We start from the raw sequence: 142,813 nt of genomic DNA on the forward strand, positions 1-142,813 counted from the left end.
AAACTCACAAAACCCTGTAAACTAGCAACGTGCCATGTTTTTTGTTTTTTGTGTTTTTTTTTTCATTTTTGTTTTTCTATCAGCTGAAATCGCTCTAGCATTTGCTCTACGCGCAGGAGATGAAACACAACAGGGGGACCTGACAGACGTTGCTACAGCCCCACACGGGGAGTCTTTGCCCCGCCAGCAGGCGGCGGGGGGGCAGGGGGGCTTGGGGGGGATTTCTTTGGGGGGGGGGGAGAAGAAAGATCTGGTGCTTTGTCTTCACCATTGAAAAAACTGTGCTTGTTCATTAGGCGTAAAGAGTTGAGAATACTTGCAGGGAGGCTGGGAACATTTGCAGGAAAGGAGCTTGAGTCCCATCACGGCTGCTGGGCCCCAGGGGTCCCGGCAGGTGGGGGAGCCCTGCGCTGGGCCTCTGCCCGCGCCAGCCGCCTGTGACGTTGGGTTCGTGGATTGGCGTCCTTGGCGACCCTGGGAGGCCCAACTTGAATCCTGGGGTGGCTCTTGCCCCAGAAGGCACTCATGCGTCTCAGTCAAGAAAGGGTCTGAGTCCCTTGAGTTGAGCAGTAGGAGGACGACTGGGGGTCTCCCCTCCCAGAGGTGGTGGGTACAAGATGCTGAGGCCCACGCCTCCCTCTTGGTCATCTTCCCAGTCTCCCCAACAAGAGAGAGGTGGCTTCGAGGGCACAGAAGCACAGACCCCTCTCCCGTGTTCTCACCCAGAGAGATGTCCAGCTAAGGAGGCTAGAGCTGGCAGGAACCTGAGTCTGCGGTCCCTTCTGTGCCCACCTACAAGGTGCAAGGGCCCCAGAGAGATGGGGAGGGGGGGAGGGGAGCTTCAGGATCCACCCCCCAAAGTCGGTGGCTGACCTCTCCCCACTGGGTGATCCCCACCCCAGTCAGTGCCTAGCATTAGCCTGGGGCCCTCAGAGCCTGCCCAGAACAGGGAGGAGGAAAGGACTGAGTCCGGCTCCCAGCCTCGGAGACAGATGTTGGTGCCCGCCGGAAGCCACCTGCAATAGCTCGGAAGGCGCGCAGCCCTACGACTTGAAAGATGTGTCGATGTCAGAGAGGATCAGAGAATGTGTGTTGGAAGAAAATTGAGCAAGCATCCAATCCAACCTCCTTGCATTACAGCTGGGGAAACTGAGGCCCAGCAGCATAGCATTCTTTGTCATGGAAGAGCCGAGACCAGAACCCACACCCCAGGTCTGGTGCCATCTGGCTCCGCACCCACTCCCTTCTCTTGCTAGCCTTCTGACCCAGCGTCAGAGAACACAAGAGCCCCAGTCTGGGAGGGAAGTGACTTTCCCTAGACCACCCTGGCTACCCCCAGGTCACAGCAGGCCGGGGAGAAGTCCCCACTTCTTGCAGCTACTGGTAACTAGTAGCTCCCCAAAATCCTGACTCGGAAGCACTTTCTACACCATGGGTTCCCCAGCCATGTCTCCCCCCCCCCCAGAGACACAATTCCCACCCTGGAACCATGGAACTGGACAAGTTAATGCTCATCGCCTTTAACCCTGCATCAGCCAGTCACCATTTTTGTGCTATTATGTGCATCTTGGCTCCTAAGCTAAAGGGTAAGCTCCTTAAGGCAGGGATATTGTCCTCTCTCCCAGCACTGAGCAGGCACTCAGTAAAGATTTTCTAGAACACCAGAGTATTGGTGCTGGAAGAGGCCTCAGTCTGAGGAAGCTCCTTGAGTAACCCTCCCACAGGAAGCCGGCCACATCCCCCATCTGTGCCTGCAGGTGTTCAGAAGAGGCATGCCTCCGCCTCACAGCTCTGGTTGTGCTAGAAGGTTCTACCTCAAGCCAAAATCTGCCTCTCGGTCATTTTTGCCCATTGGTGCTGGATGTACCCTTTGTAGTAGCAATGCAGACTCAGATTTTCTTAACCTTACAGAATTTCTTTATGGATGGGACAAATATCCTGTCCTCCTTAGTCTTCTCTTACTGAGGGCATTAAGACTGAGGGAGGGGGGAAGGGAGGGGAAGACTGAGGACAGTGCAAATAAGGGAGGGGGAGGGGCAACGGAAGGGAACAGAATTCCAGCTGGGCCGGGTTTTCCACTCATGAGTGAAGAAAACTGGGCTGGGGTTGAAGTTTGGTGGATCTTCCCCCATCTCCTTTCTTCTGTCTGCCCATCTCTCTGCTTCCTTTGGGGTTCAAGAAAAATTGGGGGGTGGTGCAGAAAGACACATTGTGTGGTGTCCCTTGGAACTTCCAGGTCTGTTTCTCCCATCACCCCTGTCCGTAAACCCCAAGGAGTTCTCAGGATGGATCATGAATTTTTGGGGTGGATAGTGTCAACCCTCATCACATCTGGGGGAGGTACAAGAGGTGGCCATGGAGATGCACTGTCTTTTGAGTCCCCTCGAAAGGAGAAGGAGAATGAGGCACAGAGAAAGAGAGGAACTTGCCCACGGTTATCAAAGAGTCAGAGAAAGAGCCAGAGACTAGAGACACAGGGTCTCCCAAACGCAGCCAACACGGTGTCAGGACTTGGGCCATCTCTGAGGGACCCCATCGGGATCTGAGACACCCCAAAGGAAGCTGAAGGCCCTCCTCCAGGTCCGTGGTGTCTGATCACAGCCCCTGAGTGCCAGTTGAGAGCACTGTGGCCAAAGCCAAGTGTCCACCACCTAGGCTGTCATATCTTCATCATCCAGTTAATTTTTTGCATAGGGAGGCAGGGGCCAAATTGCCTCTTTGTAACAGGGCTTAAGCACAGCCAAAAGGAAGAAGGTGGCATCAGCGGGGACACCCTGGCTCTGAGGAACACGGGGGGCAACTCTAGCTGAAGGCTCGTTCCTCCCTAGTCCCACGTGGAACCAGAGCCATGGCTGGAACAAAGTAGACATACAAAGGGAGCCCTCCCTCAAGACGGAATGTCCCCTTCTCCTCAAACCCTGCCTTCCTCACTCTGGCTGAGCCCCTCAAGGGCCACCGAAGCCCCCCATCTGCTCCTTTTCCAGTCTGCCCCTTCCCCAAATGCTCCCCTTTTACACTCCATGCACTGTAAACATGAGAAAAACAAAAGCAAAGGAAAAAACCAAAACCAAAACCAAAAGATACCCCCCCACCCCGCCCCGCCTCCCAACCCGGGTGAAAAAAAAAAAAATCCTTTTTCACCAGAAAACAGGATTTGGCTTTTTTTTTTTTTCCACTTTTGATTCTTTTCTCCTTTTTTCTCATAAAGACGGGAAGATTTGGGCTGTCATTTGTTGGTTCAGTCAGGCACCAAAACAAGGAACTCAATGAGAAATATTTGGTGCGAATTCGTAACAGCGACATGTCCACCACAGATGACTAGAGCACCACACACGACATTTTTCTTAAGCTAACATGCTCCGGCTGCCATCCACAGAAATAGCTAGAGACCCCTACATGGTTTCTACGTGGTCGAGAGGTATATATACAATCCTTCCAAGGACAGGATTGAGGGGCCTGTCTGTCAGCTAGGACCTTCCAGTTCCCGTCCAGATTCTCAGCAGCGTGGGCCCCCCCTTCCCACCCCTGCTCCGGGCACGGCCAGCTCCCTCCCGTGCAGCGAGGTGGATGGGGACAGTCACCATTCTGGATGGGGGGGTCCTCCCCCCACCCCTCCTTTCCCTCAGACACGGATACCGCCAACTCCTCTTTCCACAAAATGTGCTTGCAGGCTTTTCCTCTACATCAAATGGCTCAGAAGGCAAAGTTTGGCTGCAAGGGCTATGGCCGTGGGGAGGACCTGGTGAAGGAAAATGGGGCGTCCACTGGCTAATTCCTCCCTCAGCTGTCGGCTCCCAGTTGTGTCTCAATGTCCACTCGGCAGATGGGACATTTCTTGCTCATGGCGAGCCACTGGTCCACACACAGTTGATGGAAAAGATGCATACAGGGTAGGCGCCTGGAAGAGAAGGGAGAGTCAGAGGACTGGTGGAAAGGGAGGGGGTCCCGGGAGGGCCAGGGGCGGCACGATACTGGCTATCACAGGATGGGGGTGGGGGGTGGCCCACCCTGGCACCACTGGGGGATGGGCCAAAGTGGGTCTTGGGAGCCCTGCCCTGCAGCGAGGCTGCGGCAGGGCTGGGAAGTCATGTCAGGGAGGGGCACCCCACAGCCCTCCTCCTCCATGAAGCCCCTTCAGACCAGCCTGAAACAAAGCCATGACTTTGTCTTACACCCATCCAAGCCAAATATCACTCTGTTGTCTTACACTCTGTGTCCACCAGTCCACACCATAAGCATCACACATCTAGAACATTCCACATACCACCTTCCTAGAAGAACCACACAACAATCTATGGCATACTTAGCATGCACATGCATGAGAAAACAAGCACTGTACCCCTGACATACAGCACGCGACTGATCATTAATACCTGCGGGGGGGAGGGTGGGGTGGACAGAAGGAGCGGGTCTCTTACCTCACATCTTCTCCATCTTCCAGCATAGACAGACAAATTGTGCATTTCTCATCTGTGTCTGACTCTTCCCCCTCTTCCTTCTTGCCCTTGCTATCCTGGGGTCTTCGCTATGAGAAGCAGAAGAAGAGAATCCGTTACCTGGAGCAGCTCACCTGGAGACCCTGATCTCTCAACCACAGCCACTCCCTCCCTAATCCGGGAGTCAGTGTCTTTGTAAGATCTTAAGGAATCCCCAGACTTGCGTGCTTATCCCAGACCCTTTTCCCAGTCTCCTCCCCAGCTCTTTCTCCTTGCCTTGGGATACAGTGGTGGTTATCCTGGCTGACAGGTATAGAGTTTGGAAAGGAATGAATGAACCAGTACATGGTAAAACTATGTCTTGTGGAGAAACTGCTTCTCCTTCCTATTCCCCTCACACTGTCCACTCCTCCTTTATGTCCTTTCCTACTTAGATCCCTGCCTCCAGGCTTCTGCCTCCACATTCAGGTCCAGCGTGCTTTATCCGTCCATCCACTCACCCATTTACTCATCTACCCATCCACTCATCGACCCATCCACTCACTCGGTCACCCTCTACCCAACCAACATCTCACCCATCCACCATCTACCTTCTCACCCATCCATACATATATCCATGCATACATCCACTCACCCACCCATCCATTTATCCACTCAGCTTCCTTCCATCCATCTACCCTTCTATCCATCTACCCATCTACCCCTCCCTTCCTTCCTTCTTTCTCTCCTTCCCTCCTTCTTTTCTCTCTTTCACTCAACTAAGTTCTATTCATTTATTCATTCATAACTAGGTGAAAGCAAAATTCCTCAACTCATATCATTTGTACCATACAGTTATTTTATATTGTTGGATTTCTTCCTATCCAGAAAATTCCTTTAAGATAAGCACTAGCTCCAACATGAGTTTGGACATCATGTAGTCACGCTATTTACACTTCTGACTTTAGTTGAATTGTTTTAAATTCTACACTAATTATTTGAAAATCATTAACTGCTATATAGAAATTTCCAAGTTCTTAGATGGTGTGGACCATGGTTCACCCTTTCTTGGGTATAGTTCCATACTTGGGCAAGCAGAAGGTACATCATAGGTACTTTTAAAATATTCTGGGGAGGAAGGAATCTAATCAATGAGTAAAACTGGCCCACCTTTCTTGTCCCCATCTCCAAGCTGTGCAATGAAACAGTCTGATAATATTCATGGGAAGAAAACTAGCCCTTCTGTCCCCTCTCCAGAGAGAAGCAGACTTAAAGGTCATTTTTCCAAGAGAAAAATCTGAAGAGTCACAAGATTAAAAAAAAAAAAAGTTGCCCACAAAATAACTTTGACTTTGGGGACAGCTTAGATGTTAGGTTTCCCCACTCCAATCCTTGGTCCTAAGCTCTGGAGTTCCTTAGTCTGATGTGGTCCCTGGAGTGTTGTAACCTCACTGGAACATAGAGAAAATCTATGCTTTCTGCTCTCAGCCTCCCTGGGCCCTATCCACTCCAACGCAAACCATGTGATGGCCAGTGCAATAAGTGTTCCATTGTCTAGAAACCAGAAAATCAGAATTACATTCATAGTCCCATATAATCATCATGGCTTCTGAGTATGAATTAAGTCATGATGGTCTGCCTGCCTAACAGCCCATCTGGGTTTCCAGAAGTGGCCTTCTTTCAGTTGGTCCTTTGAGAAAAGGGATGTTCTATAAAAGATACCAATAAGTCTCACTGTCTACCTATTTTCTATTTTTTTCCCACAATTGTGGGAAAAACCACAAGACCAAATAGACCAAATAGTCTAACCTTGTTCTACTACATCTAATCTATATTTCTTTCCTTTTTTTAATATTTATTTATTTGAGAGAGAGAGAGAGAAGGGAGAGGGACAGAAGGAGAGGAAGATAGAGTCTTAAGCAGACTCCACTCAGAGCACAGAGCCCAACTCAGGGCTTGATCTCACAACCCTAAGATCACAATCTGAGCCAAAATCAAGAGTTGGATCTTACCCAACTGTGCCACCCAGATGTCCCTAATCCATATTTCTTTAATCAGTCTCTTTTCAAATCTTCCTATTTCCTCTTTTGTATTTTTAATCTATGTCTTCTGGGTTGCTTCCTTATTACCTATGTAACTTTTATTTTAATGGGAACTCTTCTCAGCATTTATTTCTTCTTTATCTCTTCTTCCCGTACCGTTTTGTCCTCATTCACACTCCCTTTCATGTCAGTGTGATTGGTTTTCATTCTGTATGCTGTTTTCATATCTTTGCCCAATTCTTACTTTTTATATTGTCTCCATGACTATTCTTCCCTTGTATTTTTTATTATTTTATCATCGCTATTGTAAAATATTTTTGTTTTGTATTATTTGACTCTCAGTTTGAATTTTCAAAGTTTTTTTCACATTTCGTTTGGGTCCTAAACTTTATCATTTCATATTTTTAATTATTCTTATTTTTTTCTTATGCTATTTTATTCCCCTAATTCTCCCTTTATTCTCATCACTTTTACCTCACCCCTTTATATTATTGGCTTGGTCCATGTTCTCTTTTCATCCTCCATGTGTATTCTCTCCCTGTCCCCTCATGGCCTGTGGCCCTGACGAGAATGAGCACACCCTGGTCAGAGGAGTGGAAGCTGCTCTGGGATCTTGAACACACCACTCATTGCCTTCCATGTTCAGCTCCAGTATCCTAAAGCTCACCCTGCAGAGAATGATTATCTTCCATTTGCTAATGCTACCCTTAGTTACTGAAATACTGTCATTTCCTCCATACATACTACCCATATAAGACAGATTGTAGATAATGAATGTTGGTTGAAATCACGTATGGATGAATTCAATGCCTCTGTGAGGATCTGCACAGACCAAGATCACAGCCTTTGAACTGATATCATGGGCATCCATGCAAGTCTAGAACAAGTGAGCCCTCTATCAAGGTGAAAGCAGTTCACCATCCCTGATCACTCACCAGATACCAGGTACTGTACTAAGCTATTACATGCATTATCCCACTGGGGAACCCCTTATGGTTGCTACTAACACATCATTCCTATTTGACACTAAAAAGGATGGGGAAGAGGACAGAAAAGTCAAGTAAGTTGTCCATAGCTACACAGCTCTCAGCGGTGGCTATGGATTGAATGTCTTTGCCTCCCAATCCCAAATTCAGATGTTGATGCCCTAACCCCCAATGTGATGGTATTAGGAGATGGGAACCTCTGGAAGCTAATTAGGTTTAGCTGAGGTCATGAAGACAAAGCCTCCATGATGGGATCAGTGCCCCCATAAGAACAGGAAAAGACACCAGAGTTTCCTCTCTCTGCCTTGTGAAGATACAGCAAGAATGGAGCCATCTACAAGTCAGGAAGAGAACCCAGTGCCTTCCCAGGCTTGAGAACTATGAGAAATAAATGGCTGCTGTTTCAACCACCCAGCTGATGATACTTCATTACAGCAGCCCAACAAAGACAGCAGTAACACTGAAATTAAACACTGGCCCCATCTGACTCCAACACTTAGTGCTCATGACCATTGAGTCCTAGTGCCTCATGAGGCAGTAAGATGGGCTCTGGCTTGACTTCAATGGGTGTTTTCCCATGCCAACTCTCTCAGTCCTTATCAAGCTTTTAGTTCTTAAATTTAAAAAAAATTTTTTTTTCACAGAGGAATTTATTTTGTAGAGTAATTTTAGTTTACATTAAAATTGAGCAGAAAATACAGCCCATTCCCTTGTCCCTTCCCCCACTCAACACACACACACACAGTCTGAGGGCTATTTTAGCATCTTGTATTTGTGGTACATTTGTTATAACTGATGGACTGACAGTGAAACACTGTTATTAGAGTTTACATTAGGGTTCATTCTTCCTGTTGTATTGTTCTATGGGCTTTGACAAATGCACCATGTCATGTGTCCACCATTACAGTGTCATACAATAGTTTCACTAAAAATAGCCTGTGATCCACCCATTCACTCGTCTATCCCTCTCCCTAAAGCCCCTGGCAACAAGGGACCTTTTAACTGTCTAGTTTTGCCTTTTCCAGAATGCTATATGATTGGAATCATATAGTATGCCTTTTCAGGTTGGCTTCTTTCACTTAGTAATATGCATTTAAGATTCCCTAATGTCTCTGCATGGCTCGTTTTTTAAAATCATGAACTAATATTCCATTGTATGGATGCACCACTGTTGTTTATCCTCTTACATCTTGGTTGCTTCCAAATTTTTTATTTCCTGGAATTTCAAAATATTTAAAAATCAGATGGCTGGATTTTAATCCTACTCCAGACTCCTGAGCTGTATTGGTGAAGAGTGTACTTCTATAGGGTTAGGGTGGAGTTTTGGATGTGTGGCCTTAAAAGCTCCACAGGTGATCTTGCTGCTCAATAATCCTGCTCTGAAGTCTTAGTTGCCCATTTGTCCCCATGTGGGATTGGACTTGGACTTCTTTTCTAAGATATATCTTGGCCTTTGCTGCAGTTGCTCCCTTTGCCCACTCATTCAGATACAAGCATTCATACACCTGTATGCCTACCTAACACACCCACTCACAAGTCTGCATGCACACGCACATCCAGCCCTCCTCCTTCATCATGAGAGAGGCACCCCCATCTCTCCTCCTGGTCACACCTGACAGAGACAAGGGAGAAGATCCAGAAAGCATCACAGCTTCATAGCATCTAACCACAACCCCTCAATGACACACCCACTAGCAGACTCACCTTCTTGTATTTGTGGGGGAAGGTGAACCTCTCAATGGTGTTCTGTACGGCTCCCCGAGTCACATTTCCCAACCTGTCCTCAAGCTGCAGCAGCTCCTGCAAAGAGGAAAGTGTGAACATGTGCATTCTGCATGTACTCCCTCACTCACACATGTGCACACACACAATACAGAGGGAGGGCACTGAAAGATGTTAGCAGGAAGCACTCACATAACCACTGGGAAGAACTTGGCTGGTACTGAAAGACCCCAACATCTTTACTCACTCTCTCTTTTTTTCTCTCTTACGGTCAAGCCCAAAGCTTCCCACAACCTCCCATGCCCTACCCACCAACAGGAGAGAGGGAGAGGGGACCATGAACATGAACATTCATGATGTCTCCCCCAACCCAGATGGAACCAGACAGAGGGGCGGGCGTACCTCATAGCTTTCCCGCACTGCGGAGGTGTGTCTGCTGGGGTTTAGTCCCTGGAGAGCAAGGAAGTGAAGCTGAGGGTAAGGGTAGTTTCGGATTTCATGGACAACCTGTTGGAGAGAAAAACACCTCAGATGGGATTCCTGGCTGCATGAGCCCAGCATCCAGCTGCTCCCCCCACAACCAACCAAGCTGCACATCCCCGAGATTCGTCAGTGGGAAGTGCTCTCTTTCCTGCTCTTATATACCCTCCTCTCCTCACCAAGAACCAAGCCTATGCCAAATCAGCTCCCCCCAAAAATAACAAAATTAATAAAGTAAGTATAAATTAGTAAATATATATATACTGTATGCTAATATCATTAGTAAGATGACTCAGCTGATTGGACATTTATTCCCAGAGAGGCACTGTCTAAGCACTGCATGTAACAACTTGAGTGATCTCATCTGATCTAGGATGTGGCTACCATTGCTACCCCCAACTTACTGGTAGGGGAAACGAGACACAAATAGATAAAGTCAGTGCCTAAGTGGCAGACGATGATTTCAAACCCAGGCAGCTGGGGGGCCTCAGGCCCCTTCCTCCACTCTACTCAGTACTACCCCAGGAGGTGTCTCAGATGGTGAAGGGCATGGGCCACATCTAGCCAGGCAGGGCCAGTGAGAGCACAAATTTCAGCACAAAAGACTCAGTAATCAAGGTAAAAAGTATTTCAGCACAGTAGACTCAATAATGAAGGTAAATAATATTTTAATACAATATTTTAAAAAATCAAAATTATTGCCAAAAGTCCATAATGAACAAAATACCAAAATGTTAAATAAAGACAGGATCTGACGCTGTCCTGGCAAGTCCCTGCCCTGCTTACCCCCTACCCCTCCCCCCTACCCCTCCCCCCTCCCCTGGCCCCGACTATGAGTTGGAGGGCCCAGATTTCCATCACAGTTCCTCTACCTACTCACTGCATGAGCTCTGTTTCTTAACCTCTCTGCTCCTGTTTGCCCAGCTGTAAAACAGGGATAAACACCCTTTCCTGTAACGTTGCGAGTAAGTCGCATAACGTGCTTAGTTAGAACAGGGCCTGCCGTGCACTGAGTGTTCCATAAATGTTAGCTTTGTCTCATAGGAGATGGTGCTCATGACATCAATCGTAGAACATCAGACAAGGGCTTCAGCGATCACTCATGCAAACCTCTCATGGTACAAACAAGAAGACTGAGGATGGGGTGGTTAATGGCGGAGACAAGGGCTGGAAGGGGGGAAATGTGTTGTAGGGCAGCTACATGCACGGGCTGTCTGGAGATAATATCTCGCCAACAGTCCGGTGCCACTTTGATGGCCTGTCCTCATCTCCGCTCCATGGAGCTTGCAACGCCAGGGACTGAAAAGGTCCCCCAGAGCCACCCTGCCCCCTTCTGCAATCACAGAGCCCTGCAGGGACAAAGGCCTTTTGTCCAGCAGATCAAGCCAGAGTGGGAGCAGCAGCGGGGAGGGGAGGACAGCATGACAGCAGGACACAGGGGAGCTGTGGGCCTCAGTCTCTCACCACCGGCACCCACAGGCAGTCAGGGGGTCTCTTTCCTGGCAGAGCCCTTGCACTCACCATCTGCGTGGAGGAGGAGTTTCTGGGAAAGTGGTGCATTCGAGGAGTCGCTAGGTAATGCTGATAGTGCTGAGGGATGGGCCGCACCTGGAACTGGGCAGGGCTCAAGCCGGCGTCCACACTGAGATCCCTGTGGGGACAAGGCCACGGTGAACCACAGGGTGCAGGGATTCAGTCATCTGCTTACAGAAGGGACCCCAGACACAAGACTCAGAGTCACAAACCACCAGAGCTGCGAGGGACTCGGCACCCCTTCCCCTCTCTTTTAAGTGAAGGAAACAGAGACTCAGAGGAGAAAGGGGGTCTGCCAGGTCAGAAGGGGCTGGAATGGCTTACACCCCAGAAAACTCCTTAGAATGAGTGCACCGAAGCTCCTCCCAAGACAAAGCCCATCCTTGAGAGAAACGCTGAAAGGATCCAAACAGAGCTGGTCAGGGATACGGAGCTGGTCAGGGATACGGAGCCAAGGGAAGACAAGTCAGGTGGAAGTGGAGGGGCAGGGGGAGAGAGGCCACATTTGTGCCACTGTGAGAAAACCACAGAAGAGGGACCTCTGCAGCCATGAGGCTGGGAAAGCCATCCTGGACCCCTACCCCCGCCTCCTACAAGTTTTAAGGGAAAACTCCCTTAAAAAAAAAAAAAAAATCAGTCATTCCAACTGAAGAGGAACCAGGGCTCCTTGAGAAATGGCCAATTTCAGGTCTGGAGCAGAAAATGTGCAAAATGATTTGAAACCTCTTGTTATAACTGAAAGCAAGAAAGTTATCACGGCATCCAGAAGAGGTTCCCACTGGCCAGGGCTCAGACAAGGGGCATGTCAGCAAGCATCATTCCAGCAGATGGGAACTTTTCGAACAGGTTCGGATCCATGAGAGGGAGATGATGGTAAAGAAAACCAGTCCCTTCAGAGGACATTAGGGAACCAATGCTTCATTTTGAAAACCAGTAAAGAGAGGGAAAGAATCCGACGTTTATGCTGCCTTTCCTCTGTTAACTGGACGGAGGGTAGCCAAATGGTTGATGAAGGGGAATTCCTCTTTATAAAAGCTTTCTAGCTAACAAATGAATAAGGAATGGTGGAGTTATCCGTCCCCTCCCTGCGTCCCCGAAAGAAGTAAAGGCTCCGGGCAGAGATCACCAATGGCTAACACTGCAGAGGGAGAGACAACCAGCTTTCTGCTGGGAGAACACACCCCTTGTCAGTACTTTTGCCAAGAAATAGTAAGAGTTGAACGTGAATCTGCTCCACGCTTGATCTAAGTGCCAGTGCACCGGGAACTGAGGAAAACGGAGGGACCTCTGAACAGATCCAGCAGAGGGCAACCGGCAAGAACCGAGTTGGGGGGAACACAGAAAAAACAGCCCACATCTTTTCAACAAATACATCCAAATTAAGGAAAAAAGATATGAGAGGTATTTAAGGAATTCCTGCTTCCAGATGTGATGCGTGTGTCTATGTGTATATATATGGGGAGCATTGTCTCAATGCATAGTTTCTTGTCATTTGCATCTAAATATCAAGCTAAACTTTATTTTCCACTCACTGCCAATGGCCTTGAAGTGTGCTGTGGTCTGGTGGCTACCTTGAGCCTAACATTCTGCCCGGAGAGCTTAAGAGCTGGCACCATCTCGCAGGTGAACCTGGAGGCTTGGCAGAGGCAGAGCCGCGGCAGGGGAGGGACAGTCAAATGCTGTTGCCCTCCAGGTCCCAGGTAACCGGGGTGTGGGGGGGGGGGGGCGTTCTGCCTGGCCAGGGCTAAGGCTGGGTGGTGGAACAGGGTGCAATCAGACCTTAGCATCACAGCTGGAAGTATGAAGCCGGGAATGGGTCAAGGAAGGAGTGTGATGAGGACAGAGACATTGGAGCTCAAGGTTAGGGTCGAGTTATCCGGTATGGACCAAAAAGGGGGCGTAGTTGGGATTGCTGCCGCAAGGGCTACTGTTCCCCCACACTCTTGGCCAAGATGCCCAGCTAAGAGAAGCTGCCTGGGTAGAGCAGGGTTTAAATATCCCAAAGTAAGGTGGACAGGCCAGGCACAAAAAGCCCAGGGTGAACCCAGATGTGACTCAGGGCAGGATCCCCCCCTCGCCCCCTGCTGAGGTCTCTCAGGGCATCAGTCTTTGTTTCTCAGGTGGACAGAGGTCAGAAGGGCAGAGGGAGTGAAGCGTGGAAAGCCAGCGAGCTGGGGAGGCTCACACCTGCAGGGCTCCTGACACCACCCCAGGACAAGACTCCCCATTCACCCATGTCACTTCCTCGGTCCCACTGGCCGCGCTGGCTCCCCCATGTTTGTTCAAATCACCCAGTGTGTACTGAATTGAATTAAATTGGATGGACTTGACTGCTGAGGGACAGAATTCAATCCAAACTGCAATTAAACCTTCCTGATTTGAATCTGCTAATTAGAAAAAGCCTGGGCTGAAGTTGGCCGCCGCGTCGCCTCTCCTTTGAGGAAGTGTTCAATTTCACAGAACGTCCCCCAGAACGAGCAGAGGGCTGGAAGACATGGAAACGCCTTAGAACAACTATTTCCTGCGCCTGGAAGCACCTTTTGCACGCAGTCAACCGGAACTCGCCGGCTTTTGAACCATTCCTGGAAGCCCTGTCCACCTGACTGACAGCTGGAAAATGACACAGAGCACATCTTTTTTTTTTTTTTTTTTAAATATAGTCCCTGCTTCTCCATAGAAGTTTTTGTTTGTTTGCATTTATAGTCTTTCAAACAGCAACATGTTGACCCCAAAGTTATAAGTAAGACCAGCCCGAAGAATTCCCAGACCCGCTTCACCCAGGTTCCCCAAGCGTTAATGTTTTACTATTTTGCCGCATTTTTAGTTCCTTCTCTCTCTCTCTGCGTATACTTACAACAGCTACACACACACTTCTCCGTGGGGTTTTTCCCTGAACTATTTGAAAATAAGTTGCAGGCGTGATGCCCTCTAAACCCAAATGCCTCAGGGAACTACACGACTTTTTCAAGTGTGTGGACGTCTGCACCACACCCTAGTGTAGGTCAACCAAGTCCAGAGCTAGAACCAGAGAGGCAGGTGGGACAGAGGACCCCAAACCAAGCAACACTACATCACAGGGCAACAAAGACCTCTATCCCTCTGCCCTGAGTGTAAGAAATTGTAAGACACAGGATTTCAGTGCCTACAAAGATATCACGGCAAAGCCCTCAATCTTTCTCCCCAGCTTCTCTCCTCAGTCCTTACCTCCAACCCTGCTCTGCCTCCACAAGCCCGTGTTTGGTCTTGCTGGGTTGCCCTGGCTCCTCTCTGTGGATCCCTCAAGGTCCACCCTCTCCAGGAAGCCCTCCCTGATTAGCTAGCTCCTGAGACTCTCCTTTCTGCCTGCCTCCCAGAAACCACTGGTTTCCAGGCATCATTGACCTTGGGAAGTGTTTTCTGTCTCTGTCCCCTCCTCCCCTGCAGGACCATGAGCACAGAGCCCCAGGCTGGGCACATGGTGCTATCCAGGCACATCCTGAGCTAAGTGCCTTCACCAGGCCCAGTGGGGGTCATGTGGCCTTGAGGGTGACTGGGGGCACAGGCAAAGCCTGGAGTTTGAAGATAGGCCTCCTGCATCATTCAACGTGAAGGAAACAGGAACTGCATGGATCAGGCAAGACCCTACTCACCCCCTCCCTTGCTTAGGGCCCCCAAACACTCACCAGTCAGTGCCCTCAGCCAAATACCTGGGCTGAGGCGTCTGGAGTTGGTGGCTGAAGTCGAAGCTGGGGTGGAGGCGGTGGGGATGGACAGACACACGCTCCTGACTCCGCCTGCACAGGAAGGGAAGGAGGGCCCATGGCGTCAAGGCTGCCCCAGGTCCAGCCCAGTCACTAAGCAGCCCTGGCCAGCCTGAGCCTATAGCTTACAGAGTAGTGGGTTTTGTCCCTCTTCCCAAATTCCAAGGACGTTTCCCAGCTGGTGGCTGTCAATAATTCAAACATTCCTGTTATCTGGGGGCTGCCCACTATGCTGAGTCCTCTCCCTCGGTGTGTCTCCTGCCGGCCACCTGTCCCACCCAAACTCCCCAGCCTCCTCTGCTATTTCTCCTACTTCCTCCCTCTGAATTTTGTGGGCTGTCTTCAGGGGACACAGACGTGCCTCCTGTAGACTTTCCCACACCTGTGTACCCCTCTGCTCCTGCCACACCCTTCTCCTCTCCTCCACCCTTCTCCACACTCTTCCCAGCTTTCATGGCCCCAGTCAAAGACACCACCTACAGGAAGGCCTCCCTGCACACCGCAGGCATGATGACCTCTCTTCCCTCTGACCTGCTACAACAGTCACCTGTGCCCCCCACACCCCAACCCCCACAGTCACACACTCTTAGAGCCTTAGAATTCATCAGGTCTATCGGTCCTCAGTGTGGTCCAGGCACTCCTGGGGGTCCCTGAGACTCCTTCATGGGGTTTGTGAGGTCAAATCTATTTTCATAATAGTACTAGGATGTTATTTGCTTTTCTACTCTCATTCTCTCACAGGTGAATGGTGAATTTTCTAGAAATTATAGGTGATTCTGGAACAGACTGCAGAAGAAGACATGAGAACACAGCTGTCTTCTATTAAGCCAGGCATTAAAGATTTGCAAATATGTAAAAAAAAAAAAAAAAATCCCTCTTCTCACTACATGTATATGTACCTTCTTTTCAAAAAAGACACAATTGGTCTTTTTGGTTTTTATGGGTTTGTTCTTGTATTTTTTAATGAATTAATAAATGTGGTTTAAATAGCTCAGTTTTAATTTCCAACATGGGGTAAATATCAATAGTCATAACCTGTGTGTAAACAGAAGCTTGTGTAATCCTCAATAATTTTTAAGAGTGTGAAGAATCCTAAGGCACAAATGTTTGCAAACCCTTGATGTACTCTCTTTCTCTTAACAGTTGAGGCTCAGAGTGGTGAACTGACTTGCCCCGTATTATATAATTTTACTCTTCATTTGTTTCATAGCTGGTCCCCCCAACCAGACCATGGGCTCTCTGAGGGCAGGGCGGAAGCAGCTATGTCCTTTGGTGTCCCTTAGGGACCTTAGGTGTTAGAATCAGGTGATCGTGAAGCTCCAGGGGACGTGAGGACTCCCTTCTTCCACCGTGAGCACTGTAAACCACCAGTTATCCGGCCCCTGCCCCTGCACCTGGGTGAAATGACAAGGACACACACTGGCTACCGAGGGAACCCGTGTCGGGTCCAGGGGGCGTTCAGCGCCTGAAACTGGAGTAAAAGCTGCCTCCCGCACAGAACCCCACGGGGTGACTGCCCGCCCAGGGGGCGGGGTGGCAGCCGGAAGCCCAGAGTCCTGCCCGAGGCCCCGCCCCCGGCCCCGCCCCGGCCCCGCCCCGCCCCGCCCACCTCGGGTGCGAGACGAGCCTGCGGTGCTGGGCTTCCAGGAGCTGCTGCTGCAGGAGGTATTGCTGGTGCAGGGCCTGAGGTAGGAAGGAGGGACCTGTGACGTCCTGGAACTGCAGGGTGGGCAGCGGAGTCAGCGACTGGTGCAGGGTGCCGCTGTGCTGGTGGGCCGGGGCCATGTGGGCGCTGAGGCCCGGCTGCGACTGCACGGGGTGGGCCAGGGGGAAGTCGGGCGCCAGCTGCTGCGGCTGCGGGGGGCCCAGGTGGAAGTGACGGCAGGAGGTAGCGTGAGGATGCTGAGACCTTTGAAAAGGGGCACCTGGAGAAGCAAGGACAGAGAAGACTCCGTGACGACCCGCCCTGCGCCCCGCCCATGAGGAGGGGACGCCCTTGCGGCTGGTGGAACAGGTGGCCTTCCTTGGAAGCCCACGAGGTCATTGCTTTCAGGTCCACCTGGCTGGCTGGCCGCTGCCAGTGAGAGGCTCTGGGCTGTATGTGCTGGAAGGGGGAGGCGTGTCCCAGACAGTGAACAGAGAATCCAGCATCCTTTAAAAAAACCAACACACTTGTTAAAGGAGTTAAGGGCCCTGAAGGCAGTTTGGTTTTCCTGAATTAGACTCCTCCCATGCAATCTCATTGGCCCGACTTCCTGTTTTAATAAATGCCACCTAGAGAAAAGGCTGTCCAGCCTCCCGGAGGACCCAGCCCATAGGGAACCCTAATTTCCAGAGACAAAACAACCAGACATTGTTTTCCATGCAGTTCTGTGACAATGACTAATGCAAAAAAGACATTTTTATTTAAATAAAAATTAAATAATTTGTTATGATGTCATAATTAATTTAAAAGCAACAATAAGCTGGGTTCAGGGTACGTTTAATCTAGTCTCCTCCACTTTTCTAAATAAAATTGACCTTGACAACAGGAAAGCCTTTACAAGTTCTCCATGAGGAATGACCCGGGAGCATCCTTTACTAAGTAAGGGAAGGGACTGGGCAAACTGCAGAAGCATTCACAGGGGTTTCCTGCTACATGTGGTAAGCTCACCACACATCTGCTCCTTCTAACCCCCGTTGGAATGAGAGCAAAGGAGTAAAGAGAAGATGAATAGATAAGGACAGAGAGAACACAGAAGTGACACGCACAGGCAACAGATTTTTGGAAGATGGAAAGCAGATGGAGGAATTAGCAGAACTGAGAAACTGGGAACCCAGTGTCTACCGAAGGGGCGGTCAGCGAGAAGTGGACAGATCTTTGTCACTCGTGCTGGAAAGGTCAGGAATTGGAGGTGCTGGCTACTTTGGAAGGCAGGAGAGAGGACACCGATTACAAGTCTGTATGAGAAGGCATCTCCCCTTTCCCATGAAGGCACTGATAACCTACCCCACCCTCACCCTGACATTTTGTAGGGAAAGTGGGCCAGACAAGCTCCCATAGAGGAGGGCAGGTGTGCAGCAGTTGGGGGCAAGCAGGGGACACCCCCTTCTGCCATTTGGTTCTGAAAGCACCGTCATCCAGGGTGCTGGGAACTGGTCGCAGAAAGAGCTTTACAGAAACTTCTATTTGGGAGTCCCCAGTAAAATGTCTGGGTCTCCAATTGGCCACTGTGTAATGAAGCCCATAAATTAAAAATTCCACACAAACACACTCACGCACAGTTTCTGGAAAGCTTTTAGTGACCTACTCTTCACTATGAACAGATAACCCAAGGGTAACCAGTCTCTGAGAAAGACTACAGGGTGAAAACAGAGAGTGTATCAAATTTTAAAAAGGAAAAAAGAAAAGGAACTCAGAGGAACAGAGGTAACGGACGGACCAGGAAAAAATAAACTCCAGAAACACTACAGTTAATATCCTCTGAGAAATAAAATGTTGGATTCATGAAACAAGAAGATTTTTTTAAAGGAGCTAAGGAAAACAAGAGAAGCCAAAAAGAGGATGGTCAGAAGATAAAGCTGGGGAACTTTCCCAGGAAGCAGAATGAGAAAACCAAGAGATGGTAAGTAAGAGAAAACAGACACAAACATAGAAAGATGGGTCGGAAGTTCCATACGTGACTAGGGAGAGAGAAAAGCTGCAGGAAACAACAGGGATTATGGAAAATAGTGTGTTTCCCAGAACTGAGGGTCTGAGCTTCTGGATAGAAGGCTCCCCAAGTGCTCTGCAGAATGGACGGGTGCAGAACCCCACATTAAAGCACTGGTGAAATGTCCAAATTGTAGGAGCCAAGATCATCCTGACACCTTCCAGAAGCCACACAAAGGGTGTGGAGGGCAAAATAGCATGGGATTGGTCCAGGAGCAACATTGGAAGCATGAAAACAGGAGAGAAACTGCCTTCAGGACACTGGGGGGATGGGAGGCGGCGTGGGGGGGGGGGATCTTAATTTAGGACGCTACCCCCAGCAGAAGGATTGATTGATCAGGTGTGCGGATAGAATATCGACACTTTCAAGCATGCAGGGTCTCAAAAATGTCAACCTTCACCGCACCCTTTCTCAGACACAAACCAAGAAAGAGGAGCCAAAAATAGGGGATAGCACCTGAGAGAGACGGGCTCCCCCAAGCTATGCGGGGGCTCCAGCTGCCATTTGAGAGGGGAGCAGGACCTCCTGTCATCAGGCCTGACCATCAAGAGAGAAGAAGGCCAAGGTGACAGGAAGACCGAGCAAGAAGAGGGAAGGACGGCTGTTGAGAGAGAATGAGAAGAAGTGAGACTGAGTGGTGCAGTCGGTTCAGAGTCCGACTCCTGGTTTCGGCTCAGGTCACGAGATCGAGCCCCGCATCTTGGTCCCCCTGCTCAGCACAGAGTCTGCTGGTCCCCTTCCCTCTACTCCTCCCCCTGCTCACCCTCTTGCAAATACATAAATAAATAAATAAATAAAATCTTTAAAAGACTGTCATGACTACAGAGAAAGGGAATTGCGTTAAAAAAAAAAAAAAAAAAAAGAGTATATTGTAAGACTCTAATCCTGTTTTGTCCAAAAGGATGATGAGGTGAGCCACTGGGTAGAACTTAACATTTTCTGCCAGCCACCCTTCAAAGAAGTAAAAAGACACAGGTGGACCTAGTTTTAATAATATACGTTACATGGGCCATACATCCAATGTATTTCAGCGTGTACCTGAGAGAGGAAAAAAAATGACGGAGGTATTACACATTGTTTTCTATCTGGATGAAGCCTTCAGAACCCAGTGTAGCTTTTGAACTTACAATGCATCTCAGTCCCGACTAGCCCCACCTGCCAAGAGCTCAGCTGCCGCCCGTGGCTAGTGCCTTGGCTCTGGGAGAGCACAGCCGTAAAGACCGCCAACTGCATACCCAGAGCAGAGTTTGGTTTTTTTTGTTTTTTTGTTTTTTTTTTTGTTTGTTTTTTTTTTTTATTTGACAGACAGAGAGTAGGCAGTAGGCAGAGAGGCAGGCGGAGAGAGAGGGGGAAGCAGGCTCCCTGCTGAGCAGAGAGCCCGATGTGGGGCTTGATCCCGGGACCCTGAGATCATGACCTGAGCCGAAGGCAGAGGCTTAACCCACTGAGCCACCCAGGCGCCCCCAGAGCGGAGTTTTTAGCCAAGTTTCCTACCTGGCCTGCCTTCCCTCAGGGAGCTCCCCGTGGCTTACAGGTGAGATGCACACCCCTTTGCCTGAAGCTTCAATGTTCCAGACACACCACGCACATCCCCCCCGATGGGCCCTTTGCTCACACCTCACCGACCGTTTTCCCCGTCTTTAAAGGTCACCTCTCCGCTCTTCCAAAAATGCCTCCCCTGCCCACCACCCTCCTCTGAGTTCCCGGAGAACGCCCTGTCTGTACCACTCCTTTGGCACCTGGCAGGGGCTACCTTGGGCTCTTTCTTCACACTCACCACCCCCAGCTGGCAGAGCTTCGTGCCTTACTGTTTCTGGATCCCCACGCACCTCTCTGGGAGCTGGCGTTCAGTGGAGAGCTGCTGACTGCAGGGGGGTCTAGGGGAGAAACAGCGGCTTGGGACACCGGCTACACTGAGATGGCGGAGGACAGATGGGTTTGAAAGGCAGAGGGAACGAGAATGGCAGGAAGGACCCGGTTGAGCTCTGGGTTTGAAAGCCGAGGCTTGCCCGGGGACCGCTCAGGCCCGGTTGGCCAGCATCCTGCCACCAGGGCACCCACCCTGCGAGGGGAGCCTTTGGGTTTCCATGGCGGCCCATTAGGAAGAGGACCCACGGGCTGTCCCAGCCCGGAGAGGCTGTGCTCCCCCGCCGTCCAGAACCTCCGGTTGGTGCACTGGGCAGTGGGAGTAGCACCCTCTCTCCGGGACAGGCAGCAAGAAAGGGGATCCAAAGTGCCTGCCCTGTTTCGGGTAGTTTTATCTGCCAAGACCCTTTGACTTCCCATTCTGGGACTTTGGGTCCCTCTCCCCTCATCTCCGTCCCCGGACGATTCTGTCTCTGCATCCCCGCTCAGAAAGGGAATTGAAGCCAGGAGACAGACATTCAGGGACCCCAGGCTTGCCTCAATCCTATGGCGTGGAAAGGGTCCGTGACAGCAGCAGAAATAGTATTCTATCTGGTCTCTAAGACCAGAGCAATGAAGTTCTCAGCATAGAATATCTGGGCCCGTGACAAGCCAACGATCAGTGACGTCTGAACAGCGCTTACATCCCCAAATGCCCCCATCAAGAGACAACCCACAATTTTTCCCATTACAGTTACTCCCTTGGGTTAAAAAACAATCTCCAGATGTCCCTGATTACACTATCCATTTATCATACTTCCTTGGGGCTGAAATGCTATCGATTGCAAGCTTCATCAGGAGCTAAATAGCGTTTTGAGGGAGTGAAGAGAACCAAGGAGCGCCCAGAAACAAAGCACCCTACTGAAGAACCCATCAAGTGTAAGACACAAAAACATCTTCGCGTCTTTGAATTCAGAAAGTCAGTGCTCACAGCGTTGCCCAGAGGGCTGGGACTGGGGGAAGCACCTTCAAGCAGGGGCCCTGGCCATGCACAGGGTGGGGGACGGGGTGGGTGCAGGCGGCGGTGTGCAGGGTTGCAGAGGGAGGCCCCGTCTAGCCTTGCACGGCGGGGGAGGAGAAGCACACGGTGTGGGGCCCACCGGATGCCCACCTGGTCCACATGAGACTCAGCAGGTGCTCCCCCAGTGCCTGGGCATCGGGAACTGATTTGTGCCTTGTGGGCAGGGAGCCTGAACAAGCTGGCAGCTGGAAAGTGGGCGGATCAGAGGACAGAAACCATACGGCCCCACGGGGGAGGGAAAGGTAAGGAGAAGCTGAGGACTCTGCGGCTGAGGGCTGCAGGCAAGGTGGGTGGGGATAACGGGGACCCAGGTCCCGAGTCTCTGAAAGGTTCATTGACATGCATCTGGTAAAGGACAGAGCAGAGGTTTGAACCAAGGTTTTTCCTGAAAGCCAACTGTGGATGGAAGCTGGGGCCAGGGCCCAGGGAACTAGGAGGTTTGATAAAGCAGGGGTGGCAGTGAGAGAACCTCTCAAGGAGGAGGAAGGTGCCGAAATGGGGCCAGTATGCCCAGAGGACACACAGGGACAGTCTGTGGTTTCTGGCCTGGGGACAGAGTCAAGGGGACCGGGGGAGCCTTAGGGCTGGGCCTAAGTGGAAGCAGAGAGGATCCAGGCCAACAAGTCAGCACACTTAGGATGGCGACTGAGACAGTGGAGCCATGAGGTCTAACAGAATCTTCTTCAGAGCAGGTGACCTCCTGAGCTGGAGGCATATTCTAGCTGTATTCTAATCTGCACCAACACGGTCACCCTGAAGTACAGGGGCTTTCATCCTCAAGACTCTGGGGTGCTGAGGCACCACCTTCAAGCCCTCAGACAAAGAGGGAAGGAGAACCTGATATCCCTTCAGCCTGGCCTGCTGCCCATGCAGACGGTCCCCGTGGACTGTCACCTGCTGGGGCACAAGGCTCAGGCCCAAGGACGGCCCAGGTCCCTGCTGCAGAGCCTACCATCAGGCCGGGGCCAAAGCTCTCCAGCTCCTCCCAGGGCTATGCGACCCTGGGAGAGTAGAGCAGACCCGAAGCCTTCAGGTCTCCAGGGACACCAGCCTGGTGTGTCCCACCCTTCTCAGGGTGTCAGGTTCCTGCTCGTTGGCCCAGCGGCACCCTCCCTCAGAGCTGGTGGCAGAACAGGCGGTGGGGAGGGGAGGGATGTGGGGCAGGGCCCACAGAGTCAGAAGGAAGGGGGCGCCCCCAGACTCCCTCCCAAGTGCCCCAGGACAGTGTGAGGAAACAGAGCACAGGAAATGGCTGGAAGACAGTCCCTGCTGAGCCCTTTCCCAGAAGCTAGGGCTGGGGCCAGAGTTCACTCCTCTCTGAAAAGCACAGCAAAGAAAACCAGTCTTTCGAAAAGCAGATTGCTGTCCACAAGAGGCCAGTGAAGAAGGCCTCTGCCACCGAAGAGGGTTTCAAAGCCAGGCAGGGCTATCTGGCACCAGTGCCTGTCCTAGCGGCCAGCGTGCCTCCCCTCGCAGTCAGACCTGGACAGGACGTAGGACTTCCCTGGGCCTTAGTTTCCTACTTGACTTGTGACCCACAATGATGACACCTGACCCTGTACCCCTGCCAAAAACTCTCAGCTGTCTGAGGCCACGAACCTCTTCCCGCCAGTCTTCTCATCTTGCTCACTGGGAAGCCATGTAGAAAGCCCTGGAAGGTGTTTCTGAGCCGACTGCTGCGCTGTCCCCAGGGGCCCAGACCCAGAAACCCAGCCCCAGCCTCCTGCCCCAGCCTCTGCTGAGATCTGTGTGATGCCCAGCATCCGAAGTGGGCTAAAAGCGGTGAGGTGCAGAGCAGACCAGCGCTGACCGTCAAATCTCACCTTCCGAGGAACTACCACATTGTCCTGAAGCCCAGTTCTCAGTATTCCCTGCCCAGATTCCCCTCCTGACCTCTCTCTCCCTCTCTGCCCTAGGTGACCTTCCCTCTTACCTCTCCCGATCCCCAGGGGCCTTGCCTGCCTCCCGCCCTTGACAGCCACTCTCTACCCCCGCGCTGCTCTCCTTTCTACCCAGACTCCCATGCCCTGTGCAGCCCAGACTCCCCAGGGCAGATGCCCGTCCCCCTCGGGGCGCTCCAGGGCCTTCCCAGCCATAGGGACGCCCCTCGCCATTTCACTGCGGCACTCACTTCTTATACTTGGCATTTCGTTCGAGGGCAAATTTTATCTCCAAAAATGAGCTGTGACAAGAGGGCTTTCAGGGCAAATACGATGCAGTACATGTCCTTTGTTCTTAGAAGGGGCTTAGGAATCTTCCGGCAAGGGGTGGGGGGTTGGGAGAATGAAGGGGAGAGGAAAAGAGAAAGATAGGGGAAGGAGAAGGAAGACAGGGAAGAAAGGGGGAAGGAAGGAAGGAAGGAAGGAAGGAAGGAAGGAAGGAAGGAAGGAAGGAAGGAAGGAAAAGGAAGAAAGTCACTCATTATCTCAGAAAAGATAAAGATTCCATTATTAGCTAGTAAGGAAATAGAGTTCTTCATGGAATCATCGACTATTCAAGCTAAATGATACTTGGGGAGTGGATAGCTCTATTGAACAGAGGAGAACCCCGAAGAGGGAAATGTGGGGTGGCCTGTCCAAGGGCTCCTGGGTAGTCACAGCTGAGCTGGGGGCCAGGGCTCAGGGCCCACCCCCCTGCTCTGCCAGCACCTGGGTCCCCATGTGCCCATGCATGTCCCCACACGGTTCTCCCAGAGAGGAACCCGCCTGTCCAGGTGGAAATGACGAGTCATGGCCCCGGTGGTCCCACTCCCCCTCCTTACCCCCATCCGTCTCCCCAAATGCCCCCCAGGAGAAAGTGTGCTCCTGCCCAAGGAGGTACCCATGATATGACAAGGGCCCAGCTGCTGTGCCTCTGGAGTGCAGGACGGGCTGAGGAATATGCAAGCTGATTGGGATTCCTTAGGCCCAGCCCTGTCTCCGTGGGGCTTCAGCCTCAGGTCTCCCTGCTGGCCTGAGTAAAGGTCAAGGTCTTGGCCCATGTTTCTAGCTCACTGGGGGCTTCCATAGCTGGGCGAATCTATGAGGTCCTGGGAAATCCTATGCCTCATGGGGTTTGACTGATGAAGGATGAAGAAAGCCCCTGGTACAGGCACCAATTCGGGGAGCCTCGTACGAACATGCATGTGGGTAAACTAGACCCCGAGGATGGGGTCGGGGGGGTCTCAGCCCTTGGGCAGTCTGACACGAGGAAGAGCTGATAGAGCTAGACGCGAGCTGGGAGGACAGTCTGGGGCAGGTAATAGCTGCCCGAAAAGGGATGAAGCTCTTTCTGCCCGAGGTGGCTCAACACAAGGAAGATGTCTCTTAGAATGTCACTATGTCCCCCAAAGTCCCTCATCACTGGGGATACCCATGCAGAGACCCACAAACGGCCCAGCCCCAGAGTGTGGACCCCGGAGCAGGAGAGGGTCCCGGTCCCCGTGCCAGACTGGTCTGCGGCAGCCCGGGAAGCGGTCTTAGTGCTGGAGGAAGGGAGGACAGGGCACAGCAGCAAGGAGAAGGCAAGCCTGAGTCCTCGGCGCCCAAGCCTGGAGGCCTGAGCCCAGGTGCAAGGAGATGTGAGCCCCAACTCAGACTCCCTGTTCTACTCCACGGGACCCCCCACGGGCCTCCTCTTTCCTCTGCTGATTCCAGTTTCTCACATCCGCTGAGCCTCCCAATGGCCCACACTGACTTCTCCAGCCTGGGTCACCTCCGAGTTCCCTGTGACAAGAAATGCATGCTTTGTGATCCAGTCAGATGCAGGACATGACGCTTGGGGAGGTGATAAAGGAAAGATGGGAAATTGTGGGGAAGCTGTGGGGAGTCTTGAATCGCGAGACCAGGAATCCGGTGTATACCTCATGAGCTGAGCACTTGGCAGACGAGGCAAATCAGAGATGAAGAGAGCAAGTGAGCCTTGGGCCCAGAACCCAGCTCCCTCTGCTATGCCTCCCACTCCCTTATCTCCTCCAGGTAAATCAGTTTAACCTCTTTTGCTCCTGTCTGATCTACCCCCCAGGAGAGGCCTGTTCCCCAGCAGCGTGGCTTCTTGGGCTGCCCAACATCTCCTTTCCTCCCTCTCCATGGTTTGGTTCCCTGACCAACAGAGCAAGAAAAGGAAGTGATATGCCCAAAGGGGGCCTTTCCAGCCCAGAACAGCTCTGTGAATTCTCCCCAGGGTCAGTCTTTGATCTCTAATGAAAAGCTCAGCTTCTTCCAAGGAACTGAATTCCGGGCTCTGAAACCACTGCTGGGAGGGGAATTTCTATCCCAAGAAAGCCTACTTGCTCTGGACCTGAGACAGTAAACTGCATCCTTCCAGCAAGCTGCGAAAGGCCAGTGTTAACTCCAATAGCCCTGGGGATAGGAGTAGGGGCAGGGAGCTGGAGGGAGTGGCCAGCTAGGGACCATCTGCAACTGCAGACAAAAACGGGACCATCTTCCAGGCAGCATCCATCCCAGAAGACACCTTTTCTCCATCCAATGTCAAAGAGGTCTATAAAAACATCCCCAGCAGGTGCCTGGGGGGCTCAGTGGGCTTAGCATCTGCCTTCAGTTCAGGTCATGATCTCAGGGTCCTAGGATCGAGCCCTGCGTCAGGCTCCCTGTTCAGCAGGAGAGTCAGCTTCTCCCCCTGCCCCTCACCGACCCCCCCCCCGCCCCCTACTCATGCATGCATGCTCTCTCTCTCTCTCTCTCTCTCTCAAATAAAATCTTAAAAAAAAGAAAAAAAATTCCCAGCACACTCATAAAAGGGCACTTTGTGAAGGGCATCTAGAGTCAGGAGACCTTACTACATGACGCAGGACCTAGGTCTGTCTCATTCACCTATATTCCTAGGGCCTGGCACAGATCCTAATACACTGTAAGAACTTGCTGAATGAATGAATGAATGAATGAATGAATGAATGAATGAATGAAAACGAACAGCTGAACATGTAGGAAGTACCATCTCGCTAACAGCCTTGGCAGTGTGTGAAACAGCTGCCCCCCCATCCCGGGCATTCGCCCCGGTGGGCTTGCATGGCAGCCCAGGAATAAAGCGTAAGGCAGAAAGACTACCCTGGGGAACATCGCAAACAGAAAGACTGCCAGATTCTTCCAGTGAGTAACAGGGCCCAGCTGCAAATCCAGCAGGGATGGGGGCGCTGAGCCTGGGAGGTGGTCGCTGTGAATCACAACCAGCTCATTCAGGAGAAGCAACAGCTTCAGACCCAGAACAGAAGCCGTCCTCTCGCATCCCTGGCCGGGGAAGGAGGGTCCCCACTGTTGATGGCATTGGTTAGCTTTCGTAAACTGTGTGCAGCGACTCCCGGGTCATGAGTGCAAGTATTCCGTTCGTATTTTTGATACTCCAGTAAATTAAAAAAAAAAAATCAACAGCAACCAAACCCCAGTGACTTTCAAGAAGTGCAAGGTCATGACCTAGACCTGGTCCCCCTAGCATGACCTGGTGCCCAGTGGGCAGACCAAGTCCTGCACGGTGCCGTGACAGACACTTTCTCCGGAGGTCCACAGACCACGCGTTCCACCCACGCAGAGCTGAGCCCCAGCTCCGCGAGCACCCAGGACTGTGCTGCGGGCGACACCGTTCCCCACCAGGACACTTCTGTCTGTCCTGACACTAAGTTCTCCTGCACGCTCCTCTGCAGAAGCATGTAGAGGAGTTCAGACCGGGGCCTCGCTCAGAAGCGGGTGCATTTTGGTAGGATTCCCATTATGAAGTTCTAAGGGTGGGGGTTCAGAGAGAAGCCAGGGAGTCCAGGCAACGGGGGAGTCCTTGGCTCCCCAAGGCCCCTGAAATCAGATCACATTGGTGGGCAGCCAACCGTGTGCTTTCAGAAGGAGCCAGGTGCACTTAATTCGATCCCCAGACCTCACTGCTCATGGGCACCTCGGCCAGTACTCTGGGCATGGGGTGTGAGAGACACAGAGACAGAGACAAAGGAGGGAGGCCCGGAGGACCTTGGTTGAACCAGCTGAGAGGGGAGAAGGGAACGCAGGAGAGAGGGAGGGCTGGGAGGACCGAGGGGGGTACCACGAGAGGGAGGAGATGCCTGGGCGAAGCAGAGCTGCAGGGATCTCACACCTGGCAGATCCCAGATGCCTCACCAGCAGCAAACGTCCTTCTCAGGTCACCCCCAGTGACTCTGTCTGCCCCTTGGCTGCCCCTGGCTTGGCGTGTGATAGCGCCAGCCTCCCTCCACCCGACTGGCCTTCCCCAGGCAGGCCCAGGCCAGCTGTGCACTCAGCTGACCACTTGGCATCCTGGGTACTCATTTTAGGCCAGTGTCCCTTCCATCAGGTCACCCCGGCTGGGCTCAGAGCTCTCCCCCCAAGCCCAGACGATGCCCGCTCCCACGGGGGGAGCCCACACAAGCACTCAGCATCACAGCTCTGGGCTGCAGCCTTCCGGCCTGCAGGGTGAACACTGAGACCCTGCTGGGGCAAGAGCCTCCCAGAGAACAGCCGCCACTCGCCTTCCGCTGGGCCTGGGTGCAGGGAACACCCACTCCTCCCAAGTCCCCTCACTCCCCATCAAGCTGCAAACATGGTCTTGTGAGTGAGATGGCGGGCAGGGGAGCGTGCCAGGGCATCCAGCACCTAGCCACCCCCCACCCAGGGCTCTCTGCCCAGGGAGGCACCGCAGCTGGCCTCCTACTCTCAGGGTGAACCCAGGGACGACAAAGAGACTCATGGCCCAGTAACAACATTTCTGCCAAAGCCAAAAATTCCCGGGGCGGGGTCAGGGGGCAGGTGGCCACTGCCTTGGGTTAAGCGTGGCTCTCTCACACTCCTGCAAGACATTAAGTCCCTGGTGGTCAGCGGGGGTGAGCGTATAGAGTATTCCTCGGACCAGAGAGGATGGAAAAGCACGGAGGTGCTGAACAAGGGAGCCACGCTGGGAGAGAAAGTCTATCTTTATCCCCTTCACAGCTCCACCTGACGGCCGTGAGGATGAAGCTAGCTAGATGCGTGGTAGCCCTTTGCTGGGTCTGAAACTCTCTGGCCACATACTTGCATTTGATTCCAAACCTGACTTATTCATTCACCCAGTATTGACTGCGTGCCTCTTACAGGTCAGGCAATGTTCTAGGTGCCGGGGATGCAGTCGTGAATAAAACAGCTGGAAATCCTTGCCTTCATGGGTCGGTGGTCTCATTCTGTATTATCCCATGTGCTCACCACATGGGATGGTTCTGTATGTGAAATGTGGCTGGTCTAAACTGATACAGACTGCCAGCGTAAATACACACCAGACTTCAAAGACTAAGTACAAACAAAATAATGTAAAAACAAAAACAAAAACACTAACAACTTTTGAATTAATTAGATGTTGAAATCATTAATTTTAGATATGTTGGATTAGATCATGTATATTATTAAAATAAATTTCACCGGTTTCTTTTTACTTTGTTAATGTGGCTGTTAGGAAAAAAATTAAATTATATATGAGTCTTACATTTTATTTCTGTTGGACAGTGTTGGTCCAGACACAAAGTAGATAAGAAAATATTTCATTCAGTGATGATGCTGATAGGATCTGTGGAGAAAACTGAAGCAGGGCAGGAGGATGAGTGGGGGGAATGTTTTGATTTTAGATAGGACGGCCAGGAGGGCCTTCAGTGAGAAGGCGATGTTTTCATAAAGAGCTGAAGGAGGCTGAGGATTGAGCAGGAAGATATCCAGAAGAGATTTCCATGTGGACGGGTCCACAGTGCAAAGGCCCTGTGGTGACAGAAGCCGGGCATTTCAAGGACCATCTGGAGGCCAGTATGGGTAGAACAGAATGAGGTAGAGGAGCGTGGTAAGAGTAGGCGAGGTAGATATCAGAAACTCAGGGAACCTTGTTGGCCATTATATGATGTTGGCTTTAACTCCGAGTGGGGTTAAGAGCCAAAAGGGGTGTCTGAGCAGAGAAGTGATAAGATTTGTCTTGCTGTGGCTGCTGTGTTGAGAAGAGGCTACAGGGAAAAAAGGGAAGAAGTGGGAACCAAGAAAGAGATGATGGTTTCTTGGACCTGGGTGGGAATGGGGCAGAGGGAAGAAGGGGTGGTTGGATTCAAAATATATCTCAAGGATAGAAGTAACCAGATTTGCTGATGGATCGGACATGGTATGTGAGACAGAAGATAAGGAGAACTCCAGATCCTCAGTCCTGAGCAACAAAGACTGTGTGGCTCACAGCTCAAAACAGTGGTCCCAATTCTTCCTCTCATGGTAAATACAATCCTTGCCAGGTGATTTGTGGCTCCTCCCATCCAGAGGGACAATCTACTTCTCCATCCTTGATTCTGGACTTGGCCGTGTGACTGGCTTCGGCCAATAGAATGTAGTGAAAGTGACATCATGCGCATTCTGCGGTGGGGCTTTAAGAGACCTTGCCCATTTGCACTCTCTTAGACGCTTGCTTCCCCCACATAAACAAGCCCAGGCTAACCCATTGGAGGATGAGAGCCATGTGAAGCTGGAGAACTCCCCTAGCTGAAGCCATCCTATACCAGTCTGTCCCAGCTGACTGGAGATAGGTGACTGAGCCCAGGTAAGACCAAAGGTCCCAACCGAACTCAACCCAAATTATCAACCCACTGTGAACTGAATAAACGGTTATTGTTCTGAAACCATGCTTTAGAGTGGCTGTTATACAGAAAAAAGCTAGCTGATACAGATGATGTTGCCATTTATTGATGTGGGGACTTGATTCTGAGTGATGCTCTGTTTTGAGGGTGAGTCTTGATGTTTAGAGAGCAAAACCCTCATCCCTCCAAGACACCCAGAGCACCTCGGAGAGGGCTGGATGGCCTCCAGGGGCACACTGAACACACACTGGGTGGATAGAGAGATAGAAGGACGGACGGATAGATGCATGAGTGGATGGATGGGTGACTTACTATTTGACCCCCTAAGAACCAGCCAGGTCCCTGCATCACCCTTTCCATGACAAAGCCAAAAGAGGTTTTAGTGCCTCTTCTCTCTGTCTCCAGAATCCGAAGTTGAACTTGAATTCCTCGTGCTTTCCTCAGCAACAGCAGCAGAGAGCTGAAACCCGCAGAGCCATGTGCTTCCTTGAGAATGTGAAACACTGATTTTTAGCCTGTTTTTTGACCTCCCACACCCAGCCTTTTCCCAGATGTGCTGGCAAAGAGACAAATCAATTGTTTCGTGTTTTTCCTGCTCTCCACCCCCATGACATGTTAATTAGCAGGGAAAATGCCAACAGCAAAGTCAAAAAGGCTGAGGGACAGTCCCCAGCCCTGAGTAGCCAGCTGGTGCAGCTCTGGCTGTCCTGACTCTTGCATCCGAGGTTGGCACCCACCTCCAGGGCTTCAGGCACTATTTTCTGCCTCCCTGCTTCTCTTTCCTCCATGCCAGGTGCTTGAGAGTCCCTCCGGAACCCTATTTCAGTGCCTCTATGATGCTGACAGTAATTGGCCTCATATCCCCTCTTAGAAAGCATTTCCCAAATTCAGCCCCACAACCAAATTGAGGAGATTGGTCCCATTTTAGAGATGAAGAAACTGAGGCTCAGAGGGTTACAGAGACTTACCAACAACCCTTGGCCCGGGACTGGGGATTTGGAGCCTAGTTTTCTCCTGCTGAACCTCTCTTTCTTTCATTGTCTACACCATCAAAATATGGGGCCAAGAAGATTGACAAGGGGGACTCCCTCAGCAAATCACTGGTAAGGCCTTAGGTCTCCTGTGGGCATGAAGTGATGTCAGTTAAACTCCAGCCAAAGTCTTCTAGGCCTAGGGAAGGGGACACTTTTAAGAGACGCAGGGTTCTCCCAGGCTCTGAAACTGTCCTCTGCCACCACATCCTGGGTTCCAGGTGTCACCTGAAGCTAGGGGTGGGTCTTTGAGTCACGAATGTGTCCCATCTGCAATGCCATCACGGCACAGAGTGAAGAGGTTTATTGGGTACAAAGTGGCCCCCAGCGAACCTAATGTATCCTCTCACATGGCCCTTCCCAGCCGCCATTACACCCCTCGCTCTTCACTAAGGCAAGGGAAGCCATGAGGAGCACAGGCTTCCACGTGCTGCCTTTGTCCTTCGGGAGTCTGAGTGTGTGTGTGTGTGTGTGTGTGTGTGTGTCCGTGCACGCACACACATAGAGGGCAGCCGTGGCCTTGATCCACGGCCTGCCCCCTGGCCTGCTGGAATTAGGCCTGCCTGTGGGTACACATTGCCCTGTCTTGCTGGATCGATCATTTGTTGTTTAAATATCTGCTCTATATCCAACATGAGAAGAGGAGGTGGAGTATTTTCTTGCAAGGAAACAGTGGGGTACCTCTGCCCTGGGACCCAGGCGAGTCGCATTCAAGTTCAGTCTTACTCGTGGTGTGGCCTCAGGCAAGAAGCCTGCCCTCTCTGAATTCCAACTTCCCAACCTGCAAGACATGCAGAAGGAGGCTGCCATCTGGGCGTCCAGGATGGTCATGGGTTCAGAGGAGACATGCCGGGGGAAAGTGCTTTGAAAAAATTACAGCGACTCACATCAGGGAGGCCTGGTAGGAAGGGTGTTAGAACAAACGTCCACAGAAGAAGAGCCTGAGGGTCCTACAGTAACGTTAGGTAAAGTCTGCGGTTATAGTGTCTGTGCAGCGGACGATTTCAGGAGGTGGCATGAGCTCTGACAGCCAGGGTTCCCATGTGGGGGGAACGCGGGTGGCTGAGGGCAGGGGAGGGGGGGGATGTGGTTTTCTCTGTCTCTATACATCCTTTCATACTGTGTATATGTTGTGTGGTTTCCAAAATACACAAAGCAGTTTTTCTAAAAAATAATAATGTCGGTGAAGTACAACAAAATGGGCCAGCTGGTCAGGCTTTGGTGTTGTCCTGCCCCCCGCTTTCTGTCCTCCAACGTCCTCACCCCAGTTCCCAGGGTGGCCCACGGTGTCTCCCGCTCTTCTTCCCGAGTTTCAGTTTTCGCTGTCTCCCCAGTTTAAAGATAAACCGACTGAGGCACAAAGTAAGTAAACAACCGGTCATCACATCACCCGAGGTGGCAGGGCTAACACCAGGAGCACTGGGGGTCCATTCCTAGGGACTCTGGAGGACTCCATAGCCAGGGAGGGTCCTCTGACCCCGGTCAGAACCTACGACTCAGAACTCAGAACTGAGAAAGCCAATGGAAGGCCCACCTTACTCAAATCCCTCCTTCTGAGAACAGGTCCTGCCAGGCTTCCCAGCTTGCAGTGTTTCCATCAAACAATTTTGAAAACCCAAAGCAGCAAACTTTCACCAAGGGCCACTTAACTGGGCCACCCACCCACCCCACCACCCACTGCTAAGGCAGGAAGAGGCTTGGGACGCCTCAGGCCTCTGAGAGCGCTCTGCGGTCTGAAAGCCCAAGACTCACTAATTCTTGAACATTCAAGGCCTCGGGGATTCTGGCAGGGGATGGAGGCTCCTTGTCAAGGAGACAGGAAGGATCTGCCAGGGACCTTGGCCAGGGTCTCCCCTTTGGGCCTCTTGTGTCTCAGCTATTATTGGGCACAGTGGTACCTGCCCTGCAGGTGTGAATTCTAGAAGCATTCACTCCCTGAGGGCCGCTAGCAGCAGCTCTGTATCCCTCACAGCTCTCTCTGAGGTGGCCTTGTCCTTCTCCAAGAGTGGGGAGCTGACAGGACCACCAGCTAGTCCCTTGCTGTCTTCCTGATATCCCCTGGTGGGGGAGCACTTCACTGCCGACCCATGGTGGAGCTGCTAGAGGTGGAATGGGGCTGTGGAGGGGTTGCTGGGGAGCAGAAGTGTGGCAAGTCGGAAGAATCAGACAAGGGAGGGGGCATCTGCAGCACCATGACAGAGAGGCCGGCCTCCTTGGACTGTCTCCACCACCCCGGGCTGCACGCAGTATGGGGCTCAGCTCCCAGAGCGACACTTGACAGGAGGGCGCCTGCTCTCTGCTCTGACTCCCGCTGTCTTCGAGCCTGACAGGCAGCTGCAAGCTGCTACCAAGAGTCAAAGACAGTGGCAGACGCCAGACCGGCAGGGACATGTTTGCCGGCTGGCTTAGTGCTGAGCCTCCAGGGCTGCCAGGCAACCAAGAGACCAGGGTTGTTGGCCTGCCTCCGGCCAGCTGGGCAGTCAGCCCAAACCAGGGTACGTCCCATGCACCCCATGGCCCCTGGAGTCCAGCCGCTGCCCACACCAGGAACTGTGGTCATGGCAGGATCCACTAGGAGATGTGATTTTGCAGGATGAGAGTAGTGAGACTTAAACTTTGCTTAAACTTGGGGTGGGGGGACGCGGGGAGTTGTGCTTTGATTCCCAAGCCTCAAGATGAGCCATTCTCTCCCGCTGAGCTTGAGATCTGCACTTGGGGAAGAGAGGGCGTTTAAAAATAGCATGGAGGGCTTGAATACCTCTGCTCCCCGCCTGCTGCAAGTCAGATCCAATTACTCTGCTGACAAGAGGCTTTTAGCCCAGGGAGCTTGGCATCTTTGATGCCACTCCAGGGGGCTGGACGCCATGGTTCCCCAGCCCCTCCTCCTCCCAGTGGGCAACCAGAAGTCTGGGAGAAAGGGACCAAGGGGATGTGAAGATCATGGACACACACAGCTCAGCTCCCGGCCATTATTCAGGCACATCAAGCTACTCGGCTGAATCTGGTTTCCCTGAACAACATCCCCTTTTGTTTTTTTTAACTGAAGTATGTATCACATGCAATATTGTAATTGGTTTCAAGGGTACAACATTTACAAGATGAAATGATCACTATGTTAAGGGTAGTTACCATGTGTCACCATACAGTTAGTAAGATACTGCTACCTATATTCCCTAAACTACACTGTGCATCCCTGGGACGGACTGACTTTTCCCTGGAAGTTTGTACCTCTTATTCCCCTTCGCCTATTTCGCTCATCCCCCCCCCCCTCCCCTCCCCTCTGCAAACACAGCTGTTCTCTGTTTCTCTAAGTCTGTTTCTTTTTGTTTGGTTTGGTCTGTTTACTTGTTTGGCTTTTCAGACTCCACCTATAAGTGAAATAATACGGTATGACTTGTCTTGCTCTGTCTGACTTACGTCACTTCCATAATACTCCCAAGGTCCATCCATGTTGCCCCGAACGGGCAGGAGCTCATTTTTGAAAACGCCCCTTCTTGTTCACGTTGGGTGAACTGCCCAAACACCTGCCCATGCCTGGCATTCCACCAGCATCACCTCAGCCCTTTGGCAGGTGAAGACTTTTTCAAGAGTCCCCCAGGAGGAGCAAATTTAACCTCCCTGGGATGGTGGGTCATCGCAGTTAAGGATGTCAACTCCTTGAGGCAGGACCTCCGCTGGCTGGCTGGCTGCCAGCACACAGTAGGCACTTCACAAACATGCGTTGAGATGAATGGATCAGTAGTAAAGGGCTTTTGACAAGAGATTGCAAATGGCTCTGGGCAACTCCCTCTCAAAGGCCCGGATGAGAAATGATCTACTGATCCAGAAGCACGTGGCCTCTTATGATAGCCAGATGGCATTATGTCACCACCCAAGGCCAAGTGTAGAGGCCCCTAGGAAATATTGTCTCTTTCCTTCCTCCAGCCAGTGCCACTGTCATTCTCATCTTTCTGCAAACTGGCCCGACCCAAAGCAGCTTGCCAGTGACCCTGGCAGCCAGCAGACGCTAGACCCAAAGCTCTCGCCAGCGAGCCTCACCACACCTGCTCCGTGGAGCTGTCCTCTCCTATCTACTCTGCTTCTCTCCCTTGAAATCACCGGATGCTCAGGGAATGCAAACTAAGAGAGCTGTCACTAGGAAGGAGGAGGGATCTGTAGGACGCAATTTGCCCGTCTTGTCTAAGACACTTGTCACTTTGCATCTTGTCCTTTGTCACAAGAGGCCTTGTCTAAGCAACTCTTTCCCTGGGTGGAGGCAGGGTCTTGGTCATCTGTCACTCATGCACAGCCAGCACCTGGCTCACACCGGAGCCGTGGAGATGTTTGATTAAAGAGTAAGTGTGAGTGTGTGTATGTGTATGAGAGAGAAAGAGACAGGGAGGGCCCAGTAAACATTACACAGGCACACGTGCAGGACGCAGGAAGCAGGAATGACTCGTGGACTGCTTGCATCAGCCTGGACAATTGAGGAAATGATGCATAAAAGTGAGCTCACCATGCACGGTGCCAATGACAAGAGTGGGAGGGAAAAGAGCCCCCCCCAAGTTGTTTACACTTCCTTTGTGACAGATTTCCATTTATCTGTCGAGAGGCACTCCCCCTCAGCTAAGCCCTGGGATGGTTGTTGGTGATAGTGTGGAGGGCTTCCGTGCATCACTCCAGATCACAACCAAGATCTCCGCCCCACCAGCTCCTTCCTGCTGTGAAATTACCATTAAGTTTCGGGAGCCCTGGTAAGCTAAGAACAATGATCCCTCCCCGAAGACCTGGAAGATGAGTTGGCTCTTTAGTCCCACAGCTCTGACCTGCCCCAGGACACACACACATCCTGCTGGTCTCCTCCTCCCCAACTCTGGCCGTGGGAAGCAAGGTGTGTGTTCGCAGAAGTGGGAATGGTGACCAGCATATCACTGTGACACACTGAACACCTGGGAATCTCTCATTCCCTCTCTCTCTCTCTCTCTCCTCTCTTTTCTTTCTGAAATGGGGGTGGGAGGCAGAAAGCAAGTGCAAGGAAAGGAGCTGGACAAGAAGCCAAGCCCAGCTAAGCATTCACAGCCTGAAGGACTGAGAGCAGCCGCAGAGCAGGACTCCGGCATCACGGAGCCTCAGAGGAGGCAGGTACCCTGAGAGATGGTCAGGAAATCCCACCCAGCAGCCCGGCCACGTGAGGAAGAGAGCAGGGACCCCAACCTGGCAGCGGGATTACAACTGGAGCAGCCGCTGCAGAGAAGGGTCTGGGGATGGCCATGAAAGTCACAAATGCACAACCCCTGTCCCTGGCAGCGCCCCCTGGAGTCCCACAGCTAAGTGTGGACAAGTCCGTAGAGACAGATGCACAAAGTGTGCTCAGCAGCTTGTCAGCGCAAGACTGGGAACAACCGAGCGTCCGTGGAGAACATGTACTCAGCGAATATTGTGCAGTCCTGAGAAAGGATAAACATGATCTCCAGAATGCCTGGGGGGAAGAAAGCAGGGAGTCAGAAAGGTCCCTGAATGCTTTGTCTTCTCAATGGGAGGCTAAGACCAAGAGAGAAGAATGAGAGGCAGAAAGCCGTGGCCGCACCACTCAAAGGCACCTGACACCCCATTGCGGGGTCCTCTCCAGGACACCGCAACGTCCACCCTGGGCAGATGTGGCCAGCAGCCCACGGACCCTCCCGCTCCCACCCCAGAGTCAGACCATTCTTTTCTTATCAAATCCACACCTCAGAGCATCATGGCTTGACCATGTGGCACTGTCCTTGGCCACCCTGAGGAAGAGTGTGTCACCACCCGCATTTGCGCACGCCTGTGCCTCAAACGTCAAAGCACCCTTCCATCCCCTTCCTTCACTCCTTGGAAGATGACACCAGCCGAACGGGACTTGCGTGTTCTAGATCACGGTGGCTGCTGCCCTGGACGCCGTCCTGTCATGGGCCGGGTCTCTCATAGCACGGCGTCTGTTTTGTCCGTAAGTGGAAAATAAACTGGCACACTACCCTTTCTTTGGGGGCAGTAAGGATAGCAACGTTCTTTTTCTCAGTCTCGAAGGCCTGAGGGGTTATGACGGTGGACACGTACACGGTGCCCACTGTGTGCCCGGCCCCGTGAGGTGCTTCACGTGTGTTAACTCACGCAATGCTCCTGCCTCCCTGTGTGGTTGCTGTTATGACTCCCTCTGAACCAACGAGGAAACCAAGGCAGAGTGAGGGCAAGTAACTAGCCCGAGGACAAGCAGGAAGGAGGAAATGGCCCTGTGGGCAGGTAGGCAGTGACTAGGGAACTGAGCCTGGAAACAGAACCCACAACTTGCAAAAAGGCCCGTGCAGTGACTCATAAAACAGATAAACGGCACAGCGCAGACTAGTTAAGCTCCAATGCTTTGACACCCGCTCCTTCACACCCATATGTTCCAAGTAAGACCACAGACAAGCTGATTTGATAGCAGTTCTGAACAGACTCGTGTGTTCTTAAGATATGACTTCTGACTGTTCCAGCAACCCGCTCGTTTACAAACTCTGATCGAGACTGTGCAGGGATTCATTCCAGCCCCCAAACTCCATGAGCGCCCCTTCTTTAAGGCCCACTTTGGAGGCACCCCGCAGTTTCCCAGGATGCCTGCCCTGCCTTCCTGGGGCTGGTACCCCTAACTGGGTTAGGCTGCAGGTGTGTTCCTGGTGGTCTTGGCTGCTGGGCTGTCATGGGAAAGATCTGGAATTTGAATCTGGGACTTCTGGCTCTATGTTTTGAGTGTTTCACCTCTCTAGACATTCTGCTGCCTCCAGGCTGTCGTTAGAGATACCAGGAAGCAAGCCGCAGCCAGTCAGATCAGCCTGAGACCGGCTCTGGCTGGGCGGGTGGATGGTAGGACTAAGAGACGGCCAGGCAAATGCTAGCCCTTGACAGATTTCCCCTTCCAGGTCCTCAGTGGGCCTGTTCAGCGCTCCCTGGGATTCCTCCTGCTCCCCTTCCACTGAATTAGCGACCTCTGTCACAATGCCTGGCTGGTTCAGCTACCTCCATGGATCCCGCCTCCTTCCAAGACAGATGTCACCCCTCACATCAGACTCCAGGCCCCTCCCCCTCAGCCTCACCAAGCTACTTCCAGGCCGCCATACTGGAGCTTTCTGCCTCCCACCGTCTCCCCAGGAGGTTTCCCCAATCCAAGATACAGCCCCCTTCCCCAGCGTCCCTCTCCAAAGACTTCAATGTTCAGCCATCATCCCAACTCCCCCAGGAAGTCTTCTCTGATCCCCTCGCCAGATCTTCCCCTCCCTGGATTGCTGAAGGCGCCATCTATCTCTGTGTCTCTCAGTCGGCAAGGTTCCCCCCAGGCAGCCTTGTGACGTTTGTGATGATGCAATCCCTGTGATGTCACCCAACTTTTTACCGGGGTGGATCTTATCACCCTACCTAGAGCGCATGTGCCTAGGAGTTCCCTGACATGCTGCAAGGCGTCAAGCCCAGTGCCAGCTCCCAGTCAGTGCTTCCCTGCCCTTAATTTAAAAAATCCAGCTATGAATAGCAGCTCTGATTCATTTATTTCTCCCATGCAAGCCACTGCTGGAGCCACAGATCTGGAAACAGCCTCTGCATTACAGGGGATTAACCTTCAACTTCGAAACAAAAACAAAAGACAAAAACCAAACTAAACCAGACCTCATCGGCCTAGGGAGAAAATCTAGAAGGAAGGACACCAGCAGGTTACCATGGTCTTGTTGGGTGATGGGATTAAGAATATTTTCCGAAGTTCTTGTTACATGATTTTATAATGGGGGAAGAAAGAAAGTCACAGACTAATAATAAAGGTCATAATGTACCAAAGAGAGAAAGCACATGTGAGCAAGCAAGACAGAGCTGTCACCCCGGGTGACCAGCAGTGGTGACACTCGGGGGGAGGGGACGAATCAGAAGAGTCAGGAGACTGGCTTGGAGGGGATACCTGCTACCTCCCCAGGCCTGGGGGTGCCGAAGAGGATGCCCGGGCCAGAGCTGGTCTCCCACGCTGTCGGGTAAAGGCCACATGCTCCCTGGAAAAGGAGGCAGTAGCCGTCATTCACTGATCCCAGTACTTCAAATAGATCTCAAACACAGGGGAATTCAAGGCAGATCAAAGGAAGCCCGAATGTATGCGGTAGGATGCAATTTATAGTCCTCCTTTCCCACAAGAGCTGGTAGAGGCAGGGGCAAGAGTCAGGTTTGAGAAGGTTTTAGATAACTCTTAAATAAGGGCTCCATAAATAGTGATTTTTAAAGGGAAACTAGGCTGTTCGGGGACAGAAGGAGGATGATACCAGGAAAGACAAGCACGCTTCGCCTGCCCTGTCCCTGGGTGTCCCCGTCAGCACCAGGGTTCGGGGCATGATGGGCAAGGACCTGGAGCTGCCAGACACCTGCCTTCACTGCCTCCTCCTCGGTGCCCGCTACACCCTGCCCCAGCGACAGCAGCTCTGGGGGACAGGGCCAGAAGGGGCCTTGTGGCGCAGCATCCGGACTCAGTGTGGGTAGGCTCTGTGCCCAAACTTCAAGACAGGCCCACCTCTGACCTCTCTGTGGATCTGACGTGTCACCCGAGCACAGAGAGCTCTCCTTGCCCCCGATGCTGGCATTCTAGTCCCTGACCCGCCACCACCTGGCAGGGTGACCCTGGGCAGACCAACTTTTTATCTGTACAACAAGCCAGAATGAGAGGCTCTCTATGAATTCCTAGAGTTCCAACACCTTGTTCCCCTCCAGGGACACTCCAGGCTCTTGTTTCCTGGGGGCCTCGAACCCGGGACAGAAGGACTGCCCATCCTCTAGAGGTTGGGCTGCAGTTGGCCTGCCCCAGCCAGCGCCCCCCCAGCTCACAGTGACAGGGAGCAGGGACCTCCTCCAGGTGCGGGCCACCTTAGAGCAGAGCTGGTCCTCTGTCCGGGGCATGTGGTCCCCAGAGGGCGGCCCCTCCCTGAGGAGGCTGGGAAGGGCAGGGCCCGCAGCAGGAGCCGTTTCTGAGTGGGAAGGAGATGAGAAAGGCTGCACGCGTGTATGAGGCTGCGTGTCTAATGAGTGAGTGTGCAAATGCGTGCCAGTGTGGGAGTGGGCGTGAGCATGTGGGGATGAGGGGAGCGTGTGAACAGGTTGCATGAGTATGTGGGGGGAGGAGGGCGCCACCATGTGTGAGAGTGAGGGGAATGTGTGCGTGGATGAGTGTGTGAAGGTACAGACATGTGTACGTCAGTGTGCAAATATGTACAGGTGTGTCAGTGTATATGGAGGGAGTGTGGACGTGTAATGGGATTGTGGACATGGATGTGGATGAACGCGTAAGGGATACACAATGTGTGTGTAAATGTGTTCTAGCACGTGAGTGTGTTCAAGGGGAGTGTGTGTTGGGTGAGTGTGTAAAGATGCACACATGGAGGTGTGTGGATATGTATAAGTGTGTGTATGTGGTTAAGTGTGTGAGGGTGTGCACATGTGTGGGGTGAGTGTGTGAGTACGTACGCATGAGTGTGGACGAGTGAGGGGACTGTATGATGTGTGCGGATGAGTGTGTGAAGGCACGCACATGCTCAAATCCCAGGGGAATCTCACTGGGTGGGAGAAAGGGAATGATGGTTCTGCAGGAAGGTTTGTTTTGGGGGAAGGTCTAGAAAACCACTACCCTCCCGGAAGTGACCCCAAATCTCTGAGGCCAGCCCCAGACCCTAAGACGCCAGCCAGGGTGCCCCACGGAATTCTGACACCACCCATCCCAATCAAGATTATCTCCCCTCCCCCCAGACATCTACCTGTCTTACCCCTTGGGTGTTACAGATCCCATCTGGACCCATGGCCAGGGCGCGGGCCTGCAAACCTTTCCTGGGTCCTCTCTCTCTCTCCTACACCCTTTCTCTCCAATCCTCCACCCACTTGTGTCATTTCTGCCACCTCCCCCCACTGCCCCAGCCCCCTCTTCAGGTGTGTCTATGGCCCTCATCGTCCCTTTCCTGGGCCACTGCTGGACCCCTTGATGGCCCCACCTCCCGTCGGGGACGCCCCACCCTGCACACCCCAACCCATAGCCTGCAGGACTCCACAGCGCCGGCCTGCTGCGGGCCCCCGACCCCAGCCACAGGCACCTCCCTGAGGCACCGCTATTCCTGGGGAGCCCTCAGAGCTGAAGAAACCTGGCTTCTCAGCTGGCCCCATAGCTAGAAATTCTCTGCTGGGACATTCAACGAGTCACTCAACCTCCGTGTGTCCCAGAGAGCACGGGCCCAGTCTGCCATACTCTGCGCAACAGATGTGTGCAAAGCAGTCCACTCACTTTATGGAGCAGATCCTTTGTAAAAAATAGTGATAATAATAATAATAAATCATATGATGAACTTCATGTCTCTAAAAACTGTGCTTTGCCATATGATACTTGCTCCAAGTTCAGCGCTGCTCAATCGTACAGCACAGAGAACCCAGACTTCGAAGCTGAGCAGAGCTGGATGTGAATTCTGAAAATATTCTACAATCACACTGTCTGCCTGACTTCACTTCTCTGAGCCTCTCAGCCTCACTTTTTCCAGCTCAAAAATGGGACTAATAGTTCCTGCTGCCTTGAGTTTGAGAAAGAAGGGAATGCTGTCGTCAACTCTGAATGCATTACGTATCTGACGCCAAAGAAAGGTTTACTGTCTATCAGCTTCTTTCTGTCACCCTTTTTCCTGTCCTTGACCTACATCCATCAAATTCCTTAGAATTCATTAGAATCAGGAGTTAAGAAGAGTAAGGCAGACAGCCGTTTGGCACATTCGCTGGACACATGTCTTTCAGCTCTGTTAAATTATAGTGTGGCACAGGGGAAGGGCTTCCAGATGAGGCCAGAGCTACCGAGCAATCTGGGGGACTCGAAAATGAGGGGGGAGGGGCAGTGTGTTTCAATTTTCCTGCAAGGAAAAGAGACGAAATCGAGAAACTTTAAATTGGAATATAGAACACCTTGACAAATTTTTAATGGATTTCAAGAGGTTTTAAGAAGGGAAGGGGGAACAAGAGGAGTCTGATAATGAGTAGGGGCCCGTCGAGTTCCCCAACGAATGGGCCTTGGCAGCAGGGTTACCTCAGTTGGGAGATGAAGAACACCAGAGCGGAATGGATCTGATTTCCACCAGGCATCTGGCATACCGCACAGGGAAACATTCTATAAATACTCCCCGAAATGAATGAATCAGAAAATTGAAGAAGAGTGTTATGAAATGTTTGAAGATTAAATGAGAAATGTAGTCTGGGTAATAGATACTCTGCTTAGGTAAGCTGGCCCAGGGAGTGTTGGTTAAATGTCAATCCACAGGAAGTGGGGGAAGGGAGGGATCTCTGCGGGGGCACACCAAAGGCGTTGGTGCCTAGCCTTGGCCAGGTCCACCTGTTTGTCCATTACTTGACTTCGGATCTACCCAGTCAGCCGTATCAGGTTTGAATCTCCTCTGATCTGGGAGGGAGGGACTTGTGGCTCAGGTGACACACTCTAGCTTCCACGACATGCCAAATGGCAGTGGACTAGAGGCATGGCCAAACCAACAAGATGATGTAACACTGGCATAGACGAAGGAGCCAAGACAGTTCAAGACACCTAAGAGCTGGAGGGGAGGCCCGTCCGATGGCACCCAAGTGAACGGGAGGTCAGCAGAGGCCATGCAACATGACATGAGAAAGGCTAACCGTCTTAACATAGTTAATTAAACGCATGACGAGGAGACCAGAGGGGAGCTGTCCAGCACTCTGAAACACAGGGAAGGTTAGGAATACACAGGAGTGCTGAGATCAGTCTTCAAACACCAGAAGAGCCGTTACTGGGCAGAGGGAACATGTGAATTCTACATGACACAGGAGGGTAGAGCTTACGGTCGCCAGTTAGCAAATAAAAATGCAGGATGCCCAGTTAAGTTAGAATTTCAGATAAGCAGGGGCACTTGGGTAGCTCAGTTGGTTAGGTGTCTGCCTTTGGCTCAGGTTATGATCCTAGGGTCTTGGGGTTGAGCTCCGCATCAGGCTCCAGCCCCATGTCAGGCTCCCTGCTTGGTGGACAGCATGCTTCTGCCCTCCCCTTGCTTGTACTCTCTCTCTCTCTCAATTAAATAAAGAAAATCTTAAAAAAAAAAATTTGAGATAGGCAAAGAATGATTTTTAGTATAAATATGCCATATGCAATATTTGGGACACATTTATACTCCCTCCCCCACAAAAAGCCCTATTCATTGTTTATCTGTGATTCTGATTTAACTGGACATCCTGTTTTAACTGGCCACCTAGTGAAACTGGGATTAGAGAGTTGAATTAGAGATAGTGTAAGGTTGGAAAAGCCCATGGCATGTAGGATGTTCTCAGTAAGTAGCTGATATAATAAATGAATCCATCCAGAGGAGCCAACCAGCAGGGAATAAGCATACACATGTGTCCAAACTCATCAGACTTTACACTTTAAATGTGTGCATTCTGTGGAGCGTCCCCTGTTCTCAATAAGCCTTTCTGTGACAGGGGAGGAAAGAATGCATTACATCCCGAACAACGTGCGAGACCTCCCACAGGGCAAGCCAAGTCCAAGGCCTCCCGCTGGCTATTAAGGAGGGATTTTGTGAGTCTGCATCAGATCTGTACCTTCCAGTTCTTCTCTATGTAAATAAGTGTCACTGAGATTCCCCCCGCCACCCCCCATAGAGCAGATGAAAGGTGAAATCTGGTGTCCCCTCCCTCAGGGCAAAAGCCCCACTCTGGCCGGGGATGTGTGTTGTCAGCCGGGCTCCTGGACCGGGTTGGGTCTTCCCAAGCTATTCGAGGAGTAGAGGAGGAGTCACTTCCAAGGCCTCCTCTACTCAAAGTCCCGTAACACCTGGAAGACACCCAGCAGGGCCTTGAGCCGCCAGGGCTACTGCTTAGAGGGTAGTCCTGGAAGTGGTGGGCATCTCTTATAGATGGTCTAGTGGGAAGATGGCAGGATAGGAGGAGCGCCCTTCATCCTTCCTTTGCTTCATCTTCTGACCCGGGTGTGATCCAGGAGGAACAAGACCCTGAGTCGCTGGGTGGACATGGGCAAGTCATTTTACCTGCCCAAAAGAGGACAAGGGTTTTGCTGAGTTCCTTTTGTGCCTTCTTGCTCTTGGATCCATTATAGAATTTAAATACACGGAGGCTTCCCTCTTAAGGGAATGACACGGAGTGGTCAGAAAAACTTCACAATAAGGAAGAAGTGTCCTTGAGAGACAGAGTTGGTTGGAGGTGGGGTACGATGCTGCATGCTGCCCTCTCACTTTGGCTGGAATTTGGTCTGCTGACCTGCTGCGTTCAGAGTAACCCGTCCTGCCAGCTGGCTGCTGGGAGGCCCTGGGTCCTGCCTGGGCTGGTGTGGCAGGTGAAGCGGCTTCCTAGGAAATGGACCCACGACCCCAAGACCGCCCCCTCACACAGCCTGCAGGAGCAAGCTTTGCTCTTCCCTCCCAGCAGGTCCAAGCAGGGCCCTGGGGACCTGGGTCTAGGCTGCCTGTGCCCTCCTCTCCCATGTACACGGCGCTGGGGCTCTCAGCCTGCAAAGTAAGTCTCTCAATCCTTACGGGTAAGTCAGGCCTCCCAGCATTTCCATACAAGGTTTAGCTTTGATGGTGGCAATCTCTGCTTCTAGCACCTTTGGCCACCCCGGAGCCCATCCCCATCCCTTCCACCTGCCTGTCCAGAATATGCATTCCCCAGAAGACCCAGATGACCTGGCTTGTACATGCCTCCCTGAGCCCTAATCCTGAGCCCTTACAGGCACATTTCTGTCTAACAGAAGACCAAGGAGGGAGAAACACAAACAGAGAAACAGGATTTGGCCCTCAGGAGCACGGTGCCAGGGCTGCCAAAAAGCTGGCACAATTCAGCCTGTGTTCAGAGCGAGGAAGACGACAGACCACCCCCGGCAGACTGTCTGACTCGGCCCACCACACTAAGAGGCACATTGACGCATTGGGGAATGTTCTGAACAGCTGGGGACTTGTGAGAACAGGGGGGCGTTGACTGCCTAGAAATGACATTATATAGGCGATGTTTTCCCCCATTTCCGTAGGTCATACAATCTTACAAACTGCCCGTTAACAGACAGAGACTCCCCGTTTGATCTGAGTCTGTCAGAGAGGGGACGGGGCCATGAGAGCAGTCTTCTAACAGGCCAGGAGAAAGCCATCAGAGCCCTTAATAAACATTTATTCACTAAGAGCCTGCTGGGTGCCCAGTCCCTGTCTTGGGGAACACGGAGAAGTCAGGTCCCTGCCCTCGATGCAGAAACTGGCCAAGTACAAAGACAGCCCTCATGTGGTCTGGGTGAAAGGTTCAGAGACATGTGGGGTGGTCAACAAGGGTCAGAAAGGCCCAGCCCACTCCTCGAAGTCAGAGTTGGAGCTAGAGAGGAATGCCAAGACATCCAAGCCCTGGGAAATGAAACAAGGGGAGGGCTAAGAGGTAGCGTGAGGGTCCCAGTGTGAGCTTGGGGTGCCCACTCTGAGAGTCAGAATGCCCAACACCGAGGGCCTGAAGATCAGAAAAGAGCCAGGGTCTGGTCCCACAGCTGAGCCACTAACCCTGAGGCTCAGTTTCTTCATCTGTAAAGTGAGTCGCTTGCCCCAACCACCTTTCAGGACGGTGTACACAAAAGTGCTTTGGAAGAGCCAACCACAAGGTCAAATGTGAGGGCTCAATATCAGGGAATTGGAGAGAAAACCAGAGACACAGTCCCAGATGGGTCAGTAGAACAAGGGCAGGTCCTGGACCAGAAAAGAGGAAGGCGCTCGGACCCTGGATGGGAGCCTACTGAAGCTCAAACAGTCTACGCATGCGCCCCAGTCCGCGGACTCATCACGTGTGAGTCGTCTCCTGTCTTTGCATCTCCGTCTCCTCACCTGTGATCAAGGCTGTAAAGCCCTCCGTTTTGTAACAGTCTATGATGCCCGGATACTCCGGGGGTCCTCCTAGTGGTGGGAACGGGAAGGGCAGCCCGTGCTCGCCACCAAGACTGGTCTCCCGCGGCACTAGACCCTGTCATTGACCGCTGACCCTTCCTTTCATCGCCTCCCCTTCTCTGCCTGGCAAAGCCTGTCCATCCTATGTCCCAAGCCCCCGGGACTCTGTTCTCTGCACCCACAGCACATTTGCTAACCAGATACAGCCGGGCTCTTCACGGGAAGTCACAGGCCTGTGCCCAGCTCAAGTGCACACAGTCCCAGGAAGCCTCACTGCCTGACCCAGTCTAGTGAGAGTATTTGATGGAAAAGGGCGTCCCAGTTCTACCCTCCAGCCCCTGCTTCTCCTTGTGGGTTCAGCCCACATCACAGGCAGAGGGAGTTCTGAGGAAAACCCTGGAGTTGAAGGTATTTTGCAATTGTGATACACGCAAGGACTTTCCAGGTGCTCCTGGGGACTTTGTTCAGATCCAGATTCCCACGCCACGAGGCAGGTCTGCGGTGCCGCCATGTCAGACAGCCGCCCGCCAAGCACTTCCAGCACAGTCTCGAGCACACCACCTTTTCCGAGCCACTGCCCTCCCCGAGGTTGACGCGATGACTACGTATTGGTAACGTCTCATGTGAGATGGGGATCCAAGGGGGAAGGAGGGAAAATGCACAGGAAACAGCTGTCCCGCCCAAGAACACCAGGCAGAGGAAGGTGGGGTCACTGCCCTGGGGGTATGTGGCCTCTTCTGGACCGGGGACCACACCCCTTGATGGCAGCCATCATGCTCCACAGAGCCCCAGGGCTGGACCGCATGCTCTCAGTTCTACCACAGGCATCCACGCTGGGCTCCCGGCCATTGCAGACCCGCCAACCCCACTGTGTCACTGTGGCTTACACTCTTCTCTTCTCCAAGCTTCCCTCACCTCCCCACTCTGTCCCTCCAGCCCTGAAGTCCCGGCCGCACCATGTGATGCTTCACGGGACCCTGTCCAACCCTGCTGGTTAATGGTCTCACCTGTGCCAGCTTCTTGTCCTCCACTCAGACTGTGGAGGCAAGGGGCTACGTTTCTTCTCCTGGACCCTCCACAGCTTCTGGCAAAAGCACAGGCCACCAGATGCACACTCAACCTATAATACCTGGTCTCCTAGTATTAGCTCTTCTACCTGTCTCCTTCTTTCCACCCTGCCATCTCCCCATGACCACATGCACACACACACACACACACACATACACACACCCTGCCATCTCCCCATGACCACCCCCCAGCACACACACACGTTCCACACACCCAAACCTGGTGCCTGACACAGTGCTCTCCACTGTCAATCACCACTAAGAAACCCTGCACACCAGTCTGATTATTTACTGATCTGGAAGGAGTCCCACTTGACTCCCACCCCATTCCTGACTCTGGGAAAGGCTGAAGGTGGAAATGAGAGAGAGGAATGATATCTCATTAAGGCTCCTTCCTTCCTCTTCACACTGGAGAGCAGGAAGAGGGGATGCCTGGGGCACGGGCCTGCTTGGCCAACACAAAGCCCGGACTCCAGGCCTGGCCGGGGCAGGCTAACCTCGATGACTTCTGGCAGAAGGCAGCTTCCTGTTTCTAAGAATCTGGGGCTTTGAAAGGCTCTCCCATCCCCGCTGCCCTTACACAGACAGCATTGTGGTGAGTCTCAAGCACGGTCTCAGATTTCCCTTCCAAAGCTCTCAGGCTTTCAAAGGAAAAGGGAAGCCAGCAGGCTGCCGAGACACCCGCTGGATTTGGCTAAAGTGAACCACTTGGAAAATCAGCAGAAAATCCACCCAACCCACATGGTGCCAAGAACCTGGGAAGAGCTTCCAGAGACCTGGGCCTCTTCACGCCCTTCCTCGGAGGGCCCAGGCTGTCACAATGTGGGCGTGGTCTGCAAGGCCAGCGCTTCCAAGGCTCTCTGGATACCTTCTCCATCACGGCCCCCACCAGTCGTGCCCAATGTTTGGTTCGTGGTCCCGAGAGCCAGGCGAAGGACTGGACAGACTTCTGAGTCTCCTGGAGTAAGTAGGGCTCAGCTCACTGGACAGTAGGTACTTAGCAAAGACCACTGAAATCAGGCTACATTGAATTGCGTTCAGGTGAACTCACTGAATTAATTTCAAACTTAACAACTGAGAACCTATTGCGTGTCGGGCGTGTGCTAGATTCTTTGAACTCAGGGGTAACCAAAGGCCATATGCTCAAGGAGCTCAGCTCCCTGGGAGGTGACAGGAGACCTGCTCCGCATCCAGGCAGCTGGAATTAATCTGCAGAAGCCGGAACCTGCTGACATTTCCCTTCCCTCTCTCACTAACAGGGCCTGAGCCCCCAGTGGCCTTCCAGAATGAAGTACCTGAGAGCAGGAATACAGAAATGGCCTTGGATGCCCCCTCCCTGTCTCCACTCACTCACACTGTGACTCGGCAGCCCCTCCCATTAGAGGCAGAGTCTATTTCTGCGCCAGAGAATCTGGGCTGGCTCCGCGACTTGTTTTGGCCAATAGAGTAAGGCAGATGCGCCTGTTCCAGTTCCGAGCCTCGACCTCAGAGGGCCTTGCCCATTTCCTCTTTCCATCTCTCTCTCTCGGATTCCTGCTTCCTGCTTCACCACGCAAGCAAGCCAAAACGAAGCTGCTGGCCAACGAGACCACATAGGACAAAGTCAGGACAGCCCCAGGGTCTGGGCAGGAGCACGGATGCTTGAGAGAGCCCAGCCCAGAGCAGCAGACCACAAGCACATGACTGTGCCCTCTGAGCCTCCATGAGACCAGGGGCACTCCCAGGGTCTCCTGGGGGAATCGTGAGCCCCTGTAGATGATACGGTGCTCAGCCACTGGATGTTGGGGGGCTCAGGACACAGCTTGATTGTGGCTCTAGATACAGACATGGGATCCAAAGCCCGCCAGTCCCACTGCAGAAGGCAAGCAGCTTTACCACTCAGCTACTTCTTCCCACCCTGCCTGGCCCTGGAAGAGAATTTATAGTTGGGACCCTTGCGTTGAACCTATTAGCTCGCTTTTCCCAAACCCAAGCTGGGGCTTTTTCCCAGGTGAGCCCCAGCAGACACCCCCAGAGCCGGAATCATTTAGAATCATGGTTAAAACCATCGACTTCGGTGGCAGACAGCAGGCTCAGGTTGGGGTCCTGGCTCTGCCATTGCCTAAGTATGGAGATGCTGCCTCAGTCTCTCAGCCTCGGGGAATTTATCTGGAAAGTGGAGATGACAGTCCAGGCTGGTCCCTCAAGGGGCCGCTAGGAGTATGTGTGACAACATGTAAAACCACAGTTCTCAAGTGGCAGTGACTCGCCCCTCGGGGGGCACTTGACAATATGTGGAGACACTGCCACGAAGTTGAGGGGACAAGAGCCACTGCTAGCATCGCGGGGGAGGGGCCAGGATGCTGCTGAACATCCTGCGAGACACAGGAGAGGCCCCACTGTAAAAAATTCTGCCGCCCAAATTGTCAGTAGTGAAACCCCGAGGTCTCCAGCCCCAGTCCGTAGCACACAACAAAGGGAGACGGTCACACAGCGCCTGGAGAGATGGGGCTCCAGGTCACCTGCCTGCTTCCTGGGAGGTCCCTAGTAGAGCAGCCGCCCTGCCTTGGGTGTGACAAAAGCCTGCCCAGCTTCCACCTTGGAGTCCATCCTCCCCACGCATCTGTAAAATGGGACCTCAGCTAGTCTGGATGGATTTTAGGGTCCAGCTGGAGTCCCAACAATGGGAGGACGTTTCAGAGTTTCTGGCAGTCGTGGCCCAAAGGAAGCCATCTCCACAAGCTAAGAGGCTTTCATGGGATTTGTAGCACACTCGGAGCCAAAGTTCCACCTAACAGTTCATGTTAACCGAATGTTGCAGGTTCCCAGAGATACCCTGTACCCTCCGCTAGGGCATCTGTTTTTAAAGAACTAGCTTATCATGAAATACACTGGAAGCTTCCTTTGTTAAGTGAGAAAGCCTTTGGCCCCTGCAGGAATAATCATGGGACCATTTATCAGGATCTGCAGCGTCGGGGAGGTGAAGAGAAAGCTCTGTCTCCCTGTTCCTGCTTGTTTGGATGTGGGGTGGGGTGTGGCGGGCTCTGTTCAACCCCAGACAGACAGAAGTAGGAAAACGCCACCAGGATAGTTAGTTATGGACACACTTCACTCGAGACAGCATTCTATTTGATCAGTCTGGGTCTCGGCAGAAGCCTCCTCCACTGTAGCCATGTGAGAAGATAAGACAGGAGCCTAATGGGGGTGAGGAGACGGGGGCAGGGAAGCCTGGGGACTCAGGACCCACAGCAGCAGAAGTCTGGAAGAGCCATGTAGGTGTCGGCCACCAGGCTGGGAGAGAGAGGAAGAGATCTTCCCAGCAGGACCCAACCGAATGTCAGGGCCACCCGGCAGCCTAGAGGAAGGGAGCTGCCTCCGTGTTGGGCAGCGAGCAGGTGCAGGGGCTGGGGCACATGTGGGATGCCCAGGCCAGGGCTCTCACTTATGCCCCAGAAAACTGGCCTCCGGTGGTGAAATCAGGGCATGCTCTTGAGGTTCATGTCCTCACCCTGTTTCGAGTCTGTCTGTCTACAGGACTCCCCTCATCATCTCACCATCCCTAGTTATACCTAAGAGAGAAGAAGGTTCTGGAGGAAGGAAATTAGTGAGAGTCTGGTTGGTAGCACAGAGTGCCCTCCCCATGCCCTGGGGATGCTTACAGGCAGCAGAAAGCTAAAGGGAAAGGTTGGGGCACCTAAGGCTACTGTCCCTGCTTCCCATAGTGGCAGGAGCTTGTGCCCCAGGGCCATCCACAACGCCCCTGGACAGCGGGCACCTTATCTTTTCTAAGCCTCACATCTACTGAGATTCAGAGGCTTAAGTAAGTCCACAGCCATTACATGGCTGAGAGAGGCTTTGAACCCAGGTCTGTCAGACTCCAGAGCCCAAGATGAGCTCTCCTGACTACCAGGCTCCAAACTGTGAGTCCACTCTCTTTTCTACTTGCTGGTCCATCACCCCGTGGACCTCTGCAGCGTAGCTGACACTCCTAGGAATTGCAAAATAGCTTCACTGTGTGGGAGGTTTAGAAGCTGGAGGGCACACAAGGTACAAGTATTTGGAGTGGGGTGACAACAGGTCTGAGAATTCACCTTCTGGTGAGGTCACCAGGATTCGGGTGACTCCGGTCTGGAGGGCACAGGTGGGGACCATGACCCAGGCAGGACGCAGGGCCATGGAGGAAGGAGGAGAGAACCTCCCAGCACTGAGGACCGTGTTTCTAAAACTCCGGGGAGGAGGGAGAACAGTGCACACTGGGGGCGGCCCCCCGGGAGGCTCTGGTTAGGCGGCCTGCCTCCTGCAGAGAATGGTTGGGAAGGAGGAAAGGCCACCTGGTCAGACACAGCAAGTCATGGCCCAGGGCCCCAGGCTAGCCTCACACCTTCCCAGATGGGCTGGGAAGACTCACACCACGATGCTCTCCTCAAACTTAACTAGATGTTGTAGAAATGAAACCAGAGGGCATATCCTCTTGACAAACACTAGAATTCATAACACAATGCTCCTTTATGCTTCTGTTTTTAAATACAGAGCCACAACTGAAGCAAACTTGACCCATGAAAACTCTGAATGTGTGAGGCCCGTAGAGCAGGACATTAGCTTCCCCTGTTGGAAAGGGCTCATCCTGCACCAAGGGGCTGTGCGGCGGGGTGTGAACTTGGGGGCCCCAGGTCTCTGTGCTGCCAATGATGCAGGGAGATTGCCTCGGGGACTCCGGTTTCCCTCCAGGCTCTTACATGGCGGTTCTTATGCTCCTGGGGCTGGACCCAGAGGGGAACAGGGCCAGGAGACACTGCCTACAGGCCAGGACTGCACATCTCACTGCCCCTCAGCTCCACGGAGCCTCCCTGCCCCCTGCATGCAGGTGTGGGGGCGCTGGGTGGCTGTTGCTCCCACAGGCCCTGTCCCAAGCTGGGTATCTGGCAGGGGCCAGGGACAGCATCTCCAACAGCCCCGAGGCTGCTGCAGCCCCTGCCAGCCTTGACCTCATTCCAGGGGTCCTCCCCTGTGTACTGACCCATCGCTCCAGGCATGGGCTCCCTCAGGTGGGCCCGCAGGACAGGGGAACTGCCACAGAGAGCTTCGCCGGTTCTAAGAGTGCCTCTCAAGACCTGGAAAATGGTACGATACTTAGCACTGTCCATTCCCACCAAGTGTGGCCAACAAGTGACCACAGGCGGACACTAAGGATCGTAGGCAGGAGGAGCTAATGGGGTGGACACAGAGGGCAGTTACAGGCAGCAAGGAGCCCCCAGCTGAATCCAGGGGAGCCCAGGTAAGCCAAGTATCTCTGGGGAAAAGGCAGGCTGAAGATGAAGGCCAGGCAAGGGGAGGGGCTGAGGGCTGAGGGGGGAATGGCACAGAGGCGGGAATGAAAGGAGGGATGTTTGTACGTGTGGGTGTGGTGTTTGTGTGTATGTGTGTGTTGCTTGTGTTCTATGTGTGTATTGTGCGCGTCGTGTTATGAGATGACCTGTTGCGTGTGTCGTGGGATATGTTGTGTATGTTATGCGGTAGCATTGGGTGTGTAGTATGCACAGTGCGTAAGCCATGTGCAGCGCATGTGGTGGCGGTGTGGTGCATGGGGTGCGTTGTGGGGTGTGGTCCATGTAGCGTAGTTGATGTGTTTGGATCGGGGTGGCTGTGAGTGTGGTGGGGGCCAGGCTTGGGAAGAGACACATCCAAAGCTCTTCACACAACACAGCCTGGAAAGCGCCCAAGTGACCACCAGTCAGTGTGGCACAAATGTATTTTAAATGTCAACAGACCAAGCAGGGCGGCTTATGTTGAAGGGGAGGTGGGAGAACATGGCTGTGCTAGCCACCCCCGGCCCCCTCCAAGGTCTGCCCGGGAGGCTCCCAGGAGCCCCAGGTCTCCCCAGGGCACAGCGGGGGGTGGGGAGCACAGCGTGGGTCCGACCCCCGTCATGAGTGAGGACCCTGGGGCTGGAGTCCCAGCAGGAACATCAGCGTTGTCATTTCTGGGCGCACAAGCACGCAGTGAGCCAGGAACCATGCCAGGCTCCCCGAGCCTCGGCTCTGATCCTCCTCACAGCCATGGAGCGGGAATGTCCTTCCCACACGACAGAGAGAGGGTATGAAGGACTTCCATGCCGCTGGGAAGGCGCTGAGTCTAGAACCCCAATCACCCATCTCAAGACTGAACACTCTAATTCCTGTTGGACATGGCCCACACGGAAGTGCTAGTGAGCGGGGAGCTGGAGATGACAGAGCAAGAAGCCATGGCCCCTACTGAGGGAGCCACGGCCTGGTACCATTTTGCCCTCGGCCCCGTGATGGGGCAGCTCTCACCCGCCACCTCCCTGCTGGCCAAAGCAGAGCCCGATTCAAACCCAGCCTGTCACACTTCCAGACCATTATGAAATGAGAAGTGTTTCCATGGTGCGCATTGCTTTCAAGAATTCCAGTGACCGCTCTCCAAAATGGCAAGTCAGTAAGAATCCCCTTTAATAGAATAATCACCGCCATCCGCCGAGTGCTTCCTAAATGACTCATACCCAGCAGCGGGCCTGGGCCTTGCCCTGCTATGAGGCATCAGAGCCCCATTCTACAGATGAGGCCAATCGAGTACACAGAGCAAGGGGTCCCGGCTCACCAGAGCTGCAAAGAGAGCCTGAGCCCAGGCCACCCCAGATTCCGAGGCCCGTGCTCCCACGCTCCCCTCATGTCCCCTTCGTTTGTACCGGAAGTGCTGGGGGGGTTGGCGGGGATGGGTTCACTGTCCTGGAGTGAGAAAAATAGAAAAAACTGGCCTATTTCCATCGCTCGGAGAAGGCTTAGTGTTCTGTTTCACAGGAAGCCGCAAGTCCACAAGCTTGAAAATCGAGCTCCACTGAAAATAGAATCTATATGCCAGAGCTTTGTGAAACCAGCCATGCCACCTGAGGACACGGAGGCAGTGACCCATCTCCAACCACTGGCACTTGCTGTCAGACCAGTGATGGCTGATAGAGTCAGTTTCCTGAGAGACCCCCATCGTGGCTGAATCTCCCACAATGTCCCATTCCCAGGCCAACTCCACCTGAGGGGGGACATGGGCAGGCAGGATGAGGGGATAGTCACAGGGTCTAGTGATGTTAGGGGAAGACTGTGGGGCCTAATCCTAGCAGAGAAAGGGGAGAGCTAGACTGTCCCTCCCTCCATCAGCTGTGGGCCTCTGACTGGGTGGCTCCTGTCCACCCCACCTCCCCTTCTGTGCCCACAGAACGAAGGCCTTGAGCCAGAGGGCGCTGCCGTGCCCTGCTTCCTACACATGGTATGCGTCTGTCCCAGGGAAATGTATCTAGAGCATTCAGAATTTACAGCGATGTTTCATTTATCAGCCTTACTGAGAAAGATACACATACTTGAATTTCCCCCATGATGCAAACTTACGCACTTACCTCCATCATTTAGTACGGAAATCCTTCCTAAAGGCTCCGGTAGTTTCCTAGATCCTTATAGTGACTAGATACAATGTATCCTCCCCATTTCCTCGTGGTCCGAATTACCCAATGGTGAGTTACGATACAGGATGATTATGTACCCAGGTGTCTCCATTAAAAGGGCTTTTGTCCCTGAGCCTGTCCTTCCCCTTCCAGCTGGTGTGTTCAGTCTGTTGTGGACGGAGCACAGAGACTGATAGAACTCTTTGTAAACTGAGTCAATAAACTGAAAGAAATCCAAGAACGTATGCCCCAGAGTTAAGCACATGAGCGCCATGATAGCTGTTTCAGTGTTTTAGATCTTTTTTTTTCCTTTTTCCTTTTTCTACTCTGTTCTTAGCTCTGTTTTTGACCGCCCCTAAGTGACATGTTAAATTTCCACTCACACCCACTTCTCCACACAAACATGTCTCTTGGTTCTCTAGGTTTACTCCTCACTCTGGGGAGATGGAATTTTCTTTAATTTATCCTAAAACCACCTTCCGGAAGAACTGTGGACTAGGGTTTTGTGAGTCGATCTTCCCTAGCAGGACCCAGCCCCCCCTTGACGAGGGCATCTTATTACTCAGTTACGTCTCTCACCTCCTGGTGGGAATTCTAAATAACCATTGAGCAAGCCTCTCTCAGCTTCCTGTGCTTCATGGCTCAAATGGAGGAGTTCATCTAGACTGGGAATGGCAAAGAGGCAAGCATGGAACCCCCGTGCCAGCGCGAAGCTGGGAAAATCCCGCCTGTAATGCTGTGTGATCTCTGGAGCTGCCACGGGCTTGGCGGAAGGCTGCTGTGGCCGCTGAGGATGGCTGTCCCCACCCCCGCCCCCTGGGAAAGGGGCTGGCAGCCTGCGTGCCCCATATTGGCTGTCCCCATAACTAGGTAACCCCTAAAGTCACCTTCTGCTTCAAGAGTAGGTTTTCAGCATCCCCGAACTTGGGATTTCAGAAGTCCTCAATGGCAGACCTGGGCAGCCTCTCCCCTTCAGCCTGCGCCTCTGCCACGGAAGCTGCTGGAAACATGTATCTGTTCCATTCGGCCGGCCCTTGTACCCCTCAGTCACCCTGCCCGCTCAGCTCCAGACCTCTTCCAGTGCTACTGTCCTCACTTCCCACCTTCCAGACCTGAGCTCAGGTAGAGTTGGAAACCCAGGACTTCCCAGGTTTCTCACAGCCTCAAGGAGACTTCGGCACCCAAGTTTGGACAAGTGTCTCCCCTATCAGCACTGAATCCTCCAAGTTCTATACAAATGCCCTGTTCCATAGCTAAGTGCTCTTTTCATACTGGTTTCATTCCCAAAGGCCTTCACTGTCTCAAGGAAAGATGCTTTCCCAACTTCAGGGGAGCCCCTAGAGCACTGGACTCACGGCGTTGGGGTCAGAGGGAGCAACTTGGTTTACCGCAGGAGCTTATTTTTAACCTCCCACGCCCACTGTGGGACTCTCCAGAGGTGGGTTCTGGTTATCTGTCTTGTTTGCATGTGCCTTGGCTGGACGCTGAAGTTGAGAACCGTAAGTCATCAAGAAACTTGTCTGCTGAGCTTGCCAGAACAGAGCCCTGTGCTAAAAAGGCACATCAGGACATCACGGCACTGAGGCCCCAGAAATCACTCTTCCTCTGAACCTGACCCACTCTCCCTCGGGGAGGTTGTGGGAAATGAATTAGATGAGATGCGTTTGCAAAATGCCTAGTCAGCGCCAACACCCAGCAGGGTCCATAAACATCAGTGTCCTTGCTCCCCTTGGCTAGGGTTTAGCTGTTCTGCTGCTACCCAAATCCCGCTCACCCTGCCAAAGTTTCTAGAAATCAAAAAGACTTAAAACTGGTCTGCTGTGGGCAGAAGGAAAAGAGGAAGTGGTAGGAAGGGAAAAGAAGATCTTTTTCTGAGAGCTTCAGGCCCAGGCTTTCACTCTACACCCTGGATCCTTCTATCTACAGAAAAGAGAATCTCCACTTAACCTACAGCAGCTAGGGACAGGTAACGGCTTTATTTTTGTTTACTGTTGTAACCCCACTCACATGCTTGGCTCTTAGAAATTACCTATTGGATGGATGGAAGGATGGATGGACGGATGGATGGACGGATCTGGGGTCAAGTCATAAGATATCATGGAAGGAGAACTGGATTCCAGTTCCAGCCCCAGTACTTACTGGCCTTAGGAGAAAATTGGTATCAAGCCCTCTGAGCCACAACTTCCTATCAAATAACGATAGCTCAATCTGTCCCAACTCCATCAAAGCAGGAATTTGTGCCTCAAACAGGACAACTACGTATACGATGGCTATTTGGTAAACCACCAGATTATACAGATGCCAGAGGGGATGGCGAGGACGGTGACAGCGGTGGTGATTAGACAGTAGCCAAGTTGTCCGATCCACAGACCCTTGTACATGGATAAGGAGCCTTTTCTTGCGCTGGCCTCTCCAGCGTGGGCACTGAGGCAGCCAGGAGAGAGAATAAGCTGTGGCACGATGGGTACCCATTCCCTTCCCATCCGGGAGAACATTCCCCCCTGAACTGATGGGCCAAGACATTTGCTGCCAAGGCCCCATGAGGCTGTGGGTGGACCCCAGTACCTCCTTTTGGCAAGACAACTGAGCGGAAGGCCCAGATGGCCTGCAAGCTTCCTCCTGGAGACACGGGGTCCATTTTGCCAGAGTGTCAGAGCTGACAGACACCACCATGACGTCATCCAGCCCTCTCCCCTCATTTTAATGGTGATGATATTACAGTCTTCTTGGCACGTATTAATAAAAGCAACTCCTCCAGCCCCAGACACCTCGCTGGGCTCAGCTGAAACACTTGTCACTTACAGAGGGGGGAAAAAATCATATTTCCAAGCCAAAGGCAAACACTGATTTATTAATTAATTACCTCCAGGGGGTCCTGCCAAATCTGTAGGAGAGCAAGAGGCTGGGGTGGAGGAGAAGCTCCAGGAAGGGGTGGGGGATGTTCAGCTCACACTCCAGAGGGTGAGAGCTGACATGTTCAGCCGAGGGACTGTGAGGCTTGTATTTAGACTTAGAATTTCCTTCTGTGCATTTCAAACAAGGCTTATTCCTCCTTCCACCCATCAGCGGAGGGGAGCAAACCCCGGGAGATTTAGAAGCTCCAGGAGTGGTTCTCTGTCCAGTAGGGTCATCAGAGCTCCTAGTCTTGGTCTCAACACCCTTGTACATCACCTTCCTCTGTGCATGAGTGCACACGTGTGCACACGCGCACACACACACACACACACACACACACGTCTTCCTAGTTCCCAGGGCCCCTCCAGACAGGACAATCTGTTCTCAGTCATTTACACCCAACTGGGAAGATGTGGCACCACTCTCATTCCCAAAAGAATGTACAACATAACTCTCCTTTCTGTACTATTTGATTTAGGACCCAGGAGGAAACCCTACACTTGCTGGGGTAGGAGGGGCTTCTTCTGGTCCCTGACCTCACATCCCCTGGGCAACCATGGTCTTCAGCTCAAGAGATAGGATCTGGCACGAGTGTGGGGAGCAGCATCTCAGAGAACATACGCCAGTATTGGTTGGCCTATCTCCCATCAAGACTTCGAAAGGTTTGCCAACCAGGATGTTGAAGGGGGCCTTGGAGACTACTCTGGAAATCTCTGAAGGGGAGGGAATGGGGCCATTATATATGGGCGTGCTGTCTGTGCCAGGCACAAAGAGGTCCTGCAAAGGAGTGAGCAGGATTTGACAGTCGTGTTTGTGCCCTGGCTCTGGTGGTGTTGGCCAGGGGTGTGGTGGGGGGGGGGGGGAGCCATTTTCTAATTCATGCAAAGGTGCAGAAGGGATTGGTCTTGGTCCCAAGTGGGAAGGAGTGGAAAGTAGAGACAGACCCCGTTTTTGTGAGGAAGCCATGCTCCTTCAGTACCCCTGAGGTGATGGGTGGCTTTTGTGGAAGATGCTACGTGTGGGTCTCTGTGGTGGGCAGGAATAGCGGACATTATGTCCGTGGGGAAAAGTCAAGGAAAGAGCAATGGATTTGAAAGAGTAGACAATAAGGGCCAGGGTTCTTTCAGGAAAGAAGTGGCCCTCAAGCCCAGTTCTTGGCAAAGCCCTAAAGGAGAAAGTCCCTATGTGTAGGAAGAGAGTGGAATCTCACATACACACACACAAACACACACACGCATGTGTACACACATGCACACACACGTACACACCAGGGCCACAGAAAGACTGGGCTCCTACAGGGAGTCCTAAATGAGCACTCGGGCATCTCCAGCCTTGGATTCATGTCCATCATAAACCATCCAGTCCAGGTTGTTCTAGTAACCAGAATGGAATGTTCTAGATGAAGGCAGGGCCAGGGCCAGAAGAAGTGGGTAGTGGCCCTGGATGGTAAAAAAGCCCTCTCTCTTGGGCTCTCTTTAGCTGGAATCCTTCAGTTTTACCTCCTGGCTGTTTCTGCCTGCAATTAAGAAAAAAATACTCAAAACCTTAAAATGAGCCAAAAAAAAAAAAAAAAAAAAAAGGAGACTGCATGCTTTTAAGTCATACTAGAACACAAACAGTCCGGCCTAAGAGTCATCTGGCTTTCTCAGGCAAGATAACTTCATCTGACTTACTGTTGACTGTTGACGGAACCCAGTCTCTGTAAAGTCAGACATTCTCCTCAGGAACCTGGTAAGGCACAAATGATTTTTGCTCCATGGAAAATACCAGTTTTCTATCCAATTTAGCAATTTTACCCCAGTGTTCTTTTTTTCCATTAGCATGTGTGGGTTTGTATACACATCCTGCTGATTCCCTCATTAACAACTTAAATGAATCTTTGACTCGTGCTCATCATATATTTGTAGGACAATTATGTTTTTAACATTTTGAAAAGCTGACTTCCACACGACACCATCTTGGCCCAACCCTCTGTCTTTAGCCCTAACACCAAGGGCTTCTCACAGCTGGAGGGGGGCTGACCACACACCCTCTCAGGCAGCCATCTCCCCTGCCCCCCAGCCTGGCCCCTCCCCCGCCCTGCACCAGGCCCTTGGCCTGACCTTGGCCTTGCATGTGAGAGGAAATTGGGGCAGTGGGGGAGCGGATCCTGTGATCTGGCATGCTGGTGGAGCAGGCTGGAGTGTGCGTGAGGCTCCAGACCTGGGGCCGTGAGAGGCAGACCTCTCGGCTCTGTTCATCTCAGCCCGGTTCTGCTGCCTCTTCACAGGAGAGAAGCCTCGGGCCAGCCCTGATGCTCCCAGAGCACCAGCCTCTTTCTTTCCCTGCATATGGAGGAGACCACGTCCCCCGGGGTTGTGGCAGATGGACCAGAGACCATGATGGCTGGAAGAACTGGAAACTCATTCAAGGCAAGTGTCCCCAGAGCCTGAGGGGGTCTCGGAGAGTGTGGGAGCTTACCTTTAGCAGTAGGTAAAATAAGAGATGGGAAAATAAGAGACTGACAGGAGATGAATGTATTAATATTAAAATGTTAAATGACATACATCATAAAAATAAAAAAAAATCTCATCTCTGAATGTCACAGGTTTGCAGAAACCCAGATGCAATGGAGGCCCAGCCAGGGGCTCTGAGCTCTGCACTGAATCTGAAGCCAAGAGCCAGGGAAAAGTGCATCTCTCCAAAAATATCTTCTCCCTGGGTCAGAGCGGGGTGGGTGGTCCCTGAAATCTCACCACTCAAGGTGTGTACCTAAGAGTCTTAAAAAATGTTCTCTTTCCCTCCAGGAGGTTCCTGTAGAAAGAGGATGATGCTGAAAGGAGCCAGACATCGATGCGGTTGTGAGCCCCAGGAGCTCAGAGCAAGGGACAGCCTGCACGCCGGGACTGCGGGGAGGGAAGGGGCGGAGAAGCACAGCACCGCCAGGGGCCAGGCCTGCCCTGGTGGCCTGAGTTGGGGGAGCCTTGTCCATCAGGACCCAGAGCTGGATCAGTGAGTCGGGGTAGACCCTGGCTTCTGCTGCGGACCGTAGAGGACATGCTCGGCCTCATCTCTGAGCCAGGCGGCAACAGTGGCAATCCCTCCTCACTTCACAATAGCTCTGCTTCTCTTCTCTCATTCCGTGGGTCAGAGGGATAGCCCTGTCCCCATTTTACAGACGGGGAGACTGACACCTCATTAAGGGTCAAGCCCAAGGCTTTGCCACACTCCCACACGAGGCCAGAGGCAAGAATCAAGAATGTTTGGGGCCTCTGGGTGGCTCAGTCGGTTAAGCATCTGCTTTTGGCTCAGGTCATGATCTCAGGGTCCTGGGATTGAACTCCACTTTGCGCTCCATGCTTAGCAGGGAGTCTGCTTGTCCCTCTCCCTCTGCCCCTCCTCCCCACTCATGCCCTTTCTCTCAAATAAATAAAATCTTAAAAAAAAAAAAAGAAAAGAAAAGAATCAAGGATGTTCTTTATGGAAGATTTGTTTCTGAGGGGGAAAAAACCCCAACCCAGGCTGGGATTGCTCTCTGTATAAGACTCCCCTCTGTCCTTGTCCTTCCTTCTGCATCATGGGGCTGGCTCTGGGTTTGGGGTAGCAGGGGCTGGGGAGAGTGTGATGATGGGAACGTGACCCAGGAGGACACCCCCTTACCTTCAGGCCTCTCTTTCCCCCTAGCTAGTGGGGTGCCACCGGGTGGCAGCCAGCACAAGAATATAGGCTGCATTCAGAGCTCCTGGACCCCAGACACTGGGAGTGGGGGGACCTCAGAAGCTACCAGCTCCCAGCCCACACCCGCCTGAGCTTCTCCAGCACCCAGCAGTGAGCGCAGTATCTCCCAAAGGCTGCAGATTCAGAAGCTTGGGGATCTAAGGATTGACAGGCCGGGGAGGGGGGACAGAGTTCGTGCAGGTAGAGCCCTGAGAGCCACACCTGGCCCACAGAGGCAGCTCACAGGAGCCCGGTATTGCTAAGACTGCTACCCCTGTTGTTGACCTTGTGCTTGACATCGTTATTACTTTACTTTATTCCTCTCAGTGAAAACGTAAGCAAGTTCCTTGGGGCTCCTTCAGGCCGACAGACACCCCCAGCACACCCTGAAGGCAGCCTGGGGCACCCGCTCCTCCAGGGCATCCCCTCCGGTCCCCAGCCTGGACAGGGCCAGACCGGCCACTTGAGATGCAGCCCCTCCCACAGGGGTCCTTGCCCAAAGGCACATGCACTTGCAGTGACTCCATTTCCTTTGTGGTCAGGAGAAAAGGAGGAGGGCCAGGACAGCTGGCCCAGGCCAAAGCACTGTGTGACCTTAGGCAGCTTGCTCAACTTCTCTGGGCTCATTCCCCTCATCTGTAAAATGGACAGAGGGTAGGAGACTAGTGGGAGGGAAGGAGAGAGGGACGAGAAGAATCTGGAGAGATGAGAAGAAACCAGCACTTTGCCCAAAGAGACTGATTTGTTTTCTTAAATTTCAAGTTAAACTTAAAGGAGAGGATGTTGTGTTTGTCAAAGTGGAGACATCTTCTGGACTAGATGCCCCCAAAAGAGAGATAGGGGAGTTTTCCTTGACTGAGTGACTCAACAGGACCATAGTCTTTCCAGCTCTTCTTATCTCAGAGGAGAATGGGGGGCAGGGCAGGGGCCTGGGGTCTCCCAGCAGCGACAGTGAGGCCCTAAATCTGTCCCTGTCCTTCCCCACCTTGCCCACATCCATGCATCCTGGGGACCAGATGCCAGCTGCTGGCCTTTGGCACTCCCCTCACTAGCAGCCGGTGAACCCCATTCAGGACACTGGGGTCCCTCCCCTTGATGGATGGTTACTTTCAGCGGCTTCCTCATCTGAGCCATGCTGGGTGAGGGGGGGTTGACATCTGGTGGTGAAAACCCCTCAGAGCTTCCCCTCAAGCTCCCTGAAGATTTCCTAATCTTGGTGGTGAGTTATAGAAAATGGGCTACAAAAGGTCACCCCTTCTCCCTCTGGCCATCCCCCAGACTATGTTCAGAGGGAGGAATGTTCTAGAAGACATGCCCCCAAGTACCCAGCTTCTAGCCCTGACACTGACGCTGGTGGCTCTGTGCCTTCAGCAGCCACACAGCCCACAGCCTGTTTTCTCCCCTGTGGCATGGGCAAAGAGGAGGAACTACAGCGTATCATCCTGCGGACTAGAGCTAGGCCTCATCTTGCTTCCAAACCCTACCCTCAGTCTTGCGCCCTCAAGACAAATTGATAAATGGCTGGGGGTCCCTTGGAGCATTAACGCAGTCCACACTAGGAGCTGGCAGAGAAGTTAGCTAAAGATGCAAAGCCCACGGCCACTTCCACGGGCCTCACCTCAACAACTGTGGCTCATCAGCTGCTGAGACCCGCTACCTGATCTCCAAGTGCCCCTTGAAATGGTCCTGCCTCCCCAATCCTGTACCACCTCCCTCTTGTAGCCCACCATCTCCTACTAGCTGTCCTACTCCCCAGATCTTTCTTGGAGATGCCCAGTCATGCCAAGTCCCACCTCCTTGCGTTCTTTCTCCCAGGCATAACGGCCTGAACATCACCCTCTAAATACAGCATGCATATATTAGCACACGCTTCCCCCTCTGCTTAAAGTGCTCTCAACCTTTGCTTATCAAACTCCTACTCATCCCACAATGCCCCAAACACCAGCCCCTCCCTGAAGCTTTGTCCAGCTCCCCTGCCTCTGCCCTCCAGCAAATTTAATTACACCCTCCCTTGACTTCCCATACACTTGGCTCTTAGAGCCTTTATACATGCTTTTCTCTCTCTCTGATAACTTCTTTCCAGCTCCCTACCTCATCCTCTACCCCTTCCCCTGACAAAATACTGCTGTCCTTCTAGTCATCTCTTCCACGTCACCTACATCACTGTGTAGCAATTTTGGAGCAATGCTGATACTACCTTTTTTTTCTTAAGATTGATCGATTGATTGATTGATTGATTTGAGAGAGGGGTGGGGGTGAGCAGAGGGAGAGAATCTTTCAAGCAGACTGTGCTGAGTGCAGAGCCCCACATGGGGCTCAGTCTCATGACCCTGAGGTCATGACCTGAGCTGAAACCGAGAGACACTCAACTGACTGAGCCACCCTGGTGTCCCAGCCTTTTTCTTTAAGTAGATCTTTTTAGAGCAGTTACGGTTTTGCTATTCCCTTTTGTCTGTCTCCCTCACCTCGCTATAAGCTCCTTACTCCAGACTGTAGCTAGAATGAGCTCGTGTGTCTAGCATGAAGCAGGTTCCAGAAAACAGCTGTTGAAGACTGGGGCGCCGGGGAGGGAAAGCGAAAGGAGAAAGGAGAGAGGAAAGAAGGAGAGAGGGATGACATCTCGTCTCAAATATCCAGTCTCACTTTGATGAAACATTATTCTTTTCATTAAAGGCTACTTACTAAAGATATAATAAAATGTGATCAAATTTACATCTTCCTTAGACCTTTCCTATACACGTATGCACAGTAGAAAACAGCCCGTTATCAGACCGCGTGCTGACTTGGAGTTCAAGGTGAGGCGCCATCCTTGAACCGCTCGGCCTGCACACCCAAGGCAGCCGCCTCCTCCCGGCAGCCAGGGCGCCCTCTGGGGCAGGGGCTGGGTGTTGCCTCTTTGAGCCTCTGCCATCCATCCCCTCATGCTACCCCCCTAAAATATCCTTACCCTGTGTGTTTGTTGAACTAACTTCAAATGAGCTGAATTGAGGCCCCCAAAGAAGTTCCTTTCCAAAAAAAAAAAAAAAGGAAATTCCTGCCCAAGTCACTGGCCCATGATTTTACAACATCCCACAGGTTCTAGCCTATAGTTCCGATGCACAGGTGGGATCTGGGAGGCTTCGAAGGACCCCGGACAAAAATATCCCCCTAGGTTTCTGCATCTTCTGTTTCCCTTATGGCTGTGCCTTCACCAGACAGGAACAAAGTTGAATGCAGAGCAGGCGAGGGCCAGGCCACCGGCGAGAGCGCTACTCGGGGTGGCCAGCACTCGCTGGGCCTGATTGTGCCGGCCTGGCCCCAGCACTCAGGCTGTATCTCATTTTGTCCCTGGATAACCCTGCAGACCTCAAGGTCCCATGTTACAGAGGAGGAAATGGAAGCAGCAGGCGGTGAAGTAAAGTGCCCAGACTCACATTATCGTGAAAGGGGTGGGGGTGGGGGGGTCTCAGCCTGCCTTGTGGTTTCCCCAGCAGGTCATAGCTGTGTGGTGTGAGCAAAGCGGGGGCTGCCTCGATGGATTTACAGGACACTCAAAAAGGACTCCAGTCTGTGTGCTGCTCCCATTCCGCAAAGATCGCCCCCACTGAGGCCTCCTGCTGTGGGGTCTGAAATTCCCTGTGGGCTCTGGACCTTCCCTGAAACTGAAACTGAAAAATTCCAGGAACTGAGAGTCTCTGATGGTCCTAGAGATCCCCGAGGCACATAAACTCACGCAGCAAGTAATCCGACAATGAAGACTCACCTGTGCTACGGAAGGGGAGCTCAGGACAAGTAATTTTTGATGAAAGGGCAAGGAATGATCTAGAGCCAATATATGGATGAGGCCAGAGAAAGCAGAGCAGAATGGGGCTTGGGCAGCCTGGAAGGAGCAGCAAGACTCTGGTGGCAGGAGAGCTAGCAGGTAGAAGAGGTGAGTGGGCCGGTGGGGAGGAGAGGCAGGCGGCTTCCACCCCTTCCCAGAAGAACCTTGTAGAGACAGATGCTGATAAGCCCGGGGCCGGTGGGGGACGCAGAGGGGATTGGCAAGAAGGAACCCCCAAGCCCCAGCAGAGCACATTTTATAACTTTTCTGGATCCCAGCTTGGGTTAGAAGACTCCGAGGGGTCTGGCCGGGGTCCAGAGCTGGGGATAGGGCGTTTGGAAGGAAAGCCAAGGAGGCAGGAATGGAATGGTAAGACGGAGGGAGGCCAGGGCCCTCAGCGACCCAGGACCCAGGACCGAAGCTTGCTCCCTCTCAAAGACATGCAGGGCCCCCCGAGGCAGAAGCCCTGCCGGGGACACAGGAGCTCCCAGGGAGGGTCTCCAGGGCCCCCGCACTCAGCGTGTGGGCTCTCCCCGCAGTTCAGCCAGAGAACCTCTGCCCTTGTGGGCCTTACTCACGGGCCTCCAGGCAAGAGTTTATGTAGGAAAGAAAACAGCTGAGCCTTTTTTTTTAAGTTTAAAAATCAAAGAAGTAGAGCAAAAGAGAAGGCATTTAAAAAGCCACCTGGCTGAGGAACGAAACTCTGACACCCAGGAAAACATGGATAAGGCTGTTGGACATTACTGTGAATGAAAGAAGCCTGTCACAGAAGGACAGATACTATTCCCATTTCTACCAGGTTCCAAGAGTAGTCAAACCCACAGAGACAGAAAGTAAAGTAGAGATCGCCAGGGACTGAAGAGAGAAGGATGGGGTGTTCGTGTTTCTGGGGAATAATTTCAGCTGGGGAAGATGACGAAGTTCTGGAGATGGACGGGGGTGATATTTGCCCAACAATGCTAATGTACGTAATGCCATGGACCCCTGCACTTAAATCAGCTAAAATGGTTACAATTTCATGTTATGTCTATTTTGCCAGCATAAGCAATAACTAATCAATTAAAATAGAATAATTTTTTTTTTAAAGTAAATTCTATGCCCAACATGGGGCTTGAACTCAAGACCTTGAGATCAAGAGTCTCATGCTCCCTGGACTGAGCCAGCAGGAGGCCCTCACATAGAATGATTTTCTAAGAAAACAAAAGCTACCCCACCTGGCTGATGCGGCAGCTGCCTGGGCCCAGTTTTCCTGTTTGTGGGAAGGGCTCCATGCCAGGACACTTGGTAGGGAGGGGAGCTGGGGGACCAGGATGACACGAATGCCCCCGCCTGGCCTCGCTCACGCTCACACCGAGGGAAGAAAAGAACACCAGGGGTAATTACAAACACGAGGGGCCTAAGTTTGCCATGGGAACCGCAGCCCGTGCGCCACACATCCCCTTTGTGGGAGCAACTGCCCATCTGCTTGGGGACCACAGGCAGCTGCTGGAGCGCTCAGGGCGCGGGGCTGGGTCGGAGGCCCAGGAGGCCCGCCCAGGCACGGTGGCTCCAAGCCCCGCAGCCTGCACTCACTCACAATGCACACAACGGCTCCGTCCTCCCGCTCAGATCCTGGGAAGGAGCCACACAGGGCTGTTCACCCGCGGGTCTACTCTAGTGATTCGTGGCAGGCTGTCCTTGGAGCCCGTGGAGCTCCTACTGGGGAGCTCAGCCCCGTTCTTGGAGTCAGCAGGGTTTTATGAAGCCCCCTGGGTCCCCAGCATGTGCTGTCTTGCCGCCACATCCCTTGGAATTGGGTCATCAATGGCCAGAGACACCATCACATTGACAAGCTCTCTGGGATGCAGCCAACTAGACCGGTCCTCCTAACCAGGACCCCGTGGGCCGCCGGGGAGTCAGGAGGCCTGGACAGAGCCCACCCCTCCCTGGCCACCCCCACCCAGCCACTCAGCAGCCCTGTGCTCCCTTTCCTCATTTTTTCAGGGGGACCAGGGGCTTCTAAGTCGATCGTCAGGATGGAGGAGTAATGCAACCTGAGCAAGGCCGCACGAAGCTCCACGGAAATGTGCATTGTTGCTCTCCTGAGCCTTTGGCTGGCATCACCAGTCCCCAAGCCTGGGCATTAGCCACACTAGACCCAGAGCCACAGCATCAAGGCATCAAGTTCACGGCTCCAGGACATGCGAGGAGTCCGTGCCCTCTGTGCACTTGCTCCCTTTGGAGTTGGAAGCCCACCCCTTAGTACATCCTCCACACACGTGTGCACACACACACGTACTCACACACGCACACGGGTGCTTCCTGTTTTTGGAGCAAGGTTGGTGACACCCCCCGAAAGGCTTCGGGGAGAGGAGAGAGAGTGGAGGCCACAGAGGTGAGGAATCTTATTTTCCCTCTGCCCCAGGAGGCCTCCTGGACACCACGCAGCCCTTATATAACACTACTGCAGTGTGGTTAGAATAAAGGAAACACGGATTTTGTCCCTTGGAAAATGCACAAGATTGAACACGTGCGGATAAAACAGCCTGGCCAGAGGCAACAGAACCTTTCATTCCTGGGGTCAGAGCAAGAACAGGCATGGCTTGGGAGCCCTGTCTGCCCTCCACCAAGCCCGCACAGGAGAACCCGAGACCCCCGAAATCCCCACAGACCCCTGCCCGCCTGTTGCCATGGAAACATAGACAGGGATACAGACAGTGGCCCTCTCTCCCAGGACCCAAGCAAACTAGACTGTGCGGTGAGCTGGGAGAGATCACGGGTGCCCCCCACAGAGCTGGTGAAGGGGACAGTGATGCCCTGACCTCCCAGAGCACTGTTACCAGACTGTCCTGCGCACTCCTTCACTGAGTCCCCAAGGGCCTCTGGGAGGGACAGTGGCACGTTTATGGTTCCCAGCACTGAGGAAGGAAGAAGCCAAGGGTCCTGTCTCAGGATGCACTCTAAGCTCCAACGTTCTTCAACCAGGCTCTCTCCAGATTATGCTACTGCACCAATCAGCACCCTCTGCAGGGTCCCACGCAGGACCCGGGTTCTTGAGGGACGCTGACCTTGGCATTGCTGAGACATGGTAGATGGTCCAAACTTCCAGGACCTGCAACCACCCCGCAGCCCAGCAACACAGCCCTCATGGCACAGTCCTGTGTAGACACCAGTCCCTTTGTTCTACCCTAAAGGAAATCTGCCTCGTCCTCAGAGGCCTCCTGACATGGTCCGTCCGGGGCACTGTAGCCAGCTCTCAGAAATGCCGTGTGGCCAAGTCCCGCTTACTTCATAAATAGCTACTGGTTGAATGGATGAGCAAACATGAGGTCACTGAGGCTCAAAGAGGCTAAGTGACTTGCCCACAGTCACGCAGCTGGTGAACGGCAGAGAGGGGCTTCCACCCCAGTGCCACGCCGACGCTCCGTGCAGCCCGCCCCCGTCTTCATTCGCGGCCAGGCCCTAGTACGCCCTGAGTGCCAAGAGACCCTCCGAGCAATGGAAAAGACCCACCTCCTGGAGCTGTCCGGAAGAGAACAGAATCACTGCAGGGGGAGGTCTGGCTGCCCTCCGGCTAGACAGGGGATGAGGCTGGGGACAAAGCCCGTGACAAATCCAGACCAAGGTGACCTGGGTCCCCCCGGACCACAAGGAAGCCAGGGCACTCGTGGGGCTTCCTTCTGCTCCTCTATCCCTTGACTTGGCCTGTCCTGAAGTCCTGGTTTCCCACACAACAGCCCTGGGGGATTAGGGTGGTGATGAGGGCAAAGACTGGGGATAGGCAAGGGAGCAGATGGAGGCAAGAGCAAAGGATGTAGCCAACATATTCTATTCTCTGTGCAGGACCCCAACCCTAGCTCAGCCAACATCAGCCAGATCCAATCTCTGTCTCTAGGGGGAAACCCCTTAGTGAACTTCCAACAAGCCCCACCCAGGAAGGGTTTCTTTGTGGGAGCGCCAGGGGTTATGGAGATCCAAGGAGGCTGAGCAGCAGGAATAAATACACAGAAGTAGAGCCCAAATCTCCGAATCATTTCAAGCACCCAGGAGATTCTGACACTCAGGAAGTCTTGAGTGGCCTACCTCTAACCTGATATGCAGGGGAGCTGGGGTCTGGTGGGGAAAAGCCAAGGCCAGTTTGGTGGGGTATGTTGCCAGAGGTCATTCGAACACAACCCGCTCCATCAAGCTGAAAGCTTTAGACAATAGGGGTTTTCAGGCGCAGGTGGAGGGCTACTCTTTCACTACAAAGACACTGCCTGATTACGAAGATACCAAAGATACCGGGCTAGAGGGCCAACAGACAGATCTGTCACTCACGAACCAATTCAACCCTGCCTCAAAGAGCGTCAGCACAAGGCTTCAGCACGAATGCACGGAACAGAGAGCCACTTTCCTTCCAAGCGGGAGCCTGCTCACTTTCTGGGTCATTGCTGTGGACAAATGATTTCCCGTTGGGCATGCTGAACATCAAGACTATTCTTCCCGTTTGGGCTTAAATCTTGAAAATCTCTGGATTGTTGATTTTAAAGCAGATGGAGACCTCAGGGGTCATCTGGTCTACCCAACATCTGGAGAGGGTTGAACCAGTGGACTACAAGGCTAAATCCCAAAAGGTCCTTGGAAAAGCCCCCAAAACCCTGCATCTGTAAGAAGAGATCCCACAGCCCCCCCGCAGATGGGCAGCTTGGGAGAAGACTTTCATCCACTCAACCGCAGTGTCTTCCTGTTGTGTTTGCTTTATAAGGTCCCCAGGGTTGTTTTGCCTGGTGATTTATTTCCTTTTTCTTAGAAATTAAGTATATGATGAGTTTCCTTTTGGGGTGAATCCCAGAAGCTCAATAGGAGGACTGGGCCCCAAGCCAGTTGCAGAAAATCCATTCCCTCCAGCAGGACACAGAAGGCTTTTTGCTAGACTTGCATTTCACTTTCCAGGACTGTTTTGTCTGCCCTCATTTCCCTAGGCTCCAGTTCCATGCCTGACATATAGTGGCCCATCCCTATGTGTGTGCTAAGTAAATGAATGAATGAGTGAATGAATGAATGGCTTCAACCTAATTCCAGGACAAGGAAGAGTAGAGAAAAATCTCAAGGCGCAGCTTTACTTGACCATTCCAGAAAGATCCGTCTTGCTTCTAGTCTAGAAGCTTTTCAGAAATCTTACTATTCCTCTGTCCTGACTCCTGCATTTCATGACCACTAGGGTCCCAAGCAGTTCTTCTAGAATCCCCCCAAAGGCATTGCTGGAAACTCTCGTGTACTAAGAGCATGGGAAAGCTGGGAGCAATTCTCCATGACCCCTCACCAAGTTCTCAGAGGCTTATCATAAAATGAACTACAGCATCTAAGGGGACATTTGGGAAGAACAGATTTGGGGCTGGGCTGGGCTGGGCTGGGCTTGGGGAAGAGCAGGGAGAAAAGAACACTGTCAGGCCTTCCCGGCTCACTTCCCCTAATCTCCCAGAGGACTAATGCCAGAATCCCAAGCATTATCTCTTAATTAGACCCCAATTTGGGCTCTTCCCCCATTGTTTGTTCACAAGGTGTGACATTTCCTTTGCAAATGATTGCCACCTCCCTTGGCCTGACCACCTTGCTTTACCCCTTGCCTACAGTCATTCCTGTTCCTTGCTCACACTCTACCTACACTCTCGGGACAATCTAGCCAAGAACTTAGAGCTCCCCTTACTGGATGAGGCTGTGGAAGCCGAGAAGTGAAGTGAGATGCCCAAGATCATGACGTGGGAAGGTACCTGGCCAGATTTCAAAGCCAGGACACTCAAGGCAAAAGCCAGCATTCTTGTGAAGAAATAACTACATGTGTTTACCTAGCAGAGAAAAGTCTCCTCCAGAAACTTCTCAAGACAGACATTGATCCCCGCAGAACAGAACCCCTAGACCCTTGACTCTATGTGACCTTAAGTCAGGGGTGTGGGGTGGGTAATGCAGACAGGGAACTAGACTTTCTGAAGAACTCACCTGGGAGCCTCAAGGCCAGGGCTGAGGTCACCTGTCATCTAGGCTCCTGCTGTCCAAGCCCCTCTCCTCTGCCCCAGGGCTGGTTCCAAAGAGCAACTCTCCTTCCTGTCCTCTAACAAGAAGGCAGGAAGCTTCCTGGAGAGGACATGGCAGGAGAAGCAGGGGAAGGTGATAACATAGGGCTATCTGGAGAACCAGAGACTCACAGAGTGCTGGATGCAAGGGGGTTCCCAGAGACCCCCAACTCACTGGCCCTTCTCTTGGGACAGAGACAGAAAGAGACACCTGAGAGCCTGGCAGGGACACAGCTGGGACCAGAGGGCCCAGCATTCCTGAATCTGGGACACAGCTCTTTTCCAGCACCTAAACTGCCCTGAAGTTCCAGGAAACATGGCCCATCCATTAGCTGCCTGCCACAGCCCCCGGCTTGCAGCCTGGAGCGGAGGAGCTCAGACGAATCCACTAGACCTAGTTCCCCCAGTTTCTACACTCCCAGGGCTGTGTGGTTCTCAGCAAAGGCCACCCTAACCAACACACAGGGACAGGTGGTCAGAAGGAGCCTAAGGACAACCTTGTAAAAGAAGACTCCACAGAATCTCCAGCCCCGGTTTTGGGCACTCCTGAAGAAAACGAAATGCAACTGCAAACCGGTCCTAAAATCCAGAAGGAGGAGGGCTGCTTGCGATGCAGGGTGAGGATGACCCGAGATCACATGCCCAGGAGGTCAGCTCACCTCTCCATGAGGCAGGCACACTGCTAAGGGTCCTGGAAGGCCCCACAAAATGAGGCACTCTGGTCACCTCAGAGAGCGTGCTCCATGTCCTCACAGCTCGTACGCCGATGTTTGCTAGAACACACTGAAACCCACCTGGGGTAACTCTTGAGGATGTTTTGGCCCAAGCAAACTTCTGGTTGGGAAGAAAGCACGTGGGTAGGAGGTGGGGAGAAAAGAGCCCAGAAAACCTTTTATCTTTAGGAAAGAGGTTCCAGGGAGCAGAGCCCAGGCCTCAGGGCCTCTGAGAGGTGAGTCAGGAGGTCATGCTCTCACTGGTGGAACCCACCACAGTCTTGGTGTCACCCAAGACAAAGAGGCAAGTTCCCTGTCCTTAAGGAGCTCACAGCCGGGATGGAGAGACACGGCCAGCTCCCTAGGACCGTGACAGGCCTCCATCTGCCCGTAAGCCCCCCACTCTGAGCTGCGGCTTGACCATCTGCTCTCCCCCACGTCCCCTCCCCTGCACCCACGACAGGGCTGCACTCAGAGGAGGTATCAACCAGCACAGGGGTGGGGATGCGGGGTGTGCTGAGGTGAGGAGGGGACCCAGCGACCAAAGGGGGAGTCCTGACTAGAGGGTGCGTCAAACTGAGAAGCAGGGACAGACTCCACTTCAGGGCCAGCACAGCCCCCCGCGTAAGCCGAGCTTTGCAAACCACCTCAGCCCCGGCTGGACACGGACGAATGAAGAGCGCTCAGCTTCAGAGCCAGGTTCAAAGCCCCAAGAAGGAGGGATTTTCTTGGCTCAGTACTGCAAAGCCATGTTTGTTCAGACCCCTATGACTTAGCGTGAGTTATGCTTCCCCTTGCTTGGCTCAGCTCATATTTATTGAGCATTTACTGTGTGTCAGGCCTGGACCAGGGAAGGAATCGAACAAAGCAGGGAAGGAATCGGACAAAGCCCGTGCCCTCGTGAGCGTGACGCTGGCGGCCTGGGTCCATTCCACACAAGAGCCCTGGGGTCTGGCTGGCTCCTCGCCACCACCTCGGCCTTATTCCCCACCCCCGCCACTGAGGCTCGGGCTCCATCTGTGCCACATGGAGGGCTGGGCAAAGACACCTCCAAGAGCCTTTCAGCACGAGGATGCTGGGTTACCGTCATTTAAAGGAAAGGGCCAGAGGGGGACTGCCGGGAAGAAAACCTTGTCACGTACTTCAAACACCCCCACTTAAAACACCCCAACCTTAGGACGGTGAGCAGAGCTCCCTCTTGTCTGTTCACCAGAACAAGTTCCCAGAGCCCTGCTGGCCAAGGCTGAGTTCCCCTGAGTCTGTAAGTCACAGAGCTCCAAGGCCTTCCCAGGTTCAAGTGAGGGAGGTATGGCTGTGCCCCTGTCTGCGTGGGGGGCTTCTGTGGCCCTCTTCAGAGTTCTGAAGACGAGGATGTGAGTCACGAGGAGGATACCCAGGATGGAATTGCGGGCATGGCTAATGAGGGGGCCAAAGTCCTGGGGCCGGTGGGACCTCTCCCCACAACGCATCCCCACCCGCCTCCCACCCCTCCCCCCACGCAACCCACGAATAAGCCCAGCATCTTGTCAAAAGTCTGTTATCCCTTTTAGGAGCACCCTGAGGGACTCTCCCAGCCGACCCTAAGACAACAAACTCAGGTTTAAGGAATCTGGGGTAGAAACCAACTTTCTCGAAACGCCTTGAAGGGAATCATGGTGTCCTCAAGAATCCATCCTGTGGGCCTACTGGGGCCCACTTCATGGCCTGGTGGAGAGAAGACTGGCCTCGGAGGGAAGCCACTGCCTCCAACCCCTTGTCACCACGGACCTGTTCCCAAACCCAGGGCCTGGGGCCTCCCCCCCAACCCCCATCATTTCTGAGTAGGGATGGGGCAGGAGGGGAATGCCTTTGGCAGGCCAACCACAGCTGGATCTGAGCTCCATTTTGCTCGTGCTCTGTAAATGCTCTGAAATCCTTCTGGGACATAAGTGAGCTATTATCTTCAATGCTGCCCTATTTCTTCATGTCTTTAAGTGGGGAAATGGGCCATGAAGCAGATAAGAGACTCAGGGAAATTTGAGCTGAAAAGCATCTTGGAGATCTGTTCCCCGCCCCCAACCACTGCTTGCAAGCCCAGGAGACTAGGGTCCAAGGATAGTTAAGAGGGTCCTTCTCCCAGGAGCCCGCAGAGGTGGGGCTGGAGGCCTTCAGGGTCTGCTGGCTCATGTGTGGGTGGAGGACAGGCCTTCACACCAAGACCACTACCCCATGCTAACTGAGGCAGGCCCTTTCCTGGACAGTCGGCCCCACTGCCCCTCTCCTTCCATAATCGTGTCTACTTAACAACCACACTGAACATAACATCAACAGGGATCAACAGGGCTGACCAAAACAGGCATGACAGACCTTGACAGGGTCCAGAGGAAAACCTGGAGGGCCACTGGCTGGACACAGGGGAGGGAGCCCCCTTTCTCTGCATGCACCCTCTGCCTTTTGGGTACTGTGTCAGGTGCCTGTGATGCCCAGTCAAATATTAATAAGCATATATGCATATATGTATGATATATATATGTAATAATGATTTCCATATCATAATGTGTAATTACTATTTTTTGTTTTTTAGAAGGGCAAGTTTATAAGGATTGAGGTAAATTTTTGCCTTGGAACTATGGTGTACACCTGAAACATTGTTGTCAACTCCACTGCAATTAAATATAGATAAATCAAAAAATAAAATATCTCCCGCCTGGAGCCAGGGCTCTCAGAAGGTCAAGAATCGAGCACCTAATCCAACTGGACTGCAGGCAGTGGGGTGGTAACAGTGGTGACACTTCACAATGGGTGTGGGAAAAAGGTGCTCACACCCCGGCTTTGCCAGCCCGCAGTGTGGTTCTCCGGCAAATCGCTGTTCCCTGCACAGTCCATCTCCCATCTCCCATCAGCTGCTCACTGAGGGGCTAGCTGGAGTCTTCAAATTTTTCTGTTCACCGAGACCTTCCTTTAAATGCCAGTCCCATGAAAGTGCCCTTTGAAAGCCAGTAAAAAGTCTCTGGCTGGGGTGCTGAGTCCAGCCCCGGGGTTCCTCCCCTTTCCATAGCACTGCGGTCCCCATGGGTCCCCGAGAGCAACTTGAACACCCCCCAGGCTGGGCGGTCCTCCTCTCCCTCCCGGCGCAGGGTCCTGAGAGCAGCCTGACCCTCCAGTGCCTGAATGCTGGCAGCAGCCCAGACAAATTTCCTCACATGCCTGCCAAGGGCAGTCCTAGGGGCTGGGAGGGGTTCTCCCGAAGCCCCCATCTCCTAGCCCCCAGGGAAGCACTGATAACTTCCTCAGTTTGGGGTCCTTTGCCTGGTGCTACCTGGCACTTGGGCCCACAAAGAGAAGAGAGCAGGGCAAGGCTGGAAAGCAGGGATTTGCCATGGAAACGTTTGAGAATAGGACACAGGCAACCTGGGTTTCCAGGTTTGTTTGTAAACGAGGTGATAGAATATCAAATGCGTTTTCTCAGGAACACTGGGTTCCCAGGTTAGCCCACAGAAGCAGTAGGATGGCTATGCCAGTTGGGTCTGACTACCTGTTGGAGTCTGCTGTCTGACAGAACCCCCTGTGGTCCTCCCTGGCCGGCCACAAAATCATTATCCCTCCTCCCAACCTAGCCGCAGGAGTGAAGACCTCCAGCACCCTCAGCATCCCAGCAGTGAGGGCTCCAGGGAGGAGGGGAGCACCGACCTTGAATGGACCACACTGGCGGGACAAGGCTAGCTCTGTTTGGGGGAGTGAAGTGGAAGCCTCCCAGTGAAGCCCATGCCCAAACTCATGATGCGTGTCGTCTTATTCCCGGTCCAGAGTGCCCTCATCAACTGACTTCAGTGGAGGCCATGACTGATCTCCCAATATCCATCTTTCTCTTTCGACAGTAACAGAACACCCCGTTTTCAGCTGGCCATGGCTATCTGGAATAAAGACTGTTTCCCAACCTCCCTTGAAGCTAAATATAATTCAGCAACTACAAGCTCCCCAACAGGATTTATATGGAAATGGCACATGGGATTTCTAGGAAATGCCTTAATTTTGATAAGGTATCCTCACCTCTTCCTCCTTCATATTTGCTGGAATGAAAACACAAGGGCTGGAGCTTTAGCAGTCATTTTGGGCCACAAGTGACTTTGGGAATGGAAGTCACGAATGGCAGAGCAATTAGTAGAAGGAGCCTGATTCCTTGACAGTTTGGAGCACCACACCAGCCTTGGATTGCTCCCTCCAGACTTCTACACAGGTGAGAGAAATAATCTGGATTTTAAACCAAAGAAAATGCCAACCAATACAACGATATTTCAGGTGGAGTCCATGGGGCCTCTGGCCTCAGTTCTGGCATCCCCTTTGCTCTCTACGCTCCAACCATACCAGACCGCTTCTAGGATAGGCCCTAAGCTCTAGTCTCCAAGATGCCATTCCCTTTGCTGAGCGTTCTCCTCCCGTTCCTTGTCTGACTGACTCCTCCTCATCGGTCTACTCCCCTTATGTGCCACCTCCTGGGAAGGGGTTTACCTGACCCCAGCATCCGCTGAAATCCACCCCAGCAGACCGTCCATACCTCCTGCAGGCAGTGCATAGCCTGCCTTGCCCATCCTGAACCCCCTGGGCCTGGGAGAGGGCTCAGGTTGTCAGACTGAATCAAAGTGCCCGAGTCTAGCTTCGGGACGGCTGGCCACACTGCCTTCTCATGTTAGCTTTGTGAAGTGAACACTGCTGTCTCCGCCTTCCAGGGAGGACCACTGAGGCTTGGGCAGGGGAGGCACCTCACCCAAGCTTCACCTCCGCTCAGCAGCCGTGGCGGGACAGGAGCCCGGTCCTCCTGACACACTGGTTGCGTGAAGGGCTTTTGGGGGTGGGGGCTTGGGGGTCGTCTGCGTCTCTGCAGGGACAGGCTCTGAGATGTCACTGTCAGGAATCTCTCTTCTCGCGGTGGCCTTTTTTTAATCAAAAGAATATTTCTTGAGTACATCCTCCAAGCGAATCCTTTTCTAGACACCGGGGAACAAGGTGGGTGTCGTCCCCCTGCAGTTTTCTCCCTGAGCGCGTGAAAAGGTAAAGATGGAAAAAGGAGCTGGTTGTGTGGGCATAAGGCGAGGAAGGGATGGTCCTGGGTGTCTGGAGCCTGTCACCGAGGGCCAAAGGCTCTGGGCTTTGGGGACACGTGCTACCTCATCCCAGGAGCCCAAGAGACACTCACTTCTCCTCTGTCTGCTGACACCATACCTCAAGACCAGAGCCAGCAATTGGGAAAGTTCACAGAGGACACCTCCGGAACACCCCTCACGGCCCTCAAGGGGGAAGCAAAACGGGTGACCCACAGGATATGCCACAGGCTTCGTAACTACCATGGCCTCATTTTCCAGGACTCACAGTTCTAGAAGGCGGCTCTGAGGAGGTCCTTGGCGCCTCTCTCCTGTGGCGGTGTGTGCTCTGTGCATTCCCGCCTCTGGGCTGTCTTTCACTCGTCCACTTGCTCATGCTCCACCTTCCTCCCCACATACCTGGAGCCTCCCCGGCCATCCGCCCATCCGGCCCTTCCCCTTCCTGAAGCCTGCCCTGCCCCGCCCACCCCACCCAGGCCCCCTTCCTGTAATCCTCACTGCCCTCTTGGGCTGGGTCACTCCGGGGCCTGCATGTTTTATCCTTGTTGTGGGTTGAGTTGTGTCCTGCCAAAAAGATATATTGATGTGGAAGCCCCCCCATCCCCGTGCCTATGCCTTATTCGGATATAGGGTCTTCTCTGATGTGACAAAGCTCAACTGCAGTCACACTGATAGAGAGACAGCCCTCGCCCAGAGACTGGTGTCTGTATAAGAAGTCCATATGTAGTCCTAGAGACACACCAGAAGAAGGCCATGTGATGACAGAGGCAGAGATTAGGGGGAGGTGCCTACAAGCCAAGGACTGCCGGCCACCAGCAGAAGAGAGAAACAGCACAGAAGGGTCATTTTCAGAGCCTTCAGAGGGAGCACAGCCTGTCAACAACTTCATTCCAGACTCTTAGCTTCCAGAACTGTGACAAAAGAGATCTCTGTAGTTTTAAGCCACTCATTTAGCCTTAGGACAAGCCTAAGGCAGCCAGTACATTCCTTATCAAGACTGATGCCCTGTGTCCCTAAGCAGAAGGTGACTCTGAAACATCAGGAGGAGTCTTGTTCCCCTGTATACCCAGACGTAGGGAAAGAGGTGAGTGGAGCCTGAGGGTTGCAGGAAAACCCCCTGGCGTCCTGGACGGGACACCAGGAAATCCTCGCTCATCAGTCACCATGTCCTCCAGCACAGCCCCACCAAATGAGGTCATCCCTGCCGTGCTCCCTCCCAACACCCCGTCGGGTCATCCTGGCCCTTGTCCCTTCTCACGAGGATGTGCATATTTGTGGGTCATCTGTTTCTCCCTGTCACTCAACTAGACCCTGTGCTCCCGGAAGTTCCGACAGAGGGTTCTGTTCAACACAGTATGCTCTGTCAAGGGTCACCCTTGCTGCCTAACCCAGAAGGAGAATTAACAACCGTCAGCCCTGGGGAGAGGGCTGCGGGGCAGGAAAGGAGCCTGCTCTCAGCAATGAGTCTTCCCTACCTCTCTCATTTTCCCAGGGGCAAGTGTGTGTCTCTCTTCTTTAATGACAAAACAACTCATTTGCTTGTAAAAGTCACAGATCCGTAAAAATACAGATTCCTACCTCAGAAAGGTATCTGTGCGGTTGGGCCTGGGAATATGGATTTGGGCCAGCTCCCCAGGTAACCATAGTGACAGAGCCTGTTGTCCCTACCCAAGGCCACAATTGCAGCTCAGAACATTGCCCTCCGCCCCCGCCAGGGCTCCACCGGGCTCTGGAGGAAGCCTCCCCAGTCTTCCGGGTCTCAGGCTCCCCTAGTGTAAAGCCTAAGTCACCACACCACAAGCAGATTTGACCAAGGTCTCGAAGGGAGGCTGGGAGTTACGGGGACAAGAGGTGGTACCATGAGAGGAGCAGTAGTGCCACGGGGAGTGGCCTGGGGACACAGGGTTCAGGAAGGGGCACCAAGACTTTGGGCACCCACTCTTCTCTCAACCGCCTTTGTCTTGGGCTTGATTCATGGGCGTCCTTGGAGGCATGTGAGTCCTCCCCTATGTGCACACGTGTGCAGGCACACACCTGGCCTGTTGTGAGCAGATGGACAGACCCACGGTGCCCCCACCTCCTCCCTGCCTCCCCCTCCCGCAGCCTTGCCACCAGCCCTGAAGCTCTCAGGCAAAAAAAATACCAGACAGAAGGCAGAGGAGGAGGGAGAGAAGACTCCCTGAACCTATCTGGTCATTAATCAGTATGTGGCTCTGAGCAAGTCTGTTTGCCTCTCTGGGCCTCAATTTCCTCACAGGTAGAAGGGGACAGTGAGCCCAGCACCAAGAAAGACCCTGAATGCCATGCTGGGTGCCACCCTGGCCAGTCAGCACCCCTGCCCTGAGGGGTGAGGGCAGGAAAGGCAGCCGTCTGGCTCAGGGTTCGAGAACCCCCTGGACTCAGGGATGTGACCGAGACATAGAGGGCAGCATAGCAGAGGGGTGACAACTCAGACTCTGGGGTTCCCTGCCTGCGTCTGAGTCCAGCTCGGTCTCTACAAGCTGTGTGGGCTTTGGCGACCTCTCTGTGCCTCAGCTTCCCCATCCGCAAACCAGGGATAATGACGGGATCTACCTCCCAGGGATGGTAAGAGGACGGAGTGAGGCCGTGCTCAGAGTGCCCAGTAAAGGGGACCCTCCAGCCTGTCCAGGAGGCAGGAAGCAGCCAGGCTCAGCTGTGCTCACAAGGGAGACAAGATTCAGCCTCTAACAGCCTCCAGAGCTCTCTCGCCGCCCTCCATGCTGGGCTTGGTAACATCCCACTGACCACAGAGCTTTTCCCCGGTGTGGACCTAAAGTAAGCACCCCTGCCTCTCCCGGCACCGCTGCCACAGCACCCCTGAACACCCCCCAACCCCTATGACGTGAGCTATTCTGCCCCCTAGCCCATGTCACCTTCGCACGCTGCTGACCTGCTTACTTATTCACCGTGGGGCAGCCCCCACTAGAGCGTCAGCTCAGGGAAGCCGGGCTGGAGGGTTCTGGCTCACTGCTGCAACCTCAGTGCCTAGAACACGCCTGCGATGGGGTCAGCCGCTCAGTCAACATGTGGGAATGAGTGAGTGAGTGAATGAATGAAAGGAACAGAGATAAGGCCATCTCTTTGGTCTCTGATAGGCCAAGCCTCTACAAGTTCCTGGCACACAGTAGGGGCTTAATAAATATTTCAGTAATAAATCAAGGGGGCAACAAGGGCGGAATGGCAGAAGCTTGGACCTTCCCTGAGCCAAACTCATCCTGGTCTAGGGCCAAGCGCCATGGGAACCCTGCCAAGGAATGGCCCATTGCTTTGGCCCGACAGCCCCATCACATGGCCATACCTCCACGGTGCTGCCCACCACAGAGGCCCTTCACCATCATCTTTATCATCATCATCGTCACCATCATCATCACCATCATCAACAGCCAATCAGATCCCTCACGTGGCGGGGCCATCCCGGGTACTTTGGTGCTGGGGTCCCAAAAGCATCATGGGGCCGTGCAAGGCTTTGGCTCACATGCGTGCAGCTGGGATTAGGGAAGGTCTTGAGGGGACAGGTGAGTTCACAAGGGGTAGAGACAAGGAGGGGAGCTGCCAGGAGCCCAGGCAGAGGACAGGCAAGGGACCTCCCAGGCACTGGGAGACAGTGGCTGGGGGAGGAATGGGAGGCGTCAGCATCCTTGAAGGCTCGTCTTACTATCCAGAAGATTGGCAGTCCTCTGATAGGCACAGGAAGGGGGCTTGGATAGCTGGTTTAAAGAGAGAGGGAATGTCAAGGAAGTTCACATTTTTCCTAGAATATTAGCTCTGGGCATGTCTGTCCTTTCCAGAGCCTTTTAGACAACAAGTATGCCTCGTGGTCCTCACTAGCCCCTGAAGAGTAAAGCAGAAGATAATGCACCTCCCATCAGACCAGCAAAGAACCCAAGGCCCCAGAATTGTTAACAAGGCTGGTCCACATCCAAGGGGTCCCAGGAATTTTGTCTCCCAACTTGCTGACTTTCGGCCCTCCCCAATGTGCTCATCCCTCTCAGTCCTGGGGTGAGAGGGAACATGAAATGTTAAAAACAAAATGAAGGGGGATGTCTATATTGAGAAAGGAATATAGATGTTATTAATCACAAACTGGACACTGATGTTTGACCCTGAGGGTTCTACAGACTGATCTGTGGCCCCCAAAGCTGTGTGAAAAAAGCTGCCAAATTTCATCAGTTCTAGGAGGCTGTCAACTGCATGGTGAACCATCTCTTTATCAAGCACGAAAAGATTTTTAAAAGGCAATTAAACTAGCACATGTGGGCATTGATCAGCTGCACTCCAGTGTCAGATATGTGAAATGCACAAGTGTGCGTGCCTCTCAGGAGCCTACTGACACTGACAAAGGCAGTATGTTGTGTGAACAGCCTAAAGTGTGGGGCAGAGACCCCAGGAAGAGTCTAACCAATGACGGACACTCTTGTCAAGATTTCTCCTGTTTCTCCTGTTTGTGAATAACATGGTTAGATCTCGGTGCCAACGCATTCTGACCACGCTTCTTCCTCTTCCCATCATGTGCCTTGTGCCCCCAAGAAACCTCATCTTTACTGTCTCTATGGTCAGAAGCCCTTGAATCTGAATAGCCCCTCACTGGTCACAAACTGTGTTGGGACCCCGGAGGCAGGTCCAATGGTGCCCCCTCTTGCATCCTTCGGCACACAACCGTGAGCCTCAGAGCTAGTACCGAGCCCAAACCCCCAATCCCTGACCCTGCAATGCCCCCTCCCCATCATGGCTGCTCCCCCAAGAGATTGTCCCCCAAACCCCACTCCACAGGGGTCTCTGTTAATGGGTGTGCCTCTCCCTGGGTCTTCCCCAGACAGGTGACCGCAGCATGGAAAAAGACAGAATAATTCATCATCGGGGACAGAAAGCAGAGGAGAGAAAAGAGAATTGGGGAACCCAGAGGCTTGTGGCTCCTGCCCTCCTGATTCAGGAGCAAAAACAGAGACCAAGAGGTGGGTCCGGGTGTTCACCCTGGCTGAGGGCCCTTGGCCAAGCACCTGCCTCTCCCTGGGCTCTGTTTCCTATAAGATGGGGGGGGGGGGGTGATGAGCCAGGTATCTCTGGGTCCCTTCCAGCCCTGCCATTCCAGGTTTCCAGTGAAAACCAGGAAGCTAATTCTTGACGGACAGGAAGACAGAATCACCTGGGGTACAGACAGGCCACCCACCAGGAGCCCCGGGAACCATGTTCCCAGCCCTCAACGTGAGAAGTCTGTGTCTAGTTACTGCTTATGAGGCACACCCACTTCCCCCAGCAGAGAGTCTGAGGCAGGAAGGCGGACCTGTCCTCTACACACACCCCCAAGCAGCTCCTAGGCCCCATGACCTCCACTCTGATTCTCAGAGTCCTTCCCCATGTTCCCCCCAACCACCTGCCTAGGGATGGGTATGTGACAGCCCTTACCAGGGGCAGTGGGCTGGGGCCTAGGGAGCAAGCTGGCATGCACCAAGTACCTACTATTTACCAGGCACCTGTGCGGAAAGCTCTAGGCATCCCCTGTCTCTCACTGAGTTTCTCCAGAGGTTAGAACCTCACTCTCTCCCAGCAGCCTGATGTGGAGGCAGTGCTCTTGACCCCCAGGCCAGCCTGCCTCTGGGGCAGTCACCATGCCTTGCCCCTGCCACAGCTCAGTGCTGCCTGCGGGCTCTCACTGAATCTCCCAACAACCCCAGGGGCCGGCCATGATTACACTGCCATTTCTCAGATGAGAAAATTGAAGCACAGAGAGGTTAAGTACCTTGCCCAAGGATGCACAGCGCTTGCTGAGGGTCTACTATACACCACCCCCTGGGCTGGGCACTTCCAGTCACCATCTCAGCCTCTGCTCTAACACCTCACTACATTCTCGTGGACAAGAGACAAAATGAGAGCTAGTCACCAGGACCACAAGAATCTGTCATTAAATGAATGAATACATCCCATCAATACGGCACAGGGGTTTGATGCCAGCGTGGAGGGTGTCTTCTCCCTTCCCACCTTGAGGCTCTGTGAAGCCAAGGTGGGAGGCGTGCTAGCTCACCCACCACACTCAGTAGAGAAGTGCACACACAGGACAATCTTTAATGAGGATCACAGCAAGGCCTAATGTACAGGTCTAAGAACCAACTGAGGCAAAGGCAACTTATCTCCCAACATCTATTCTCTCCTTGTATGGTAACAGAATGCCCCAAATTTGCTGGCACATGGCCTTCCAGAATGAAGACTACATTTCCCAGCCTCCTTTGCAGCCACACATGGTCATGTGGGTCTGTTCTGGCCAATGGGATGAGAGTGGGTGCTGGGCAGCCTGGCCTAATGTGTCCCCTTTTTTCCTCCATCCCACTGCTTGGAAAGTGGCTGTGGGGGTGCACCATCCTGGACCATGCAGAAAAGGGCCACACCCTAGGGAGGGGTGGAGCAACAAGAGAGGAGGTAACTGATGCTTGACAGAGAGTACCCACAGCCCATGCCTGCCCAGGACCACTAACTCCAGGCTGTTCTAGAGAGTTGCTACCTCCTTTAAACCCCCTTTATTTTGCATCGCTGCCTCCAGAGCCAAACTTACACCCTAGCGAATAAACCAGCTCCACTCGGCTAAGACAGAAACGTCTCCATAGCAGGTGCTGGCAGATTTGAGAGTTCTGGTCCACCTGAACTAAGCTCCATAAAAGGGAGTTGTGTGCTCAGAACAGCTAATACAAATGTAGACTGCATTAACACAAGTGTGGATTCTCGACTAGGGGAGGGCTTCCGATGGAGTCCATGCTGGTTTCCTTCCCATTTTGTGAGCTTTTATGAGTTCATCAAAGCAAGTGTCCTGGATGGGGCCTACAGCCCCCGAGGAGAAGGAAATGAGGGAGTTTGGCCCAAAGAAATGAGGGTGTTTGGCTCAGAAGTCTCCCCAGCAGAACCCTGAAAAAGCTGCCAAGAGCCGATGGTGGAGAAGGGAAGGCCCAGGCCTGGGAGGCAGAGCCCATAAAGCAGCCATCCTGGGACAGGCCCACGAAATGCAAGGGGAAAGGCAAGGGGCAAGGTCACCGCCCATGGGCCCCTGCCACCCATCAGAGCAAGATGAGGGTTCCTTGTGTGAGTCAGATAGGCTCTCGTCCTCCACAACACAGCTCCCCCGCTGACCTGCAGTGACAGGGTCTCCCAGGCTACCGGTGGAGAAAGATCTATATTGTATTCTGTTCCAGAGTACCCGCTCCACACCGCCCCCCCCCGCCACCCCACAAAATTAGAGCCAGCCCTTGGAGGAATGCTGCTTAGGTCCTTGGAGCATGAGGGCTCCTTGAGCACCTCGAGTTCTTACAGATCCCTCCCAACATACGCAGTAGCCTTACTCTCTACAGAGGGCTGCAGTGTCTGTGTGCCTCCAGCCTGCCTCCAGGTTGGGAATACTGCCCCAGGTCATAGAAAGGACAGCCATATCCAAGCCGCATTTAAACCCAGGCCTCAGTTTCTAGGCCATGAAATCTAAAACCACTTCTTGCAACACCTCGGTTTTCTTATCTTTCAATTGGCTTTAATAAAAGATAACCCACAGATCCACGTAAGATGCCTGAGAGGTAAAGCCCATGCAGCCCTCCGAGGGACAGCATTCACGAACTAATGCCTCTCTCCTACTCGGCAGGAGGGTCTCACAATGCTGGCGGGTCCCAGAGGTGCAGAGAGACAGCCTTTGCAAACTTTTCCATTTTGCTCAAGACCCAACCTCGTTCTTTGCCAGACTTTCTCCTGTCCTTTTCTCTCCAGAAATCCAGGGAAGGAAAGCCTTTGCTTGGAGCAGGGGGAACCTGGAGGGAACCACCTTGGCTGACCCACAGACCAATACTCATCTAGGCAAGAGTGTACATTCCAGACTCTGGCATTCCCAAGCCCTACCCCCTGGCTGGGGGAATCTGCATTTTTATAAGCTCCGAGGTGATTCTTACTTGACATAGATGAGTTTGAAGCTCCTTGGCTGGGTGAACCCCCGGCCCTCCTCTCCAGTGTCTCTCTCCCTACACAAGTGGTCGTGCTTCCCCACCTTGCTCCCTGGGCCTGCAGACGGGCCCTCCCGGGACATCCCTCACCCACACAGCGCCAGCTCGGGGAGCTCCCGGGCCTCCGGTCTCAGCGCTGCTGTTGCCTTCCATGATTTATGACTGTGACTCCCACACACACTTCGGAGCAGGAAAACCCAGCGCACTGTTCACAAATTAAATCCAGCCTTCCTCTCCTCCCAGGTAACGGGCCCATCTGATGATAGAAGAGCTTATAAACAGCTATCATCAAATTAATCTCCATGTCAGAGAAATAATAGCAGTTGTAAATAAGGCTGAGTATGCCTGGCTTCCCGGCTTGTTAGGACACTTCATAAAACAAGGCAGTAACATTAATACTGCATGGTCTCTTTAATTCCCCCAGCCACTGGGATGTGGAAACTGAGCACTAAATGAAGGGTCTTCCCGGAGCGGCAGGAGGTAACCTCAGCAGAGTAGGGCTACTGGCCACTTCCTGGCCTCATTGCTTCTTCTCCCAACTCTGCTCAAACTGTTCCCATAATCGCCACTGGGGTTCTCTGGGTTCTCTGCCAGCCAAGCTCACTCTTCTCCATGCTCTTCACGTGGCCTTCCCACCTCCCTGTCCCCCACCCCTTGCTTCCTGATGGCATGGTCCTCAGCCTTCATCCCAGCTCGAGCCCCGCCTCCTCCAGGAAGCCCTCCAGGCCACTTGACATCCAAAAGGGGCTCTTGAGGTTTGCTTTATCCATCACCAGGTGGCTATAGTGGACAACGTGTCAACTCAGCTGTGCCTCCCGCATTAGCCCACACAGACACAGCCCCTCCTGGGCCTCAGCAATGCCCCGTGGAGAAAGCAGAGCCCCGAGGATGGGGACAACTAGGTGTCACAAGGCCCAGCTCTGAGGCAGGTCTGGGTCCCTTAACTTGGCCAGACTGACCAGGGCATATGGAGACACCCAGGACTTGTGGCTTTATCCCGACTGAAGGTCTCCACCTCCTTTTTTGGACTATTAACTGTGCGAACTCAGTGACAGTGGGATGAGGGCCTTCTCGGGCCCAGGTGGCGTGTCAGGAACAGGAAGGAGAAGAGGTCCCATCTGGAGACATTCAAGCTCGCCTTTTGTCAGAGAATGCGAGCAGGTGTCACGGGTATACCTATGGGGGGGGGGGGTGCGCTCGTGGTTATGTGTGCATTTATTTACATCTATGGGGGTGGGGGTACTATACGTTCTGATCCAGTACGGACGTTAGTGAGTGTGACTGAGTGTGTCTGCTGTGTCCTAAGGGTGTAGGGATTGTGCATTACGCGGGGACCGTGCGGGGGCCGAGTGTGCTGGGTTTGAGCATCTGGAGGCACTATTATGTGAACAGCAAGTGTGATGTGGATCGTGTGTCAAACGCAGCTGACGGTCAAGGGGCAAGGGGGCTCACAGCCGGGCAGGGAGAAAGCCCACCCTGCGGCATTGGCACAAGGTCATAAATACAAAAAGTTAGGAGGGAAGTCTTAGGGAGAGTAAGGCTTTGGTGAAAGGCCAGTCCCTCCAGGGTCCCCTCCACTCCCTGGCCACTGGCAGAGCTGACCCCAGGGCTGGCCTGCAAGGGTGTCACTGGAGGGAGTGACCAGCTCACCCCTGACCTCCTGATCTCAGAGATCTCAGAGATCTCTTCGGCAGATAAAGACAGCCCTCCTATGAGGAAGCCTCGGGGCAGGGGAAGGACTTCGAGATGGGCAGTCACCGGCGATGGGCCACCTTCCACGACCTTTCTTAGCCGCCATTTCCCTTCTGTATAAGGAGTTGCTGGGGGCCAGCCTTGAGCTCCATGACCTCAATGCCCGGGCCGGCATCTCCCAAACAGTCTCCATGCACCAAGTTCAAGGGCCGTTTTAGGACTCGCACGTGCATACACACAGAGGTCCGCGGTCACGGAGCGTGGGGACATCCTCCGGAGGCAGAACCAAAGGGCTCCTGAACAATGCCTTCAGCAGGCTCACATGCACTGGTGCTCCCCACCACAGGGGTGACACGCTGAGTAGTTTGCTCATTGGTGGAACATGGACTCTTCTGAACAGCTCAGGGGGTTCCAGGGTCTGGGTGGATAGTGTGGCAACCACGAGCCCAGGCCCTACTGCAAAGGTGGGCTCCAGCCCCCCGCCACACTCACCACATCCCCCTCACCTTGCCCTCCTCTGAACCCCTCCTGCCCTCCCAGCAGGCCAGAAGGTGGGGGAGCTATTCTGCCCCCTCATGGTTTCCCGGGGAGAGGGCTGTCAACCATGTTTCCTAGGCCTTCAAGGGCAGAGCCCTGGGCTCGCCCTCAGCCCTAAGCTCAGGACATACTCCTCTGCGGAGAGTGGGTACCCCTCCTTCCCAACGAAATCCAGCCAGACAGCCTCCATGCTGATTCACGGGCAACACTGCTATGCTAACACCCAGGAGTGACAAAGCCCAGCTCCCCCCCACAGGACGTGGTCCTCATTCCCAGACCTGTGGGGCGGGTGGCTCTCTGCTCCTCAGCCCACCCTGCTGCCCCCACCCCTTCTCCTGGGCGACTGTAGGCACCCCTTAAGACTCAGCTCAGGGTCACCTCCCCCAGGCAGAGAGAGCGCCCAGTACCCCCTGGGACCTTCCTGCATACTGGGTCTGTTTCGGGTAGGAAAGGAGCTCAGGAAAGTGGCTGGCACAGGTAAGTGCTATGGGAGCATTTGCTGGTGCTTTTGTTGTCTCTGCTCTTGTGTGTGTCTCCAGTGCCCAGGGCACATGCTCCATGCACAGCTGTCAGAGGAGCTGAACAAACCCACCATCATTGTAACCCTGTTGGGGGCCACTGCAGGGGCAGGGAGGGTGATCAGAACTGTCCCCATTTTACAGATGAGAACACTTTGGCTCAAAGAAGTTTTTCCTCCTCCCCTTTGTTCCCCTTACCAAATTCAAAGTGCCTTCTAAAAGCAGGCAGAGGGTTCTGCATGTGACAACTTCCTAGGAGACAGCCACATATGACAAGAGTAGCCCCATGCTCCGCGCCGGGCGTCAGGGTGGACACCATCCATCCCCCTCATTCCATTCTCACTCAGCCCAGCTGGTCGGACGAGCACGCCATTCTGCAGAGAACAGAACGAGTGCCCTGAATGGGCTGCCCACTTCAGAAGGGGCCACAAAGCCCCCAGCTCTGCTCAGGTGGCCTCACCCTCTGCAGGTGCATCCAAGGGATGGCATGTGCACCCACTGAGGCCCTCGGGCAGCCCAGCCAGACGGGGGTGGGAGAGGAGGCAGAGAATTGCCAGGGAAATGGCCAGGGCCAGGGGAGATGGCAGGGAGGAAGGGACCGGAATGGGTGGCATGACAGTGAAATGAGAGAACCCAGTGGTCCAGAAAAGAAAAAAAAAAAAAAAAACAGACGAGGATGACAGCCACAGGACTCTGAACATTCACCTCTTGGATCAGATCGGGGTTTGTGTCGGGGGGCACGTGGGGGAGGGAAGGCAGGCCGACCTGATGGCTCCCCCAGGCCGCAGAGTTCCCATCTCCCTCCTGGGGAGAAGCTCCAGGTCTGCCTCTTCCGGGAGACACTGCTGGTTTTTTCAGGCCTCCGTGACCTCTCCCCATCCTGTGTGCCAGCCCTGACCAGTTGCCTCCAGGCTGGGCCATGCTCTCTAGCCAGCATGACCATCAGCTTGGCCCTCCGTGGAGCCCAGTCTGCCTTCTCCACCCACTTCAGGTGTGCTCGGGGGTCTCCCCAGCGAGGCCAGGAGCCAAAGCTCTCTGGCTTTGGGTGCTTTGAGTGCCCATCTCAGTTCTCATTAACTGCTTCCGTAGTGATGCTGAAACATGCCTGGCCCTCTCTTGCCTGGCCCTTAGGACCCCCTAGACTGTTCCAGGGTTCCAGGCCCGAACAAACAGAGTGTGTGTTCAGAGGGAACCGGGGGAGCTGGGAACCACCACTGCCGACTAAGCACCGGGTTCCAGGTGCCTCGTACTTCATCTGTACGTCTCCCCTCACCTCCCCGCTGTGCCGACACCCACCACCATCATCTCCAGTTGTCATGATGAAGGCATGAGGCTCGGGAAGGCCCAGAGTCACCTGGCTAAGCCAGAACTGAACCCGGGATTTCTGGATGTCGACATCTGTGCACTTCTTGCTACCACTTACTGTCCCCGGTTGTCCTCAAGGACCAGCCAGCAGAGGCTTATCCTGCTCAGGAGCAGGCCTCAAAGTCAAGGCAGACCTCTGTTTGGGGCGATGAAAAAGTTTTCAAAGGAAAAAGTGGTGATAGTGACACAGTGTTGTGAATATACTCAGCGCCCATGAATTGTTTGGTTTACAATGGTTCAAACAGCAAATTTCATGCTCTACTCTAGCTCCCCCTTATCTGCAGGAAATATGTTCCAAGACCCCCAGTCGATGTCTGAAACCACAGATAGCACCAAGCCCTATATATAACTGTGTTTTTTTCCGACACACACATACCTGGAATAAACTGAATTTATAAATAAAGCAGAGTAAGACATTAACAATAGCTAATAATAAATTACAACACTGGTACTAATGCACTCTAATAAAAGTTACGCGAATGTGGTCTATTTCTCAAAATATCTCACTGTGCTGTACTCACCCTTCTTCCTGTGATGATGTGAGGTGGTACCAGGCCTGCGTGAGGACAGGAAGTGAGGTGAAGGACACAGGGCCCTAAGATGTAGGGTTAGGCTGTCACTGACCTTCTGACCGTACGTCAGAGGGAGGATCATCTGTTTCTGGACTCTAGTTGACAGTGGGTAACTGAAACCCTGAACTGAAACCCTGAGAGAAGGGTGAGCCGCTGTGTACAATTTACTACAGGAACAGTGAGAGTCTTTTAGAGTCCTGAGGGGAGCCCGGCTGGGTATCCGCCACAGTAAAGCCTCCCGCACATGCTTCCTCATGGGATTCATGTCCACCTCCCCACTTGGACCCTTGCTCCCAGTCCTGGCTCTCCAGGCAAGGGAAACAATATGGCAGATTGGCAGCCATATTGAAATACCATGCTTTTCTCCACCCAGTCAAACCCCACACGGTCTTCAGCCTCACCCAGTTGTGCCTTCAACTGGGTCCAGTTGAAGCACAAAGCATTCCTCAACCGCCCCTGTCGGAGCTAGAGCTCGGGCCACTTCCCACTAGACTTAAGACCCAAGAAGACCACTGGCCCCTCAGAGTCAAGAGACCCAGGTCCCAATCCTGACTGCAGTGCTCGGGAGCTGGCTTTGCAACTCTAGCCACTGGACCGGCTTGGGTTTCCAGCTCTGTGAAGAGATCTTGCCTCACCAGGCATGCTTCCTATCTTCCAGGGCAGCACCCGAATGACAGAGGAGTATGAAACAACCCGCCCCCAAGCACGGGGGTACAATATGGCCTGCTCGCATGAAACACGTCATCAGAGTCCTACATTTTCACTCAAAAGTTCATTTAACGTTTGTAACTGGTGACTTAAGAGTTCTTTGTCTAGTCTAATATAAAACCCCCTTTTCCCCCAGATCTAGCAGTAAAGCTGGAAACCACGCTATGTTTACGCTGGGGCAAGGCAAGGCCCTTTTTGCCAGGAGTCAGGGATACTCCCAGAGGGCAGGCCAGGCCCACCCCGTCATGGTGAGCCCAAGGAAGGACTCTGCAGGTACGGACACAGGCTTGGTGTGTACTCAGGATGCGCAGCCCCTGCTGAGGAGTGGGGACAGTGACAACAGGGCATGTCTCTAACGTCTTCCTCCGTCTTCCCACCCTCCACGCTCCTCTCCTCCGCCTGTCTCCCGGGGGAAGCTTGGACCCTTCAGGATGTGGTGAGGACAGAATGGGAAAATGCCCCCCAGGTTCCTGTCTGGGCTCCTCCCCCACCTTCTCCATCACACTCCCAGCTCACCTGGCCAGGGAGGGCCGCCTGGTTGTTTTTCCCTTCACCACCTGTGACCTCTCTTCCCCTCCCCCTTCTCGCAAGCCCACTCCTCCTGGCAGGGAGAAGGCTCTCGGCTCCTCTGGCTCTGGCAGGGCCCAAGCTCCCTCCCACAGCCTCTTGCTGCCCTTCCCTCTTGGCCTGGCTCCAGCCTGGCCTCCCAGGCGGAGGGGGGCAGCCTCAGCATCCATCCCTTCAGCTGAAGAAAGTCCAGCAGGTGCCGCCTCCCAGGCCCAGCTTCCCTCCAGAGCAGCGGACCGAGCTCCCTCTTTAGGTCTGACTTCTACCTACGTCCGGAGAGACATGGGCCCGCCAAAGGGGAGGCCAGGGCCACAGGCCACCTAACCCGGGGCTCAGGAGGAGCTCTGGTGAGCTCTGACTAAATTGAGGCCAAGGTTCTGTCCGGCTACCTCAGCACCAAGTTGGACACACAGGCTGCTGAGCCAAGGGTGACTGGCAGTGCGGGAAGCCTTGAAGAAAGGTCTGTGCACCCCGATGTTCTCCCTGTCATGCCTCACCTTCCCTAGAGCCAGATTTCTCAACTCTGCTCAGCAGGGCCCTTTCCTGGCCAGTCGGTTCCCTCTCCACCTCCAGGGAATATCCTGGAGGCTAAGGGCCTTATGGGGAGGACCATCCTTTGGCTTAAGGAAGACTCCTGGTATCTCCAACCCTGAGGGCAGGGGGGGGCGGCGGGGGAGAGGGCATGAATTCATTACCGTCACAGAGTTCAGGAGCAGGAGAATTGCTGTAGGAGAGGTGGTCCCAGGAGACAGGAGGGGAGGCATGGAGGACTTGGCTTCTGGGGGGGCACAGCGCCAGCAAAGCTGGCTGTGGGGGGGAGGACACTGGAGAGCGCCTCCCCTGCCTCCACCCCACCCGCACATGCTTCCCTCCCACTCCCAGCCCCAGACTGGGAGCAGCAGCTGTTGCAAAGCTTCCTGCCCTTCCTTGAGACAGGTGTTGGCCGAATTCTCACTTCCTCCCAGCGGAGGGCTCCTCCACCCCCTCTCCACGTGGCAGGCCGGTGCTGAGTCAGCAGTCAGGCTTCCTCTCCTAGCTGCACCCCGCTACCTGGCGCAGTGGCTGAGCCCTGATGGGGCAGGCCAATTGATGGGTGGCTTCCCAGAGCACCAGTCCCCCTGTCTGGGCTGGCACACCCCGGGGGATGTTCCAGGGAAAGGATGCAGTAGGGAACAAGGGGAACTTCTCACTTGGAGGGCAAACCCAGGCAGCAGAGCAGGCGCCCCCTGAGCTCAGGCCCTGGGCCAGGCCAGACTCCCTGCCCTCCCACAGTACGACCTGCTGCCCAGAGTTGCTCCTGGGCGTTAAAGAGCGCACGGCTGCTGCCCCTGTGGAAAGTCAAAGAGGCAATGGAAGGTGCCTCTCATCTAGGGGAAAACCCAGTGTTTTCAAGCAGGAAGGGGCCATGAGGCCGTCAGCTCCCTTGGCAGATAGCAAGTGAGTGCGCAGAGCCGGTGGCCAGTCACCGGGGCAGGGCAGGACTGTGAGCCCCAGCTGTTCCCACCCCACCCAGCATGCCCGCTCACTATTGCTACCGTTGCCTTAGGCAGGCTTCTCGCTCTGTTTCCTACCCATCACTTCATGGGACAAGTCCTGTAAGACAGACACCATGGGTCTAACCTCCCCACTTGACTGGTGGGCCAACTGAGACCCAGGGGAGGACATTGACCTGCCCAAGATCACAGAAGTCTATGGCAGAACAAAGACCAGCACCCAGCTCTCAATAGTTTCTGCAAACCTTCTTCCTTCCCCAAGGCCCTTCTGACCTGCCCTCCCCTCCCCTCCAGCTGTTCGGACCTATTGATGGGAGGGGCTGAGGGGGGCAAAAAGACTTCAGAGCTGTCAGCTCCAGCCCCAGACCTCTCCTCTCTGGTGGCCCCCAGCACCCCTGTAACCCAGGGCTACGGAAATGCCTTCCATGCCACTGAGCCCTGGCGCCTAGCCACGGCTCACGGGGAATACAGTGCAGCCAGTAACAGGGATGCTTGTCAAAACAACACAGGGAGGCATGGAAAGGCTGTGACACGTTACATTTAAAAAAAAAAAAAAAAAAAAGGGAGACTATAGGGTTGGACATTACTGTGTTTGCAGCTTGATGAAAAATATACACATGTATGCGTAGAAATGTGGGAGGAACTTCACTGGCATGATCTCAGACAGGGGGACACCTCAGAGATTTATTTTCTCCCCCTTTGGTCTATTTTCTAAATCTTCCAAAAGTCATTCTAGTCCTTCCATGATGGAACCTAGATGGAAGTTGTTGAGTACCCAAGCTCCTCTCCCTCACATGCGCAGAGCCAACCTTTTCTGCAAACCCATGAGGCCGTGAACCTAACACTTGCCTGCCTTGGAGTCTGTCTTCTCTAGAAGGGTGAGACTGGGTGAAAACCATTCAGACTGAGATATCGGGGCACAGCGGGGCAAAGAACCCAGGATGTCCACATCACAAGAGAGGCTACGGAGAGAACAGCCTCCTGACTAAAGACGGCGTGTGTACAACCGGATAAGGGGTTTCCAAGACTGGAGAGAGAGGTTTTTGAGGAGTTGTCATGGAAACATGAAGAATTTTTCCTGGAGTGAATTTCCTAACCCCACCAGGTACTTACTAGAAGTCTTTAATCCCAAGACAGGGCCATGGTCCCCTTCCTTCTGTCACTCTTGGCGTCTCAAACTCACTGAGCTCATCTCTCCCTGAGACTGACTGGTGCTCCCATCTTCCCGGCTTGTTTCCATGGTCTTACACACTCCCCCACACCCTGAGACCTCCCTGCCCTTCAGCCTCTCCGCCAGACTTGGTTCTGCTCACTTCTTATGGTAAGGCCCCTTATGAGAATGGACCTTGCCATCACCCAGATCTCTGATGTAGGCTTCCATCACCTCTGGAAGCATGTCGTGGCCTCCTCCCTAGCCTGAGCCCCTAAGCTCCCCACTCTGTCATCAGCGCTACTATGAGCTGTTGAAATCCCACTCTCCCCAGAGAGCTCCCGATGGCTAAAGGGACAAGTTCAAACTCTCCCAGAGCTTCTCAAGGCCTTCCAAAACTGGCTTCCAAGTATCTTCCGGCCCTTTCTCTCACATTCTCCAGACCTCGTGCTGCTTAACTCCTAGAGCTATGCTTTGGAGAGAACCATTCAAAGACAGACTTTGGTCCCGGTGCCTCCTGAGGCCACACAAGGCACACATACCCCTACGAACACACACACACACACACACACACACACACACACACCGCACATACACAGCCCTCCCTGTAGGCACTTCCTACCCTCACCACATCAGCGGAGCCCCTTGGCCTTAGCCAAAGTCTCACTCCTTCCCCACCCCCACCTAGAGCCCTTCTCCCTCCTCCTCCCTGCTGAAGCACACTACCCTTTGTGGCTCATCTTAACCCCACCTCCTCAGCAAGGTCGTCTCTGAGACTTTATCTGATCCCTCACGATTCAATTCCTACAGTTATGGGGGACGGAGGGCAGCCACTTCACAGGCCAGCCCCCTCGCAGGCCCTAGGCACCTGCTATCCACCAAGTGCCTTTGAATAGTCTAGACACACCCTATCAGGTATCAGGATGGTCACTATTCAGGTGATGCTCAGACAGTGGTCTAAGTTCACCCTTCAAGGCCAAGATGGGGCTGGGACTTAACCCCTGGATGGCCCTAGGCTCTCTCCCCCTCACCTGGTGCGGATGTTCTGCTGTCTGTTTCAGTGCTTTGGCATAAAACATCTTAGCATCCAGTTTCCGAAGCATTTATCTCCCAGCCTCAGCATAAGCCGCCCTTGGGAGGGCAGGCACCCCGATCCTTTTGTATCCCCCCTAACTGATCCCCAAGGAGGTACTCAGTTAAACACCCATTAACCACACGTACAAACAAGTGAGTGAGCGAATGGACGAATGACTGAGCACACGAAGTCCCAGGCATTGCGAGTGGGTTCCGCTACAGGGTTACAGAGGTCTGCCTTTAGTTCTTAAGTCATCCAGAAAATCCTCAGTGCCTCTGCAAGGCAAGCCCTCCCCACCCTTCTCCCCCAACTCTCCTGGAAATAGATCAGCTCCTCTGTGGCTAAGCCATAATGGAAGCTAATAAATACTGATTCCCATACATACTACATTTAGCCAGGAATTTTTAAAGAGCTATTTAGACCCACAGAAAAACTAAGGCACAAATGTCTTGCACATTTATGCAAACAGTAGTCAAGTAGGACTGATGTCCAGAGTCACACCCTGAAAGGGAGTCCAGGGGCCTGAGACTTCTGGCCAGGGAAGGGACCTCACAATGCACCTGGATCCACAGGGACTTGTTGCTTTCCTAGGGAAGGAAACCAGTACGCTGTTCAGGGGGATGCCTTGGGGCTGTTTATTTAAAGATGGGAAGGATGGTGGGGGGGGCAAGGCTGGGGCAGGAGGTGAGCAAACTGTAAGACAAAGAGAGGTGACCCACTCTGTGTCACCTGCCTCTTAGAGCACTGAGGCCTTTGATGGTCTTTCCCCCTAATCTTGGCTGGTTTCTGGATAACTGATAACTATTATTTCAGAAAACTCATCATTTAAGTGGCCCTTATCTGCTGCTAGTTTCAAGAGTCCTTTTGTTTGAAAAGATGACTGGCAAACGAGAGCTGTGCTTCATCTCGCTACAAGGTCTGTGGTGTAGGATCTAAGTAACAGATGGCTTTTCCAAAATCCTGGAGTCAAAAGTTATTAAAACGGATATGTGTCAGATGGTTGAGAGAGTAGACACAAAGTACAATGGCTTTGTAACGATTGTATCATCCAGTCAAGGGGGAAAGGGCTTCTTCATCTGAATGTGTTTCTTCTGACAATCGGGGTGAAAATAGAGCATGATTTGATAAATTGCTGAAACAGGACTTCCCATTAACCCCACTAGCTTTCTATATTATTACTAGGTTACGAGCCCATCCTTGCAATTCTGACATACATCACACTAATCAAGAAAAAGAGAATCTTAGAGCCGGTTAACATCAATGTAATAAAAGCCACTGCTCTCTAGGACAAAAACGAGGGTCATCACCTGATTTGGAGGGTAGTTTTACCACTGCTGAGGATGAGAGGGAGAATGGTTGCTTTTGCTTTCACAAATAGGAACCAAATTAAAAGTTTCATGTCAATCGAAATAAAAGAAGAAGGAGGAGGAGGAGGAGAAGCAAACAACAAAAACAAAAAATCCTTGAAGGCCTGCAGAGCTCTTCTCGCACCAACGACAGCAGGAGCCTCCTCTGGGAACGTCCATGTGTGTCCATGTGTCACAGTAAATCAGCTCAGCTCTCCCACCCAGGCTGGGGAGAGCACCAGAACAAAGGGCCAGAGCAGAAAGGGCAGTAATGGGAGGAGAGGAGAGTCCTACCAAGCCACAAAGAAGGCAAGGCAGCACTGGCCAGGCAGGGTGCACCTATGTGGAGAAGCAATGCCAGAAGAGGGGCAGAGGGACCCTGGGACACAGCCCCAGGGAGGGAGGAGGAGGTAGGGCCCAAGGAAGAGCAGCTCCAAAATGATGACCCTTTGGGGGAATCATGAATTTCTTTAATCAACCCGCTCCCCCGTGTCTAAAATGCCTCATTTAGCAAGACTTGTTCTGGGCTGAAACTGAATAGGTGTAATTGACAAATGCTTGAATTTGGGTTCCACTCTGGGGGAAAAAATACCTCTCCACTGGCTTTTCAAATGTAATTATGGAAAACAGATACACGTTAAGGGCTCTTCTTCCAATTTAATTTGGGGGTAGGTCCTGACTTCCCTCCTGATCCCCACCCCACCTCCTACACACACACACACACACACACACACACACACACACGCACACACGCACACACGCACACACACACAGACAATGGCAGAGATCTGGCTTTCTTTCTCAAGTGAGGCACTAGGACCACAGATGAGGCAGCTGTCCGGGAACTAGGCTATAATCAGCTTTGACTGGCTTACAGCCTACAGAGGACACAGACCCTCTTATTTCTACGGTAACAGGTCAGGCTGCTGACCCTGGGATAAATGTGGGGGTGGTCTGAGTTGGTTGTTCCCAACATCTTCCTTATGCAGGATCTCAATGCAAAACTTACACTGCAGGTCCCAAGAACTTAAAGAGGCACATAGAAGAAGATGCTTTAAAATTCTAGACCATGGCTTCAACTACATGTAACATGTTACCCCTGGCATGATTTGTAAGGACAGTAAATCAATGAGACAGTAAAAGGAAGTTAAAACACAACTAAAAATGGGTTTTGCAGGCGAGTCTGAAATGCTACAGATTGCTAGTTAAGAACAGTATCCCTTTTCTCAACCTAAGTGTCACATCCCCACCTCTTCCCCAGCATCACAAGCTGAGAGCCCTGTAACTTTGAAACTATGGTGAAATGCGCAGGCTGCACAGGTGACCAAAGATAGCGGTTGTCTCTACACAGCTGAGCTGTTTCGGTGTGGCAGGGCAACTGACCTTCCCCAGGGCCCCAGATGTCTACTGTAAAAAGATATGGACTAGTTGGTATTAAAGTCACCATATCTGTACCACCAAAAAAAAAAAAAAGAAAGAAAGAAAGAAAGAAAAAAAAAAAAAAGGAAAGGAAGAAAAAAAAGAAAAGAAAAGAAGACAAGAAAAAGGAAAGAAAGGAAAAGGAAAAAAAATAAAAGAAAGTGATAAAAAAAAAGGCATTCACTCGAATCTTACAATGGGAGGTGGGAGTGGTGGGCAGGTGGGGATAGAAAAGCAAGGGGAGGAAATCTAAACAGCAGGATACGACAATAAATGGGAAAACAGCAAGAGAAAAAGCACACTAGGTTAATATAGGAAAACTAGTTCTTTATTGAGAGATTGTATATTAGTATTAGTGGATTCTGTGTGTAACAATGTCATCATGCACACGATACAAAAAAAAAAAAAAGGCTGGGCCCACCATGCTTCGGAGGGAGCAACAGAACAAAAGCAGCGTACAATGAGCAGATGGCCCGGGCTACACGACCACAGTACGTTTCAGCAGGGTGACACCTCTAACCGAGCGCTGTACATTGTCAACTGGGGGATGTCAAAAAATACAGATCATGCTTTAGTTTTAGTACAAGAAAAGGTGAAAAAGATACACAACCAAAAGGATATTTGATACAGAAAAAATTACCCACAAAATAAGAACAGGAAGTAATTCAGCACAGCAGAACACGCTATCCCTGTTTAATGGAAAACCATTTTGCTGGGGATTCGTTTTTCTTTCTTCTTCTTTTTTTTTTTTTTTTTTTGGCTCTTCCTTTTCAGATTGCCAAGTGGCAATCTGGGGCAGCCACTTGGGACTTTATTTCGGAAGGGCCCTTGAAGTAGGGACCTTATTCTTACATCACTGCCGTCGTTTTGTTTCAGTTTTCAAGCAGGTCCGGGCCGGTGAGGCAGCAGAAGGGAGCCAGCTGTTAAAGGGGCAGTTCTGAGGGCCGGGGCGGATGTCCAGAGATGCTCTTGACATCGTACCCTTAAATAATTAAGATGCCATGGCCGTGGCTCCCCCTTCAGCCAGGGACCTTGCTGCACCAAATTTTCAGAGGCTACGGAGTAGCGGCAACTGTCATTTCATCAGAGATTTTCATATATATATATGTATATACTTAGTATTTTTTGCCTCCGACTAAATGTACTCTCTTCACTTATGCCTGGGTGCTTGCCAAGAAACCAGCTGATGGTCACCCAGGTAAGTGGGAAATGGGGTGCCGGAGCCTCCAAGCCAAGGCAAAAGGAATCCACTTAACAGGGATTTACAGTGCAATGTACTCAGCTAAACAAGATGAAGATACAAAAATGGTTATTTCTCTACATCTATTCTGAAATGGCCTACATCCTATACTACTACAATGGAAACTAAAAAGAACAGACTTAAGCTGGCAAGCTATCTAACAGTTTTACAAGAAGATTGTGGTGTAGGACCTTGTTGGGTTAAGCATTAGTATCCTCTATCGAAAGGTCATGAATTCTTATCTCATTGTGCTAAATTTTACCCACAGCCCAACTCACCCTCCACCCTCGAATTTCCTGTGGGCGTGTTTGCCATGAAAGTAAACTTTGACTGACTGGGGCAGAATTTATTGGGGGGTGGCGAGAGAGGGGGGTTTGGGGGGAGGAGAACATATCAAAAATAAAATTTAAAGGCAGCGGAGCAATTTGAATTTCAAACCGTAAAATCGGCATCCTGCAATGGTATTTAGAGATCCGCGGTATTAATGAGGATGATAATGATTTAATCAGGATAATTATACTTTCAGGCTCAACATCCTTCTTAATCATTTTTGAATTTCTGCCTAGTGTAATGTTCCACACCCGTTTTGAGAGGAAATGCCAAGTAAGAAGACATAATAATTGTGTGTTGGGGGAGGGGGCTGGCATTTCCAGGGAGCGCTCACCCGGCCCCCGCCCCTGTCCTACTCCTCACACACCCCCTCCACACCCCCTCCACCGCTAGGCCGGCCTGAGATAGGGATACTGCCGCTTAAATAGCAATGCTTTCCTCAGATGGAGACAGGAGATGGTTAAGAGGGGTGTCACAATACAGCTAAATGCGGAGGCAGAAGGGTCACAGCGCACACAGCAGCGAGTTGACCATTCACTGAGCTACACAATGAAGAAAAAAAAAAGATTTGATAAATGCAGAATGTCATCATTCTATCATCAACACAAAAAAAACTGCGGTTCAAACAGGCCTAAGGGGGCCAACCTTGCCTTTTAGGTTCTGGGGAGAGGCGTGGGGCTGGGGACAGCTGGGCTGGAAGAAAGAGGGCTGGGCTTTCATTTGCTTGCCCAATCGGGCCCCTGGGGCGCACTACAGCGCTGGCCCCGCGACCCCACCCCCTGCTCTGACTCGGTGGAGCAGCCCTGGTCGCAAAGGGAAGACATCATTCTGGGCGGGAGGGAGGGGGGAGTGGGGGAGGGCCTTAGCCAGCAGGGATTTAAGCAGACTTGGAGTGGGAGAGGGTAGCAGAAACATTTCCAAGAAGAGAAATGTGAGTCCAGAGGCAGAATACAAAAAGGAAAAAAAAAAAAAAAATGAATCTAAATGCATCTCGAATTCGCTTTGGGAGGTGGGAATTTTTGATTAAAAGAAAATGGAAGAAATGTGGAGGGGGGGTGGGGAGAAGAGGGGGAAACCAAGCTATTGTTGGAGCAGAATGTAAGGGAAAGGGGATGTGGGGAAGGGGACCGTGCAAACACACCCCATATATCACAGTTAAAAACAAAGCCGGCGCCGGCCTGCTGCTTTGTCAACGCCTGCCCAGGGCAAAGGCCTGGCGTGGGGGGCGGCTTCCCACTTCATCCGCACACAGCGGAACACCCGAGGGCCGGGCACCCCGCTCCGGCCGGGACCAGGGGTGCACAGCAGTGCACGTCTGACTCCAAGGCGCACACACACTTACACACGTTCTCACATACACACACACCCAAGCATTTTGAATCCATAAATGCAACTGTCATACAAAGACAACGGGGGGGTGTAGAAAAAGGGCGACATAAAAAAAAAAGGGGGGTTAAAGGGGAGAAAAGAATGGAACGGGACGGGAAATCTTGCAAGTGCCCACCGGAGGGTGGGGGCTGGGGCACGGGATAGGGCAGATAACCAGATCCCAGCTAACCAGCCAGCGGTAGCAATAACCAAAAGATGAAGGCATACAAACACAAAAAAACACAAAAACATACATATGCCTCAAAAAAACCAAGTAACAGAAAGCCAAGTACGCTTGCACACACATACACACGCGCGCGCGCACGCATACAGTCATGTATCTCTCTCCTCCTTTCGATCATACAGGGCTAGGTATTAGGGGAAGGGGCTGTGATCTGGGAGAACCGCGTCCACCGCAAAGAAGAAAAAATGGGGCTGGGGTTGGGAGGGACCCAAATTCGCCAAACCCTAACTTCACTACAAAAGCTCCCACGAGGGCGGCCACCCCCACACTGGGGGTCCCCCAAAAGGGAGAGGGGAGAAGCCACCGCTCGCCCCGCGTCCCCGCGGGTGTGCCCTAAGCCCCCCGCCGCCCGCGGCGCCCGCCCCCGCCCCGGTGCCTGCGCCGATCCACGCTCCCAAGCGGACCCCGAAAGGAAAAAGCGATACCTCTGTTTCGCACAGAGCCAAACACTGGAAGCACGAGATAGCCGACGTGGACCAGGACCATCCTGGCTCCTCGCGCGGCGGCGGCGGCGGCGGCGGCGGCGGCGGCGGCTGCGCGCGGGCCCTTTGTGGCGCGGCTCCGGGGCGCGGGCGCGGGCGGCGGCGGGGCTGCGGGAGCCGCCGGGGCGGGAGGCGGAGCGCGGGGCGCGGGCGGCGGTGGGGCGGCGGCTGGCGGGGAGACAGATGGCCCATGGAAAGGCTCCCTTCCCGGCCCCTCTCGACATTCAAAGGCGCTGGGGCCGCAGCTGCCGCCACACAAAGGCGCGCGCAGCCAATGGGAGCGGAGCGCAGCGCGGCGCGGCCTCGCCGGAACCGCGGGGGACAGCGGGGACCGCGGGCGCGCGGGTGGCGGGCGGGGGGGAGGGAGGGGTGACGGCTGCGAGGGCGCGGGCGGCCAATCGCCTAGGCCCGCGGCCGGGCGCGGGGAGAGGGTTGGGGGGGAGGTCAGCCCCGCGGGGCGCGTGGAGACTGGCGCGGGTCCCTGGCCGCCCGCAGGCCGGAGCGCGCGCGTGCAGCGCCCCGCACACACACCCGGGAGGCATGCGCACGGAACGTGCACACACCGAGGGGGACGTGCACCCAGACATGTGGAGGTGCGTTCGTGCGTGCGGAGAGATTGGCACGAGCGCACCAAGTGCACACGACCCGGAGGTCCTTGCACACCGCGCACAGGTCACTCGGGGACGTGCGCATGGGGGCTGGCGCACGTGCAGAGCCTGACTGCGGGCACAAGTGAAGGTGGAAAACGAGCGAGCAGCCGCACACAGGACCCAGGCACTGACACACAGACATGCACACACCAAAAGCCTTGTTAAGGCAGGACACGTGCCAAGAACACATTCCCAAAGACACACAGAGGGGACACACAATGCAGATATGTACAGTCCCAGGCTCCCTGCCCGTGGCAACGCTTTGTTGCTTTTGCAGAGCACAAAGCTCACAATAATTATTCGCTGAATTGAAATCCACTCATACACTGAAGTATGTGCGTGGATTCCTTACAATGACACACTCACCCAGAAAACCCGGACCACTTGGTCACCTTCCACCCTGCTCTGACACGCCCACTTCCTCCCCGGAGGGCACGCATGACATCAGGGCTAGCAGGCTCCCTGGCATTCACAGTGGAGGCACAGTCACGGTGTCACATGTGGCCCGTGGCTGGCCTGTCAGGTACAGGCTCGACAAAAGGGAAGAGGCTTCCCCCTCACAGCGGCATTGTCAGGTGGACTGCTGAGACTGTGTCCATGCACACTCAACCCACGTGCTATGAAAATTCCCAGCACAACCCCAGACCAGTCTCACAGTCCACACCCAGGTCAGAGTCCACCTGGGGAGCCCATCCACAGGCGGAAGGATGGAGGACACTTCCCACGTTGGGACTTGTCTCCAAAACCCAATGGCTCCTTTATTTAACGGTAAAATCGGTAAATGGTAAAAATTAGATGGTTAAACCACAGTATGTGGAGCTAAAAGGAACCCAGTACAACCCAGGCTCCACCCATTTTAGAGATAAGACAAAAGAGGATCATTCATTGAATACGTGATGTATTTGTGTCAAGGCATTGGGGGGCCATGCAGGGCCCCCCCAACATCCCAACCCTTGTGGCACAGAGGGGCCTCAGCACTATAAACCCTATCACCAGAAAGCCTGCTAGGTGCAGACGTGGAGCTTAGCATAGGGCTCTGGGAAAGGGGACACCTAGGAGGGGCAGCTAGCCCATTTGGGGGTGGGGGTGGCAATTGGGTTTACTTCGGAAAAGTGACTTCTAAGCTGAGACAAAGAATGAAGAATAGTGGACGTGAGATGAGGCAGACCCAGGGCACACCACTCACTCCCTCCTAAGCATACATAAGCCTCAGACCTCTTGCCCCCAAACACCTGTGGTTGCCCCCAGAGAACTCAGAGATGAAGTGGGGGGGAACCTCCCACCAGACCTAAGCCCCGTTCTTGAGGGTCATTTCAACAAGCTTCTGCCACCATCTCTTTCCTGCTTTCATGATCTGTCAAATAAACATAATGCCACCACTAATAAAGATCTTAAAAATGAGAAGACCTTAACAAACACCTAACTACTAGAAGGTTTTCCTGGTCTATTTCAGGCTTTGCCAACATGCATAGAGACCAGATTTGTCATTGAAATCTACATATTTTTTTTCTGTGTTTTAATCTGAACATTTTACCAGAGGCGTTTCCCTATCCTTCTATACAACTATCTTCATAATTTTCATTTTAAATGTTTTCATAGTATTCCAACAAGTGAAGTTTCCATAAAATCACTTAATCATGCTCTATTCTTGGGCATTACACTTGCTGCATTACTAGAGACCACACAATAAGCTTCATGCCTATAGCTTGCTGCTTTGGTTGAACTGTAAGCTTAAAACAAACTTCTAGGGTTGGCACTCTTTTTGTTTTTTTTTTTTAAGATTTATTTGTTTATTCATTTATTTGGGAGAGAGTATGCACACAAGCGGGGGAGGGGCACAAGAGAAAATTCTAAGGTAGACTCCCTGCTGAACCCAGCAGGCGGGGCTCCATCCCAGGACCCCCAGGTCATGACCTGAGCAGAAATCAGGAGAAGGCTGCTTAACAAACTGAGACCCCCAGGAGCCCTTAGGGGTGGCATCCTTAAACTGACAAATATGGAGAAACTGTCTGGGTCTTGCTATATATTGCTCATGAAAAGATTAAACTCACTGTCTGTACTACTGGGATATGTGGTGTGCCAATTTCTCTGCAACCTTGCTAGCTTTGAGTAGGGAATTCATTCTCTCTCTCTCTCTCTTATCTGACTTTATACTCACAAATGCTTATATCACTAACTAATCTGACCTTGATAGCAGAGTAGTTAGACTGTAAACTCTGAAACCAGACTGCCTGGCTTCACATGCTGGTTCTGCCACTTCCTAGGTTGGATAAATTACTTAACGTCTCCAGGCTTTGGTTTCAATATCTGTAGAATGGGCGTGATGATAGCAACCTTCCTCATAGGATTAATGTGAAGACCAAGTGAAGTAAGTATTTACAGAATATATACAATAGTGCCGGCAATTCCGCTCTTAAGTTCTTGCCCCTTTATTGGTCCATCTCTCCTTGCCCACTAACCCTCGCCCTCCTCCTACTATTTATGATTGCCTAGTTAAAGCATTTAGTGTAAATTGTACCATATATGGACCATCCATCCAACAAAAGCAAATATCAACGAGTTCCCTGTAAACCTAGGGAAATCATGAGTCCAGCTACTAACTACATCCTTCTTACACATCAGCGAAACATGACAGATGCCCATGTTCACCAGTATTCACATACAGGCATGAGCCTCCTGCTGAGAAGGAACTATTCTGGATTAGGAGGAGGGGTTTCATTACCAACGAAACCTTGGGTATTTACCCAATGGTATTTACCATTCCATTACCATGCACCCAGCTGTGTAATGGGAGTAATAATGACCCCTGTCAGACTACCTCAAAGGTGAATTGTGAGGATCCAATGAGAAGATAGCTGTGGAGTCTGTAAAGAGTATGGAAAATTCTAGAAACATAAATTTAGTGGCATCCCCAAGAATGAAATATGACTATTGTTTTCCCATCTCCTTATCCTATAGATAAGGAAACAGAAGCTCAGAATTGGGGTCATGAACAAGGGTGCTGCCATTCCTGGCTGAGTTAGAATGACTGTTTCCTGTCACATAGCCTGGCATGCTGCTACTTCCCACTGCTTCTCCATCATGCCAGGATGACTGTTTTCCACTCTCCTTCCCATTAGTTAATGTCCACAGAAGTACAATGATGCAGATTCCTGAGAATAAGTAGATTTGTAGAAATATTTCATTCGTTGTGGCTTTCTCTTTATGTGTGCTTCTGCCCCTGCCAAGTCAAGACCAAGAGCAAGTCTGCAGGCTTAGCAGAGAGATATATTTAAAAACTGGAAGGTGAAGGTCAATCTGTAATTCCCGATCCAAACTGGAGAAACATGGCCCACTAAGATAGAAACAGCACCATCACCTTGGACCTTGACCCACACTGGGATTCCTCACTCTCTTTTGCCTCCACCTGGGCCATCCGCAGAGGAAAGGGTCTACAGACCTTCATGTTTCTGGGGCCCAGACGCATCTGTTTCAAGAACTACTCCTCTGGAGCCCAACATTAGATCTAGGTGATGACCACCGTTGCCCTTTACTCGACAAATGGAGGCAAACCCAGCACATCAGCCTCATAGACATGAACAGTTGTCCAAGGCAGACAACAGAAATTCTACTCCTCTCCAGCTTAGGCTGGCATCAGGTTTTCCAGCTTTGGAAATCTGTGCAAAACAGCCAGACTTCAGTAGATATCCTTCTGTGATGGGAGTCACAACATCTTCTGTGCTCAACAGGGCAGGAGTTCTAGATGCAGCCTCCTCCCAAGGAAAGAGGCACAGCGGGGCACTAACGAGCACTGGGGAGTCAGGGCATACCCTTGAGAAAATAAAGAGGGATCCCAGAGAAGCTGCCCATTACCAGGGATGACCGTGAGTCAGGTGGAAGCCAAGGTGGGCTTGAGTACTTGAGAAATCCTTCAGGACAGAGCAGAATTGAGAGGCGCCTAAAGGGTAGGTCCATTTGCAACAGGCTGAGAAGATGAGAGGCACAAAACAAACCCAGAAGTAAACACAGGAGGAGCAGAAGGAGCTGGGGTTGGGGGGAAGAGAAGGAAGTGGGGGAGAAGTGAGGAGATAGAGGGAGGAAGGAGGAGGAGAAGAGGGAAGGGAAGGAAAGGGAGCCATAGCAGCAGCCCAGGAAGAGTGAGGCCACAGGAGAAAGCTCTGTGCTCTGCACTGTGCTGTGACATGGCGTGGAGGGAGCAGTTGGGACAGGACTGGGAACACATGTGTTGCAGAAGCACGTCCTGACCAGACTGGTGTGCCAGGAGCTTCCCTCAGCCCTTGTTGGGTGAGCCAACAAGAAACGGACCAGGACCTGGGGACCATGATCCCCTTCTCCACTGTAATAGGGAAATTATCTGAGCCCTCTGGCTGCCCAGGTCAAGGGCTGAAGGTCCCAGAACCCCTGGCAGTGAGGGAAGTCCTATGACTACATCCTGGGGAAAGGGATGGAAGCAAGAAGTTTATGGGATGGCTTTTATAGAAAATAGAGCTGTTTTGAAGGATGCCAGGAAATCATTTAAAACAGGCCAACAGACCAACAACTGGTAAATAGAATCAAGCATGCATCTGCCTTTCCTCTATGGGCTCTGTTTCAGGTTAATGAAATATTTGATGAGAGGAAGTTCCTCTATAGAAGTTTTGGCTAATAAGTGAAGAAGAAATGATATAATGAGAATATCATCATAATGAAGTAATAGTTCCAGGCAACAGCCATTGATAGCTGTTAATGTCACCAAAAGAGAGACAGTGGGAGGTGACAAGTCTCCTAATAGAAGAATAGTCCGCCCCCTATGAAGTTGTCTTTCCAGAAAATAGAACTTGAACCTAATCAGACTTCTAGATCTTAATTCCCAATTGATAGGAAACACAAGAAAATGAGAAACATATTAAAAGGTTACCATTGGGGGCGACCAGGTGGCTCAGCCGGGTTAAGCGTCTGCCTTCGGCTCAGGTCATGAACTCGGGGTCCTGGCTCCCTGCTCAGTGGGGTGTCTACTTCTCCCTTTCCCTATGCCCTGCCCCTCACTCATACTTGCTCTCTCCCTAATAAATAAATAAAAATAAAAAATAATAGATACCATTGGATGCAATGAGCAGAATCTAAATCACAGAAATGCTACAGGACAAACCAACCATTTTCTTCAAAAAATGAATTACAGGGCAGAAAAAAGGAGACAGAGGGGCGACCTATAGAGACAAAGGGAATACACCAACCAATGCAGCATTTAGACTATCGTGCAACATGATTAGAACAAATAAGCTATAAAATAATTGGGCCGATGCAGACATTGGATATTAGGATATTAAGGAATTGGGCTTTTTCAGATGGGATAATGGTATTGTTATATTTACACAAAGCATCCTTATAGTTAGATGTTTTGCAGAAAATATTAAATGACGTTTGGGAGGGCACCGGACTGGCTTAGTTGGTGGAGTGTGCAACTCTCGATCTTGGGGTTGTGAGTTCGAGCTCCACGTTGGGTATAGAGATTACTTAAAAATTATAAAGTCTGGAAGGTTCTTACATCTCCTGAGGGGAGGAGTATAGCTGAAACCAAGTGGACACTTAGATGATAATTACTGAAATTGAATGACAGACATGTGGGAATTCGCTATATTATTCTCTCTACTTTTGTGTGTCAGCATGAGCTGGTGAAACACTATTTCTGGGCATGGCTGTGAGGGTGATTCTGGAAGAGGTCAGTGTTTGATCTGGTACACAGAGTAAAGGTGATACTCTCCCCAGTGTGGTTGGACATCCTCCAATCCCCAGAGGGCCCCAGTAGAAGACAGAGGGGGAGGGAGGGTAAATTTTCTCTCCTGCTTGAGCTGAGACATCCAGCTTCTCCCATCCTCAGACATCAGGGCTGCTAGTTCTTAGAACCTACGCCATTGGCTCCCCTGGTTCTCAGGCCTTCCGGTTTAGACCAGAACTTCACCAGTGGCTTTCCTGGGTCTCCAGCAGAGGGCAGACGGTGGGACATCTGAGTCTCCATAACCACATGAGCTCAACCCTTATAATAAATCTCCTGCTCTCTATCTATCCTGTTCGTTCGGTTTCTCTGGAGAACCCTGACCAATACAGTGTGTATTTGAAATTTTTCAAAAATGAAAGTAAAAAATAAAACACACATGAAACAGTTAGCACACATCCTTATACTCTGCCGGCACACGAAAAGATGTTTCTTCTGGCTGGTCAAGTTAGGAAATGGTGCTCGTTCCTCATACTGGGTACAGCCTGGCCAGAAGCTCAGCCGATTGTCAGTCCCCAGGCATGACCTAAGACCGTCTGGGCGAGCTGGATCCAGCTCTTGGCAACATGGACTTCTCCGGCTTGCCAGCCGGTTCACCACCACGGGCTCCCTGCTTCTTGGTCTTCATATGGGAGAGAAATAAACTCTGAACTTATTTAAGCCACTGTTTCTATGGGTCTCTGTGTTCATAGCCATACCTGATCCTCACCGAAGGGAGAAGGGACCAGTACTCTGAAAGACACACCAATACTTCAGGCATTCAAACTGAATGTCTACCGTCCGGTGGATGAGTTAGGAACTGCTGCAAAACTATTACATAAGAAATAGTCACAAAATCACGGAAGCACTCAAGAAGCGTGTAAGCATTGATTCTCACAGATCTGCGGGCAGGCGGGCCCTGCTCTGCTCTGAGGCTTCCAGGCTGGATCGGCTTCTCACAACGGCCAGTCTCTGAGTTGCAAGGTGGCCCTGCTCCACATGTCTCTCATCCTCCCTTGGCAAGCCCAGACACGTTTTTCTCTGGCAGGAGCCAGTGGAACCAGGCAAAGCCTCATATGGAAGGCTAGTGGTGACTGGCTTAGGCAGAAGCCCAAAGAAGCCAAGACACATGGTGAATCAGGGAAACAGCGAGTGGTTTCATTTGATGAAAATAGAGTGTGCGTGTGTGTGTGTGCGCGCGCGCGCGCACGCATGGTGAAGAAGGTAAGGATATATTTGGTAAGCTTTGGGGAACCCTAGAGGTTTTGGAGCAGAGGGCTGAGCTGATCAGGAAGAGAAATCCATCTATGCACAGAACAAATGGGCGTGAGGGCAGATTCTAGGGTCTAGGAAATCAAGGGGATAAATAATGAGGTGAGATTGAAAGTCAGAGTTAGGAATAGCACATTGACCCAAAGTGCGGGAGTATAAAGAAGGAATAGAGGACACCCCTGTCATTTTTAACCAGGGAAAGAATGTTCTATGAGTACTCCTCCCCTTATGAGGATGTCGGATTCTAAAGGTGGTTCCCAAGCCCCATTATTCCCAAATCCAAGGCAATTACATATACCTGTCTCTGAAAAGGTATGCTTTAGTCTCATTACGTTTGTAATTATCTCATTTTTTTACTATCTTTTCCACATTTTCTCTGATTGTATTCTTATTAGATATGAGGCAAGTATATGCATTCATAAATCAATTCAAATGTAAGGGTCACCATAGCAAACACGTCCCAGGCTAAGGAAGGCTACAATGGTGTTGCAGAATGCTAGAAGCCCCCATTTTATGTTTTCCCCTTTTTCCTTAACCGTACAATGTCTGACTTTTCATTGGACATATGGCCACCTAGAATAAGGACTACATTTCCCAGATGTCTTTTTAGCTGTGTAACTAACTGATGGACTGAAAGCAAGAGTCTGTGTGCTACTCCCAGGAACTATTCTTTAAGGCAAAGAGATGTGCCTTTCGTCTCCTCTTTATCATTCGTACTAACTGGAAGATGGCTGTAAGGGCTGGAGCTAGAGCAGCCATTTAGGACCATGAAACCAACAGTACATAATGAATCTCATGCAGCTGGTGGAGAAGCAATTCTGAAAGAGTCTGAACACAGGATGATTGCATTAAGCCACTCTGCAAGCCCCAGATGGCCTCTTAGTGACATCTTTAAAATAGAAAAGAATTCAATGTCTATCTCACTGAAGCCATTGTTACTTTGTAGCCTTCTCTCACTTCCTCCCACGTGCAGGCAGATATAAAATCACCACTGATTCCTGCCTATGTGGGTATTAGACAGAGGTGGCATGCAAGGCTTTGTTCAGGCTTCTGAAAATGTGTAAGTTCTGAGTTCCTAAAGAGAGGAAGCCACGAGGAAAAGAAGAGCAGGGGGGAATGTACCCAAATGTAATCAGCAAATGTTAAGGACAGCTGGAACTAATTGGGTGTGACAAGATGAATGGCTTAGCCTGCCCTTGCAGGCGAGGGGGATGACTTTATCTCATTCCTCAGTTCCCTCATTCTTCTTTCTTGGTCGGTGGGGTTGCATGAGGGGTGGAAATCCATGTTGCAGGCAGAAGGGCAGTCCTAGATTGGCCAGCCTGAGGGGCTGGTTCTCACACTTCGGTGTACATAAGAATCCAATGGAGAATGTGCTTAAAAGGTCCCAGCCCCCAAGAGTCTGACCAGGAGGCCCCAGAGCAGGACCCAGGAGTCTGCATTTTAGCAAGCCCTACCTCTTCCCTGGTGAATCTCATGCGGATGGGGAGGGGCCTGCCGGGAAAAGCCCAACTGTGATGGCTAGACGGTCAGCCCCAAGGGCAGCTTCTGCTGTGTCTGCTTGGCACAGCACACAGTGGATTGCAGCTCGGTCTTCAGTGTCTACCTCTTGCCAATGAGGAGCTGCTGGGCCATCTTGAGCAAGAAAGTGACTTTAAAAACACTCCCACTTCTGGCTCTGCTGCTCTGGGCCTGCTGAGGGAGAACAAAAGAATTTCTAATCCAACAGGAACTGAGGCTTTTCTTTTTACAAAAATCAGATTCTCAGGCCAATATTTTGATCCTCAACCTACTTTCTGACTCTGCAGCCCGTGTCTGACTGGCCCGCAGTGAACCCTGTGTTAGTATTACGTGATCCATACTTTGAGTGATGGGGCCTGGGGACGGTGCTGAGGGAAGAGACAGGTTGTGGCCATGAGGCATTTGTGGGGGCCTGAAGGCTCCCAGGGGCAGGGCCTCCCAGGGGCATCCTCACACCTCCCCCTCACACTGCTCCTCCTCTCTCCCTGCAACAAGCAGAGGCAAAAGCAAGGCTCCAAGAAATTAGATCACTTCATCCAAGTCAGGGCACAAAATTTCTACCCAGGTGTGCCATCTAGGCCTGGACACCCCACCACAGGACACCACACGTTGCTGGCATCAGTCACTCTACGTCCCAACCACCAGAGGCCAGGCTGGCCCCTCGCCCTGTTGGAGGCCTTGGCTCCACTTTCCAGCGGAACTTCAGGGACCCAGACTTCCCAGCCCATCCCCTCTGCATTTGTCCCCCAATCAGGCACAGTGCCTTAAAACACCCCGCCCCTCACTCCTTTGGGTTTAATGGCTTCAACATGTGGCCTTGGGGAAAAGCTGTAAATGTTCTAGTAAATTCATGTAAGAGCCTTTCTCCAACCTGTCAGCCCTCTGGTAGCTGAGTCTTCCCACGGCTCAGGAAGTGCTTGCCCAGGGCGTATTTACCACAACCTCTGAATGGACCAACAGAGCCTTTTGTCTCCCTCTCCTGTCTCCTGAGTCCCCTGTCCCTGCTTCTCTGGATAGCATGGGTGTCCCAGGTCCGGCTCCAAAGATAAGAGTTGCACGTTTGGGCCCGGCAGAGGGGTGGATCTGACAGGCTGGTCCTCAAGACGGGGTGGGGATTAGGGCAGAGGACCAGCCCCTACCCTCTAATGGGCCCAGAGGGAGGTAGGAAGAGGTCAAAGGCCAGCCAGACCTGGGGATGTCCCCCTACGAGGCAGCTGCGGTCCAGGCTTCACCCCACAATGTGTTCAGGTTACATCATTAGGGTTGAATTGACGTTGATTACAAACAATAACTGCTCCAAAGCAATGCCAGATGGGGAGTGTTCAAATTGAATGAAAAAGGAAATGAGCTGCCATCCGCAGGGACAAGGGCTGCACGGGAGGCCTTGGCTCAGGAAGTCTCAGACCCAGAAGGGAGAGTTTACTAAATCCAGTCCATCCCCCAACTCAGGAAGGGGATCACCGACAAGTGTCACTCAGCAGGAATACTTCCTGGGACCAGGGGCTCCCACCTCATGTGTCTGTCCTTCTGGGGCCCATCCATCCATGTCTGTACATCGACGGGTTCATCCGGGTGCTCTTCAGGGTCCCTGACTGAGCTGATGCTCCCTGACCCTTGGACTCTTAAACCCTTTTGGACAACTGACCCAGGCGACTTGTGTCTGAGGTCACAGCAGTAATGGCTGACGGGAGTCTCAAGTGTGTTGCCAGGGTCTCGCAGCAGGTTCACCCTAGCTACCTCCCTCCAAGGCTGCAACAGTGAGTCCCAGGTTCCTGCATGGCTCAGGAGGACAGGGGACCGTGAGACACGTGGAAACTAGCAGAGGTGAGAGTACAGGGAGCAGCAGCATTTCCTGGCAGCCAGGACGTGGTAGCCCCAGGACTCACAGGGCTGCGGAGGCAGGCTGGGCCCCCACACTGTGCTAAACATCGTGTGTTCGATCTGCACAGCGGCCACTTGTGGTAGGTAGCGGTATTACTCCCATTATACAGACAAAGGAACTAAGGCTGGAGAGCTTCAAAAATTTTTCCATAGTGACCTAACTAGTAAGCCTCGGATCCCTGAGCCCACACTTAATCACCTCACAGGTAGAGAGGTAACGACTATTTCTTTTCTAGCCTAAAGCAAAAGGATGTGATTTGGCAGAGAGAAGAGGGAGAAAGCTACACTGACCCATCAGTCAACGGACAGCTGGTCAGTGGGGGGGGTGAGCAGCTGGTCACCCAGTCAGTCAAACCACCAGATTCATGTCGTCATTGGCTCACCCTGAGTCACGAGCACACGATGCTCTGGGATGTGAGACTTGGGGGAAGACCCTGTCCCTGCCCTCAGGGCACTTAGAACATATGACTGGAAGACAACCTGACAAGGGCTGTGTGCCTCTGATCACAGAAGAGATCTTGAACTAGGAGATGGGCAGAGAGCTGAGGATAGAAGCCTCACAGTGGAGGGCACATTTAGTGCATTTTGAAGTAAGTCTCAGGAAAACAGCATGGCGGTTTCTTAAAAAGTGGAACATAGAATTAATTACCAACACTACTAGGTATTTACCCAAAGGATACAAAAATACAGATTTGAAGGGGCATATGCATTCTGATATTTATAGCAGCATTATCAACAATAACCAAACTATGGAGCGAGCACAAATGTCCATCAACTGATGAGGGGTAAAGAAGATGTGGTATATATCTACATGGAATATTATTCAGCCATCAAAAATAACGAAATCTTGCCGTTTGCGATGAATGATGTGGACGGAACTAGGGAGTATTGTGCTAAGCAAAATAAATCAGTCAGAGTAAGACAAATACCATATGATCTCACTCATATGTCGAATATAAGAAAGAAAACAGATGAACATAAAGGAAGGGGTAAAAGAAAGAGAGAGAGAGAGAGAAACAAGCCACAAATGATTCCTAATGACAGAGAACAAACTGAAGGTTGATGGATGGAGGTGGGTGGGGCCGCGGGCTAGCTGGGTGATTGATATTAAGGAGAGTACTTGTTGAGATGAGCACTGGCTGTTGTACGAAAGGGTTGAATCACCGAATTCTACTCCAAAAACCAATATTGCTCTAAATGTTAACTAACAAAATTTCAATTAAGAAAAGAAGAAGAAGAGTCCTAAGAGAGCTTGCTTCCCCTCTGCTCTCTGTCCTATGGGGACACAGTAAGAAATTGGCCTTTCTACAACCCAGAAGAGGGTCCCCACCAGAACTGGACCATGCTGGCACCCTGATCTCAGACTTCCAGCCTTCAGGCCTGAGAGAAATAAATTTCTCATTGTTGAGAAGCCACCCAGTCTGTGGTATTTTGTTATACCAAAGAATCAAACTAAGGCAGACTTTTTTTTTTTTTCAGGAACCAGATGAATCCACCAACTTATGGGAGGACATCATCACCAGAGAGTAGTTAACCTGACAAAGAATCAGCCCCCGTTCTGAAAAGAAGGGCCCTAAGCCCCCAGGATGATCAGGCTTCAGAGGCAGCATTTGAATGAAGCCCAGAAGGAATAAAGTCAGCATCTTTCCAGTGTGTGGTCCAACTTCCCTGCTCTCTGCAGCTCCCAGCCACGTGGATGCAGAGGGTGCTGCCCCCCTCCCCAAGGCCATTGGGTTGGGTTGTCCTTGGACACGCCTGGCTGGGTATCATTCCTTCTCACCCGAGTAGTACCCGCTTGCCCATGCCTGTGAAGGCACTGCAGGTGTGGGGGCTCTAAGAGACCCTGAGAGGTTGGGGCTGTGGGGGTCCGTCTGGAGGGAACCTGACTCAGCCTCCCAGCTGCAGCCTTTTGAGCCCCTGGGAAACTGGCTGAACTGCCTTGTGGCAGAGAGACAACGTCAGCAGGACCAAGCCTCCGAAAGCTGCTCATCACTTGGTAGACTAGTTGGAGCATAGCAGGAGGGCAGCAAATTAGCTGACTGAACATGGGCACCTAGGCTTGCTCCCTTCCAAAATTCCTACAACTAATGAAAATATTTTTCTTTAAGATATAAATGTACAAGGACAGAAGAGACAAGGCAGAAGTTTGCAGTATAGATGTAAGCGGGGGGCGGGGTGGCTGGAAATGGACAAGTGGTAACTGGACATAGGCATCCCCCAGGGAGGGAAATCCTAAACCAGTGGGAGAGAAACTCAGACAGGCTCCAATTCCAAGGCAGAGTTCTCGGTGCGCTCAAGTGCTGATCTCAGCCCTGGGAGGAGCAGGACGTAAGGGGGCTGGTGAAGATGGGGGAGACCCGGGAGGCCATGGGTCCTCCACACCCCACCCAGACTCCACAGTGCTGGGCACCTTCCCTTCTCCCTCAGGGCAGGCACTGGAGCTTTATTCTGGGCAGAAGATAAAGCAGAGAAGATAGGCTTTGGGAGGGATTCCGTCTTGGCCCACCCAACGAGAAAGGCCCTCCATTTCTCGTTCCCAACCCAGCCCCCACAGCACCGGCACCAGGCTTTGCCCTCCAGGCAGGAGATCAGAGGACAACCCTCTGGGCATTTGACCACCCAAAGGGAAAACCTAAATAAAGACATTGACCCAGAGGATCTGCACCAAAAGGTCCACCGAGATCACCCGACAGTGAGGCTCAAAGTCAAAGTGGCCCAGTCAGTACTCATTTTCCAGCGAGCCCGTCATTTCCTCTCCATTCACCACGATACCTAATTACAAGCAGACAACCACAGGTTACCAGACTTCTTAGAAAGACCTCTAAAAGGAATCTAGAGACCAAATGACCTGAGGCAGCAGGAAAGATAAAAAAGATTTTTAAAAGATCATTAATATCCTCAGAGAAATAAGAGGCATTGCGTACTGAGAATGGAAGGTTGTTTTTTAAAAAGACCATTTAGAGAACAACAAAAACAGAATGATTGGAATTCCTAAACATGAGAACAAGCATGGGATACTCAGCGGGAGCACCTGACTCTCCCATGATTCCACAGAGACACGTGCCGGGGCCGGGTGCAGCGGGGATGCAGCGTGCGTCTGGTTCCAGGCGAGGGACCTCCTCCTTGTGGGGAGTCTCCCTCTCATAGGCAACAGTGGAAAGCAGCTTCGTCAAGGGGGTAATCGTGGGCTGTTGGGCGCCAGACAGCCTGGATTCTGGGTACCTGATGTTTGCTGTTGCTGGGGAACGCCAGCTGCTTGGCATCTGGAGACCTTGGGGTCTCTGGGGATTTGTAGGTCTACTCCCAGACTCCTACTGGGGGCAAATTGGAGAGAAAGCTGTTGTGGGTCCAATAAGAAGCTAAATTCAGGTGTGGCTCCTCTTACCAGGAGATGGGGGCCCTGGCTCAGGTCTAGGCAAACCACAGTAGGTTGCCAGGATCTTCTTTTTTTTTTTTAAGATTTTTTATTTCTATATTTGACAGAGAGAGATCACAAGTAGGCAGAGAGGCAGGCAGAGAGAGAGAGAGAGGAGGAAGCAGGCTCTCTGCTGAGTAGAGAGCCCGATGCGGGACTTGATCCCAGGACCCTGAGATCATGACCTGAGCCGAAGGCAGCGGCTTAACCCACTGAGCCACCCAGGCGCCCCGCCAGGATCTTCTTAATAATTCTGCCCCATGGGGGATGCCTGGGTTATTCCATGGGTTAAGCATCCCACTCTTGATTCCAGCTCAGGTCATGGTCTGAGGGTCATGGGATCGAGCCCCAAGTCTGGGCACTCAGCACGGAGTCTGCTTGATATCCTCTCTCTCCCTCTTTGTCTGTCCCTCCCCCTGCTCATCCTCTAAATACATACATACATACATAAACAAAATCTTTAAAAAGTAATAATGACAATTCTGCACCACGGAGGCATCAGACTGGCTTAGTCAGAGGAACATGTGACTCTTGAGCTCAGGGTTTTGAGTTCAGGCCCCATGTTGAGTGTAGGGATTATTTAAATAAATAAAAACTTTTTAAAAAATAATAATTCTGCACTGGAAAGACTGAATAGCCCACTAAGCTTCCAGCATAGTGGCTGAAAACAGTTCCATGCCAATGTATGTCACTGGCAGTTTCCAAAATATGAGGACAAGAGAAAAATCTCGTAAACTTCCAGGGAGAAAAGTGGGGTCAGTGCTTCTAATGGATTGGAGCCTCTCAGTAGTCATACTGGCAAAGAAGACAATAAAGCAAGGCCCTCAGTATTCTAAAGGAACATGATTTCTGTCCCAGAATTCTATGTTCAGACTAATTTTTAATAAGGTAGGGGAGGTATACTTTTCAGCCATGCAAAGTCTCCAGAAGTCACTAGTGCAAACCCCTTCTCAGGAAGCTACTAGAAGTTGTTCACTAAAATCAGGAAGGATGGCATGTCTCGGTGGTTCAGGGGTTAAAGCCCTGCCTTCGACTCAGGTCATGATCCCAGGGTCCTGGGATCAAGCCCCGCATCTGGCTCTCTGCTCAGCACGGAGTCTGCTTCCCCCTCTCTCTGCCTGCCTCTGCCAACTTGTGATCTCTGTCTGTCAAATAAATAAATAAAATATAAAAAAATAAAAAATAAAACAAAATAAAATAAAATCAAGAAGGATTGATGCAGGAAACAAGAGATCCAACCAAAAGAAAAGTCAAAGGCGTTTTCTGGAGGACCATGGAGGGAGACTCTGGAAGGCAGACTAGACTAGACTGGAACAGTCGTCATCATTCCTCGGCTGCTATACATTGTTTGCTGACAAGATGTGTTACCAGAGCAAGGGAGGGGAACCAAGGAAGAGAAAGCCATGGGATCAGGACACACAGACTCCCAACTCCAGAGAGAGGTGAAGGGAATTTTAAGGATGACAGCAAAGGGAAATTCCAAGACAACAACTGGGAGGTTGGCCTGGAGAACACCAAGTCCGGGCTGAAGGAAAACAAAGGTCTCCAGGAAGGACAGCTCCAGGGTGACAATTGGAAATGCTGGATTACCTCCTATGACTGACCCTACAGAAAAGTGTACCGTGGAAAGGATATGCAGTGGCTGTAAAGAAGGTTAAGCAGGGGCGCCTGGGTGGCTCAGTAGGTTAAAGCATCTGTCTTCAGCTCAGGTCATGAGCTCACAGTGCTGGGATTGAGCCGCATAAGGCAGAGAGTCAGTTTCTCCCTCTGCCCCTCCCTTTGCCCTCCCCCGACTGGTGCATGCACTCTCTCTCAAAAAAACAAATAAATAAATAAATAATTTTTTTAAAAAAGTTAAACAAATGAAAATAACAAAGCAATTACTAACTTTAGGGAAAACAAAAGCCAAAAAAAAAAACCCAGAAAGGAAACAACAGCACGAGTTATAAAGTTCAGCTGAGAATTATTTTTACATAGGCATGACACTGTGGACTCTCCATGTTGACTTAAGCAAAAATTGTAACATAACCAAATTGGAGGGGCGCCTGGGTGGCTCAGTCGGTTAAGCGTTTGACTCTTGATTTCCGCTCAGGTCATGATTTCAGAGTTGTAAGATCCAGCCCTGTGTCCGCTTAGGATTCTCTCTCCTCCTCTCCCTTGGCTCCTCCCCTCCCCTCACCCTTTCTAAAAAACAAACAAACAAACAAGCAAACCCCAAAAAACATACTGGAAGGAGGGGAAGGAGAGAGGACATAAGAAGAAATCAATCGATATGCTTGTAATTAAGTAATCAAGATAATGCCTGTAGTTAAGTACTATAGGCATATTCTTCAGACATAAAGAAATGGGTAAACTCCAGAAGCAACAGGTAGCAGAGTTTGGTGGTTGCCTTTAAGGAGGAGAACTGGAAACGTGGGGAAAGGTGGAACAGGGAACCACCACACTGTCATAAGACTTCTAGCACTGTGTGACTTTCCAACTGTGTGTGCATGCATCACATTTGCTTTTCAGATTAATTAAACAAATAAAAGTACAGCAATATTGGAAGGCTATGACTCATAAATCGTTCCAATGTCTGATCTGTAAACGTTGTACAAAGACTCATGCATTTGTTCTTTCTTAATAGCTTCGCATCCGAGCTTCTTCCCAAGAGGGTGAATATTTCTAAGATCTACAATAAGCATTTGTGGGGTGAACAAAAGAACCCACAGAGGAACTAACAAGCCAGACAGCCTCCAGAAGTAAAGCATATCATACTCACAAGGATTTGTACTCATGGGGGTGACTGGGTGGCTCAGTCGGTTGAGCATCTGACTTGCTTTTTGGCTCAGGTTGTGTTCTCGGGTCGTGACATGGAGCCCCATGTGGGCTCCACACTCAGCGGGGAGTCTTCTAGAGATTCCCTCTCTCCCTCTTCCTCAGCTCCTCCCCTGCTCACATGAGCAGCCCCCCCCTCTCTCAAATAAATTAATTAATTAATCTTTTTTTAAAAAAGAACGCATACCCGTAAGATACTGATGTCACGTAGACATCTTTGGGGGATCATGGCAGACAATTGCATTGTCTGCAATTGCCAGGTGGCCTCTCCATGAGAGAGGTTTCCTAGAAACCTCAAATCTCCATAGGAGGTCTGGCGGTCCCAATCCCAGGTCCACATGGGACAACTAAACCCATGACCTGGGTGCCTGTGTCCACAGGAGCTTGGGCTTTGTTAGTAGGACTACTTTGGTAGAAAGAAATCAAGGCTCACCTACATCACCTTGAGAAAGGAAGACATGATGGTCAGAAAGTGTGAGGACTGAAATGGAACAGGGAAAACCCCAAGGGGCAGCTCTGGGCACATGTTAGCTCTTCTCTGGTGCCACTCCTTCCCCCACCTTCTTCTCTCCGGGTGCCTCTGATTCTCTGGCAAGTTGACATTAGTGCACATCCTTGCTAGGTTTGGGACCATTTCTGTCCTCACGAGCCCTCGTCCCCACTGCTGAGCCCCGAACCCCGGCCTCTGCTGCCTCCTTGCCAGTAAGGCTTCGGGCAAGTGCCATAGACTCCGTCATTTAGTATCACTCACACGGGGCTCTGACCAGATGTGAGCACCTGAAAAAAGAAGCACCAGGTGGTACAGGCATCTAGCTTGGGGACAGTGGCACTAGCTGCCTCTAGGCAGGGGCCACCTTTCCTGGAAGCAGCGCCTCAAGCCTGATTGCCAGCTCTCCAGATGATTCTGCATGGATCCTGGGATAGGTTCCCCCAGAGCAGACAGTGATTCAAATATTCACATGCAGCCAGTAACGGTTTCTCCCCGGAAATAGTGGTAGAAGAGAGGAAGAGAGGTAGAGGAGGAAGTCAGTAAAGTACGTGTTAGTGGGTATGTGCTGGGTTGCTTCATGGCCCCCTTCATCCCATTCAGCATCCAGCTTGCTCCGCATCGGGGGGAAGTGTATTTCTTCACCCCGCGGATCTGACCAGCCTCGGCCTTTGTTTCGACCTATAGAATAGAGGCAGAAGAGGCACTAAGTGAGTCTGGGAACTTAATGGAGCGCTGCGGCTTCTGCCTGGGCCCTTTCTGAACACTGCCCTGGGACCACCTCACCAGGAAGCTGGTCCAGTCCTAGTGGAGGATGAGGGGCACCCAGCCAACCGCCAGACAGACGAGGCTCTCTTAGACCTTCTTTCCTACGGACCGCAGCTGCACGAGAAGACACTAGCAGTAAAAGTCACCATCCAACCCCCAGAATCCTGAGAAATAATTCATCGGTATTGTTTTACAGCACACAGCTTTTAGATGATTTGCTCCACGGCAAAAGAGAGCTGTTAGATTGGACTGGTTACCACTCTGGGTGCCTGGAGCTCAGTCCTGCGGGGGAGCTCTGGCGGAGAAGGTGGCACAGGCCTCAGAGTTGGCTCTGTTGAGGGAGGGGGTCTTTTTTGACCTCCCCATCCATCATTGGCTTGGAGCTGCTTTAAGAGGCATGAACTCGCCAGCACTTCTCATTCACCCTGCCCCTGGCCCAGTGCACTTCCTGTGGTCGGAGACCCCTACACTGTCACCATAAGCAGACTAGGCCCATGGCCACGAATGCAGGGGGCTCTGGGTAGGGCACTGACAGGGTCTGCTAGAGTGTGTATCCCAGTGTGGTTTTCAGAAACTTCTTTTCAGTTTAATCGGCGAGAGTCCATGCCTGGGGCTTGCCTCCTGGAACCCTGACTGATGAACGTGTGTCTCTGCTCCAGTCCTTCCTGCCTACCCACTGACCCGGCCTGTCTCTAATCCACAGTCCAGAGGCAGCCGCGTGGATTGGCTCTGCACACCTCCATGGCCCATCACGGGCAGAGCCGCTCCAGCCAGATGGTCACCGAGGGACCAGCACATGGGCGGCCTGTAATCAGGGGCCAGTCAGGGTTCAGCTCCTTTCCTGAGCAAGGCCGTAGGGTACGTGCAGATAATGACTGATCTGCTCCAACAAGGTGGGGACAGCCACTGGTGTCTGAATTCCTGGTGCTGCCCCATCCCACAGCTGGGACATGGTCCATTATTCCTCAGTTTGGGACCTCGGGGACATGGAGCCCTCTGTCTACAATGGGGAAGAACTAAGGAGTTCCTGGTGTCCGAAATACTTGCCCCATCCCTCCGTCTCCCCGAGGAGCCGCCGGGCCCTGGATATCACTTAGAAGCGAGACGTTATGCCTGCATTCTCCCACTGGAAGCTGAAATGCATTTTCTCAAACAAACCACACTGTAAAAGGTGAACAGGACACCTTGTACTGTTAATGATAAACTTCAGGAACATGATGAGTTAAGTAGAGATTTGTGGACTGGCCTGAAAAACCAACCACCATTTATAACTTGGTTTCTATGGGAAAGCGCATTCTGGGCTTCAAACGACTGGTTCACACGAAGATTTCTGGAACACAGCCTGCTCACCGCATTGGGAACTGTAGGTGGCTTCTCAGCATACCCAGTTAGCATGGTCCACTGCGGGTAGTTAGTAGTGGGGTCCTTGCTCCAGGCCTGGAGAGCCCTGGGTGATGTGCAGGATACTCTCTGCAACCTCAGGGGTACCCGGCCCTGTCCTTACGAAGCTAGAAGGGCGTCAAGGGGCTTCCCACCTACTACCCAGGGTAACATTCCTGACAGTCTCTGCTGGCACGCTCCCTGCGTCACAGAGATTTTCTAGGGCCGACTGTCACTGGCCAACAATTTTTTCTTCTACTGAGCTGAAATCAGCCCTCCCATCCCGATTCTACCACTGCAATTTCTGCTCATCCTTCAAAGCTTGCTCAGGCTTGGACACCTCCGGGAAGCCTTCCCTAACCACCCCCCCATCTTCCTACATACTAGTTAGGGTCATCCTAGCTGTTGTAACAAATAAACCTCGAACATTTCAGACTATATCACTCCTTGTCAAATAGTGAGTGTCTTATCAGCTCGGGCTGCTGAAACAAAAGACCATAGGCTGGGCAACTTAAACAACAAATGTATTTCTCCCAATCCCGGGGCAGCAAAGTCCCATGATCTACAGGTGCCGGCAGATTCGGCATCTGGTGAGGACCCACTTTCTGGTTCCTGGATAGCCGTCTTCTCCCTGTGTGCTCACATGGCAGGCAGAGATGGCCTTTCTCGGGCTCCTCTTATAAGGGCACTAATCCCATTCGTGAGAGGCTCACCCTCATGACCTACTTACCTCCCCAAAGACCCACCTCCAAATACCATCACGTCGCAGATTAGGGCTTCAATACATGAATTTGCGGGGCGGGAGGTTGGGGATGGGGAGGGCTGCCAAACGTTCAGTTCACAACAATGGGCTCTCCTGGGCAGCAAGCTTTTCCCACCTGGTGATTTAGGGTCCCATCGGCAGCTAGGAAGGAGGGTGGCTGCTCTTTAACAGCCATCCCTCTGCTCAGTGCCCCTGGCAAGAACAAGGCCATGGCCCCACCCAGATGAAGACAGAGCAGAGGCCTCGCGACATCACCCGTAGGTAGACAGGTGCTTCTAGCGACAGCTAAAGACCAAAGAAGCAGAAGTACGAAGATGACATCTATATCTGTCTCTCTCTCTCTCTCTCTCACACACACACACACACACACACACAAACACACACACACATACACACACTCCAGGCCTGCTCTCAGCTAATACACAATTCCCAGCCAGCTGCCTGTGCTCGGCGACACACTGAACTCCATCTCACTGAGGCAGAAGACCAGACCAGTCCCCCTGCCCCACACTCACTCATGTGTCTCTGGGGTCACAGGACACCAAGGGGGTTGAAAAGGAATGCTCCAGGCCACCCTTCCTCCCACTGGAGACCTAATGGGAACAGAAGGCTTTCTGACTAGGGCATGACCTACCTGTTCCTGGACAAGCTTAAGAGAGGCGAAGTGTTGCCTGTGGGGACTGTCGCCGTGGGGACCGCGCGTCTGAGGCCTCGGGCCCTGTGCAGGAAAGAGGCAAGCTCTAATTAGCGCTCACATTTACTGGGCACTGAGGACATGCCAGCATTGTTCTGAGAACTTGACACTGTTAACTCCACCTTCTTTCGGGCTCTGACTGGGGTCTTTTATTCTGCTGTAGATTACAGACCGGCACGTGGAGGCACCCAGGCTGTCCATCGCCCAAGGCCACAGAACCAGAATGGGGTGGAGCTGAGATCCAAGGCCAGACTTGGGCTGTGGAGCCAGCTTCGAGAAACTGCGGGACTCTGCTGCCCAGCCCGGACGTTGCAGGCAGCCCCCAGGCTTTCAGCCTTCTTCAGAAAGCTGTCCCAGCTCCCTTCTGTTCAGGGCACGGAGGAGAGGTCGGGGAGCATGAAAACTCCAGGCTAGAGGCTAGGAGGGCTCCTCCCAGCTCCTCCCAGGATGCCCTAGTCGGCCACCTGTCACCCCGACAGAGCAACTGTGCCCTGGAGGCCAGAGCCCGCCCCTCATGGTGAGGAGGCCCCAGGCAGGGGAGGAGAGGCCGCCTAGGCCCAAGACTCCCTGTGGGCCTTTCTGCTGGGCGAGCAGCAAATCTGTAGCCCAGGTTTATTGCCGGGAGACATTCCCTCCCAGAGCCCGTGGGCGTCCCCACCCCCAGGATTCTCCTTCCCCTCCTGCCATGGTCCCTCCACCCCTACCCCACTACCTCCATCACCCACCTCCCTCTGATGAAAGGACACCCCCCTGGGGAAGCTGCCTCCCAGAGATGACCCCTCACACACGTGGTGAAGTCTGGAAACTCTGGGGTTCCAGCCTCCTTTGTCAGTTACTGGAAAAGAGCCCCCTGCCCACATTTGAGAGCTTGGTTTCCTCATCTAGTAAATGGGTTTACTATCCTCGGTCAAGGCCTCCTGGGGCTTCACATGGTGTCGGATCCTCACTAACCTGGTACCCTGATCATCATACCCACCCTTAAAAGGATTTGCTTCTCTAGCAAAAAGAAAAAAGAAAAGAAATCCACATGTGTGACATTCTGCAGCCATGAAAATTAATGTCAGACAAAAACGCTTCATATCCTCTCTGTGGTCTCCATCAGATGAAAAGGGGGCCCCCCAGATGTGCGGTGATGATTGGGTGGAAGCCCGAGACATTGGCGGGGGTTGGGGGGTTAAAAGATTTGGCTGAGGCAGAACGCGGGAGATAGAAGTTCATCGAATGCCAGCAAGGGAGCCACGCAGAAGAGGCTGGCTACAAGGAGGCTGAGGGTAGGGGCTGTGTTTAAAGGGAGGTGAGGAGGTGTGGGAAAGTAGAGAATTTTCCCTTTCTTGGTAACTGTGCCTGGTTGGGACTAGCCCATTGGTCTGTTAGGGCCTGTGGCTATTTCAAGGTGGGTCTCCTGACGCCAGGTGTAAATTCAGCCTTCAGCCGGGGGGTGGCTATGGGCCCTTGTGCCTTGGTCAAGCTTCCATCACTCAATCTGTTGTCTAAAAGCGGGCTCGCCATTATCTGTACCTAAAAATAAGAAGCTACCATAACGCTAATCTCGTGGAATTATTATGGGGGAGTTTGAGTTTTGAGATGTGTGTGTGTGTGTATGTGTGTGCACGCGCTTTCCACTTTTCAAAACATTAAATTTTTTTTTTTCGGGTACTAAAACCCTGATTTTTCTGTGTTCATCCCCCTACCCCTAAAGTCCAGAAGGCTCTTTCCAGCCGACATAATAACATCAGTGAGAAACCTTTCATGTTGGAAGCGTCGGGGGCAGTGATGTTTAACTGTCTGAGAGCCACCGATCTTTCAGCTGGAAGCCACGTGCCTGTCTCAAAAATAAACACAAACAAATAAATACAAATAAAAACAAAAATAAAAAAATACACACGGAGGCAAATCTTCTGTGATCTGGCAGGAGGTTCTTGGGCTCCATGAGGTCTGTCCACGAAGTTCAGGTTACATGTCCTCTCTTCGCGCCCGAGCTGCTGCGAGCAGCGCAGTACCTCCCCCCTCCCCGTGGATGGCCCCACTCTACTCAACCTGCCTCCCTGCTGTGATATTTAGACAGCTGCCTCTGTCTTAAACTCACCAATCCCGCCACCCTGAGTTGCATGCACTAAGCTCTCTCCGAGCTGCGGAGGACACAGGGGTGAAGGGCTAACGTACACACATTTACGTTCCTTAGGTCTTGCCAGAGTCTGCTCCGTGGATGTGGCCAGTTGCCTCCCCACCAGCACTGAGTAAGACGCGGCCCATCGCCTCACAGCCACGCTAACAACCTGGATCGTGGAGCCACTGACTCTCTCCCCATCCGATGAGTGAGAAATGGTATCTCAGTATTGCTGAAATGAGCAATTTTCTTAATATTTTTATGCCAAAGGGCTATTTTTATGTTGTGCTTTACGTGTGAATCGTCTGTTCCTAATGTTCATCCATTCTGTAGAGTTGTAAATGTCTTTTGTCCCTTCAATTTTTAAATATTCTTTATATATTAGGGTTATCTCACTGTATTATTACTGTGTGGCAATCTACCTCCTCTGCACCAGGCACCATACTGGCCACTAGGGATCCGATACCTGCGGTTGCCATGGTTTAGAATAAGGGAAGAATTCCACACGACGTCCTGAGGGGTTCACAGAGACATGAAAAAGGTGGGAAGAACTTCTGTCCTTGCTACAATCCAGGAAGGCTTCACACAGGAGGTGACTTTTAGAAATCTATCAAAACCAAAACATAGAAAAGCAAACAGATGCTCATGGGGAAAGGCTGGGAGAAAGGAGGGTGTGGCCTGTGCTCCAGGGCCTTTTCCAGAGCCTTCTGACCCCTAGACCTGGAAGCGGAGCTCTGACCCCTTCTACTCAGCCCTGTTCCCAGGCCATCCCAGCATCCTTCTGCGGAGTCATGGTTCTGCCTGACCCGCGGTCAGCTAAGACCTCCCAGCTGTCGTGCTATGCTTATCCTAGTTTGTTCAAGCCATAAGCGGGCATCGAGTTCTTTCCTACTGTGGACCCAACTGCTCAGCTGTTTCAGGCACAACTGGCCTTGTGATCTTGAAGGTCTGCAAACGTGTCCTCTGTGTGTGTGTGTGGGGGGGGGGGGGGTGTGTGTGTGTGAGAGAGAGAGAGAGAGAGAGAATGCTCAGTGTATATAGCACATACTCAGGAACACCCAAGAGAAATATAATCCATTAGCGAGAGGCCATGTTTCCAACATATGCCTACAACCTGTGGGTCTGTAGTTGAAATCAGCACGCACTTTCCCGGGGCCACCTGCAACTCTGCCACCCCGGCTGTCAGGAAAGGGAAGGACAGGGCTCTCCGAGCCCTGGCCTCCAGTGCTCAGGGAGGGCCTCCAGCAGACACGAGGTCTGAACTAGACCGTGAACATTGGGTGGGATTTCAAGAAGCTGCAGGAGAGTGGGGAGTGTGAACAAGCCAAAGAAAAGACCTCGGTCAGGCACCCGGCCCAGCGCACACATCCAGGGAGTTCCATGGTGGCCACGGGGAGATGTGAGGTAAGACAGACCCAATGGGTAGAGACGGACCATGTGCTAACCTGATAATATGGGGAGGGCAGAGCAGGGGAAGGCGCTGTGACCTAGAAAGCCTAGAACACAACAGAAATCCATTTCTCCGGTTCCAGGCCAAGGCACAGTCCAAGCCTCGTCAGGGGACCGTCCTCCCTCACTCAGGTACCCAGGCCCATTCCCTTCTGTGCTTCCAGCATCCCAGACTTGGTCTTCCTGTCTGCAGCTACCAGGTGCAAAGAGACCTTGGAAGGGGCATGCCCCGCCTCAAAGCCCCAGCTCAGAACCCATACTCAATACTCGTTTCCACTCACACTCTGAGGGGTGGCCACACTCCTTCCAGGTACTTGGGACCCTGAGCTCAGGGTCCTTTCATGTGCTCAGCCGGAGAGAGAGAGCTCAGCCCTCCCCACCCCCACCCCCACTGGCCTAACCTGAGTCTGCTCCCCTATGTCCCTGTCCTGGGATTCGCTGACCAGGAGCTCCATGGTTCCTTGAGACCAGAGCCACAACCTGGAGCTCTCTTTGCTGGATAAGTTTGGACCTTGACAAACACACACACACACACACATGCTCACACAGGAGCGTGCCCGCCTGCTCGCGCATGTGGCCTGGCTCAACAGAGAGCCCCAGGCTGCCCTCAACACTTGTCCCTGGGGGAGCCTCCAAAGGGGATCTGACCCCCACAGGGCATGAAGAATGACCCGCTCGCTCCACGTTCAGCCCCAGCCCTTGGCCTCATCCCCTTTCACCGGTGCTGAGCAAGGCTGACTAACGGAGTGTGGCTGGGGAGCAGGTCTCACGTGTCTCCCTGCAGCTCCAGGGGTCCAAATCAGCTACCCTTGCTTTCCAAGACGATATCTCCTGTCTGGCCAGATGAGCCTCTGGCTTCTAGCACTCCCCTCCTCCAGGGAGCCTCCTGGACGAACACCCCTGACCACAGCTTACCATGCAAAGCCTCCGGGAGGGTTCTTGTATTTGGTGATATTTGATCCGATCTGTGATCAGAGTCATCCAGACTACGAGAATCCTCTCCTCCGAGCTCTCCAGAGCAGGTGGCCACAGCTCTCCATTCTCGTTTCTTCTCTTTTCCACCTGGCTCTGGGTCGGGTCCCACGACTCTGCCCCTTCACATGCTCCAAGTGTAACCCTCGCTAGCCGCTAGCCGCACTCCGACACCAGGAGAGCGAGCCTGCGGCTGCTCGGCTGTGACCAGTGCCTCGGTGAGCCCTTCCCTTCCCTTCCACAGAGACTCGCAGCGGCTTCGGCTTTAAACTACAGGTTAAGCCAACATTGTAGCTGTTTTTTGTTCTGTAAGCCTTGGCATGGCTTTTGGCCCGAAGGGGTGGGGAGTATGTTCTTAAGACATCAGAAATCAATACATTTCCCATTTTTGAAAATTGTATAGGCCTTGTGTTTTTTCCATGAAAAAATATACATGTTAAGTAAATCCAAGCTTCATTCCCAGAAGAAACTTCCAGAGGTGATTCGTAAAGAGTATTCCTCCCTCTCCCTCTCTGCCTGCCTCCCTTCCTCTCCCTCCCTCTGTTCCCTCTGCCTCCTTCTCCTTCTCTCCCTCTTTCCCTCTCCCCCTCCCCCCACCCCCCACCCCCCCATCCCCCATCCCCTGCTGCCTCCCCTCTATGCTCCCATTCCCTTCGGACCCCACTCCCTCAGCTCTCCCTCTCCCTCCAGAAGGCACCTTCCTAACAGGTCTCCTATTTTTGACACACGTACATTCTTGTTTGGGCCACATGTAATTTTAATTAATGTAACTGGGTTGTGTTATGGATCTCACTCGACTTTTTTCTCTTGGCTCTGTTTTAAGCGTCTCCATTTGGCCGTATGTACATCAAGTCTGTTTCCTCTGGCTGCCGTGTGCAGGGCAGAGCGAGACAGGCCTCCAGCGTAGGTCGGGAGGATACAGCACACAGGACTGTTCGGGTCCAATGGCTGAGGGGAAAGGGCCCAGCCCGTCCCTCAAACATGGGATTTGTCGGATCCAATCTCCAGGGGAGGCCGGTGGCTGCACTGTGTTCTCGTCCATCTAGTGAGGCTCGGATAAATGCCCGAGGTGCTGGCCTCTATTGGGGGTGGGGCGTGGTGTGGGGCAAGTGTAGTGGGCACTCCCGGGGCACAGAGGGCATGAAGGTAGGGGCAGAAGGGACGCGGTGGTGTCACAGCTCATCAGCTTCCCTCAGCAGCTCAGTGGGGCTCTGGGAACTGCCTGACCACACTCCCTGTCTATCCCTGGTCCCTGGACAGGGGAGGAACGAGCGTTGGGGTCAGAATTTCATTTTTGTTCCTTTTCCCCCAACTCCCAGGACTGGGGAACAGAACCACCCGGAGAAAGACTGTGGACCCTGGGGTTGGGTATAGAGTGGCCTGGCCCTGAGCCCTCACCCCACCATCTAGGAGGATCCCCCCAAGCCAGAAGCCTGGCTGGGGAACCCCTGTTCTGACTGGCTTCAGGAGAAGAGTAGAAGGCCGTGGAAGGGGCCTTTTGGCTTGTAGAATGGCTGGACTTCTCCAATGCTCTTGGCCCTGGCGGCCCACAGGGACACCTACCTGGGGTAGGAGGCCAAGACCCAGTCTCTCCCCAGTCTGAGCCTGAGCCCTCAAGTAAGAACATTTTTTTTTTTTTTTTAGATTTTATTTATTCATTTGACAGACAGAGATCACAAGTAGGCAGAGAGGCAGGCAGAGAGAGGGGAGGAAGCTGGCCCCCCACCGAGCAGAGAGCCCACCGCAGGGCTCGATCCCAGGACCCCAAGATCATGACCTGAGCCGAAGGCAGAGGCTCTAACCCACTGAGCCACCCAGGCGCCCCTCAAGTAAGAACATTTAAAGGATATCACTATGGGGCATTACCCAGTCTGAAATGAAGGGCATCGGTCCTCGATGCCTTCATGAAAATGAGTTTATTAAACTTCTATCCTCCTGAACGGCTTTAGCGCGAGGCCCTGAGCACCCCGGGAGATCAGAGGGGCCAGAGAGGAGGGAAAGGGGAGGCTGGGGACCTGAGACGCACAGCCTCCAGCAGCAGCCGCCCAGCCCCCGCTCTTCCTTCTCTGGCTCGGCTGTCCACCTGTTCCTGCTGAAAAGGAAAGACTGTCTGCCGGCTTCCCGGGCCCCCCAGGACACCCCCAGCTGTCTGCACAAGGGACAGGGAACCGGTGACACCAGAGACGATTGCTCCAAACCGGTCTCCCCAGCCCCAGACAAAAGAGGGGGTTCCCAACCACTCTGAGCTGAAAGAAGATCCTGGCTAGTCTGGATTTCAGGATAAGTCCCTGGCCCTCAGCGGCTGGCCTCTTGCCTCCTCCGTGGGAAGGAGGGAGGGAAGCCCATCGCTAGCTTGGGCCTTGGGGAGGGGAACAGTGTCTACCTTTCCCTTCACGCTTGGCTGATGTCCGTGGAGGAAGGAAGGGCAGTGGTTCACATTTTTGAGCCGTACGCATCAAATTCTGTGCTCGATACTTTCTGTGCCTCATCACATTTCGGGTACGGTGCTCTAGTGATTTCCGTGTTACAGAGAAGCGAGCAGGGTGGATTCTAGGGTCAAGTGACCTACCAGGAGGTAGGTCAGGGACTCCCCCCAGGCAGTCTGGCTTTGTGTTCCTCTGGGAGCAGGCGGCTTCATTTGGCGGTGAGCACATCACGGCCTCCACGGCACATCACGGCCTCCACGGTCTCCTGGTTACACTCTGGAGTCCCTCTGGCCTGGCGCTCATCCTGAAAGTGGGTGGGTATCAGATTTGCCTGGAAGTTTCCAAAAAGCACCTGTCCCGTCTGCTGGCTGGGGTGCACAGAACTTAAGTGGGAAAAATGCTTCCAGTGATTCTGAGGCTGCCCCCAACAGCCCCCGAACCTGCGGTCCCAGAGGGAGAGGGTCCAGGAGAGGTAGCCTAGGCCCCATTTCAAGTTCCCAAGGAAGCCTCGGGGCTACAGCTGGCTTCCCGGCGGGGACCCGTGGGCCAGAGGTTCTGCCTGTCTCCCCACCTGGCAGAAGGCACGGATGGGACCCCCTAACCATATGTGCCAATGTCGTGAAGCATGGGCACGGCGAGGAGAGAGGATGCGGACCACAGAGATTTACCTTCTGGCTCCTCCACTCGGTAGCCCAGTGCCACGGGACCTCACCAAGCCTGACCCTGAGGCATGGGCTGTGGTTGTTCCGCTTCCTTTCCTAGAAATCTGACCATTCCCGTAACAAAAAGAGCGGGGCTTTTTTCCCCTAATGGTTTGCAATAAGGACCAAATGTAATAACAGATGCCACGTGCTCTGACTCTCTGCAAGCAGGAGGATTGCCGGCAGGACTAAACAGCTTGTCTCTAATACTTCCTCAGGTGGAAGGTCAAGCCACGAACCCTGACTGGGAGGAAGGACACAGAGAGAGGCCCAAAGAGAGTGACCACATCATAGAAAGGCAGGACAGGAAAGGGGGGTGGGGGCAGGGCAAAGCTTACACTGTGTTTCTGAGCTTAGGGGGTAGGGAGAGACTCTGGAAGGAGAAGAATACAAAATGACAGATACAAAATGAGTTCAAACCTGAAAATGTATCTAGAATGAGAAAAGAAAGCATAGCAAATTTACAAGTGTCAAAAAGCAGGCACCTGGGTGGCTCAGTTGTTAAGTGTCTGCCTTTGGCTCAGGTCATGGTCCCAGGGTCCTGGGATGGAGGCCTGCATCAGGCCTCCTGCTCCAGTGGGAAGCTTGCTTCTCCCTCTCCGGCTCCCTGTTTGTGTTCCCTTTCTCACTGTGTCTCTTTCTGTCGAATAAATAAATAAAATCTTTAAAAAAAAAAAAAAAAAGTTAAAAGGGGGCACCTGGGTGGCTCAGTGGGTTAAGCCTCTGCCTTTGGCTCGGGTCATGATCCCAGGGTCCTAGGATAGAGCCCCACATCGGGCTCTCTGCTCTGCAGGGAGCCTGCTTCCTCCTCTCTCTCTGCCTGCCTTTCTGCCTACCTGTGATCTCTGTCAAATAAATAAATAAAATCTTAAAAAAAAAAAGTTTAAAGGCTAAGAAACACCAAAAAATCACAAAATCCAGGGGAAAAAAAGTTTAATGAATTTGCAGCCGAATCTTCCTACACTGTATGTTACTCCTACTTTTTATTTTATGATTATTATTATGATCATTATTGTGATTTTTGGCTGCATCCTGTTTGATGACCTCTGCTTGGGACTATTCTGTAATGGTTCTCCACAGAGAAAATGCAAAAAACTCCAGTCTTTCCTTTAGCATGGTTGATCCAAATTTTGTTTTTCTATTCTGGATAGTTTAAAAAAGGTTCCTGGTCCCAAATTATTATTATTGTCATGTAAATGCTTAGGACTGTCACAAAAACTCGGGAAAATTCCTATCCATTTCTTTTGTATGTGAGCTATGGAATTCAGGGCATTTTGAGTTTTCTTGTTCCAATCAACCAGCAATTTAAACACAAAAAATTCTGATATATCCAATTGCATGTGATTCCCACTTTAAAAGAAAGTATGGGGGGTGCCTGGGTGGCTCAGTGGGTTAAAGCCTCTGCTTTCGGCTCAGGTCATGATCCCAGGGTCCTGGGATCGAGCCATGCGTCGGGCTCTCTGCTCAGCAGGAAGCCTGTTTCCTCCTCTCTCTCTGCCTGCCTCTCTGCCTACTTGTGATCTCTGTCTGTCAAATAAATAAATAAAATATTTTAAAAAAAATAAAAGAAAGTATGGTGTGTATTATGTTAAAAAAAAAAGTATTCACAACACTTGCAAGAAAGAGGGTATAAAGGCTTTATTCAAGCAGGCTACTAGAGCGGGGTTTTTTTTCTTTTTTAAGATTTTGCTTATTTATTATTTATTGTTATTTTATTCATTATTTATCATATATTATTTATTTGAGAGAGAGAGAGAGAGAGCATGAGAGGGGAGAGGGTCAGAGGGAGAAGCAGACTCCCTGTAGAGCAGGGAGCTGGATGCGGGACTCGATCTGAGGACTCCAGGATCATGCTGAGCTGAAGGCAGTTGCTTAACCAACTAGGCCATCCAGGTGCCGTAGAGAGGGGTTTTGTAGCAGAAACAGATTAGGGTCCACCTGGACCACAAGGAAGAAACGTGGGAATTTCGAGCCAAGGAGCAGGGGGAGGGTCAGCGGGTAGAAGGTCATTCAGAGGACCCACCAAAGGTGAGAACGGAACCTGGCTAGGCTGACCTCACAGGGCTCTTGCTGAGGGCAGGCCTGGGTGTTCAGCTTATCCCCTTAGTGCCGGTGGAGGACCACGGAGACCAGATCTGGAGGCGGGGGCACTAAGGCTCAATTCACTTGGCAGTGTTCTTTCTAAAACTGGACCATGCAAATGCAAACGTGGAAGCCTGACAATCAGGGCCCAGCTGAGACTGAGTAGAATTTGGGCAAGGAGAGAACTTTGTCAGTTATAGGATCGATAAAACCAAAGTTCCTGGGGTGCCTGGGTGGCTCAGTTGGTTTAGTGGCTGCCTTCGGCTCAGGTCATGATTCCAGGGTGCTTTCGTCCTGCTCAGCGGGGAGTCTGCTTCTCTTTCTCCCTCTGCCTGCTGCTCCCCCTGTTTGTGCTCTCTCTCTCCGTCAAATAAATAAATGAAATCTTTGAAAAACAAACAAACAAACCCCCCAAATTTCTGATTTTACGAATCCGATAACCAGAAGAACCCATCATTTCAAACCTTTTTCTCCTGCACTACACACTCGTTCCCTAGCCTGGCCTGATGACAGGCTCGCATTGCATCTGGGCGTCCCGAGGATCACAGCGAGCCTCAGGAATGTTCCCGAAGCCACTGCTACACTGGCTATGACTGTAGGTGGCTGCACACCACACAAAGGGCTCCCACCTCACGCTAACTAAATGAACCTTCAACCCCACTTCCCCTTAGCTAGATCCCTGGGTACCCAGAGTCACTCCAACACCATTTATCATGAGAGGAGGTGACAGAGGGAAGAAAAGGAAAAGAGACAGTGGACTTAACCAACTACATTGAAAATTATCTTACTTTTGAAAATTCTATAAAAACATATGGCCATGTGCACACATTGCTAGGGCTTCCCGCAGGACCCCATGACGCCCAAATTTACATTGACCGTAAGAAACCAATGAGACTGGCCCTGGGAGCTAGTGTCCTGACTCCAAATTCCCAGGGAGGACCCTGAGTGGTCCACTTTGGTCACAGCCCTGTCCCTGAACCAATCAACTCTGGCCTGATGGGCAGATGTGTGTGTCCTTGTGACACATCTTGCACTGCGACTGTGTTAGATGGGGGTGGAGTCGTTTTCAGAGAAGGGAAAGAGGGGTTCGCCTACAGCCCGACAGAGGTACGGGCCTGCAGGAGTGGAGTCATCCTGGAGGAAGAGACGGAAGTAAAGACACCACAAAGCCGACTGAGAAGGACCTGCCATTCCCGGATTTGTACTTTGTACCTTACTCATTCTCCATATGCTGGGCTTTCCTTCTACTCCACTCCCACCCTGGACAATCTCCTCTCTGGGAGTGCTTGCGACTAATTAGTTCCTAATTGTGCCTAAAGGTATTAATTATACCTTTATCTAGGTTCATCTTATAACAGTCTCCTATAAGCACTTTCACTGTTTATAGCTGTATCTCTTTCCCCAGTCGGACTGTCCTCGTGTGAATTCCTCTAGGGTGAAACTCTGTCTCATCTTGGCAGCTTCAGCCTGGAGCAATATGGCAGCAGGCGCGTAGTAAACACTCAGGATATACTTATTGCAATGACGGGTTTGCTCCGTAAATAAGTGAATCCCTGTTGATCAACTGGGGTTCAGTTCCAGCCCTCCTCCCGCCTTAGTAACATTCCCATTACTTGCCAAATGTTTGCTGAGTGCCTCCTGTGCACTCTGCCTCCCTGGGGGTTGGGGGGAGCATGCTGAAGAAGGACCCCCAGGGCAACTGCGAAGCAACCAAATACTATCCTGAAATATCACTGAAAGTTCCATTCTTACCACTCCAACTCCTGAGACTCAGAACCTCTCGCCTGGGTGTGTAGGGACCCACTAACTGCTGGGTTTGTCTTCATCTTCTGGTGTGGCCTGCGCTCAGCTCCCCAGAGACCTGCTCCCACCAGGGTGCGCACCTGTCTGGCATACAGCTGGAGCTTAAGAAACCCGATGCAACTGAATGATTGAATAAGCAAATGAGTGTCTATCCCTGGAGAATCTACTGTAACACTGATTTTCTAGGAGTTCTGCAAATTTAATCATCGTGTTGTGTCCTCTCATCCCCAAAATACGTGGTTATCTATCAGATTATACATCCTGAGTTTGGGTCAGCCACTGCAATGACCAAATCAACATAAACAATTCTGCCTGGATGTCAGGGTCGTCCACAATCAAGCCCCACCCCTACACAGCGGCCTGGACTACACTCCCTCCTCCTAACTCCGTACTCTATTGTTTTGGTCATGAAAGTATCCTCACACACGCTAGAGACACATTTACTTTGCTTTAATATGACATTTATTGGATTTTAGAATAAGTCAGATGTAGAAAACTTGGAAAAATCAAAAGGGCCCAAAAGGTGAAAAGCATCTCCCACAGAAGCCTTAAAATTTTCTTGTTATTACTTTTCAATGAATTTACGTTTAACTGTATACTTCCAACAAAATTGAGTGCCTGCCGTTTTGTACCATGCTCGTTTCCCTTGGTAATAACTGAAACGCGTTTCTTTCTGCCTCCCCGTTTTCAGCTCTAGATAACACGAGTCTTGGAGTGAAAAGGAACCACAGCAGGACAGGGAGTCTCCGGTAACGTTGGGAGCAGAGGGTGGGGAAGCACCGGCTTCTGCAAGAACCATGCCCGCGAGTGCGCGCCCCGCCCGGCCTGAGCGCCTCTCCCGACGGTGGGCGGAGCTACTTGCTGGAAGCCGCCATGTTCATCGCGCGCAGACAGCGGGCACCACCCCTCTCCCCCCTGCAGCCGCCGCCTCTTCCCGGCTTCTCACCCTCCGCCAGCCTCTGAGCGCTAAGTGCGCTCTGGAACCGTTCAGGGGCTCCTCCAGTCTCCGGATAGCCCGTCCTCTCCGCATAGACTGCACCAGCCCTTTCCTGGTTTGGACAGTCCTGAATTCCTCACCGGCTTAAACATCACCCAAACTCCATTCTCACCCTTCTTGTAGCTCACGCTATCAAACTGTGCCAATCGGGGACAATTACAGGTGTCTCTTAGGTACTGCTTTTTTTTTTTTTTTTTTTTAAGATTATTTATTTATTTATTTGAGAGAGAGAGCATGAGAGTAGAGAGGTCAGCAGGAGAAGCAGACTCCTGCCAAGCAGGGAGCCGGATGTGGGACTTGATCCCAGGACTTCCAGGATCATGACCTGAGCCGAAGGCAGTTGCTCAACCAACTGAGCCACCCAGGCACCCTCTTAGGTACTTCTTTATGGTCTTACCTGTTTTCCAAATTTTCTACCATGAGCTTATATGACTCCCATTAATAGAAAAATAAAAATAGACTTCTTTGCTATTCTGCTATGAATTACGTTTTGCTCTTACTTAGCTGAATCCTTAAGTGCCAACTATGTGTCCTGTTGAGCTGTCCTCCCCATCATGTGTTCCTCCAATGCCTCTGTGACAGGACTCTAGCCCGGGGACCTGCCATAGGAGATCTTGAACGCATGTCCATCCTTTCCTCCAGCTCCTGGGGGGAAGCCGTTCATGTTGTTGCAGACCTCTCCTAACCACCCACCACCCTGCTTACATTTCTCTCTGGTGTTCACAGGGAGAGCATGGAAAACTTCATTGAGTGCCTTGCCAAGATAAGCTCTACTTTTCCTAACATGATGAGTGAATGAAAAAACAAAAATCCTTTGGTAATGAAAGCCACTGCAAGTTTGGTTTGACATGATTTAATGAATTAATTCCAGAAAAGCATGGTTCTCTGTAAAGCGCTCCAAACCCATCTGTTTGATAATTCTACAGAGCTGTTGAGTGACATGAAATTACATCCCAGCCATCATATTCCTTTCTTTTAGAAAATCAGGACATTTTGCTCTCTCTGGCTGGCTAATCTTTCCTCTCTTCTGGAACCCAGCCTACAAGTCTGTCTCGGGCTATTTGCCTTCATTCAGTGGATTCCCCCTTTCCTGAGCCATAACCATTCACAACCAAGTGAAACCGCAGCAACAGTACCAGCTTCCACCTAGCAGAGCTCGCTCTGTGCCAGATGCTTCCCTGAAGGACTTTACATCTGTTAGCACATGTATACTTCGTTCATCACTTATCGTATATTTGAATCAATATAATTGAAGTTTTATTCACTTGAATAACAAGTGCTATTGTGACCCCCATTTAGCAGGGGAGGAATCTGAGCTTTGGAGAGGCTCGGGTTCCTGCATTGCTCACCGTCCCTTGGCTGGTGAACAAACCCAGGTTTGTCTAGGTCCGAACTCTCACTTCCCTCCCCCAGGCGTCTGTGTTACACAATTCGGTGGTCCTCTCTCCTATTGCTTCTGAGGCTTTCATCTTAATAGTTCTGGTGCCTCTTGGGAGCACCTAACAGGGCTACAGGCACACAGTTGGCCTCCTCAGAGGCTGAGTGGTCTTGCTTGAGCTGCCCCTGGTCCCACCCCTCACCGGGTGCTGGCCACACCCCTCAGCCCCACCTCCAGGTGCTGGGAGAAGCTTAGAGGTACCCAGCAAGGGTGCAGAGAGGGCCTAGCAGCAGCCACCCCTCGATGCAGGATGAAAGAGGGACTACATCACAGAAACAAGAGGGATGTGCCTTTAATGCCCTGGAGAAGCCAGGGAGGTGGACACCGAGAAGTTTCCATCCTCTGTTCCCTCCCACTGAGCCCCTCGGAGCCAAGGCCCCACTGCCACTTCTGATCATCTCATTCTCAACAAGGTGCTCCTGGCTGGTCGCTGAATTCTGGGTTTTTCTCCCAAACCAATCAGGGGGCTTACCCCCCACATTTGCTCACCAAAACACCCGCCAGACATCCTGAGACCCACTTTGGCTCCCAAGGGCTTCTACTGCAGGTGCCACCGATACAACAATGGCGACAGGAGTGAGTGGCACACCAGCGACCCCCAGCAGAGTCCATGTAGTCGGGAGGCTTCAAGGAGGTTGAGCCAGGGAGGGGGGTGTGTGGAGGAGGGCGGGCGTGGAATGAAAGCAGGATTCTGAGAGCCAGGAGAGAGGTGGAAGCGTGGTTAAGGTCTGGAGTTGGGAACATGCGTGACACGTTCAAGGGACAAGAAGTGCACCTGCCCGGACAGGCCTTCACTGTCCTCCCCCAAGGACCAGCTCCAGAATGCGAAGCACTCAGCAGTGCCCGGGAACAGTGTGTGTGGAAGGGGCAGGGGAGGGGATGGTCAAAAGGCCGCGTTGTCTGGCCCCAAACGGGACATGGCCTCATCTCCTGGTCCTATTTCACCATCTTCGTAGGCCTTTTAGCAGCCCTCTCTGCCAGGCCGGCTGCCATCAGTCTGACCTGCCCCGGCGCACAGCACGCCTGCCCTGCCCACACTCCCGTGTTATGCTGTTCTCTAGTACATTCTCCACACCCCTCTCCCTGGGGCTCCCCTGGCACCTGAACTCCCCGAAGCTCCCCAGAGCCTGTGGGTCCAGACTGTGGTGGTAAAGCCTTCCATGGCTTTGTCTCTTCTCTCCAGTGTCATCTCCTGAGATAATCTGGCTCCTGTCTGGGCATTTCACTCAATCGCTCAACTTAAAATTATAGTCCTATCCCAACAGTAATAAGGCACATTTCTTACCTGCACTTGACCTTCACAGGAAGAGGAGAGGTTAAATGACTTTTGTCTGCAGACCCACTAGCTAGTCAGGGCACAGCAGGTCTCGCGGCCAGATGGCTGGTGTCCAGAGCCCAGCTTCCTCAGCACTGGATCACAGTCCCTTTAGAACCTTCTTTGGCATTAGCCACCCCCTCACCCTCCATGTTCCCTTCCAACTCATGTGTGCTCACAGGCCACTACTGCACTGAAGGTTTCTGCCTACATGACACCACCTCCAGGAAGCTCTCTCAGATGCCCACCCCCACTCCTGTGTGTGCCCAGGTTCTGGTTGGGGCAGTGGTTCCCCTACTTTGCTGCACACTGGAAACACCTGGGGATCTTTTTAAAAACTTATGCTTCCTGGCTCCCTCTCCCAGACATTGTGGTTAATTGGCAGAGGTGCCCCCAGATGACTCTGAAATGCATAGAAGTCTGGTACCCGCTGGCAATCCTTCCCCAATTGGGGGTGCACCAGCTTGATTCTGGATTTCTGGTTTTATACGCCTGGGCTAAGGCCCCGAGACTGGCCTTTTTTTTTTAAATTAAAGATTTATTTATTTGACAGAGAGAGAACACAGCGAGAGAGGGAGCACAAGCAGGGGGAGTAGGAGAGGAAGAAGCAGGCTTTCCGCTGAGCAGGGAGCCTGATGCAGGGCTCGATCCCAGAGACCTTGGGATCATGACCTGAGCCAAAGGCAGATGCTTAATAGCTGAGCCACCCGGGTGCCTCAGCTGAGGCTGCCTCTCTAACAAGTTTTCAGCTTCTGCTGCTGCTGCTGCCGGCCTGGGGACCATAATTGGAGAGCTGCTGAGCTAAGGAGTCCTCCGGGTACCCATGCACTCCCAGAGGGCGCAGCACTAATCACCACCCACGCCCTTGTCACATCTGTTGTAATCGTCTGTGTGCTTCTCGGCCACCTCTGCCAGGCCCAGAGCTTTCTGCTCGGTTATCTTCGGTAACCTGGGCCAACACATGTTGGACGAGTGAGTCCATGAGACACCAGGCAGGCTTAGCATGGCGATCGCACTCTGCAGCAATCCTTGTCTCTTTCCTTGTCTCTGCATGGAAAAAGAGCTGTGACTGTAAGCCAGGCTGTCCTTTTACTGAGCACGGAGGGTGGAGTCCAGGCCACAGAGGGAGGAAAGGGCAGAGCTGCGATTCCATGAGGCAGCCTGGCTCCCAGGACCACACCTTTAACCACTGTACTTCAAGATCCTATCCTAGGTGACCCCAAATCTATCCCCTTCCACCCCCCAGCCTCACTCCCCGGGCTTAGATTCCCAGTGGGTTTCGGAGTACAGGTCTCCCTCTATTGGTGGGTGTGAGCAGTATTTTTTAAATGACCAAATCTCGGACAGAACTGAACAACCTAGAAATGATCAGAGTGCACCCATGCAGTAAGGATTTTAAGTATCGCTTAGCAAGATAAACATGTGCAAACCAGTACTGATGTAAAAATGTATGTCCAGCTGAGGGTCATGGTCAAAACAGTCTGCCAAGCCCTCCCTTAAAGAGCCTCCACCAGATCTCCGGGAAGCCGGCAGTTCTCCACTGAGCTGGAGACGGAGAAGAGCTAGGCTGCCCCCTGCTGGGAACGTCCGGAATTGCACCAGGAGCCGGAAAACTGCCCCGTGGTGAGATGGGGTCTGGCCCTGCCTGGGTGTGTGGGGTGGGGGGAAGGCAGCAGCAAATTCCTCATGACCCGTCAAAATACAAAATAATTTTTTGATGAAATACGAATTCATTTTTCTCCAAAATAAACACAGACATCGTGGCAAGGGGCGGTGTGGATTGACGGATTGACCAGCACCCCAGAAGGAAGTGGTGGAGGGCCACCAAACATTTCGCTAATCATTCTGAGCACCCAGACGACAATTGTTAAGACTCGCATTTTTTTCCTGGTTGCAGAAGCAGGGGGACTTCACGTACAGGTCGGAACACAGAGGCCGAAGCTCACAAGGTTGACAGGCAGGGGAACACGTTCCGGCAGCCAGGCCTCCTGACCTCTAAGCCAGCCCTCTGGAGACTAGAGGGGGTTGGGTGGGTTGTGATTCTTTTCCCACTGGGGCCTCTTGTTTGTTCACCTCTAGCCTTGCTCTGCCTTTCACTTCTCTCTACACGTCCCCCCGGAAGAGCTGAAACCCTGCAAGGCGAGAGTAGACCTCGGGGTGGGGGTGGGGGGGGTTGGGCATGAATCGTGGAGGCTCCCACACCCGGGGGGGATGAAGCTGTTGTCTTCCAGAAGGCGCACTTCCATGCGTTTTAACCATGACCACCTTCTTCTGGAGGCTGAACCTAAGAGGAAGCTCTCTTGTCTACTCTGCACCTGGACAGTTTGGGCGAAGCCTCAGGGCTGGTGAACTCAGGAGGGCTGAGCAAATCAAGGAAGGAGGATGGGAAGAGGAAAAGCAAGGCGCTCGTACAAGGGCTCAAGGGCGGCCGTGGCACGGCCCAGACCGGTCACAAAGCCGAGTGTTTGGTGTGAGGGGGTTCTGCAAAAGGACAGAAAGATTTCACCTCCGAGTTTGACTCTGTTGGCAAAACAGAGAGCACAGGCAGACCCAGGAACCAGGAGGCAGAGGTGACCCCAAAACCCAAACCCAAGTCCATGAACCTCTCACAAGAGAACTCTGGATCTCCACAGGCATTCCGCAGAGAAGGGGAGCATCAGCTGGCGTCTCAGGGGAGACGCTCGCACCGGATGCACGCTACAGCCCCTGCCCTCTGGTTTGGTAGCACAGATGCGCAGAGCCCTGTCTTCCATCAGTCATCGCCGTCCCTGGGTCCCTCGGGTCCTGGATCATCGCGTACACAGGATGTTTGGTCTTTCTGGGATCTTTTCAAACTCATCCTCCTCTCTACTGCTCCTGCTCGCGAGTCCCAGCAGCCCTTCCTGTCCTTTACCCCAAGCTCCTGGGAAGGCTCTATTCCTGTCCTCACTACTTGCCTTCCACTCGTGCCTCCCTCCATACCAGCCGACTTTGGTCCCTCGTGGCTGGCTGAACTGCCTGGGTGAAGGTCTTTGTTGATAAACTAGGCAGGTGGTTATGGGTTCCCTGGACCGCCAGCAGCACGGACCTGCCTGGCCCTCTGGCCCCGTGAGACTCTGGCTGTCACAGCAGCGCTCTCTCCCGGTTTTCTTCCTTGCCACTTGGGCTGCTCCTTCGTAGTCTTCTTAGGACCGTTTCTTACCCTCGGCATTGTTGACACTTGGGGCTGAGTCATTCTTTGTTATAGGGATCTGCCCTGCGACTTCTAGGATGTTTCCACGCACCAGACGTCAGGAGCAACATCGCACCCCCTCGACCCCTCCCTGCCCTCTGTTGTGACCACCAAAAATGTCCTCAGGCTGCCTGCCTTCTGTTTCCCAGATGCCTCTTCAGCCTGTCAGATGCAGAGTGACCTCAGACTCCGTCTTCCTGTCTTAGTTTGGATTCTCCCAGAAGCCAAGCCTGAGATGAGGACTGGGTGCAGGCAGTTTAATCGGGAGGTGGTCTCAGGAAACAGGAACGAGCAAAGGAGGAAAAGCCAATGTAAGGTCCAACATCAAAGTCAGAGCTGTGAGCAGTGAGGGCTCACTTCCCCTGGAATCTGGGCTTTCAGCCCCTGGCCAGGGCACGTGAAAGGGGCGGGGAGTGGGGGGGACGGGCATCTAGCCTGTGGCTCCCACACTTTGTTGTTGAGAGCTGTCCCAGGGAATTAACTCCCCAAACTTCTGGGCTGCGTTGAGCCATGCAAGCCAAACAGACCTCTGTGGTTTTGAGGAAGGTGCTAGAATAGACTTGACAATGACGCATTCTGTGCTTCAAAGGGGAGGTGCTGTCAATAGGAGCCAAAGCCACCAGCAATGTCTACCACGGCTGCAGCTGAAATCAGAGGGTGACCAAGATGCAGGGCACCCAAAATGATCTACCCTAGTCCTCGCCTAGCGCCACTCCAACCCACCTGTATCTCCCATGAAGTCCATTCCATCCCCGATGGGATCAAGGTGGTGGGCAGCCATAATCTAGTGAAAATAGTGTGTACGGGAGAGTCCGTGGGATGCGCCCCAGGCCACTCACTGGGGTGTAAGTCAAGGTTGACACTGCTGATGGTTACTTTCCTTCTCCACCACTTGTTCTAGATGTTTCTGTCAGCTAGTCGAGGTTGTCGCCTGACAGGGTGACTCAGACCCACAACCCTGAGTGCTCTGAGCCCTCAGCAGGAGTGGCCTCATCTGGCCATGGCTGTTGCAAGGGACCCTTCTCTGTCATCACCCCGCCTGGAAGCCCTGCCCCCCAGGCACCCTCTCATCCCGTGCAACAGGAGCACAGAGAGTGGCGGGGAGAGGGACCAACCTGCCCTCCGCCCGGGACCCCTGGACCCGTGTATTCCCGCAAGTGGGGACACAGCACCATTGACCGGCTGTATTCTGGTGACTGTGCCTGACCTCAGTGTCCTCCTCGAGCTGGGACCTTAGTTGAGTTTTGCAATCCGTGCCATCCCTCTAGTCGGTCCTGTGATTTGGGTTGTACCCGACCAGCCGATCCCACCGTCCTGCGCCCACGGTTGCACTTCCTTTGTCATAAAATGGGCCTCTGGATCTGAGGTGATGAGTCATCACATGTAAATAAATCAGGCTGTCTGTAAATGCTCCGATTAACACCAGAGTAAGCATCAATCCCCAGAAGGAGGATTAGCGCTCTTTCCGGGAGGGGGTACGTCGGGGGTGGGAGGGGTACAAGGTAATCAACTTCTGGCAAGCAGCTGGCCAGTCAAGGGCTCGGGCCCTCTGTGCCCACAGATCAGGCAGCAGTGGCAGTGTCCAGACGGCCTTTGAGAGGGAGCGGGGGCTGTTGGGCCCCTGCCTAGCCTCCATCCGTCACCATGGCCACCCTGTGCATGAGCTCATCACACAAGCCTGGGCAAGGCTGAAGACAAGGCTGACCCCCACCGGGCACCATGCCGTCCAGCTGATTGTCGAAGAGGGCGTCCACTGTGGTGGGTGCACTCTGCCCGGCACGAGCATGACCACAAAGACCCACACGCCCTGTGTCCACGCCCACAGAACACCACACACGCCCCTCCCTCAGACCTCCCTGCTCCCTCTTCTCAGCATTTTCTTTTCAGGCACCTGACCCACCAACCCAACTACTGGCCACCGCACAAGATGCATGTCCTTATAAAACACACACTTCTCCCTCTGAGCCGCACGGAATGACAGGTGTAGGCTCCACTCAGTGTCTTTCAGGGCTACCCTGCCTGGGGCTTTAGTGAAAACTGCCGTCCGCTTTGGGCTAACACCCGCACGCTGAACCAGGCCTC

The 142,813-nt window shown here is 52.5% G+C and overlaps 1 protein-coding gene across 1 annotated transcript; it reads right to left on the bottom strand.

Annotated features, from left to right (window-relative positions):
* Positions 1-3,140: 3,140 nt before the first annotated feature.
* On the bottom strand, positions 3,141-101,195 carry ARK2C (arkadia (RNF111) C-terminal like ring finger ubiquitin ligase 2C). The gene is made up of 8 exons (XM_059140342.1): positions 100,795-101,195; positions 16,528-16,843; positions 14,841-14,951; positions 11,167-11,296; positions 9,568-9,672; positions 9,148-9,243; positions 4,419-4,525; positions 3,141-3,898 (listed from the first exon to the last, which is right to left on the bottom strand). The coding sequence occupies exons 1-8, from the start codon at positions 100,853-100,855 to the stop codon at positions 3,781-3,783; spliced, it is 1,044 nt and encodes a 347-aa protein (XP_058996325.1). The 5' UTR covers positions 100,856-101,195; the 3' UTR covers positions 3,141-3,780.
* Positions 101,196-142,813: the final 41,618 nt, after the last annotated feature.

Source organism: Mustela lutreola, chromosome 11, assembly GCF_030435805.1.
Source record: "Mustela lutreola isolate mMusLut2 chromosome 11, mMusLut2.pri, whole genome shotgun sequence".
Lineage (NCBI taxonomy): Eukaryota > Metazoa > Chordata > Mammalia > Carnivora > Mustelidae > Mustela > Mustela lutreola.

Coding starts and splice junctions, on each gene's coding strand:
- ARK2C (XM_059140342.1), bottom strand. CDS start 100,855: ATGGTCCTGGTCCACGTCGGCTATCTCGTGCTTCCAGTGTTTGGCTCT. Junction 16,844..100,794: donor TGGCTCTGTGCGAAACAGAG/GTATCGCTTTTT, acceptor TTGCTTCTCCAG/GTGCCCCTTTTCAAAGGTCT. Junction 14,952..16,527: donor AGGCTCGTCTCGCACCCGAG/GTGGGCGGGGCG, acceptor CTTCCTGTGCAG/GCGGAGTCAGGAGCGTGTGT.